General features: G+C 39.8%; 5 protein-coding genes across 8 annotated transcripts; 1 reads left to right on the top strand and 4 right to left on the bottom strand.

Moving 5' to 3' along the window:
- Positions 1–16,985: 16,985 nt before the first annotated feature.
- On the bottom strand, positions 16,986–24,740 carry LOC124289056. 3 transcript variants are annotated; one of them, XM_046725649.1, is made up of 8 exons: positions 24,627–24,740; positions 21,927–22,225; positions 21,458–21,598; positions 20,979–21,200; positions 20,340–20,624; positions 19,592–20,191; positions 19,186–19,387; positions 16,986–19,028 (listed from the first exon to the last, which is right to left on the bottom strand). In XM_046725649.1, exons 2-7 carry the CDS (start codon positions 22,204–22,206, stop codon positions 19,191–19,193), a joined length of 1,725 nt encoding a protein of 574 aa, XP_046581605.1. In that variant the 5' UTR covers positions 22,207–22,225; positions 24,627–24,740; the 3' UTR covers positions 16,986–19,028; positions 19,186–19,190. The 3 variants fall into 3 exon arrangements, with proteins under 3 accessions (XP_046581605.1, XP_046581604.1, XP_046581603.1); XM_046725648.1 differs by lacking the exon at positions 24,627–24,740 and adding an exon at positions 24,444–24,620; XM_046725647.1 differs by lacking the exon at positions 24,627–24,740 and adding an exon at positions 22,897–24,376.
- A 5,895-nt stretch (positions 24,741–30,635) lies between these two features.
- LOC124289058 lies at positions 30,636–36,960 on the bottom strand. The gene is made up of 6 exons (XM_046725650.1): positions 36,839–36,960; positions 36,267–36,491; positions 34,575–34,865; positions 31,996–32,595; positions 31,557–31,760; positions 30,636–31,437 (listed from the first exon to the last, which is right to left on the bottom strand). The coding sequence occupies exons 1-6, from the start codon at positions 36,855–36,857 to the stop codon at positions 31,163–31,165; spliced, it is 1,614 nt and encodes a 537-aa protein (XP_046581606.1). The 5' UTR covers positions 36,858–36,960; the 3' UTR covers positions 30,636–31,162.
- A 4,400-nt stretch (positions 36,961–41,360) lies between these two features.
- On the bottom strand, positions 41,361–46,950 carry LOC124289059. Its single transcript, XM_046725651.1, has 5 exons — positions 46,727–46,950; positions 45,044–45,334; positions 42,498–43,097; positions 41,995–42,199; positions 41,361–41,875 (listed from the first exon to the last, which is right to left on the bottom strand). The coding sequence occupies exons 3-4, from the start codon at positions 43,063–43,065 to the stop codon at positions 42,006–42,008; spliced, it is 762 nt and encodes a 253-aa protein (XP_046581607.1). The 5' UTR covers positions 43,066–43,097; positions 45,044–45,334; positions 46,727–46,950; the 3' UTR covers positions 41,361–41,875; positions 41,995–42,005.
- An 8,296-nt stretch (positions 46,951–55,246) lies between these two features.
- On the top strand, positions 55,247–57,176 carry LOC124289091 (transmembrane protein 45B-like). Of its 2 annotated transcripts, none has more exons than XM_046725690.1 (2): positions 55,247–55,339; positions 55,797–57,176. In XM_046725690.1, exon 2 carries the CDS (start codon positions 55,832–55,834, stop codon positions 56,696–56,698), a length of 867 nt encoding a protein of 288 aa, XP_046581646.1. In that variant the 5' UTR covers positions 55,247–55,339; positions 55,797–55,831; the 3' UTR covers positions 56,699–57,176. The 2 variants fall into 2 exon arrangements, with proteins under 2 accessions (XP_046581646.1, XP_046581647.1); XM_046725691.1 differs by having other exon boundaries at positions 55,277–55,339; positions 55,813–57,176.
- A 6,247-nt stretch (positions 57,177–63,423) lies between these two features.
- Positions 63,424–70,863, bottom strand: LOC124289090 (betaine--homocysteine S-methyltransferase 1-like). The gene is made up of 7 exons (XM_046725689.1): positions 70,747–70,863; positions 69,443–69,633; positions 68,052–68,246; positions 67,456–67,567; positions 65,879–66,057; positions 64,841–64,922; positions 63,424–63,987 (listed from the first exon to the last, which is right to left on the bottom strand). Exons 1-7 carry the CDS (start codon positions 70,757–70,759, stop codon positions 63,698–63,700), a joined length of 1,062 nt encoding a protein of 353 aa, XP_046581645.1. The 5' UTR covers positions 70,760–70,863; the 3' UTR covers positions 63,424–63,697.
- Positions 70,864–144,179: the final 73,316 nt, after the last annotated feature.

Raw genomic sequence — 144,179 nt, forward strand, 5'->3', positions numbered from 1 at the left:
CGCAGATTCTGTCCTTGTTCATTGCCATGCTAACCTGTCATAAACTTTACTCACCTGAAAATTAGTCGAGCACAGCTCTCAGAAATTTACAATGGATCATTCCTCCCGAGGAGACATAATTATCACATTAGGACACTGTTTACTGGTTAAAATGCAAAGAAAAAGACTCGTTTATATCTATCTGTATATATTAGAGGAATATAGAGAATCATGTGAAGAATTCGTTGTTCGGCATAAGCGAGTGCTCTGTTTAAGTGCTTCATATCTTCAAAACCAGACTGTTGTAAATAAACATATATTACGAAAAATTGTTAAGAACTTAATTCTTTGTAAAGAAATTGACACTGTAATATTCAATATCGTGATAAACCGTGTGTTGTTTTAACATTGTCAATCCTTTCGCTTTTGTTGTTTTCTATCTTGTAAGCAAGTTGTAGAGATGTGATATTATCCACCACTTCGTTTTCATGTTTTCTTAAATAAAATATATATTAGAAAAAATTGTATATTTTTCCTTATACTTTAATAAAAATATTTCACCATGTTTCATGTCTTGATTTCTACTTGATTACATGCTAAGACAATACTTTCCATGAACAGAAACGATGAGATGCTTGAGATGGTTAGGGCTGTTCTAACTCCTTATACAACACATGATCCAGGTTTCACGTGAAGACCAGTATAACGTATATATATATTGCTTCATTTTCCTATAAACCACATAAATCCATCTCTATTTCCAACGCAGAGACACGTATTTGTGTTTGCTTAATGCAATCGAACTCTTAAATATACACGACGTCACACACTTTTGAAACAATTCTATCGTATTGCCAAATTAATATTGGTGGTCACAACATAACTTTTAAGTTTAAATAGACGAAGAAAAATATAGCTTTTTGCTATAGTGTTTATGCATTACTTAGTGTCGTAACTGCCGATTGGGTGTCAGTAGACCACACCACAGTTACCTATTAATATAGCCATTCCACATTGTTCAGGAGAGATGTAAGCTCAAGTTCTACACTCGCTTTTTCCGTCAGGGGATGTTAAGTCAAGGAGTGAGAGGTCGGACGACCGTGATTCCTAAGTAACAACATTGCATTCATGTACTAGGATACATTCATGCAATAATTAAACCAACAGTCTGTCCAGGTTCTATACTCAATCCCTCTCTTCTTTACAAGGTGACTCGGACTGGACAGGACAGGACAAGCTCTTTACCAAACGTGGAACTGCAACGATCGCGATGCGAACGTTCTGTTGAAACCCGCACCACTTTGCTAGTACAGTCGGTATCTTTTTAAGGTGTTCGAGCCTGCTCCGCCCTTGTCACATGTCCTGATACGATATTCCTGATTCGTTACATCATTCCATGGTATCATGTCGTACCTCGTCCAAGGAATACTACTGTAAATTACTCCTCGGTGATTCACCGTTAACTAATACTTTAAGCGTCTTTTGGATTCTGTCACACCCTCCTTTGAGAATCCGGGATGGAAATGATCCCTCGCACATTTTGCCTGTAGGACGAAGTGACTGGGTGGTCACGGCTTCTGATCTTGCGATTTCATGTCATCGTCACCTTACGATGTTAGCTTGAAATATGAAATGTTTTTGTGAACCAGACCCGATTATTTACAGACCGCTGCCGTACAATTGGAATATTGCATTGAGGTTGGCATTAGGCAGGACACGTTTAGACATGTAAAACACTGAAAACTCTGAATAACAACAACGACGACAATACTAAATGAAACAAGTCTCATATATATCTCGTATTTACCGCTTTCATATTCGGGTAGAGATTAATGTAAAATGCGTGTGGGTTTGTGCTGTAGTTTTAGAATGTGCGGGCTTTCGAATTCCATGGCGGTGGTTGAAAAACCCGTTCATACAAGCCAACCTAAACTGCTTAGAGGCGTTATTGTAGTTTTTCTATGTTGTGCAGGGTTGTCTGTATATTGCAAGCGCTCTGTTGCCTTAGGGCGCCTACCCATAATAGCATGGACATAAGTCTTCAGGTACGTAGTGATAGATTGGTTTCCTTCACACTCGGTATACTGAATGTCGATTCGCATGAGTTTCCAGTGTATTATGGACCCAGGCTAAATTTGTGTAGAGGGCGTCCGAGTCTAGGAGCTGGGTAATCATGCCGGGGTGACGTCTCAGTACATAGTTTTACATAATAGAAACACCAAGCCTGAGGACAATAGAACACCCAAGTCATTATTTTGTAGGGCGGTGTAAGATGTATCATCTATTACTGAGGTAAAAACCCATCAGCAAACATGAGGTTGAGTGTGCAGTGTCACATTACCTATAATCCTCAAACCTTTTCACTTGTACAGCGTATCCTACATTTATTACCTCACATGAACATTACAGTCCCTAGGTGTGCTCTGTATTACTGCAAACTGTTGGCATGGCGCATATACACTCTTCAAAAAGAAACGCATAGGCTTTTACAGCAGTTCATTTCGATATATTTTGACAGCAATCGTCATTATGACGATTCCTTTGTTTGATTCCCGTTAATCATGTCGTGGTTGTTGTGTATTGCCCGCAAACGCACCCCAAAATGTGTTTGTGAACCTTTGTAAAAAAAAATGAAAACGGTACATGAAAAGTGCATGCAGAAAACATATTCCACGTAATGCAAATACAACGTGTCGGGAACATAAGTAGAGAAATCGACCATGAAAGGCCAAACCAAATTCATCATTTCATTATGTAATTTACGACGTAAACGAAGATAAAAAATGCCAAGGTTGAATGATACTGACCGAAATATCGCCATTGGACGTTTGGAAGCAGGGGAGTCCCAGTCTGCAAGACACTTCAACGTCCACCATAGCACCATATCTTGATTATGTGGTGGTGTGTAGACCTGTGTATACGGCCCAGGTCACAAATAAGTTGAAGTTAAACAACGTTGGGCGCGGAGAGTCCTTGGATGGGAGACCGTGTTTGGCAGCTTGACTCCTGAGAGTTTCTAGGACTGCCCTTCCGTCCTACCCCACAACGAACCACATGTGATGCATGTGGTCTCATCTTAGGTAAGTGAGTTTGTTCAACACTGCCTCTGTTCACCCAGCAGAAAAAGGGTACCCGGTGGGATAAGTCAGGTGACTATAACCTTCCAGCGCCTCAGAGGCAGCTTGGGTTATCCTGGGTAACAATAAACTGTGAAACTCTGGTGTGGAGTTTAGCGCACGATAAAAAACCCATATTATTATTACATCTTTATTATGGCATCGATATACCCGCTTCAATTCGACCCAAGTGTCAAAAGTGGAAGGCCAAGAGTGACCACTCCTGCTCAGGACCGATTCATCCGGGTGTTTCACCCAGGTCCTGTCCTGACACGACTACACCGATAACGAAGTGTCTACTGGTGCAACAGGGTACAGGCATGGAACCTGGGGAACTCAGCGATAAATTGCGTTTCCACTTGCAAGGACGGAATGGGAGACAACGTGTCTATCGACGTCGACACGAACGTTTTGCGTCGAATTGCGTTCGACAGGTGGACAGATTTGGCGGGGAGAGCGTCATGGTGTAGGGAGCCATGTCCTACACGGGTAGGTCAGAGCTGGTAGTGGTTCAAGGCAATCTTACAGCAAATCGCTACACCGACCAAATCCTGTGACCTCACCTCCTTCCACGTTTTAACCACCAGAGGGAGCTGTTTCAACATGGCAATGCTCCACGCCACACAGATGTGTAACAGGTGCCTATCTCGCCAATGCATACGCCAGTGTCCTTCCTGGCTTTCCAAATCGCCTGATCTGAACCCGATCGAGCATCTGTGTATCGAACTTGATCGACGCGTCCGTAAACGTCACCATCGTGCTCAGACACTTGCAGAACTTGCCAACGTGTTGCAGGACTAATGGCAAAGAATTCCACAAGCAAAAATTCTGAGACTTGTGCAATCCCTTCAAAAGAGAGCGGTGTCGAGCAGTGACGGCTGCATGGGGTGGTGTCACCAGGTACTGATCTTAACGCCCCATTGTGTCCACACATGTGCAGTGAGTGAACTGAATTATACTGACAATGACAACAATACCTATGTTTACCTCTGTGTCGAATTTCATTCATCTATGTCAAAGCTTAATCGACTTATGTATACTTAGATATGTTTAATACATTTCCTTATTTTTGACCTATGGGTTTCCTATTTTGAAGAATATAGTTTGTAATGCTAAAATGCTGTTGCCAATTGTTGAAAATTAGACATTACAAACTCGAAATAAGTTACCAGCCATTGCATTTTAAATATTCATTGTCTCAAAATCAGTATCGATCTGTTTATTGACAAATTTGAAATGATACTGCCATTTGCAATTCAATACGGTATGTTCAATAGAGTACACAAGAAAACAAAATGGTGATTTACAAAAAAGTACAATTTGTAAAGTTCATATTTGCACAAATTTACACATTTTGTAAAGATGATATTTACAAAGCTTGTAAATTTTTGTAAGTTTATGAAGGATTTTACCACTACTATTTTCAGTTTCTCCTTTTCCAAAGGATCCCCTGTTTCAATGCCCCTCCAATCTTAGTGTCAGGAGGAGTGTACTGACGTAACTATTTCACGCATCTTTTATTTAATTTGAATTAATGTTGATATACATTATGCCTCTTACATGTGACATATTCATATATGAGAACTGCAGGAACAAGCCTATGTTATATATTAATGCAACTGCATACGACGCGTGAATAGATGACATACATATTGTCTCTCAATACATTTTAAAAGTTGGGATAATGTTTAAAGTAAGTGTTTTTCTATTCGCCTTCCTCTGTGATTAACTAGGAACCAATTCTATATAGTAGTATAACTACTAATTAGGAAATATCTGGCAACATTAAGTAAATCCGGTCATAGCAAGTGTTTCCTATATGTATTTGCATATATTTCATTGGTGTACAATCTGCATATCTTGGCAATGTGGAACATCAGCCATGTCATCTTCCACTGGACCAGGTGATTAATAGATATGCAGTTTGTCAGCACAGCGGCTCAGTGAGTTTAGTTTTCTAAGACAAAGTGAGTTGAGAGAGAATGTTGTTACTCGACGTTGTCGCTCTTTGCCGTTTCCTCCGACGACTGAACCACATTTATTGTTTTATCAACTACATATTTAAAAATGTTCATCCAAAGTAAATATGTATCTGCTCTCTTGACCGCAATACATACTAAGCAGCAAAAGAAACGTCAGTTTGGAATTTTCCTTCGCAGAAACGGATAATTGTAAACTCATTTAATATTTTGATTGTATATTTTTGACAACATCTCAAACTTTACCTGAGCAAAGACATTCCTTCCCAAACTCAGAATGGAACCCAGGAAATGGTCTAAAAAATGCAACCTGATCTCGGAGATGGTACGGTGTTCTCCATGATTTTCATGCAACTCATGCTGCACGTGCTGTTCACAAGGACCAGCCCTATAAAATGCACCCCCAAACCTGGTTGAAACAATCACATTACAACGTCAGCAGGATGCTGCGACACATGACAGCTCAGAGGAACCAGGCGCTAGGAAGATTTGAAGCTGGCCACGCTGCACATGCCGTTGCCAATCACTTCCAGGTCAACGTTCGGACCATCTACAGGCTGCACCACCAACACCACAAATGATCGGCCCCATACTGGCAGACCAAGAATGACCACAAGACGACAAGACCGCCATGTTGTGCGACATCATGTACAGAATCCCTTCATGCAGGCATCCGAAACGGCACGCCAGGCAGTGGGAACACACGGAAGACCAATCAGTACTGATACAGTACGCCGACGTCTTAACAGCGGGAGCCTCCATTGCCGTAGACCTTACCGTGGACCTATCCTCATCCCTCGTTCGTCATCGGCGTGGACGTCTACAGTTTGCCATACAACACCAAAACTGGCGATACAGGCAATAGAGAACTGTTCTGTTCACAGATGAGAGTCGGTACTGCGTATCAACTGCAGATGGCAGAACAAGAATATGGCGACGACGTGGCCAGTGTTACGCAGACTTATGTGTTATGGAAAGAGACTCATGGGGAGGCGAAAGCATCATGGAATGGGGTGGAATAGGCCTGAACCAGAGAGTGGGTCCTGTGGTGTTCCAGAACCTTGGTCCAGGGAGAGGAGGCGGCATCACAGCGGTGCGCTACATCGACCAAGCTCTCAGACCCCACGTTATACCACATTTCGCACGTCACCGGAACAACATTTTCCAGCATGATAACGCCCGGGCCCATACTGCCAGAGCTACACGGGACTTCATACAGCACAACGGTATCAACATTATGCAGTGGCCAGCCCTTAGTCCTCATTTAAACCCAATTGAACATCTTTGGGATGAAATTCAGAGGAGACTGAATAATGTCATACCAAGGCCGAACACAGCCGATTTATTGCGCTAGGCCTTTCTCAGAGAGTGGTTCCAGGTGCCAATGGCCTTCATCAATCGATTGGTGCACTGCTGAGTTATTCATTGATGTGTCAAGATATTGTACACAAAAAATGTTTTTCATCCGCTTATAATGTCAATTTCTGTAATGATTTGATTACAGTGCCTATGTCATTTTGAATTCGTACTGATGGTTTTTTTGCTGCTGAGTATAGTAAAAGTTCAGTTACACTGTGTATATCAAAAGTTTATTACTTTCCAATGTCCATGTTCAAGTTCGTATTTTGAATTCTGCTAATTTATTTGTTTATTTACAGTAAATTTGCAATTTGCACCATTTTCATGCAATTAATTGCGTGTCCGACTGGTGGGGCTTGGTGACCTCGACTTTGTTAGCTGCTGAACATTAGAGATGAATACACTTCTAACCGGGATTATTATGGCGATCCTATTCATTACTGTTCAGCTTCACGAGCAACAAGAAAAGCGACCCAAACATTACCGAAATTGTATGTCCCTAATGTCTGATGTTTACGAATTACATAAACTTGCATACATTTTTAAAATGTTCTATTAGATATAATGTTGATATACACAATGCTTCTTACATGTGACATATTTATACATGAGAACTGTAATTTAATGTTATCCATTTATGCCTTATATTAATGCAACTGCATCTGACGCGTGAAGAGATAGCATATTGTCTTTCAAATACTCTTTTATACTAGTTAGCATATCCTTCTGAAACAAGTCTTAAACATTATTCTCTTAGTATATTTATTGTTAGATGGTTCTCTTATATATATTGTTGTGTACTATGCATTCAATGTCATTGTTGCTGCTCATGGCTTAAATGTTGTTTTCTTATGTTCTTAACTCTGATGTACACCAAATTCCCTTTCGGGCAATAAAGCATTATCTATCTTATCTTATCTTGTCTTTCAATACATTTTAAAAAGTTAATTTTGAAAGTAAGTTTAAAGTTAGTGTTTTTGTATTCGCCGTCCACTGTGAATAACTAGGAACCAATTTTATATATTAGTATAACTTCACTCTATCTGCATCCTCCTTTATCTATGTGTCAAACATTGATATTGACTGTATGATAAGGACCATGTTACATTTACCGCTAGTGTGGCTAGTATTTTCCAAAATACCGTTTTAAGTTGTGTTAATGTTTTAGCTGTTATCCACTAAATATGTTTAATCTTTGTCCCTGCCACTGTCCGTATAAAAACAAATTACACACAGCTATGTCACATGGAATAAGAAAAAGTTTACCAGACTCACTGACCGAACATTGTATATTACATGTCATAAAAGTGAACCCTTGCGAGTGTGTCATAGGGCTATTGTAGTAGAATACATTCTCTAATCAACACCTGTCACAAGGGACAGGTTATTTGAGTTTGTGTCCGTTGCCCGTGTTATGCAATAAATACATAAATTAATTACCTTTTAAACAAATCATAGTGTAACTAAACTTACTTGATCATTTACAGGAAGTAAGTGACAGAATGTCTTAATACATTATTCATTTTAGTTCACGTTAAATCATTTCATGAGAAATCAGCGCACAAGATCACATCACAGATGATTCAAGAGACAAAATACATTCTAGTTTATGAAAAGCATTAAATTACTAATAAGCAAGCCGATGTGATTTGTAATGCCCAGAAATTATTACATCAAAGTAGTTTGAGGAGAATCTGGAGTCTGCTATTTATTGCGGGAATTAAAATGCTTGAAAAGACGTCTGCTCCCATTTGTGCGAACTCCCAGATGTGCGACAGTGGAGTAGGCAATTTAACATATGTTATATTCGGGATTACACTTTCTTAGTAAAGTACAGATTCTAGTACTTTTGTTGGGTTGAGTCCCATCCGGGATTCGAACCCACACCCACAGAGTCAGGCACCTAATCGCCAGCACACAAAGTCAGACGCCTAGGCCGCTCAGCCACCGCGGCTTCCACAAAAATGGAAGTCGGACAACTGGTAGTCTAGACTGCGGACTGTAAATTGGCATTACTAAGAAAGTGTAATCCCGAATATAACGTATGTTACATTTGAAAACTTTCTAAATGGCATTGTGTATTTCAGAGCAGGTAATTTACAAAGAAAACACACCATCCTTCCCTATCTGATAGAATAGATTGATAGCTAATTAGGGATTAGCTATGTAATTGAATCTTGTGGAGGTAACTTAATGAAACTTTAAAAGATAAATTAATTAACCTACTCAGGTAAATGTCTTTAAAAAATAAAGACTTTGTGAAGGGAACTTCGTGATCATTTCAAAGAGAAATAAATTTACCTACTCAGATTTACATGTATAAAAATGTAACAATAACTATTTAACCTTAATTAATAAAATATATTTATTAACCTAAGACTGCTCTTTTCGATCACCATTATGGCAGGCCTTCAGCAAGTAGAATATATCACCACTTCAAGAGGCAGTATTCGATGTCGACCTTGCTGCTCCATGGACGGACACATGCGACGGTGACAGATTTCTGTTTTTCAGCTATAATGGTGAAGCAGAGCTGCTGCTCTCCCACTTTTGGCTCTTTCCCAAGTTCAGGACGTTTGGCTTGACACCATGAATTCCTCCCCTGACTTCCCAGGCCAAGATATTCAATGACTACATCATCGCAACCTGGATGGACGACGACGCCCGCTCTCCCTTGACCATGTGGAACCATCATGACAACATGATCAGGAAAGTAGAGAAGGCAGAGAAGACCAAGCTCTGCCAACTCCACCTAGGGATCGCCCCTCGACCTGGGAAGCGCGTGTATAGGGGGATAGACAATCGACTGCATAGACTCAAAGATCAACTCGCGGATAGAGCAACAGATCACATGCAGTATCTTGATGCAGTCGACAAACTGCTAAAAAAATGAAAAGTGTCAAGATCTCCAAAAATGGACCCACATACAAAAGAGTTTTATTATGCATTTCAAAGTTCTTCATAGTTAATCAAAAATGTGTTATCATAATTACATATTCTTCTGTATACATAACATCCTTATGAACTATTTCTCCTGTGTAAATACAATCTTTGATAATCTATTTCATTTTTCGTCTATCTATCGAACAATGTCATCTGTGTTAACTCATTAATGAACTATGCCCCCTGTGGGTACTCTTCAACAACTGGGCTGTTCCCACTTTCATTGCAGGCATGTGGAAGCGGTTTATGGACAAGAAGTCGACCCGCAGTAGACTTTGATGTTGAAGGTGTTGCTGGAGTCACAATAATCCGCTAGTTGGTTTTGTTTTAAGATTTTCGATAAGGTCACCATAGCGTAAGGCGTGAACATAGTTCACTCAAAATGACATCAATGACATCATATGGGAGTGAAGTGTACAATGATGTTTAGACTGTATGTAAGGAAAGAACTCGCGGTAGATTGCATTCAGTTTCGAAATGGCAAATGCACAGTTAAATCGGCGATTTCTTCTTATGTCTCGTGGTGGAAGATGACTGAGTTGGTGGATTCATGTACTCAGTGAATGTGAGGGAGCGAGATCAGAAGTGCACAGCAAAGAACTGTAAGTCCACTGCGTTAACTGTTAATGACATTGTGACGTCCATAGATCCCACTTGAACCACCACGATCCCGACGGTCTCTGTACCAACAACCATCAGGAAGGGCAGCACTCTCGTCTGAAGAGATTGGTGGGAAAGGCCCATCCCAATATTTTTTAAATAATTAAATTTCTTGCTAAGGAGCAGACTCACGCTGAAGTCCGCCTGTTGCAGTTATGCGGTGGACAGAAACATCCATGGAAGAAAAAGTAGTATAGGAACTTGGAACGCCGCCTTGACGTCCTAAGACATGATCTTGGGAGTGGACAAATCGGCACCAGAGAGTTTGCAGATGCTGCATTTCATCTACTTCATGTTGAATGATTTTGTATACGAAATAAAATGGACGAAATATAGTACTTTTCTCCTGTTGTCTGTGCTTTCAACCGCATTATCCGGATTACCGCCTTGTGAAAACACTGGATAAGTTCTTTGTGTTTTTTAATCCCCTGTTAATTGGCATAAAGTCAAATGGACAGGACGTCGACCTTTTTTCTTAACTGAACCGTGACATTTCACCTAAGGGTCGACGTGCTGTGCAGACACCGTGGAAGCACCACACATGTGCACTCAACCATTAATTAATGCGTCTCACAACCGGGAGTTCTCACAAATGGGAGGACGTCCTGAACATTCATCCTTTCAGGTAAAGGTAAATATACCTTAACGATATGAAGCAGACAAAGTTTTTGTTCCGGACCAAACTTTCTTTTTTCAATATGATGGTAGATATAAAATATTTGATAACATATTAAACAATTAAATGCAATATATAGCGTGAGACAAGCACATTTTTGTACATTTAATACAAAAGTTTTAGTATGCATGATCGCCCCGACTCAGTCGTCTTACTGGAGAATAGAGGACGATGGGGTAACCTACTGATTAAAACGTTCCTGGTTCGACTCCCCACATGGGTAAAATGTGTGAAGCCCATTTCTGGGGTCCCCTGTCGTGATATTGCTGGAATATTGCTAAAAGCGGCCTAAAAATAAACTCACTTAATAGGTCGGTGGTTTTGATCCGCGGTCGCGTCATCCAAAAATATATCCAGTTGATTGATGCTGGAATTCTGCTTATTCAGGTCCCTTCTCCATCACCTCAATCCACGGATACTGAATCTGGACAAGTGGGAGCAGCAGTACGTCGGCGAATCCCGCACACACTACTTTACGCCACAAAGCCTGCTCGTGGTGGAATAAAACCTGATGTCTCAAAGTCAGTCATAAACAACTCTTCGGGTTATATTAAAGCATTTTAGGAAGCAAAGAGGCCGCAACATGATGCATTCACGATACATTGAATAATATTCATCTATAGCCACGACCTAGTACAAACAAAGAAAGTTACCCCATAAATAGACTATTAGAGTCACGCATTATTTCTAACATACAATTCTAGAAAGCACCAGCAGTCGCTTATCTTCACACAATGAATCTCTGTAACTCTCAGTAATATAATGGCTGCCGCTGTGGAACTCCAAGTTTACAATGGCACTTTAAAAACGATTGGCACAACAAATCCAATGACATTACGATGCAAAAGCAGTGATTATTGCACTAACAATAACCGTGATACTATTCAGCTCGCTGCAACAGTTGTCAAAACAGACCAAAGCGGTGTATCCAGGGCAAAAAGGGATGTTCGCACAACTAGTGGTCTTTCTGTACATTTCCACCTACACGACCTATATACATTCAAGCCATCCAGCTTCCAGAACGTAGTCAAACTCTCTGAGTAAGACTACAATGGAATATTCCTGGAAAGGCCCTGACATTTCCAGACCAGTCTTGTCTTACTGTCTAAATATACCTAGGAACAGTAACAAAACAACGTTGTACAAAATAATAATAATAAGAGCTCTGCAGAGTCCTGGGAGATCCACTGGTGCGTCGACCGGAAGTGGCCAGGCATCCCAGGCATGCTCAATTGGGTTGAGGTCTGTCGAGTATGCTGGTCACTCCATCCGCTCTACACCCTGCTGCCTAAGGAATTTTGTGACAATCCTGGCTCTGTGAGCCCTAGCGTTGTCGTCGTGCAGTAAAGAGGGTCGACCATAAAAGCCATGCACAGCTTGCAGGAATGGTACTGCTATAGGAGCCAGAATCTCGTCCCGATAACGCTGTCGGGTAAGACTACCGTCGACCACATGCAGTGGAGTACGTCCAGTAGGAGTTATCTCTGCCCAAACCATGACCGACCCCCCGCCAAATCGGTTGTGCGTTGCCACATTTGCATCTGTGATCCACTCTCCATTGCGAAGATAAGTCCTCTGCCGACCATCATGGAAGGACAAATTGAGTCTGCTTTCATCTGTGAAGAGCACACGAGACTATTGACGTTGATTCCAGTGGCCACGATGTCTACTCCATCTCAAACGCACCTGCCTGTGACGTGGTGTTAGTGGTGGACGAAATGCAGGTCGCATACAGCGGAGACCGGCTGCCCTTAAACGTCGACGAACGGTGCACCTGGATATCCTTACATTGTTAACATTGACGATCTGCTGCGTTAAGGAATCTGTTACGTAACGCAGTGTTAATCATGTGTTAATCATCTCGGATCGTTGTGACTCTGGGGCGATCAGGTCGACGTGCATATTCCACGGACCCATTGGGTTGAAATCTCTGCAACAGTCTACCAATAGCACTCCGACTCACATTATTTAAAGCGGACGGCAACCTGCCGCTGAATTTGACCAGATTCGAAAAGGCCTATAGCCTGACCCCTTTGAGCAAGTGTAAACAAACTATCTCATTTTAAGCTGCGATTTCAAACAGGCAACTGAACAGTGAACGACAGTGAACAAGCATCAATGCATGTGTATTGTCCTCCACAGTCCATGGATAGAGCGACTTGCACGTGCAAATCACTGACATTAAGTGGCAGGTGGATTTCCATATTGCCAATTTGAATAACAAATATGCCATTTGCAACAGAATGTATCGGACGTCAAAGAACGTAATAATGACATTTCAGCCTGATGTGTTTTTCCATACTGTTAAGATAGTTTGTAAAGCATTCAGTTGTATATATTTCGAACAAAAACGAAGATTTTACAACTTTTAAGAAATAGTGTTACCAATAGCTTTATCCTTAATTAATGACGCCGAGTATATATACAGACACAGGAATACCAGGCTTGGGGTCAGTATAATGTATCTGAATATGGTAGACAAGTTAAACTGCGTCTCAGTGGACCGGTACTCAAGAAGGCATATACCCGTAATATTAGAAGCAGCAACATACAAACTGTTTATACAAATGAACTAATCTCGACCTAACCTTATCTCAGCGGGTATCTCTACGTCAAGCAAAATGACGTCCACATGCTACAGAAAACCTTTTTACGAGTGGCTCTCTATCAAGGCTGGTTATAATACGAGAAATGAGTTTGAGATACTCACTCACAATGCATCTTATTGTGACCCTTTTGTTGCCTAGTGAAACATTTCCCCTAAGATCATGAGGCGTGAAAGCTATGAATACCATTAAACTGTGCAATTACTGCAGCGACTGGTTTGAAGTTGCTGGTTACCACAGAAAGAGATTTTCACGTTGTTATGTGAGTCTCATGTCGTCTACCGTACATACAGTAGATGAAGTGTATGTAATTTAATTATATTACTTCGATTAGTATAACTTGATATCCTTTGAAATATAATATTTTTCATGAATGGTAACGTAGACAACATATGACGATATGCCAAAGAAGTAAAAGCAGAAATAAATTATTAAGACTATATTAAGCGACGTGGCATCACTTCCATGATGATTCCAGATCAGAATATGTAGGTTCTCAGTAAGTCATGTTTGGATCGGCTAACCAGCTCTGTTCGACTACGTTTCATGGCACTTCTACTGTGTAGATCATCCATTATATTCAAATGTTATCGTAATTATTTAATTGTATACACATGAATCAAAATCAGTGTATGCTGAAATGGAAAGGATAATTGGGGTGTGTTAAGAAATCCAGATGTCAGAAAGCCTTTGCATATGTTTATGTTGGATGACATCAGTGGAACAGGATACACTTACTTTTTGCGATCACTTCTTAACACCTTTGATTGTGGTTCTCAGCACGACGCAAAGTTCCAAAATTTCACATCTAGTCAGAACCGTCATCAGACTCTGCTTTGAGATACTTAATAGATAGTTAACAGTGAGACAGCTTTAACGTATCGCAGTCTTGATAACTATAATTAAGCTGCAACACAGTTTTACAAGTGATCTATTCCAGAAAGCAAAAGTCACCGAAAGTCACTTCATTCACAGTGCGGGGTTGCCTTCTAGTCCATTTGGCTGCTAACGCGGGAGTACACTAAACGTATTTTAAGCACAGGGTAATAGCCCCTACGTGTGACTTCCGGGTATGACGTGTCGCTAAGGAATGCGAGGGCGCGGTGGGCGAGTTGGTTAAGGCGCCAGGCTAGTGATCCAGCGAGATTGAGGTGTCCCGGATCGAGCCCACCTGTGACCGGGTGTAAAAACCCTTGGTGTCAACTTTGTGTGCAGACTCTTTCAGTGTTGTCACAACCCCTGGTGTACAGTACACAACCCTGTGCACTTAAAAGAACCCACGAATCCGTTGGTATATGACCAGATGGGGCCCACATGAATTCGTGCGAACACCTAGTTGCGGGTACAGCAACGTGCAGTGAACTTGGACAAAGTACTGTGACTATGTGTACCAGTCCACCCAGCTGTGAATGGGTACCTCGTTAGGATGAGAAAGCCACAATAACTCGGTGCGCCTAGTGGCTGCAAGAATTGTATACTCCCCAGGGAGTTGAGATTGATAATACAATGTGCCGTTGAGATTGACATCCAGTGATCGAGGGGAAAAATATACAAGCGCCTTGAGCAAGCACTAGTTGCGCAATATAAATATCATATATATATAGTAAGGAATGGTAGGTCTGTACCCGGGTGTATCAATGCGCATAGTTTATTGCTAAGTATATATTGATTAAATTCCTCCGTGAATCGTTCCTACCTGCCCATCTCGTTGATTCCACAGTCTCTGAACTATATTGCTTTACATTCGACCAGTCTTTACATTAATGCAAAAGCCATAACTGCAGCAGGAATAGATATTGTCCAGGTTCTGAATTCATCATTTCACTAGGGCTCCTTTTCGTTTTGAGACTAAGTGTTTTCTAACGCCTTGTGTGCATGTCTCGTAACTGACGAATTCAAGTAGAAAACCATCACTACACAAGTCATCTACGAGTGGTGATCTTACCTCCGAGGAACACAGCAGTGAAGTGACCACGATACGTATACATGGACATTAGCGGAACCGGACCAGGAGGTTTAAGAAGAGCGGTCAAGACTCGAAACATCAGTGGGATACTGCTCCGGACCATGCTCAAGGGCCCATTATTGATCAAGTCACCCTAAACCTTTTCACTCCACAAACCCTGTCATCTTTCTGTTACGCAAATCTGCTTTTACTGTAATTCAGTTGTAATAGGCCGTCAACCGTTTCTGTGGATTGTCACCTCAGCTTCTCTTTTCTTATCCATTCATTGCAATAACTCATTACCGTTCAAGACAAATGAAATTAGTAACGACACAGATGGTATGTAAATGCATATACCATATGCCATTTCATTAGTACTCGTGACACGTGAAGATCAGGGTTAGGATTGGTCTTCAGTAACCCATGCTTGTTGTAAGAGGTGACTAACGGGATCAGGTGGTCAGGCTCGCTGACTAGGTTGAACATGTCATCGTACCCCAACTGAGTAGATAGATGCTGAAGATGCTGATCACTGGAATGTCTGATTATTTACAGACCGCCGCATTTAGCCGGAAAATTGCTGAGTGCGGCGTTAAACAACTAACCAACTTAGTAATTGTAGTAGATTATAATATACCAGCGGGGTCTAGCAGTAAAAGAAAATTTACATCTTAAAGCAAGCAAGTACACTCACACAGTTAATTATATTGAAATATACTTAAAAAATGTTTTTACGGTAAACAGTTTTTTTATCAAGATCTACTGCAAACCCGGTATGCTTTTATTTGACAAACAATAATGACAAAGTTTGTATTAAACAAAGCATCTAAGAAGGGAAAACGAGATAAAAATTGCTCCTGACCAACCCATGCTTGTATGAGGCTGGCTGACTTGGTTGATGGCTCATCACACTCAACGTGACCGGCGAAATAAAGCTGCGTTATCACTGTGCGCAGCGCTATAAACAAGCAGCACATTAATACAACAAACAAGTTTTTGAATACAATGTTCATAAAGGTCCACCGAATTGTTCACAGAATGAGCATCTTCAGTCAATGATGACTACAATATAGATATAAGTATATAGATATGTGTACTATTGGCCATGACGCCATGATAATTACACCCATTGATATTATGACAGTTTGAAAAGGCATGTGCCAAGATGCAATACATTTTATCATCCATCAGCTATGGATGCAATGGTAAGAATTCACAAATCTAAAGTTAAATACTATGTACCGAAATATACTAAGCAATATCGACATTTTTCGTCCTGTCATCCGAGTCATACAAAAGGAAGAATTCCATATAATTTAGCAACGCTTCTGTGAAATATGTCTACAAGTAAAACGCATATTGCGGAAATGAAATTTTACCTGCAAACCCGCCGATCTTCCAGAAGAAGGTGGAATATATACAGCAACAGCCATAGTCAGAATGAAATGAATTAAGTGCGCGATAACAAAAAAATCCACCCAAACAACCCATCCCCTAAAAAAAAATAACAAAATAACCAACCCCCAAAAACCAAAACACTTCCCAACAATAAAAAGAAAATAAACAAAGAAAAAAAGAAAAAACATTCAGCACAAAACAATTATCCTCCCCAAAAACAAAAAAAAAACCCACATAAAAAAAAGAAAGAAATGCCCCCCAAAACCCAAAAAAACAAATGCCAACAACAAAAAAAAACAACACAAAACAACAAACAAGCAAACATACAATACCACGATTAATGCTCAATACGACTGGAAATAATATTGAAGATACTTCCTTTTCTGAAAATGTATACAGCTGATACAAAGTAGTGTAAAGCAAAGGAAAACTGATTCATTACAAAGTTGTGTCAATCTTTGAATAGGTAAACATGTATTTGAAACATTGTATTAACCACTGTCATTGTAAGCCGTTAATGTGACGAAATGGCAACGCTACCTCACAGTGATTGTAAACGTTACAAAGTTACGTCACAGTATCATCTGTAACTAATCACTCTCTGAAGACAAAGTTGAAACGCGCATAAGGGAAATAACTGTTATCTATAACATGTGCGAATGGAAACAGCATAAACCTTCATGGAGCATTTGAAACCTAAGCTTAATTCAAAAGTATATTTTTCAAACCTTCCAAACACTAGCTAAGTCTGCTAGCTGACAACATGCATTAACGTCTACCACAATTGTTACCGTGACGTCAGATACAGGAGGCCCCTCTCCTCTTTTGTCACAAAGTATTACACCATACGCATAATGATGACGCAAACACTACCGTTGCACGTCGCTTATGAATATGCTTAGTTTTCATTACACCTAAAGAGACAAAAAGAGCATGTTCACATACGGAGTTTTGACCATCATTCCTATCGTTTTATATATTTATGATATATAATGTTAACGCCAGAGAATAAGCAATAAGGAATATACAACGAAACAGATTCCAATGGGTAGAAAATCGTGACCAATTAAGTAATGAACTTTTTCACGTATTATGTAACTGAACTGGAGTTATGAATTCGTCATAATCATGCACTTCTAAAATTCATTTTTCGGGAATCAGTGCAATATTCCACTTACAGTATTTGTGCCAGTTTATTCGTAGATCATGGTTTAAAGTAGAATATTATGAGTAAGCCATATTCACAGTGTTTTAAAGGGGTGTAGCTCAGGGTGTATTGCTATTGGATTAAACCCTTTTGCATCTTAACACGGCAGACGTCTGCAGCTTCGCTCTATCTCATGATGAAAGTTCAATAATATTCTTTATCATATATAGGTTTTGGCATTCATTCAGTCATACATAAATGATTTAATATGAATAATTTCTGTTTCATAATAATGTCAAGTCTTGTGCACTCAGATGGTTCAGATGGTGGTTTGGGGGTATTTGAGGCCTACTTTCTAGGCTCTTTGGTATGATTGTGGAGCCAACAAAACTCCTTTTGTGCTACCGCAAGTGGGATCAATCAGTTTGACTATTGACAGCATTCTTGAGTCACCCAGCCGAGACTACCGTTCATACTTTACTACTTTCATTTCCTTGGTACCTTGAACTTTTCAGGATACATATCCTGTCATATTACCTCCGTTAAAGACATATATTTCACTATATTTATTGGGCTAATTCTAGTATCATCAGCCAAACATAACGGATGTTTTTTTTCTTGTCTGACGCCGAATGTTTGTAATAAGGAATGTGATAAGCAAAACTTTTACGAAGGTTTGTTTGTTCAAATGGAAATTGCCTGTAAGGAGGTTTGTGGATATCATATACTTGCATGAGACCTGATTTCACATGAAATAATACAATTGAACAGACCATTATCGTTTTCAACACGATATACATAACAGTCTTAACATAATATTGAATACACCAAGGATGTAACAAACGAAAGCAGCTTGATCTCTCAATCTGGACACATGGATGACCATGCTAGTTGACAATGAACCGTTATATGATCCCTTGACCAGCCGCCGTTGAAGAAAACTGTTGCCTAAGTATGTTTTGAAGCTGCTGCATCTCTGGTATCTTCATCTCTGCCACCTTCGGTCCTAGCCCCGCTCCCCCCCATGTTGCCTATTAAACTCTGTCCTACTGCTGTTTGCAGCATCTTTTCCATTTTATCAAGTCTGTGAACAATATCTGCCTGTTTCTTGCTTTCCGCTTCCTTTGCAAGAACGTTCAGTCTGAGTCGGTTTCGACGCTTGAATTCTTCCCATAAATCCTTCCTTCCTGTTGCTTTGAGCGCCGCCTGCATTATTCGCTCTGAAAGGCGAGTGAGAGGGAATACATTATTTAACTGATGTGAGATTACAGACGTATCCAATCAAAGAGTAAGCGTAAGTACATTTACTAAGTTGTATATTCCACAGAGTCGTCATTAAATCATTTCATCGTTGTATCCTGATACAAGGAAACATACCCATTTCATCGTTGTCGGTCCGCCCAGTCTTTTCTAACTCTGATAAAAAGGATGAATTCATATATTCTATGTCTGATGTCAGGCATTTGCATATTTTCAGGAACTTTGAATTCAGCACACACTTTGCTTCTCTCTTCATCGTCTATTCGTTTTCCAAAGTCATACACAATCTCCTGTAATAGCTTGTCAACAAACATAACGCCTGCAAAAAAAAAACAGAAAGAAAATCACACAATATATTTCTGATTGATTAATTGCATGGAGATAGCAAAATTAGCACACGCATGTCTGGTCAAATAAAGTGAGGCATACAGAAAACGTATCGTTGAAATGCATGGACTGATAAACTTTCTCCTAGTTTATCAAACACACTGTCTAACACATATAACGTAGATAAACTACATACCAACAATCATGTAGATTGCGATTGTATATGACCGCAGAACTTCAAGATCGAGTGGTTCCAGTTTGACATCGAGGCTCTTCGCAGCGGACATGTATGCGGCAGCATTTTCAAAGTTGGTATGGACAGCTTGAAGGGACACCATCGATGTTGTTATGAGGTTTTCAACTTCTGTTCTCCCCGAGTTCCACTCAAGTTGTCGCGTGGCTTCAATCAACTCCTGAATGGCATTATGGTCCTTAGACGATTGCTTTGCCCTTTCAACAGCATCTGCAAACCTATCCCTGAACTGCTGTTGTCTGAAGATATAAATGTCTGGCGAGTGGGGTAAAGCTCTTATGTACGATATTTGTTGTGCCTGGTAATTCAGACTGACCATCAACGCATGAAAAAGCCTGTTATTCCATATCTGTTGTTCTGTGAGGGTGACTTTGATTGTCTGAAGACACTTGACCTTTTCTTGCAGTATGTCTTCCAACGTTTCGTTTGACGTTTGAGTCTCCCAAAGACAGTGCTTCACCATTTGTTCCGATTCCATGTGCCTTCTCAACTCTTCTGTTAATCTTTGGATGTCCGAATTGTCGCTGCCGTCGGCAATATTACCTGAAAAAAGAATTTCATTTGTTAATGTACCCACTAGAAATAAAGTTGCATACACATCTGACGTACATTAATGGCAAACAAAAAATACAAGTACTGACACCGAATTCCCACTTACAAGTTTATGGAGAATGAATGTGGGGGATCTAACCTTTTGATACTGTGACCTTCCTTCCGGATCCTTGAATGATATAATCAACTCCCATATCTGTTAGCCAGCAGAAATCATCAATTTGGATCAGCAAATCAGCCGCTTCTACGGGTAACATGATGGTGATGATGATGCTCTCAGAAGGTTCCACCCCTGCCAGGGTAACACAGGACGGTGGCACCCCTACGTATCTAGCGATACGCATACATATGTCCTCAATGGAGATGCTTTTAAAATTGTCACCGCTCCCTTTGACATGGAATTGTGAAAAGGTGAAACCGTTTTCTGAAAAATAAACTCATAAATTAACCAAACTAATATGTGCAAACTCCATTACGCTGAATGTAATTGTTACACCTAAGTCGTCTCTGTTCCATGCAGAAACATTTGGCATAAAATGCAAGATCATTGATGACACCAGGTGTTTGCGAGGAGATTTAGCATGTCATGTGTTTGGTGCTCCAAGCAATATTTATTCCACACGGCAGCGACCAGCACACAACCAGTCCTTAAATGATCATCATGGATGATATCTCAACTCAATTCACACTGAGTTATTTTGAATTTTCTTGATAAAATATGTTTTACTTCTCTCAGATAAGGCGTCACAAGTCATACCCCATGTAATGTTTGTCTTACCTGGCTTCTCTTTTGGCGTGAAGAAATGAATTGGTTGATGTGCACATGATCGAGCATAAGCGGCTACAACACTGCATTGTGTTTTGAGCCCAACACGGTATAGCAAAGCCTGAAGAAATGTCAAGTTGTATCGATTAAGGATTCGTGTTGTCATAAGGTGTCTAAAGAATCTGGCTGGATTGTTGAACTTCTCAATTATCTCCTCTGGGCATCCATTTTCTCCTGTTGGAAACAAATGTGTCGCTGCAATCTAAATTCACACGTGAAGTACTATGTTTTACGTGGTTTACATATTACAAATTGAACACGATCATTAGTGATGAAAGATTTTTGTGTGTGTTTAATCGATCTACAAGATGCGCTCATAAAATCTAAATAACGTAGAATGTTCAAAGTTCACACATATCATTTAACTTGCATGAAGTGGTCAAATTGCATGTGATAAAGTATGCTCATAAATAACGACAATCTGTACTAACCTATCACGAAATGCTTCATCCTCTCAAGCTGCTCGGTAGTGATCTTGTTGTCACAAGTAATTTTGTCTATCACAGATCTCAGTTCAAAATCATCAGAAGGGTTGAAAAACATGTTGTCCGTGATCTTCTCTCCTGTGATATCTGTTTACATATTCAAAAGATCAACACGCAAACATATGTAATGTCCAAAACAGTTCTTATTGTATGTATAATCGCTTAACATTATACTCACGTTTTAGTGAGTGAGTATGATTTTACGCCGCATATAGCTATCAGCAATATCACGGCGGAGGACACCAGAAATGGGCTTCACACATTGTCCCCCTTGTGGGGAATCGAACCCGGGTCTTCGGCGTGACGAGCAAACGCTTTAACCACTAGGCTACCCCGAAAGAGCGTGTATAGACAAATTCACTAGGTTGCCAGACAAGCATAAAACGTCAAATACAAGAGATTTATTATCGGTTACCTTGGTCGAGTTGTGTGTCTTGTAGAAGAGTGTATAGGTCAGGTCGTAATGTCTGAAGAATTTCACAAAACACCATATAGCCATCGTTTCCCTTTCTCTTGAGACAACCCAGGATGTAATGGTTCTGCTCCGACTGTGGTGACAATGAACGAACAGTGTCACATTCATCATCACTGAGCATACCCTTTTCATACAATCTGTCCAGAAGAGGGAGTGCCTGCAGGCTATTTTTCAACGTAACATGGTTCTTGCGTAGTCGTTGCCTTTTATCTGGGTCCATTTCGAACTGTGAGGGGTACCTTTGGAGAAAAGGAAACGAATATACATTCATGAATTAGAGCAACTAAAGTATATCTGTTACGTAAATAAGTGCAATAAACGTGTGTTTTTGTGTGTGTATATTCCTTAAGAACACAAACTACTTCATTCGTGGTGTAGTCGTGTGTTTGTCCAGTTTGCCTTGATTCGTCCGACAGAGGTGCGACATACCAGAGGCTTTCTTTAAATGAAGATTATACAACTGAAAATACAACTTTAATACAATTCCATACAATACATCAAATGAATAGTTTTGCAATAAAAGTAGCACATAAACATACATTTACGCCTTTTGAGCATGTATTGTATTTTATATTTTCACAAAAGGTGTAATTCTGACCTGAATGTGTTTCACAAAAAGAGCAAATCTGACCTGAATGTGTTTCACAAAAAGAGCAATTCTGACCTGAATGTGTTTAACAAAAGGTGAAATGCAGATAAGCAGTCGTAGGCTTTGTGTACAATGTGTCGTTTATTAAAATACAAAAGTTAGTGTTTATGTGTTTGTTTCATCGTTGGTCGTTGCCTACTACAAATATGTGTTTTTTTCTCGATATATGGCTGGTCATACAATAAATCATGGCATATGTATTACATGTGTTACCCTATTTCCAGTAATTCTGAAATTGCATATAAGTGAATAGATAACTACATGAAAGACTTGTAGCCCGGAAGTGATAACTTGTTTCCTGTTTGAGATTGTCCGGTTATGAATATACCATCAGCAAATCCCATGCACTGGGCTGTTATGACATATCGAGTGCCTCTCACACGAACAATCAATATGTCCTTTCATTCAGTGCAGTGAGGCATGATAAAACCATCTTCTTAACGATGCCCAACATACGTTCCTCCAATTCGCCGATGCGTTTTAGTCGGTGTTGTGTCGATCTGGCCGATAGTTTGTCCATGTTAATCTAGATTACATACACGTCTGCATGTTAAACGATGAAGAAACATACTTCTAATTAAGATCAAATAGAGCATAACAATGCATGCCGTAATCACTTCCCGAATTTGTAACAACAGGTAAAGTAAGTGGTATCTATTCAGTTTCTATTAGAAGAGACATCAAATTACTTATGCATGACTAAATAAACGGTTACAGGACGATGGATACTTACAGAAATATCTCAGCGTTAAAATACCAACCCTTTGACGAAATACACGTTTAAGGATTATAACATAACACAGTAATAACAAGGAATTGCTCTCCTTTTATATCGTGTGAAGATGTACAAGTAACAACATTTGAAACATGTCGTGTTTCAAAACTGAATAAATATCCCACAGTAATAACCATATGCAATGCTTAAGCAAATAATTATTAACATTAATCTTAATAGCCATATCCTTTAGTAGAACAATATAGTCACTTGTGTTTTAATGGTGCCAAATAGCATACTATATTATATACCTTTCATGTTCATGTAAAAGTGTTTGAGTGAGTCTGCAAAACCAATAAATGATAAAGCAATAGGCCTAAATTTTCATTCAGCACTGACACATATATTCTTATTTATTAATTTATTAATATCAAACAGCCTAATTTTTTACCTTACTACTGTGATTATGTCACCTTGAATAGGAATGTCATATTTTGTAAAAGCATTGTTAAGTGAACTGGTGTACCGCAGAGAAATCTATTATATTTAAATTGTGCCCAGTAGTTTTGGCTGCTTACTCATGTCATGGTGCCTGGGTACTTTCTTCATCCATATGTAATCTATATGAAACAGCTGGATTAAAAAATTAGGTGAGATTTTCTTATTACTCAACAAGATCATATCAACATTGTATTAAATATTAAGGCAATAATACCTTTTGTAAATTAGTTATTTTTGCATTTGCCTGTACATGCAGCAATGTTGTGAGACCTCAAGTAGCAGCGTAAATATGTCAGAGAATATTCTAGGAAGTGACAATACAACCTCAATAGTACCTACATCATATTCACCAAATGGTATGATTTTAATACACCTTAGCTTTTCACCTTATCACCGTGAATATGTTATATTGAATGGGAATTTCACATTTTGTATTCATGAAAGTGACAATACAACTTCATCAGAACATGTATGATATTCACGTTTTGAAATATCAAAACGATAAGAACATTATAGGTACAATAATGTAACCTACATATGGCAGTGTCGACAACAAGACGTTTCTGTCGTATGTTAGAATGACGATACATGCATGTATTAGTTCCTTCCCCGAACAACAATACAAGGAGGTTGCTTCAACATGGCCGACTCTGCACTTACTCCCGCCGGTTTTACAAGAAAGATTTAATAACTTAAAGTGATATCCTGTGATTCATCTGTTAAGAAAAGTCGGTATGTGTTCAGTCAGATGGCTGAAAATCAAATAAATACTCACGATCGTTCACCTCCCGACAGTCACTTGAGTGCCACGGTCAAGATGACCTCAGTATCACGATCAGTGTTGCGTTTATTCATTACAATGTCACGTGACACTGTCGCAATCTATGGATTGTTCGTGATCATTTCAAATAAAGAAACATGCGTAACGTATACCATTCGAAACTATTTTATAGGCAAGCTGTTGTGGTGTTGTAATGTACTGATCCGCGATGATATAATTAGAAATTTGTATTTTTTAATTTTATTTCAGAATCACCATGAATATGTTACAAAATCACCAAAACAATAGTGATATAATTTGATCACTGTAACAAATGTCTGGTACCTTACACGGAACAAAACAGTGTAAGGCATTCACTATAACCTTGTTTAACGTGTACTGGCCATGTTGTGCATAGTCCTTTACATTGTTACTGGCCACGCACCTATCTTTCCAGGAAGAGTGAATGGCGGCCTTTCGTGGAACTCATACAGCCTAGTCTGATTATATCCATACAGCGTCACGCGTTGTATAGTAACACGCGATCGATGCACACAGTCATTGCAGCAAATAATGCTGATGCTTCCTATGCATTCTATTTATAGACAATTCAAGGTGAGGTGAAATACGGTTTAAAGTCACACTTAACATTATTACGCTCATATGACGACGTGCATGCGTGTGTATGGCTGTTTGTACTAGCCCAGACTTAAGCGGGTTTTATAGTGCGAGCTCACTAAGAATACATGCCGCAGTTGAGTATGAATACCCTACTCAGACACATTATACTGACTGACTCACTGAGTTTGGTTTTACGCCGCTTTTAGCAATATTCCAGCAAAATCACGGCGGGCGACACCAGAAATGGGCTTCACACATTGTACCCATGTGGGGATTCGAACCCGGGTCTTCGGCGTGACGAGCCAAAGCTTTAACCACTAGGCTACCCCACCGCCCCAGACACATTATGCTGACTCCGAGACAGACAGATAGACAGATGTTTTTATTTTTGTCTCACTTGTTTATACAACCAATCGCTCAGCGATTTATGGGAGACACTTCTGCATAAAAACTAAAGACATATATAATATAAACGATATAAAATATATATACATGTACACGTTATTTGTATAAAATATCACGACGTGTATTGAGAATCTTATTGCAGGCCTTGGCACTATTACAGGTTAGGGTCGGGATGATAAGTGCAGCATAAAACTGTTCGTGTGGAGATAAAATTTCAAAACACTCTAACTTGCTACAACAGGAAAAAAATAGCTCACACCCAACGGTGTCGTATAAAGGACAGAAAAGTAAAACGTGCATTTCATCTTCTGTAGTGTTTACACAATTAAAACAGTATCTATGGTTAAAATGCAAGCTCTCATAACGTCCTGTTTCAACCCTAAAAACATCTGTGAGGTAGCTCTCAGCTAGATATTGCCCCTTAAACTGTCTATAATGCCGAAGTTTGCTGAGACCGGTTGATGAACGGTTGTGGTCAGGATTAGCATTTAGTTTTTCACTCCAGTTCGACATATAGTTCTCAAAAGATATTCTTGCAACTGTCTTAGTTAAAAAGCGGCTTTCTAGAACGTTTCACAGGCTGTTACGTGACCCATTCCATTGTCCTCAAGATATTCCTTAACACGCCGAGTCCAGCACTTTCTGTTCATGCTCTTAGCCCAGATGAATACACGTTTGTTCATCCTTCTTTCGTTCATGTTGACTGACCGTGCATATGTTCTGGTTACTGTCTCTCCACTTGGCGTGTCCAACCTGAATCACCGTTCACACTGAGCTTAGGGGTGTATTTCCCTACGCCCACAAACAAATCGTATCGCTCTGTGGTGAAGGGCGTTGACCGCAGAATGTTCACTGGTTTCCCATATTCCCGCACCATAGTCTAGAATCGGCCAAACCATCGAGTCGTAAAGCATCGTGTATACATTGACAGGTATTCCTCCAAGGTGCTTGAATTCAGCGATGAGTAAACATAAGGCTCTGTTTGCTGACTTCACCGCACACTTCACCATTGCGTTATAGTTCAGATGTTCTGACAGCATGATTCCAAGGTACTGATATTGTGAACAGATGTCAAGTTTTATCTCCCCAAAGTTGAAGGTGATTTCGGTCTGTGGCACTGAAGGTCCCCTAAAGTGGACAACCTTTGATTTATCCCTGTTCACCGACATCTTGTTCAAGTCAGAGGGTCCCTCTTCGAGCCGACCAGTCCTTGTTGTACCCATTAATGCCGAGCGCCATGCAGGGACCAACAAGTGCCATAATTTAACGTCTTTTGGTATGACGCGGCCGGGGATCGAACCCGCGACCTTCCGCTCTCCTGGCCGATGCTCTAACCATTACACCACGGAAGCGGTTCTAGAATTCAAAGACAGACTAAATAAGTCTGGATGGCTGCTTAACCACTACTTTGAACTGCCATATTTGTAGTAGTATCAAAGAAGACTGTGGTGCTATTCCACTAAAAGAATGAAGAAGATGAGATCCATCGATCAACTCTACGTTTTAACAATTGCTGATGCATATAGTCGCCAGTCGATATAATGTAGATTAAGTTGTGATTTGGATATACTTAAGAAATACAGTAACTCTTCCCCCACGTATAGTGTAATAAAGCGGCCTCGTACTTTAACGATTATAATTCATGTCAAAAGTGTACTTTATTTCGCTATACATGGGGGTAGAACGAACTGTATTTATTTTCTAAGATGCCAAATTTAATATATCTAACGACGCCAAATCCAAGGCAGAAAACAAACAGAAAGCGACGGTGTCGGTGACCTGAATTAACAACCCTCGTTCTTGGCTATCTGACCCTCTTCTATTGACGTGTCTGTCCCTCTTACTTTAAGGCTCACGTTAGCAGAAACAAACAACAACAAAACAACAACAACAAACAAATGATAAACAGTTTGATGACGGTTTACGTTCGGGTTAAATATTTTTTTCTAAATTATTGTAATTACATCTGTGATTAACGTAAACCATATGGGGCAATATAAACGTCACATTTCTACTACCAATGTCAGTTTGGATTAGTACATCCAGATGAAGCTGGCTAGTCACGCGACCATTCCCATTGACGGGAGTCTAACAGAGACATTATATCCGTCGAAAAACATAAACGTAACGTTTCCACCTGTTAGCAGGGCGGTGGGGTAGTCTAGTGGTTAAAGCGTTGGCTCGTCACGCCGAAGACCCGGGTTCTAATCCCCACATGGGCACAATTAGTTAAGCCCATTTCTGGTGTCGCCCGCCGTGATGGTGCTGGAATATTGCTAAAAGCGGCGTAAAACCAAACAGTCAGTCAGTCAGCAGTGATGTTAGCCGAGTGAAGCAACTGCAACCCAAGAAACGGGATGCTACGGAGTAGTTTACTGTAGGAGTCGATGACAACTGACATGCATCGTGACGTTGGTTACCACGGGGTACGTTTGATAACGAGAGGATACTATCGGTGCCTTTGATCTTTTAGCAAAGCATCTTAGAAAAGTATATCAAGTCATAAAATCCTGGTTGGTCCGTCTGATGGTCATTTAGTTTCTTTTTCTGAAGATGTAATGTGTCTACTGTTTGAAATTATTATACTTATACCACCATACGACGGCGGTCTGTAAGGAGCCACACAAAATCAGTATACAGGATAAAAATCCTTAATATTTCATGAATCGTGCACATACCGAATGAAATGTATGGTCATAATACGATCAAGAGGGATATTTCTCAAAACAATCCACACAAAAGAATTTCGTGCATGTATTTAGATGGGAACTATTGTCCGGCCTCAATTGTGGAGTCAAAAGAATTGGTTGATGGGCACATGATAACAGCCTACATGCGTTTGAATTATGAAGCCATTAAGCCCCATGCACCCTAGTTGACTTTAGATTTTAAACAGAAAACAATCATTTTAATAAATTTAAACACAGAGGTTATAATGGGTCAGTGTACACAGATCAAACAGTATCACATATATCATCAGAGGCCACAGATTTAAAAACTATGTATTAATACATGTGTATACGCTTTTGTATTACTGCGGGCGGTGGGGTATCCTAGTGGTTAAAGCGTTTGCTCGTCACGCCGAAGACCCGGGTTCGATTTCAAACATGGGTACAATGTGTGAAGCCCATTTCTGGTGTCCCCCGCCGTGAAATTGCTGGAATATAGCTAAAAGCGGTGTAAAACCATATTCACTTACACTGTTACATTATCAGATCGTGTGTACAAGAATTCCTTATATCACTATCACTGGGATGCTACACATACATGCAAAGAAGAGATATCTATCGTCGATTAAGCAGGTGAGTTGTGTCTCTTGCAGAAGAGTGTATAGGTCAGACCTTAATGCGTGAAGAACGTCGAGAACGTAACATAGCCATGGTTTCGATTCAACTTGAGATATTAGAGGCTGTTATGGGTGTATCTGCTCCGAATTTGGTGATAGTGACAGAACAGTTCAAGTCATCATCTCTGAGTACTCCTTATTCATATAATCCGTTCAATAGATGGAGCCCCCTCCCCTCTCTCTCACACACACACACACACATCAGATTGTAATTATTCATTCAAACGGTGTGTAGTTTCTGGAAATTGTTTGGAACAATTTGCTCAGATATGTTTTCTTCCCCTTGTTAGCGATAAGAAATATCCCTGTAAAGTTCTAAATTACAGATAAATGATGTATACGGGTACTTTCGATTATATATTTCTAATACTTTAAATATCATTCGACTATGAAATGGATTGCTTGTAACATAATTTGATTTGATTGTGATGGGTGAGGTGGATAAGCTCACCGTATCGCGAACAGTAAGCATCGTCACCGGTTGATATGTGTAACATAAGTTCATGATATACTCGGGGTCGTAACATGGGCTCATGGAAATGGACAACAAATCACGACTATAAGATATCAATTTCCGTCCTTTGAGAACATGTATGAAATTGAAAGAATAAACTTTTTTAAAACGTCTAACCATTGTGTATATCTCATTAGATGAATCCAATGAGTAGGTAATAATTAGTTTAGGCACAGGGAAAAATACTCAACAATACCAAAAACACATCCCAAAACGGCCCGGACTCTGCTGTTGACAAAATGCACTATATTGTACTGCACTAACATGTATCGCGTTGTATCACTACTGGCATATATTACCACTTCCAAAGATGGAGATCGTGCGATCGTGTAACTGTTATTTACATTTGTTCATTCAACGTTACTGTATTACAAAAGGAAAGCCTACCCGGAATGCATACAATTTGATATGTTTATGGCCTATAATATGTGTACAACAATGCGTGTCATGTGTTAAAAAGCTTATGCAAGTTGATCGATGCACACAACCATGTTGACTTCAAAGTGGCTTCAGATCACCCTTGCTTGCCAGCCTGTTACCAACACCAACGCTGGTGTTGTCAGCCATGTCCACAAAAAGCATAATGTCTTGTGTGTGCAAATACATGATGTTGTCTCAAACATCACCAAACAACTGAGTGAGTGACAAACATATCCTTTTTTATGAAGGTATGCATGTCAAATATGAACGCCAGAACAGTCAAATATGTGTCATAGACGGATTTGGCGCTTTTGAACATTTGATGAATATGTAATTTGCCAAAGTCAATTTATGGATAATTGATGAATATATATGATTTTTGTGGTAAATTTGGACTGCATTTGAATTGAGTTACGTAACTCTAAAACATCAACGACAGAGAATTAGTAATGGTAGATCTGATATGCCAATAAGAGGACATTACTGATGTTTTTGAAACTGAAAATAATGCACTTATTTTGAATTACGTCTCCTGCGTGCAATTGCAGGGACTTTCCTTCTTACAGCTGAAGCAACTCTGAAGATATGTTTTCCCACAATGTTTTCATAACATCTTCACTGGTATGTATATACAAGCCAGTGCACCCTTGTAAATGATACATCAAAACAGATTGGATGCTGAAGTACATATTATCAGTATCTATGACCAACGCGTTAATATAAATTGTTATTTTATTTCATCACAATCATTACAAAATGAAAAAATCCATAAAATTCATAGTAATTATTAATAAATTATGCTTCTGTTGCTAAACATGCCCAAATAAAATCGCATGTTAGCTTTTATCTGTGACCTCACCGGCTAGAGTCCGTTTGGCTCAAAAGCGGGCCGATGAATTGCAATCTAACTCGAAAACTTATAAACATATAATACTCAATGAAACGCTGATCATAATAAAAACACCAGACCAACCAATGTCCTGAAATTAAAACAAGCTGTTTTTTCGTAACTTATCGGTCTGCTTTTGAGCCAAACTGACTATAGGAAGAAATATGTTATCAAATTATGCACACAATGTGTTGTCTGTCCCGAAATTCCGATAGTAAATGTGTCAGTTCCCTTTTTATGTGCAAACCGTACTGCCTCTTTTCATTAGTGATATTGATGTAATCAGAGGAATCATTATGTGTGCATGGTTATGCCTTTGGCTTGCCAAAATAAACCCCTGAGTTACCTCATGAAACTTAACAATTATAGTAAGGAGCGTCTTCCTTTGAAGGGAAAAATGGCATTTTGATGCCTCCCTCGAGATTGTAAAGGGGAAATCCAGTCAGACCAGACGCATTTTGAGCTACAAGTTTCTCTAGGACCTTTTCTATGTTATCAAGTCGGCCGGGGACATCAGTGGTGTGTCTCTGGCGTTCCGCCAGTTTCCGGAGCCTCTTTTTGTTACGACTGAAAAAATCTGACCACAACTCTTCTCTCCCACACACTCGAACTGCATCGTGTACGACACGTTCTGAAAAAGATATGTCCATTTATACGTAAACAATTGGACTGTATAAGTAAGATAAAGAAAAAACACATAGCTATAACGATATTACTAAAACATCTTAAAGAAAATTAAATTGTACTAACCCACATCTTGGTCAGTGAGAGACATGTTTTTCTTGCAATCTGCAATAACAAGACGTACAAAGATGTTGCGCTTCAATTCGTCAGATCTGTGTTCTGGCGCCACCTTGTGGTGATCATACAGCTTGTCCACTTGTTTCTTAGTCAGCTTCTGGCCCAGATCAAGTAGGATTCCCTCTAGATCGGGTTCCAGTGCAATTTCTTGAGCTGCATATAGAACAAAATAAAATAGTGCAACACATGATAAACGACATTCTGTAAAATAGAAGACTAACTTGTACAAATATGGGATGCTTTCGGGGCAGGAAAGTGACCTGAATGTGTACTCCCTACATTCTCCTACGTCAATTATTGAACAAGCTCAATATTGTACGTCCCAAATTCTAAAGAACTTGGGACTCAAAGAACTTATCCTCCTGTGATGTTTCATTAATAAACTCACCAACATTCACTTTCAACTGTAAAGTTTGCTGAGGAGGAGTAACTGGAGGACACACCGTGTCGACACCTAGGGAGCGTCCAACCATCTTGTACATCAGACACTCATTGAGGTTGGCCTGTAGACATTGGACCGTAACATTGAAAGACTTCCTGAATGCATTTAGTATACGAGCGTTGCTGATCTCTTTCAACAAGGCATGCGCATCGATGACTTCATACAAAACATCCGACCTGCACACCCTCTTTGCTTTTTCCACCACATATTTAAAGTGTGTTTGGGCGCTTCTCTCCCTGATGTCCCATGTGCTTCCTCCAACACGTGGCACAAGTCTCTGCAGTAGCATGTGTACTACGTTCAGGGTGACCATCAAGGCGCAGAATAGCCTTGTGTTTCCACGCATTTGCACGTCTAAGTCTTCTTTGCATTTGTTGACCTCAATTTCCTTTCTGTCATACATGTCACGTAGGGTTTCATTCGTCATCTGTTCGTCATACAGACATTGTTTCAGCTGCTGGTCCTCTCTCAGCTTTCTATCCAGCTCAGATTCCAAGGTGGCAAGTTGGCCCATTGTATCAGGAGTTGAGTCAGAATGTGCTGAAACTGTGGAAGTGTAATTAGCAACGTATACAGTTATTAATGAACAATTACATAAAGGTTATTAAACACGTTAACGATCATGATCTCATTCAGAAATAGAATCAAAGAATATTCACGTTGAAAAACTGTCAGTCATTGAAGTTTGAAGTAATGTTTTCTCATTTCTATTGATCTGAATGTGACTGATTACCCATATCAAACGGAATTGATAACAAGTGTCGAAATCACACATGGGTGACAGCGCTAAGGCATGTCCTGAATGTGGTCATTTGGCATCTGACAGTGGAGACTATAGTGCTCCGCCTGGCTTATTTGGTTTGACGCCTATTTCCTGCAACAATAACATACAAGGCCACGTTTGATGTTTTCTTTTAAGTCCCGAAACCATTCCAACCCTCGGCCAACTAATCAGGCAAATCCCTGAGACCTATGTAAACAAAAGTATGCAAAAGTGTATATTTCAATTTATTACCCACGTGGTCAACGTATGGGTAGTTGCATACTAATCGCCACACGAGTGTCGTATGGCGTTGACCTGTGCCGTAACGAATTGACCTGTGATTCTAACGATTTGATTGGATAACCGATGACCTCTCGGTTAGGTCACTTAGTGACGGAACTGCTTTTCCATTCATAACAAACACGTGAATTCATTCATTCTACAAGGTATATGCATTGTGGGAATGTAAACGTTGCGAGAGAAGTCGTATCGCTGTTTAATTGTGAGTCGAACTGCGACATTATATCCGTCGAAAACATAAACGTAATGTTTCCACCAGTGATGTTAGCAGAGTGAAACAACTGCAAACCAAGAAACGGGGTGCTAAGGAGTACTTTACTGTAGGAGGCTGTACGAGGCGATGACAACTGACATGCATCGTGACGTCGGTTACCATGGGGGCAGACGGAAATGGCTTAGTGACGTCAATACAGTGTGACGTCATACCAAAAATGTTCTACAGTACAGAATTCTTCCGCAACCTATTTATGAAACCGGTTCAGTTTGTAACCATAAAAATAACAACAATACGCTATTTTGTCAATTTAATGCATGTAAGGCATGGGTAATAAATAAAATACCACACTCGGTTTCATTACATACGAATTATACGAAACTCGTGACCTTCCCATGGTATCTGACCTCGCTTTCCCTCGGTCAGATACCACAGGAAAACCACCTCGTTTCGTATAATTCGTATGTAATGAGACCTCGTGTAGTATTCTCTATATCCGAAACATTGCCCAAATACGTCGATTTATACATCTTAAGACAGTAACATCTCTATTTCAGTGCTGTGTTGTGCCCCAAATAGATTACTGTAAGGCTCCCATTGGATTACCAAAGCAATTGATAGCAAAGCTGCAGCGTGTTCAGAATCCTGCAGCTGGACGTCTGACAGAGACACAGAAAGACAGCCACATTGCACTAGTGCTACAGAAATTTCATTGGTTGAAGGTTGCTTACAGAATCACTTATACAGTGCTCCTGTTAACTTTCAAAGAAGGCACCTATCCCCTGTGTATCTCCAGGGACTCCTCCAGGGGTAAAAGCCCGCGAGGTCTCTTGGATCCGTGGGACAAGGCATGCTGTGGGTTCCACACGCAAGGACCACCACCTATAGAGATTGCCAGAGCAGCTCCACGACTCTGGAATGATCTGCCATGAAAACTGAGACTCAATCCTAAAATCCCACCTTTTTCAAAGCCTAGACCAAGTGGACATTGTTGATACATATAGATGCATCCTCTCAAAGCGCGTTAGAGCAGTCATACTGACTGGATTCTAGCGCTATATATAATGTTTTGTTTTATTATTATTATTTTAAATCAGTAAATGATAAAATGTGAAACGAAACTGACAAGGTCCTTGAACCTGATCAACCTGACCAGATCTTAACGAACATCAACGTGGGTGCTAGGACTTTCCTAACATACGGCTCCAAAATGGAAATAAGGAACTTTATTTTTCTGATTACACCTACTAATGCTTGTTCCTTTCACACCAACAGTCGATGTGCCATATGTGATGCTGTCAACGCCAAGCTCAGCTAACCAAGAGCAGTCTCCAAGCTCCATCAGAAGATGCAGTGCATGATCTGGAACCATCACAGTCAGGAGGATACTGTTGCTGGGTTGTATGCCTACAGGAACAACACGCGACCGGGGCACGCCCAAATACCTCGACACGATGTTGCATATTTTTTCAATGGTTATCCCTTTGAAATTGTTGGTATTCCCTTGAACGTGGAATTTGCATAAAACATATCCATTGTCTGAAAAATATATCATATCAATGTACATTATATCAACATGATTTATGATACTGCCACACTGCCACATTATATGAAAACATATACGAATAAATACATTGTAAGTGATTACGTGTCATTTGATTAATTAACAATGGCTTTAGTTTTTAGTTCGTGTTTACATAAAACTACAAATAAACATATTGGCCACTCCCACTAGCTGACTACTTGACTACTTGCGAGACGTGATCAGCATTTCTTGTGTCTAGCCTGTGACTTTACCCTCGGGCTTTCCAGAGCCTTTGAGGTCGAACATCGACCACCAAAACTACAACTCCTCCCTGAGATAAGGTTTTAGAAAATTAACTGAAACTGACCTAAAACTAGAGGACTGTCCTCAATCGAAAGGAACAAAACGAAACGGGTTTTTTTTTCAAATGTTCCAAGGTTCGGAAACGATTAGTCAATTTACTAAATTCCTCTGTAATATGAAGTGAAATGTGATCACGAAATTACAAAATATGTTTGTATATATATCAAAAGGATTTATGGAAAAATAGTTATTATCTAGACCCTGTTTGCTTGGCTAAACCGTCTTGACATTCAACGAATTGTCTGTTGTTCAAGGGAGATAACTCCACAAAATATTCCTGTTTTCAATCAGCAGATTATATTTGCATCGTGTTAGACCTGTGTAAACCATACGTATAGTTTGGTTAAGTTCGAAAGAAAACAAATGAATAGTTTTAGTAAGGCATAATGCACTCGCTTATAGATGGTTTGCATTAATTCCAGACTGGGCGGGTAAAACTAGCAGTGGCCGCATCAGCTTGGCAGAAAGAACGCCTGAAAACGTTGTAGTTTTGGTGGTCGATGTTCGACCTCAAAGGCTCTTGGAAGCTCGAGGGCAAAGTCACAGGCTAGACACAAGCAATGCCGATCAGAACTCGCAAGTAGTCAGCTAGTGGGAGTGGCCAATATGTTTATTTGTAGTTTTATGTTAACACGAACTCAAAACTAAAGCCATTGTTAATTAATCAAATGTCACGTAATCACTTACAATGTATTTATTCGTATATGTTTTATATAAATGTGGCAGTGTTGCAATGTATTAAACTAAGAAAATTGTATGTTAAAGCCCAAAACAAAGAATATCTTTTTAAAGACTTGAAAAACTGCCCATATGAATAAAATGCTTTAGGATAACACAGGAATAAGACAGGGTTACCTCCCTTACGCCGAGCAAAGGTGACACAACTCATACATCCATATCTATATAATTATATTAAATATTTGTTTTCGTTTACATAAACGCACGTTTAATATTTTTGAATTAGACGAGGATATTCCTAAATGTGAAAATCCATTTAGCGACCAATCATAACTATTATGTTGTCCTTTGTACCCTATATTCACATACGTTACCTGGAAATGGGCTGTCAGCGAGGAAGAAGTGAATGGGTTCATCATCACTGACCCTGGCGAATCTTGCAACATCTTCGCACACGTCTTTTAGGCCAACACGCCACAGCAGACTCTGTAGAAATGCCAGATTGTAGCGAGTCACTAACATCTTATCCATCAAATGCCCAAGGAATCTCGCTGGCGAATCTAGTATTCTGATGACATCTGCTGGACAGCCATTTTCACCTGAGAAATGATTATAACATAAAAGTTACAGTTGGGATTATACACACACGCACGCACGCACACGCACATACACGCACGCACGCACGCACACACGCACGCTCGAAACAAAACAAACAAAAACAAAACACAAGCATAAATATTGACAATTGATTCAACAGAGGTACTTTTTTTCTAATAGAGATAGAGAACACATTGTACGTAACAATAATGAAACCTGAAAATGCATCTTAAATGATGACACACACACATATACACGTACATACATGCACACACACCCATCCATCCATCCAAATGCATGCATGCATAACATACGTGTATTATCAACAATAAAACCTGAAAGTGCCTCCTCTGAACAATGTTTTTCATCCTGGTAAGCTGCTCCTCTGTGATTCTGTCGTGTCCGGGTCATTTGGTCAATCAATCCTTTCAACTCGAAGTCATCAGATGGTTCAAAAATATATTTCCGTCTGAAGGTTTTCCTGTAATCTCTACCATCAACATGGACACATATGAACGACACATATCAATGCATTTTATATGATAGCAATACATTTATATGAAAGAAAAGATAATATGTGTTTGACCATTAGTGTTACTAAACAAAATGATAGGTATATACAAATGAGTTGATACTCTGATTTCAAATTCCAGAAATTCAACGTGAACATCAGGTGTTATGTAATTGACTAGGTGTAATCCTAACAACAACTATTATTCAATAACGAACTAAAACCCACTTTATTTCTGTTACCATTGCCAGGCTACGACAACATACATGATGTGTATATTACTGTTTACGTTGTCTTGATTTATCTGATTTGATTAAGTACAAACCTTGATCCATCTCTGTGTTTTGTAGAACAATTAAACAAATGCGGTTGGCCTTCACTCAAAATCTCACAAAATGTGTCGTACCCTCTATTCCCGGTAGCTTTAGAGATTGTCAGCAGTTCCTGATTCTTATCGCTGGCTGTGCTCTTTGCACGAACAACCTCACAATGTTCATCGTTGAAAATACCTTCACTGTACAATGAATCTAATATTTCATTTGTATCCAGATCCTTCTTCAGCGTCTTGTGATTTTTCCGTAGCCTCTCTCGTTTATCAGGATCCATTGTTCATCCAAAGGCAACACCTATCCCCCAATGACTGAAATAATAGTTATCTTTAGCATGACATCATTTTAAGCCATCACGATTTGCTGATATACTAATATATAGAGAGATTACATGTAGATCTATATGTATTCGAGTCTGGAAATCGTATGAGATAAATTACCATAACATTACGGACAATACTCATACCAATTGTCGTCGACAGTAAATTTCTCATCGAAATACATACAATTCAAAGTACTCCCAATATGGCGGCCAAACCTTGATGAAGGTTGTCACTGAGGTCAACGTGCACTTGAAGATATAATAATGTTACAAAATTACATATCAACCAAGTTCAATGGTTAAAATAATTGATGTAGATGTTGTGAATAACAGTTTTGTATACAAAACAATCTTCCAGTCAATAATCTTTAATATTCGGTATTGTTCGGGAGATGTTCGTCCGCTGCACTTTTCGTCATTCATAGGGCGTCATATGTATGGAAGGCAAAGGTATGCCCATCGCATGAAGTATCACACAGTGTTCAGTTAACAATTTTCACTTCTTTATATTCCAAATGCAGAAAAACAAGCCACAATGGAAAGTGATTACCACTGACACACGTATAGTTGTAAAACACATCCATGTGTATACACATTACGTTTTACATGTTGAGAATTAAACATGTTTTAGATACATAGATACATTACAGTGTTACTCGTGGTTTTCTACAATGACTACGACGCTCCGCCAGGACATAAAACCATTCAAAAATATACTATAAATTTTAAATAAAAAAATAAAATTATACGAAAGTCATTGATTTGTGACAGGAATATTCGCCTACTTTCAGACCAATGTACTAATCACTTGTTAAGATTGCCCGGGTTCGATTTCAAACATGGGTACAATGTGTGAAGCCCATTTCTGGTGTCCCCGCCGTGATATTGCTGGAATATTGCTAAAAGCGGTGTAAAACCATATTCACTTTACACTGTTACATTATCAGATCGTGTGTACAAGAATTCCTTATATCACTATCACTGGGATGCTACACATACATGCAAAGACGAGATATCTATCGTCGATTAAACGGTGAGTTGTGTCTCTTGCAGAAGAGTGTATAGGTCAGACCTTAATGCGTGAAGAACGTCGAGAACGTAACTTATAGCCATGGTTTCGATTCCACTTGAGGTATTAGAGGCTGTTATGGGTGTATCTGTTCCGAATTTGGTGATAGTGACAGAACAGTTCAAGTCATCATCTCTGAGTAGATCCTTATTCATATAATCCGTTCAATAGATGGACCCCCTCCACACACACACACACACACACACATCAGATTGTAATTATTCATTCAAACGGTGTGTAGTTTCTGAAATTGTTTGGAACAATTTGCTCAGATATGTTTCCCTTTCCCCTGTTAGCGATAAAGTATATATCCCTGTAAAGTTCTAAATTACAGATAAATGATGAACACGGGTACTTTCGATTATATATTTCTAATACTTTAAATATCATTCGACCATGAAATGGATTGCTTGTAACATAATTTCGGATGCTTGGGATTGTGATGGGTGAGGTGGATAAGCTCATCGTAACGCGAACAGTAAAGCATCGTCACCGGTTGATATGTGTAACATAAAGTTCATGATATACCCGGGTCGTAACATGGGCTCATGGAAATGGACAACAAATCACCACTATAAGATATCAATTTTACGTCGTTTGAGGAACGTGTATGAAATTGAAAGAATAAACTTTTAAAACGTCTAACCATTGTGTATATCTCATTACAGGGACAAATACTCAACAATGCCCAAAACACACCCCAAAACGGCCCGGACTCTGCTGTTCACAAAATGTACTATATTGTACCTGCACTAGCATGTCTCGCGTTGTATCACTGTTGGCATATTTTGCCATTTTCAAAGATTGAGATCGTGCGAAAGCGTGAATGTTATTTACATTTGTTCATTCCACGCTACCGTATGTCCGGGACTTGGCAAATGGAAAGCCTACCCGGAATGCAATTTGATATGTTTATGGCCTATAATATGTACAACAATGCGTATCATGTGTTAAAAAAGCTTATGCAAGTTGATCGATGCACACAACCATGTTGACTTCAAAGTGGCTTCATATCACCCTTTGCCAGCCTGTTACCATCACCAATTCAACGCTGGTGTTGTCAGCCATGTCCACAAAAAGCATAATGTCTGGTGTGTGCAAATACATAATGTTGTCTCAAACATCACCAAACAACTGAGTGAGTGACAAACATATGCTTTTTTATGAAGGTATGCATGTCAAAATATGAACGCCAGAACAGTCAAATATGTATCATAGACGGATTTGGCGCTTTTGAACATTTGATGAATATGTAATTTTCCAAAGTCAATTTATGGATAATTGCTGAATATATATGATTTTTGGGTAAATTTGGACTGCATTTGAATTGGGTTACATAACTCTAAAACATCAACGACAGAGAATTAGTAGTGGTAGATCTGATATGCCAATTAGAGGGACATTACTGATGTTTTTGAAACTGAAAATAATGCACTTATTTTGAATTACGTCTCCTGCGTGTAATTGCAGGGACTTTCCTTCTTACAGCTGAAGCAACTTTGAAGATATGTTTTGCCACAATGATTTCATAACATCTTCACTGGAATGTATATACACCCAAAAATTCCTTGATACATCAAAACAGATTGGATGCTGAAGTACATATTATCAGTATCTATGACCAACGCGTTAATATAAATTGTTATTTTATTTCATCACAATCATTACAAAATGAAAAAATCCATAAAATTCATAGTAATTAATATAGTTGCAGGCAACGATGAGGCCTCTTGGCTTTACTTTCTATCTATTGTATCTGAGGGCTAGATATCATCGTCCAAAACGGGGCCAGAACACACGTGTTTTGACAGGCGAGCGGATCTTCCAAATACAGCCGGGGTCACGGGGTCATGTACGTTTTAAGAAGTTCCGGAGAAGAAATAGTTCCCTCTTTAAAGGCTGTATCTCAGTTGTTCTTGGGTCTACGTTCAAAACAATTAGTGTTCTGGAATCACCAGGACATCATCTACCATACGGGCACATTTTGGGAGCAAACTACTCAGAAAAGTGCTGAAAACATGGCCAAAAAACTGAAAAACAAAATAACTGCCAAACGGTACGTTTTAGCGGACTTGATCCGTCCAGGCAAAATTGTTGGGAATTCGATTGTGCATCTGTACAATAAATTTGGAAGTGTTGGAACAATTAGTTCTTGAGATATTTGCTGTCAAACGTTGAAATTTTGGAATTAATTTTGAATTATCTCCCCGTTGCTATTGGGCCAAGAGCCTAGAGATTTTTAAAGGGAATATCTACACCTCGGTGCGCATCTGTGTGATTTTTTGTAAGCGATTCGAGCATTGGTTTAGGAGTTATGTTTAGTACAAAAAATCGGCGGAATAATAAAAATAATAATAATGATAATAATAATAATCCGAACGATTACAATAGGTCTCCTGCCTAGAGGCAAGGAGTCCTAATTAATAAATTATGCTTCTGTTGCTAAACATGCCCAAATAAAATCGCATGTTAGCTTTTATCTGTGACCTCACCGGCTAGAGTCCGTTTGGCGGCTCAAAAGCGGGCCGATGAATTGCAATCTAACTCGAAACTGATAAACATATAATACTCAATGAAACGCTGATCATAATAAAACACCAGACCAACCAATGTCCTGAAATTAAAACAAGCTGTTTTTCAGCAATTTATCGGTCCGCTTTTGAGCCAAACGGACTAAAGGAAGAAATATGTTATCAAATTATGCACACAATGTGTTGTCTGTCCCGAAATTCCGATAGTAAATGGGTCAGTTCCCTTTTTATGTACAACCGTACTGCCTCTTTTCATTAGTGATATTGATGTAATCAGTTGTATCAATATGGTGTGCATGGTTATGCCTTTGGCTTGCAAAATATACCCCTGAGTTACCGCATGAAACTTAACAATTGTAGTAGGGAGCATCTTCCTTTGAAGGGAAAAATGGCACTTTGATGCCTTCCCCGAGATTGTAAAGGGAAATCCAGTAAGACCAGACGCATTTTGAGCTACAAGTTTCTTAAGGACCTTTTCGATGTTATCAAGTCGGTCGGGGACATCAGTGGTGTGTCTCTGGCGTTCCTGCAGTTTCCGAAGCCTCTTTTGTTACGACTAACAAAATCTGACCACAATTCTCCTCTCCCACACACACTCGAACTGCATCGTTAGTACGACACTATCTGAAAAAGATATGTCCATTTATACATAAACAATTGGGCTGTATAAGTAAGATAAAGAAAAAAGACATAGCTATAACGATATTACTAAAATATCTTAAAGAAAATTAAATTGTACTAACCCACATCTTGGTCAGTGAGAGACATGTTTTTTCTTGTAATCTGCAATAACAAGGCGTACAAAGATGTTGCGCTTCAATTCGTCATCTCTGTGTTCTGGCGCCACCTTGTGGTGATCATACAGCTTGTCCACTTGTTTCTTAGTCAGCTTCTGGCCCAGATCAAGTAGGATTCCCTCTAGATCCGGTTCCAGTGCAATTACTTGAGCTGCATATAGAACAAAATACAACAGTACAACACATGGTGAACAACATTCTGTAAAATAGAAGACTAACTTGTACAAATATGGGATGCTTTCGGGGCAGGAAAGTGACCTGAATGTACTCCCTACATCCTCCTACGTCAAATATTGAACAAACTTAATGGATAACGTTTCGATACGGAATCTTGTACCGAACTAAAAGAAGTTGTTATCCATAAAGTGTGTTCAATATTAATACGTCCCAAATTCTAAAATGCCACTCAAAGAACATATTCTCCTTCGATGTTTCATTAATAAACTCACCAACATCCACTTTCAACTGTAAAGTTTGCTGAGGAGGAGTAACTGGAGGACACACCGTGTCGACACCTAGGGAGCGTCCAACCATCTTGTACATCAGACACTCATTGAGGTTGGCCTGTAGACATTGGACCGTAACATTGAAAGACTTCCTGAATGCATTTAGTATACGAGCGTTGCTGATCTCTTTCAACAAGGCATGCGCATCGATGACTTCATACAAAACATCCGACCTGCACACCCTCTTTGCTTTTTCCACCACATATTTAAAGTGTGTTTGGGCGCTTCTCTCCCTGATGTCCCATGTGCTTCCTCCAACACGTGGCACAAGTCTCTGCAGTAGCATGTGTACTACGTTCAGGGTGACCATCAAGGCGCAGAATAGCCTTGTGTTTCCACGCATTTGCACGTCTAAGTCTTCTTTGCATTTGTTGACCTCAATTTCCTTTCTGTCATACATGTCACGTAGGGTTTCATTCGTCATCTGTTCGTCATACAGACATTGTTTCAGCTGCTGGTCCTCTCTCAGCTTTCTATCCAGCTCAGATTCCAAGGTGGCAAGTTGGCCCATTGTATCAGGAGTTGAGTCAGAATGTGCTGAAACTGTGGAAGTGTAATTAGCAACGTATACAGTTATTAATGAACAATTACATAAAGGTTATTAAACACGTTAACGATCATGATCTCATTCAGAAATAGAATCAAAGAATATTCACGTTGAAAAACTGTCAGTCATTGAAGTTTGAAGTAATGTTTTCTCATTTCTATTGATCTGAATGTGACTGATTACCCATATCAAACGGAATTGATAACAAGTGTCGAAATCACACATGGGTGACAGCGCTAAGGCATGTCCTGAATGTGGTCATTTGGCATCTGACAGTGGAGACTATAGTGCTCCGCCTGGCTTTTTGGTTTGACGCCTATTTCCTGCAACCATAATATACAAAGCCACGTTTGATGGGTTTTTTTCAGTCCCGAAACCATTTCCAAACCTTGGCCAATCAGACAAATCCCAGAGACCTATAAACACAAAGTATGCAAAACGTGTATATTTCAATTTATTACCCACGTGGTCAACGTATGGGTAGTTGCATACTAATCGCCACACGAGTGTCGTATCGCGTTGACCTGTGCCGTAACGACTTGACCTGTGATTCTAACGATTTGATTGGATAACCGATGACCTCTCGGTTAGGTCACGTCGTGACGGAACTGCTTTTCCATTCATAACAAACACGTGAATTCATTCATTCTACAAGTAATATGCATTGTGGGAAAGTAAACATTGCGAGAGAAGTCGTGTCGCTGTTTAATTGTGAGTCGAACTGAGACATTATATCCGTCGAAAACATAAAGGTAATGTTTCCACCAGTGATGTTAGCAGAGTGAAACAACTGCAAACCAAGAAACGGGGTGCTAAGGAGTAGTTTACTGTAGGAGGCTGTACGAGGCGATGACAACTGATATGCATCGTGACGTCGGTTACCATGGGGGCAGACGGAAATGGCTTAATGACGTCAATACAGTGTGACGTCATGCCAAAATGTTCTACAGTACAGAATTCTTCCGCAAACCTATTTATGAAACCGGTTCGGTTTGTAACCATAAAATAACAACAAAATACGCTATTTTGTCAATTTAATGCATGTGGACGTGGGTAATAAATAAAATACCACACTCGGTCTCATTACACACGAATTATACGAAACTCGTGACCTTCCCATGGTATCTGACCTCGCTTTCGCTACCATTCGTGTATAATAATGAACCTCGTGTAGTATTCTCTATATCCGAAACATTGCCCAAATACGTCGATTTATACATCTAAAGACCGTAACATCTCTATTTCAGTGCTGTGTTTATTGCCCAAAATAGATTACTGTAATGCTCTTCCCATGGGATTACCAAAGCAATTGATAGCAAAGCTGCAGCGTGTTCAGAATCCTGCAGCTGGACTTGTGACAAAGACAAAATATAGACAGCCACATTTCACCAGTGCTACAGAAATTTCATTGCTTGAAGGTGGCTTACAGCATCACTTATAAAGTGCTCCTGTTAACCTTCAAACAAAGGACCTATCCCTGTGTATCTCCAGGGAGTCCTCCAGGGGTAAAAGCCCGCGAGGTCTCTTGGATCCGTGGGACAAGGCATGCTGTGGGTTCCACACGCAAGGACCACCGCCTATAGAGATCGCCAGAGCAGCTCCACGAATCTGGAATGATCTGCCATGAAAACTGAGACTCAATCTGAAAATCCCATCCTTTTTGCAAAGCCTAGACCAAGTGGACATTGTTGATACATATAGATGCATCCTCTCCAAGCGCGTTAGAGCAGTCATGACTGGATTCTAGTGCTATATAAAATTTTTAGTTTTATTATTATTATTTTAAGTCAGTAAATGATAAAATGTGAAACGAAACTGACCAGGTCCTTGAACCTGATTACCCTGACCAGATCTTAACGAACAACAACGTGGGTGCTAGGACTTTCCTAACATACGGCTCCAAAAGGGAAATAAGGAACTATATTTTTCTGATGACACCTACTAGTGCTTATTCCTTTTCACATCAACAGTCGATGTGCCATATGTGATGCTGTCAACGCCAAGCTCAGCTAACCAAGAGCAGTCTCAAGCTCCATCAGAAGATGCAGTGCATGATCTGGAACCATCACAGTCAGGAGGATACTGTTGCTGGGTTGTATGCCTACAGGAACAACACGCGACCGGGGCACGCCCAAATACCTCGACACGATGTTGCATATTTTTTCAATGGTTATCCCTTTGAAATTGTTGGTATTCCCTTGAACGTGGAATTTGCATAAAACATATCCATTGTCTGAAAAATATATCATATCAATGTACATTATATCAACATGATTTATGATACTGCCACACTGCCACATTATATGAAAACATATACGAATAAATACATTGTAAGTGATTACGTGTCATTTGATTAATTAACAATGGCTTTAGTTTTTAGTTCGTGTTTACATAAAACTACAAATAAACATATTGGCCACTCCCACTAGCTGACTACTTGCGAGACGTGATCGGCATTTCTTGTGTCTAGCCTGTGACTTTACCCTCGGGCTTTCCAGAGCCTTTGAGGTCGAACATCGACCACCAAAACTACAACTCCTCCCTGAGATAAGGTTTTAGAAAATTAACTGAAACTGACCTAAAACTAGAGGACTGTCCTCAATCGAAAGGAACAAAACGAAACGGGTTTTTTTTTCAAATGTTCCAAGGTTCGGAAACGATTAGTCAATTTACTAAATTCCTCTGTAATATGAAGTGAAATGTGATCACGAAATTACAAAATATGTTTGTATATATATCAAAAGGATTTATGGAAAAATAGTTTATTATCTAGACCCTGTTTTCTTGTCTAAACCGTCTTGACATTCAACGAATTGTCTGTGGTTCAAGGGAGATAACTCCACAAAATATTCCTGTTTTTCAATCAGCAGATTATATTTGCATCGTGTTAGACCTGTGTAAACCATACGTATAGTTTGGTTAAGTTCGAAAGAAAACAAATGAATAGTTTTAGTAAGGCATAATGCACTCGCTTATAGATGGTTTGCATTAATTCCAGACTGGGCGGGTAAAACTAGCAGTGGCCGCATCAGCTTGGCAGAAAGAACGCCTGAAAACGTTGTAGTTTTGGTGGTCGATGTTCGACCTCAAAGGCTCTGGGAAGCTCGAGGGCAAAGTCACAGGCTAGACACTAGCAATGCCGATCACATCTCGCAAGTAGTCAGCTTGTGGGAGTGGCCAATATGTTTATTTGTAGTTTTATGTTAACACGAACTCAAAACTAAAGCCATTGTTAATTAATCAAATGTCACGTAATCACTTACAATGTATTTATTCGTATATGTTTTTATATAATGTGGCAGTGTTGCAATGTATGAAACTAAGAAAATTGTATGCTAAAGCCAAAACAAAGAATATCTCCTAAAGACTTGAAAAACTGCCCATATGAATAAAATGCTTTAGGATAACACAAGAATAAGACAGGGTTACCTCCCTTACGCCGAGCAAGGTGACCCAACTCATACATCCATATCTATATAATTATATTAAATATTTGTTTTCGTTTACATAAACGCACGTTTAATATTTTTGAATTAGACGAGGATATTCCTAAATGTGAAAATCCATTTAGCGACCAATCATAACTATTATGTTGTCCTTTGTACCCTATATTCACATACGTTACCTGGAAATGGGCTGTCAGCGAGGAAGAAGTGAATGGGTTCATCATCACTGACCCTGGCGAATCTTGCAACATCTTCGCACACGTCTTTTAGGCCAACACGCCACAGCAGACTCTGTAGAAATGCCAGATTGTAGCGAGTCACTAACATCTTATCCATCAAATGCCCAAGGAATCTCGCTGGCGAATCTAGTATTCTGATGACATCTGCTGGACAGCCATTTTCACCTGAGAAATGATTATAACATAAAAGTTACAGTTGGGATTATACACACACGCACGCACGCACACGCACATACACGCACGCACGCACGCACACACGCACGCACGCAAGCACGCACACACGCACGCACGCTCGAAACAAAAAAACAAAAAAACAAATCACAAGCATAAATATTGACAATTGATTCAACAGAGGTACTTTTTCTAATAGAATAGAGAACACACTGTACGTAACAATAATGAAACCTGAAAACGCATCTTAAATGATGACACACACACATATACACACGTACATACATGCACACACATCCATCCATCCATCCAAATGCATGCATGCATAACATGTGTAATATCAACAATAAAACCTGAAAGTGCCTCACTCTGAACAATGTTTTTTCATCCTGGTAAGCTGCTCCTCTGTGATTCTGTCGTGTCGGGTCATTTGGTCAATCAATCCTTTCAACTCGAAGTCATCAGATGGTTCAAAAAATATATTTCCGTCTGAAGGTTTTCCTGTAATCTCTACCATCAACATGGACACATGTGAACGACACATATCAATGCATTTATATGATAGCAATACATTTGGATGAATGAAAAGATAATATGTGTTTGACCATTAGTGTTACTAAACAAAATGATAGGTATATACAAATGAGTTGATACTCTGATTTCAAATTCCAGAAATTCAACGTGAAAATCAGGTGCTATGTAATTGACTAGGTGTAATCCTAACAACAACTATTATTAATAACGAACTAAACCCACTTGTTTCTGTTACCATTGCCAGGCTACGACAACATACATGATGTATATTACTGTTTACGTTGTCTTGATTTATCTGATTTGATTAGTACAAACCTTGATCCATCTCTGTGTTTTGTAGAACAGTCAACAAATGCGGTTGGTCTTCACTCAAAATCTCACAAAATTTGTCGTACCCTCTATTCCCGGTAGCTTTTAGAATTGTCAGCAGTTCCTGATTCTTATCGCTGGCTGTGCTCTTTGCACGAACAACCTCACAATGTTCATCGTTGAAAATACCTTCACTGTACAATGAATCTAATATTTCATTTGTATCCAGATCCTTCTTCAGCGTCTTGTGATTTTTCCGTAGCCTCTCTCGTTTATCAGGATCCATTGTTCATCCAAAGGCAACACCTATCCCCCAATGACTGAAATAATAGTTATCTTTAGCATGACATCATTTTAAGCCATCACGATTTGCTGATATACTAATATATAGAGAGATAACGTAGATCTATATGTATTCGAGTCTGGAAATCGTATGAGATAAACTACAACATTACGGACAATACTCATACCAATTGTCGTCGACAGTAAATTTCTCACATCGAAATACGTACAATTCAAAGTACTCCCAATATGGCGGCCAAACGATTACCTTGATGAAGGGTGTCACTGAGGTCAACGTGCACTTGAAGATATACAAAAGTTACAAAATTACATATCAACCAAGTTCAATGGTTAAATAATTGATGTAGATGTTGTGAATAACAGTTTTGTATACGAACAATCTTCCATTCAATAATCTTTAATATTCGGTATTGTTCGGGAATGTTCGTCCGCTGCACTTCTCGTCATTCATAGAGCGTCATATGTATGGAAGGCAAGGTATGCCCATCGCATGAAGTATCACACAGTGTTCAGTTAACAATTTTCACTTCTTTTATATTCCAAATGCAGAAAAACAAACACAATGGAAAGTGATTACCACTGACACACGTATAGTTGTAAACACATCCATGTGTATACACATACGTTTTTACATGTTGAGAATTAAACATGTTTTAGATACATAGATACATTACAGTGTTACTCGTGGTTTTCTACAATATTTACGACGCTCCGCCAGGAATAAAACCATTCAAAAAATATACTATAAATTTTAAATAAAAAAAATAAAATTATACGAAAGTCATTGATTTGTGACAAGAATATTCGCCTACTTTCAGACCAATGTACTAATCACTTGTTAAGATTGCATGTACATGTAACGTTCATTTATATTTTCCCGTTACTGTGAACATTAAGTGTGTATGGCTACAATAACGAACCCACAGATAAAATGTCCAAACCGTTGTTCCGTACATACCACAGTTACACATTTCCGGTTTCGAAACACGCCGCCATGTGAAGAGTGATAATGTTATCACCACAGCGGTTGCATTGTCAGTCCATATACAACCAGAGTGATTCTCAGAAACAGTTCATGACATCAGTTCCTCGGAAACCACATTGAAGCCTGAATCATGATAAACAAAGCTATTATGTCGGGCCGACTGCACATCACACAGTTTGGAATTAGGGTCAAACCGTTATTTTTTGGGTGAGGGTTATTTTTGTGCGTGTGTGCAGCGTATAACGTTACAGAAGGTCTGGTGTTACTTACAAAAACGCAATCGCTGGGGCAATGTACTCCGGTGTCAAATGTCTCTCTTCAGGCGGGAACAGTTGAACTGCTGTATCGTGTTAATGCTCTAATTGTGATTTTGCTACCGTGCACTGCACAGTAACATAACTGTTGTGAAGGAGAAAATTATGTGTAATTACATCAAGGCGCGTCGTATGCAAAAGAAATGTAGCAGAGCAGGGAGATGATCGTTTCAAATTCTAATCTGTTCATATTAGAACACGGGGGTGGTGGGGAAACCGAGGGTTAAAAGCGTTCGCTAGTCACACAGTGGACCCGGGTTCGATTCCAGACTTTGGTACAATGTGTGAAGCCCATATCTGTTGTGCCCCGCCGTGATATTGCTGGAATATTGTTAAAAGCGGTGTAAAATAATATTCACTCACTCACTCATACAACGTTTGTTGTATGATATTTTCATACGGTTTTGTACGTTTTCGCTGGGTTAGTTAGATATATATGTTGTATGATTACTTCCGGGTATTACTTGAAGTATGTTTCGAAGCGTAGAAGAAATGCTATTTGCTCCCTATATGTCACTGATTCATTCTTCACATGTGATAAGTCTATGTCGAATACTTTATTCTTACACAATATATTCCACTAAACACTTTCGGTTTTCAAATAAAATTACATAACGAAACATGTCTGTGTCATATTGAAAAAACAATATGTGTCATATTGATTCCAGAAGTCATGGAATCCGACAAATAGTTGGCTTAATCGCGTAGATGGCATAACCGTAGTTTCATTGCGAAGTATAGGTTGGCAATCCAAGTCGCTTAAGATACTGTGTCTGTTCCAAGGCTGGGCATCCTCTGACAAAATGATGAGTAGTCTTGTTAAACTCCTTGCCTACTCCATATTTCACATTTACATTTTAATGTAAAACAATATAGTGCTGGTTACAAAAGGGAATTTCAAAGTGACTGTTGCTGAGCAGCAGAGAGAAAGCCTTACGGTTCACTTTTAAGTTGATCCTACTTCATCTTATTGTCTGATTCTCCTTGACTCTTGTTATTCCTTGTTTCGACCAAACAACAACACCAAGATAGTATGTGAGGACAGGCAAAACATATTGCATAAGTATTTGTGGCCTTGGCTTTGTTACGAGTGTACATCTCTGAACTTAAGCCTGCATTTGTATTCTGCCCGACGATTGCCCTTAATGTGGGCTTTCTGTTTTTCTGCAACCCAAAGTACGCATAAGCCTGACCTCCACGAGATGGCCTATACCCCCTTAACCAAGTAAACTGACTTATCCCTCTTAGTCTATCTTGCTACGTTTAAGATGAAGAATGTTGCATTTGTCGAGCCCAAAGAAGAGCCCGAGAAATGGTAAAGGACATGGGTTGCTGAAAACCAGTTCGAACTCGGATGTTTCACGGGTATGTAGTCTTATTATTTATTTCCATTTGACTTTTAGTTATTGATTGCCTTCATACACTTAATTTCGAGCAATCAATCCAGGAGATAACTTTCCTTGTTTCAGTTCTTGAAACAAGCTTTTCTTTGGATGGTTTTGTTTATTACAAGTTCTTAGTTCTTTGTCATTGTGTGGAGTTCCTCAAGTGTTCAAGCAGCAGCATGTAACAGTTAACGTCATGCAAAGACCAGTCCGCATGAGTGAGAGAGTTAAGATTTAACGTCACATCGGCAATTTTTCAGCCATATCGTGACAAGAATAAATTGGACATTTATAGTGAGTGAGTTAGTTATTGTTTAACGTCAGATCGGCAATATTTCAGCCATATCGTGACGAGAACATTTGACATTGAAATAGAATATACATGTATATAGATATTATAAAAACCTGCCGACGAAGGACAGTAAAACAACTAGAATATCACAGATGTACATGTAAAACTAGTAATTGAATCTAAAACATTTTAACTATAGGTGACAACACAATATAAAAATAGGCTATAGATCACCAACCACTGCAGATATGGACATTTATAAACAACATGTATATATTATAAAATGTGTCGTCAAAGGTCAGTAAAACAACTAGATTATCACTGACACAAAAAATAAAACTAGTATCTATCTCTAAAACTGGATTCATAAGTAGGACAATACAATTAAAAACGGGCTATAGATAGCCAACAACTGAAGGTAGATCACCATACTAGGTGAGGTGAGGTGATAGGGGGTTTAACGTCGTGCTTGAGAATATTTCGCTCATATGACGACGTGCATGCGTGTGTATGTGTATGTGTGACTGCTTGTACTAGCCCAGACTTAAGCTGATTTTATAGTGCTAGCCCACTGAGATACCATGCCGCAGTGAAGCATGAATACCCCACTCATACACATTATACTGACTCCGAGCCGACCAGTCCTTGTTGTACCCATTACTGCCGAGCGCCAGGCAGGGACCAACAAGTACCATATTTTAAAGTCTTTTGGTATGACGCGGTCGGGGATCGAACCCGCTCTCCGGGCGGACGCTCTAACCACTTCACCACGGAGGCAGTCCACCATAATAGGGACCATGGGGACTTACATAACTTTGGCTACCTGCATGGACCCTAGTTGAATTTACACCATCCCTTCCGCCGCTGGCGACTGTATTCAAATTTAGCCGAAATTTAAAATAACAAAAATACTAAGTTTTAAAAAAATTAGTAAGTTTAAAGTTTACTTTGAAAGTTTTGGGACTTACGTACCCTCTCAGGAGGACAATAATTTTACGATAGTCCGCACAGGAGCAATGATATCATTAATGTTTTACATTTGATTATATGGAAAACAGTCACGTCGTTCACTGAAACTTGATCTTTATTTAACTGACCCTTTGGCGGATCCAGAGGGGGGGTTCAGGGGGGTTCGAACCCCCTTTGAAAATGACTTAAGACCACATTGAAGATTTGTTTTGCGTTGGCGGAGCCAATGGGGGTTCAGGGGGTTCGAACCACCTGACCGAGAATCAACAACTGCACACTGCACAGAAATATGTCACGCTGCATATGGTTAACAAACGTAGCGAGAGGCCGCATACAATGTTCACTATGGCTGTAAGGGTTGCCTCCCTTCAGTTGTGTTTCCGTTCTATAATCATTTATACGGTCGCACCCACACTTCCTTAAATCCAGCGGACATGTAAGCCTGGATGGACTGTCTCCCTTTAGCTGAGTTGCGCAAACTGGCAAGTCCTGAAATAACATATTCTCACTGATAAAACGACCTGACACTAAAACTATCCATATGGACAATCGCATATTTATTTGGTATTATGAATGCTGTTAACAGTGAAAAAGTTTCGGTTGTGATTAAAATTCTGTTAAATGGGAACATGTGTGTGTGTGTGTGTGTGTGTGTGTGTGTGTGTGTGTGTGTGTGTGTGTGTGTGTGTGTGTGTGTGTGTTCAGTGTGCGTGTAGTTTGTTGTTCTTACAATTATATTCGCTATATGACATCAATCGACATCATGGGTTACGATGTAAACGAGTCTGCTTACTCTCCAACAAAAAGCCTGGGTTGTTTTTCTTTCATGACAGATACTTTATTTGAGTATCACCGCATATATGCTTGTAAAAGAACATCACAATAGAAAAATATAACCTGTCAACCCCTGTCAGGGTCATGTATACAATATAAATGACGCATACACCACGTACAATACAAGGGTAAAATACTTGAAAAAGATTATTACAAAATATTAAACATGTTTGTGCATATTGAAACATTAGGTGAGTGAGTGAGTTTAGTTTCAGCAATATTCCAGCAATATCACGGGCCTTTGGTGAGACGAGCGACTGTTTTTTAACCACTAAAGTATCCTCGTCTGATCGACCCTTGATGTCACTGGAGTTATGGTGAAAACGGCGTCAACTTCAAACGCATCATTTTGTAGTGTTTACACATTGCTGATGCCAATATCTTGCATCGATTTTATCATTAAAATGCACGCTCTATGCTCTGTTTTCTGTAGGGGTGATCTCAACCTTAATATCTGGTAAAGTATCTTTAATTTTAAGGTCCCATTATTAAGTCAAAATGCGTAGAACGAACTACGGATATAGCGAACTAACAGTAGTGGTCACTTGAGTTCTTTATATCCGTAATGTACTGCATATTGTACGATCAGAAGAATTTACCAATAGCCGTATCGGCATAATCAGCAACTCAACATTTAATATGATATCAAGTCATTATAGTCATTCAATGTTTATCTCATTTTAAAGTAGAAAGAAACGCCGTGACGTCTATGGAGTGATACGGTCTTCCTCTCCAGATACGTGACATCTTTATACCGACTGACTGAGTTTGGTTTTACGCCGCTTTTAGCAATATTCCAGCAACATCACGGCGGGGGACACCAGAAATGGGCTTCACTCATTGTACTCATGTGGGGAATCGAACCCGGGTCTTCGGCGTGACGAGCCAACGCTTTAACCACTAGACTACCCCGCCGCCCCTCTTTATACCGAGGTCATACGGACCCTGTCATATGATGGTGCATATGTGGGCAGATGATTGTGTGACACTAACCCAGCTAACAGTTTCACGTTGTCACAACGTTGTGGCCTGATGTTGTGATGCGTCATTTTCCCGTCGCCACAAGGTTAAAGTTATGCTTACATATTTTACGTTGTGTATAACTTTCAATTTGACGTTAATTGTTGAATAATTTCCCCAGTAGTGAACAGTACATAAAACACAAAACTGAAATTCACTTCTATATTTACTCGTCAATTTGCATATTGCATTGGTCGTATGTTTTCTGAAGCTGTAGCTGAATAGTGAAGAAATAATCTCAAAGTGAAAAGTTTTACAGAAAACTCTACCGTGACACCCATGTTATAAGAAACGCTGTGGGTAGCACAAAGCATAACGTTTCCTCAACGTAAATTTTCCACGTTGTGACATAACGTTATAAAATGACGTAATACAAACGTTGTGACAACGTTGTGTGATGACGTTACCAATCTACAACCAACGTTGCGAAAACGTTGTGTGTTAGCTGGGAACCAGTCTCTTGTCGGGTAGCTTTCTACTCGTTTGATACGTTTTGGAACAATTCAATGTAAGATAAATGACCCATGACAGGCACGAGCGCAGTTGTCTATTTCTTAGACAGCATAAAATCTGACCGTTGTTGTATCGAATAGATAACTTTTATATATTATATCAAAGAATGACAATCAGGAACGTAGACATCATAATCTGACCTTTTCATCTCACGTTTGATATCAGTTATCTCAAATGGTTTACTCAACCACAGGTGCATGAGAAAAGTAGACCTCGGCACAGTTGGATTGTGTGACGGATTCATGTACAGGTGAAAGGTCCGCCCTCGTATCAGCCGAGAAATGCACTTGGATGTCCTGCTGTCCTCGCTTTATCTAATCACAAGGTAGACACCTTTCATGGCTGATAATATGAATAACATAATGAACGCATCGGCCACTGTTGTTGTTATGTTTGTTCAGTTGTATGTATTCAGAAATACCATATTTCACAAAGACGTGTTTGCTGAGTTTAATTTTACTGTAATGTAAATACTGTAATGTAAACTGTAAAAGTAATTTTGTAACGCTTAATATCTCAATTTTAAGTATATATAATATAGTAGTTAAAGTTGGTGCCTCTATGTGGATTTCAGGTAGTACGATATACTCTTTTATAGTATGTCCTATCCTGATACATTTCCAGGGTTCTGCAACATATCTTGCAAAGATATTTCAGAGGAGAAAGGATCATCATCATTTCTAATTTCAAAACACTGCACTTGAATAAGTATTTTCTGTTACATTTTTGGTGATGCGGAAATCCTTGTTTATTTGTGACGCCCTCACTGCCCAGATAGTTGTCCATATGTCCCAAGAACATTAGCTGACAAACATCTTCTCTTTGAATGAACGTTATCTTTATCAACGAGTCGCGACCAAAGTACGGAGCGGCGGACCTTCATCAGTACATGCTGACAGCTGGGACAGGCTGCACTCTGTGAAAGTAAGTAACTCTTAATAGCTCGCACAACGAGTGGTTTTCTTTAAAATCAAACAAGAAATAACTGGGCATGGTCGTTCCTGTCTTTGACATTCCTATAAACTGTTATAGTAAAATATTTGTTTGATATCGGGCTGATTTCTGGGCAGTCATATTGTGTTATGAGAGATAAATATATTTTGGATAGCTTGTTATCGTGTAATCTGAATTTTGTAATTGCTATGTGTTCAGACTGAATATCGAAATCCGTATTTCATTATATACATTCGAATGAAATATATTATCATTAAAGAAGCCATTGCACATACTTGTATTTACAAGACAGTGTGTATATACGACGTAGATGCCTTCCATTTGAGCAGCTAACATAATCAGCATCTTTCCAATCAGTCGCGACAAACATTATATATCACCTCGATATCTATAACAAGATTCGTCCTGCCTGGTAATCATTTTGCAGGGTTTGTGTGTTAAAGAGTGCGTACGCAACTGGTCATGGGGTCGTTCGGAGGTCACGCTCTGCCAGGTTCCTTCTTCATCCTCTTTGCGATATGGTACACCGTCCAGTCCTTCAGGAGGTACTTCCAGTGCCGGGAGAATGGCGCCAGGTTTACATCCACCGTTACCTTCCCCTGTTCCTGCCTCTGCGGCAGATTCAAACACTGGCCTGTTGAAAGCATGATCAAACTATTCTTCATCGCCGTCGGATTGACAGTTGAGATCTCTGCCGGTTTCGTCGACGGGAAATTCAGAAGCATTGTCAATGGACAACACGCGACCATGTTCTTCTTCTTTGGCATCACTGGACTCATCGATATTCTCGTGCACTGCCGAGCCCCTCTTCCACCTGATACTGACTACATCTCAAACGCAATAGCTTTTGGTGTTGAGGCCCTGCTGTTCAACTTCCATCTGTACGGGAGAACCCCCTTGGATGTTCTTGTGCACGTTCTTCTGCTGTACGTCATCCTGGCCAGCATAGTTTGTGTGTTTGTAGAGATGCGGTACCGACATAACCTGTTGTCCCCACTTGGACGGGCTTACCTAATGCTGATGCAAGGAACGTGGTTCTGGCAGGTGGGATTCATTCTTTACCCTCCACTCGATGGTGCAAAGTGGAATGAGAATGATCACGGACAGCTGATGCTCGCCACTATGTATTTTACATGGCATGGTGGTGTCAATTTCATTCTCATGCTTCTCATTGGAGCTGTCATTGCATGTCACTATCGACGTCGTAACGGTTACTACAGTAACGAGCTAAACATGAAACGGCTTATACGTTCATCAGGGCAACAGAAAAGCGTAAGTGGCGAAAGTGGATCCGAGGTAGAGTTTGAAAAACCGGTCAACGGACCTTGAGTTGTAATACTCAAGTATTCTGATTAAGTATTCATGCACTGAACTGTTCTTTCGTACCGCGAGCTGAAGTTTATCTATCTCACGCGTGATGCAAAATATGTTTCGTGACAGAAATGAACATGAAACAGACATTTCTGAGCTCTGGATAATTATGTATTTGGTATAACAATACGATTGGTTTCTGGTTCAACATATTTGTGTCTATTCAATGTGTTTGCTTTACCGTGCTTTATAAAAGACAAAAATATACAATTAGCGTGTAATCGTTGATAGAACTGGTGGTGATTCTGCAGTAATGCATTTATTCATTGAATGCATTGTTACTGTGCGTTATGATCTTCAGCAACACACAGTCAGAGTCTGCTTTGGCGTATAAAAATGCTTTGTGTACAACCAATTGCTTAACAAATTATAAGTAACCTTATATGGAGAGGTGTATTAGTTGAGAAAAAGTTATAAATCATCGAGTTTCGATGCATTTTGGCTGTTTTCTGTCGTGTGTTGGTAGGTTTACTGAACGAACATTTGAGCAACATGATCACATAGGCGATCCATCCATGCCAGAGCTATTCTGAAACGGAATCTCCCCACGCAGTGTTCCCATGTGTGTGGTTTGGATAATGTGTACTATTTACTAACCACATGATTCGATGGGACGTTCACGCAATATGTACATGTATTCGCTAAACATTGTACATATGTGAACCTGTGACCCTCAGCCTGCTTCCTGCAAACTAGTCATGGAGCCTTATTTCAACCATTGATTTTATGATCATGAAACAGGCATGGATTTATTCAAGAATAGAGGTCAAAATCTTTTATGGATGGAGGTGCTTGAAGATTATCTGGTTTCAGAGATATCTCCTGAAACCCATATCGCGATCGTTTACACCCAAACGGTACCTTTAAACTAGAAGACCTGAGGACACCTCCGGAGAAGACCGCGCCGGGTGAAATTTCTCATTAGCCTGACACAACTGACGCGTCAACATTCTGAAGATAATACGTTATCTACTAATTGAAGTGTAAGTGGCACCTGCTTAAAGGTGTCATTATTATCAAGACACGTCATCAGGGGACATGGGTTAGTCTCGAATCAGCCACGTGTTTATAAGCGAGAAATCCATTTTCCGGATTATGGAGTATATCTAATGGATAACTCGCTTCGAATTCTCATGTCCCTAACTGATTATCTATGATATTACGCCCACCTCCTGACGGGAACCTACTCTCGTCGTAAATGAGGTATATTAACCACATTTCCCCTCTGTACCGAAACTCTAAAACATCTCAATTTTACTCTTCGTAGTAATAGGAGGCAGCAATAATGCCTCACGGACAGTGAACGGCTAAAGACCGAACACATATAAGTTCCGGGGCCCGATCAACAAATTGCTCGTAGCACTACACCATGCGTATGCCAATGATAAACAAAGCAGTTATAATAGCTCGTAACGCTACGAACTCTTTGTGAAGTTCAGTTATAATGACAAGAGAAGGACGCAGGCCAAATGTTCCTCTTATATCGTGTCAGCATTTACTTACGAACATACTACGTTGACAGCGGGAAGCATAACAAATGAGTATTACTCCGCTTTTTGCAATATTGCAGCAATATGACAGACAGGTATACTGGAAATTCGCTTCACACATTGTACATATGTGGGGAATCGAACTGGGCCTTCGGCCTGACGAGCGAACGCTTATACGATTAGGCTACCCCACTGTCCCCTAGGTAGTATGAAAACGGTAACACACACTTTGCATACGTTAAATGTTAGAAACATTAAATTGAGCATTATGCGCATACCGCATTTTACGTCCGTAGGTCTACAAACGCATGCACGTATTGGAAATACGTGACGATACCCTTTAGGTATTCACGACTTATCTTTGCTCTACACTGATTCAGTTGTACGATTACGACTATTTCTATGACTCACAATCAGATAACAGATGTATGCAAGACGGTGAAGATATCATCTCCAAACGGCGACAGCTGTCACAAACACATGCAAAGACAAGTCAACCATCCACTTAAACAAAACACAACAACAACAACAACAATCTTAAACATGTGTTAAAGCTCAAATAGATAATTTTATTGAACATATTTCTGCCACTGATACATCCTAATTGAATGCGTTCTCCACGTGTCCACCATTAAAGTTTTAGAAGTTATTTTGAGAAATTGAATGGTAAAATCTTGATCAAACACATTTTGAACTAGGGTTGTTTGACTCTCTTTTTGAAATCGTTGTAAAAGAGCATGCTCTATTGTACCTTAACGTGAAGCGTAGAAATCAATGACTGTAGTTGTTGAAGACAATGTTTATGAATAAATCGACGGTTCGTCATTAATAGCTTTAAGGACAACTTATTTAACCCAAATGTGTAGACAACAGTAAAAACTCAGCAACATCACTTAGCTGAACAATTAACGCCAACAACGTGGGTTGATGCGAACACAAACGCAAAATGAATTACTTGTTAGACTGAACCTCTTGGAGATTTTTGTGTCGTTATGTAAACATGACGAGAAATTGATTTTCGTTCTAGTTGTTTTTTATAGGGATTGTTTTTGTTGTTGTAATAGACTATTAAGCAGTGCATCTTCACAGAAGAATAGTCTCACAAGGACCATGTACACATTTATCTGTATATGTATGATTGTACATCAGTTACGTGTATAATGATGTACATATCTCACTTGTAATGTGTCTACCTCCAAAGGAAGGTTACAACGCTACATGTATTACACTAAAAATATGTCTGGCAACATAAATAAATTACAGGTAATATAAGCAGCAACAGTCATTTCATAACCATTACTACCTGTTACCGCCTGAGAATAAACCCTTTCGATTATCTGCCGACCCTGCCGACCCTGCGTAACCGATGTCACCAAACAAAAGAACACATGCAATGGCAAGTCAGCTGTTCTTCTCAACAAGCACAGGAACATATCACGTACGCGATAACTGCTTTCCCACATAGGTAAAAATACAGCACATGCACATCTATTATAGAGACATAGTGTCTTCAGTTCATACTCTGATGTTTCATCAGCGTAAGGGAGAAATATTCAAGGTTAATTCAGCAACATTTATCAAGCTTTACACATCTTTGAGATACGTTATGCTATTTATGTTGGCAAAGGCTTTGAGATACGTTATGCTATTTATGTTGGCAAAGGCGCGGGAATTAAGTTAGCACAGAACGACATGTGGAATGTTTACTTGTGCGAAGCCTATAAGAAGTAAAGGTCAATTAAGATATATCTTTCGTGTCGTGCCTTTTAACAACGAACATTTTCTTCTGAACGTCTCAAGCCCAGCTGAGAGATCATTTGCTTTGTGAAGATTGCACAAAGTTGTGTAGACGATACAGTGGCTATATAGGGGAGACATACATATATAAGTTCTTCCTGATGAAGGGTATCAGTGACCATTGTGGTTGGTGGTCGAACTCGTCGACAATTTTCTTATCAAACACTATACATCTCATAATTTGATAATCATCACCCTTGTTTCTCCAGGAAAACAACACTGACGTGTTAACCACTCCTGTGTCAAAGGAGTGTTTTGGTAACTGAATCTACACGGTTACATATCGATTTCCAAATTGAAACACGAAGGTAACCCCGAAATCCTTATGTAATGGCTGTCGTGGCGGCCATGTTGAATTTTGGATGGCAATATTTTAGCGTACTTGATTGACAACAATGCAATATCTCATAGTCACCAATCAGATGCTTTATAAAAAGGAAAGACGCATTTTCACTAACATCTGTGAGTCCTGTTAATTTGGTGTTTCTGTTGCAAAGTAGTGTATGCAATCACTCATTAAACATACACTTAATTTAAGTAATGTAAAAATGTAGGACCAAATACATTTGAAAAACTCATGGATTGTGCGAATATTATGATGTGCTCACAAGAAAGAACCAATTGGTGATAATGACAACATACAACCTCCCGAGTTTGAAGGCTCGTGATGTTTGAGTTCCAAATAAATTCTCTCCTGAAAACACATCGCTACAATGCCTCTATCAGCACCCAGGTACACGCTGACCTCCACGTCTGGCTTCTTTAAAAGCCCCGCTATAAAACTTGTTTCGTAAAGGCAACAATAAAGCTAGCGTATACGTTTTCACGAGACAGTATTCGTGAAGTAACCTATTTTCGTGGGAAACCCTTGAGTCTTCTTCAGCACGAAGTATAACATTAGTGCTAACCTCCCTACATTGGTTCTCAGTCGAAGCTCGAGTCCAATACAAAATTCTTACTTTGACATATAAATGTGTCAATCAAACTGCTCCTGCCTATCTGACAGAATTGATTGAGAAATATGAACTTTCTCGGACACTAAGATCTGCTGATCAGTTATTTCCTAAAGAACCCCAAACCTGCCTCAAAAAGTATGGACAGAGATCATTTGCTCACATGGCCCCGACTCAGCTGTGGAATGATCTTCCCTTGGGAATAAAAAAATCCCAATCATTGACAATCTTTAAAAGCTGCCTAGAGACATATCTCTTCGAAAAGTTCTATAAAGATTGATTGATTTACCAGTGAAAATATAGCACGTCTACTGCAGTGTATTTTAGTTTTGTGTAGCGCTATGAGCAGGCACCAAATGCTAGGGCCTAGATTTTCTAAGCTCTCTCAGCGCTAAGATAGTCGTAAGTGACATATCTTAACATTAACTTACGACTATCTTAGTGCTAAGAGAGCTTCGAAAATCAAGCCTCTGGAGTTTTGGCGCATAACAAATCTACTGTGTCCGGACTGAAAACGACATCCAGCAGCAAGCAATGAATTTGCTTCTATGAATGTATCTATCAGACACATCGTAACAATCATCTTTGAATGATCTGCCTGTTTATCGAAGACAAACGTAATCGCAATAGGTGCTTTGACAACTTCTGAAATCGCCCCTGTCTCGTCCATTCTGAATCCGGTATTGCTCACATTGAACACACATATTAACTGACAAGATTGTGGAAAATCAGAGACTACACGAACAGGCTTACAAATATAGAAGTACATTAACTGACATCAGCTTGACCTTATCATCAGCATCACTGATACAGCTTTGACTGACAGCCAGGTTATAATCAATATGTAACATATGTAGAGTCTAAAGTGAAGTGTGTCAGAGTTTTGGGTGTGTATTTGTTTGACTGTTGCGGATTTGTAAAAGTAATCTTAATTTATCTTAAAACTATCTCCTGGTCTGGTCCGATCCGACAAGACAAAAACAAATCAATGTTGGTATGTTATCCATGTTTGCATTGCATACGTAATCACCTCGACAATATTCCTGGAATATTCTTCCAAGTGGGATTCCAGGGAATGACTTTACGCTTGTTGTGAAGACCAAGTGCCTCTCCGAGGTAATGGCTAATATAGCGTACATGTACCATCGACCATTATTGTTCCAAACCGGATGCTCTGATATGGAGATTCATTAAGGCTATTGTTGAAGTGCACACTAAGACATGCATTAAACGAGATAAAGAGTATTGAATGAGTACAATGGATGAAATAGACAGAAATAGGCTAGAGAGCAAATCCCACTGTGTCTGGTCCATCAGATTGGAGTAAGTACAGGATATGTTGTAACATGCTTAAATGGGCTAACGAACATGGTTCTTAGCGTTTTGTTGAATGTCTGGCGTTAGAGTATCGGAGTTACGGCCATCGGAGCGCAAGCACCACCTTGTGTGATTGGGCTCTGGTTCATACTTCAGGAGCTCTTTATACCACGCACGCACACACACACACACACACACATACGCACACTTGTCTTGGTGCAGATGTGAAGATTTAACTTAAATGCACGTGAGGTCAGGTGAAACAACAAACAAACAAGGAAGGCCGACTTAGAACTGATTTCATTGTTCCCGTCTCAACAAACGTAACCTCATATGAATCTTGAGTTTCACTGGGGCGGTGGGGTAGCCTAGTGGTTAAAGCGTTCGCTCGTCACGCCGATTCCCCACATACATATACAATGTACAATGAAACCCATTTTCTGGTGTGACTCGATATGATTTTTCTGGCATATTGCGGCGTGAAACCAAATTTCACTCACTCATTCACTTGAGTTCAGGACCAATATTATGAGTGTTAGAAGTGTATTATTATTGACTGCGGCGGTAACACCAACCCAGTTCCTAACTCCACATGTGTTTGTCAGTGACAATCTCTCATAAATTGGTCCCAATCAGACTTCATACATATGTTTCCTATGGTAAATAATAATGGAATTCCAATCGTATCTTCTCTCATATAACATACAAGACAAATCTTATGGATAACAACTTCTTGATTTATTTTACACAACGTTTCTGGGCTAGTTCGTGCCCCTTCGTCATCCACCTGACGAAGGGGCAAGAACTAGCCCAGAAACGTTGTGTAAAATAAATCAAGAAATTGTTATCCATAAGATTTGTCTTGTATTACTAAACCAACTTCTTAATGCCTTTGAAGAATTTTCTCATATAACAGATTCAATACCCAGTTATAACAATGTTAAACAGTGACGTTTATTCATTTGACATCCAAAGTAAACCGGGATCCTGGTTTGTTGTGGGGTTTTGAAAAGTATATAATCGTGACACAGATTTAAGGAGACTGAATATGGTTGTAATGACTCCGATATGCGTTCAGATTTAACGTTTTCTGGAAACGTTTGGGAAATGAATACCCAATTTCAAATTCAAATTTTGCCGAACATCTGTTTCTTTATTAATCAAATTATGGTCTTATCATATTTACATCGAGGAGGGATTGGCCTCAATTTACGTGATATCTTGTGTACACAGTTGGAAGGGTGATCAGTCTGTCAAGTAATATACTCCTTTTCCACTCAATTTGTATAGATTTGCAGTTAATAATTTGTCACATTTGATCAAAATTGCAATTAGTTTGGCGAATAGTAACTGGAGTGACAGACGTCACGCCCCCTGGACTCCTGCCGGTTCAGAACCCACTACTCGGGGACTTCAGTAGTCAGCAGTTCTTGCTTGAGACCCTTCTGGTAGTAGTCCGAAAAGGCCTTGTTCTTCCCGAACACGAAATGCTGACTCATATCGGGAGAGTATTTTGCTGCCGGTGGAGTGCGACCGTAGGCTAAAGCCACCTCCCGGGTATAATGGGCGCTGTTCCCGCAACACAAGCCAACGACCTGCACCCCGATCTCCTTGGCTTCCTTGGCGAACGCATATACCTCAGACCGACCACAGAAGAACGCTGGTAGGTCATAAGGAAAGGCTCTCTCACCTGAGAAATACGACATTAAACGACATTGATCATACAGCTTGTCAAAATAAATACTGTGAAATCGATGTTTTATTTAGATATAATATGAATATCGAAGCACGACGCTTCACGACTACGCCTCAAACAGGTACTGAGAAACATCAGTCTACCTTTAACGGTTAATATATACTACCCGTCCGGAAATTATGGCGTCACACTATAGATAGTGATTAACGCTTCCAACGAGGCCAACATGTGGCATAAAACGTGATCAAAAGCGTTTGGATTGGTTTGCTTTTTGTTTAAAGCCACACTCAGCAATATTCAAGCTATATGGCGGCGGTCTGTAAATAATCGAGTGATCAACATCATGAGCACCGATATACACAATCAGGTCAATTAAGTCAGCGACCCTGACCATCTGATCCAGTTAGTCGCCTCTCACGACAGGCATGCATGGGTTGCTGAAGACCAGTTCTAACCCGGATCTTCTCGGGTCCTATCACCAGCGATTTGAAACCCGAACTACTAATAGCCATATAATATGGCGGCGTCGGGATAAATGTTCTTCGTTCACAGATTTTGATTCAGTCCAAGACATACATCATTTAGGCTGTAAGGTAAATTGTAATAAAGTCGAGATCCATAAATTCTCGCCTTTGTGTGTATGACGTCTAAATGCTGTTCAAAGGCTTTAAATTTTAATAATTAAAATTATATTTATTGTATAAACTGACTAACCTCTTGATGCTTCAAACATCATGAATCATATGACGTTTCTCATGTTTGCTTCTCGTCACGAAGCAAGCTTAAAACACAACATATCCGAAAACACCTAATCCCTTTATGCAACGCAAGCTGATCGTAATAATACCGGAAAATGGATCAAGGAGTGATTGCATGGACGGGAACTTCGGAGTTGTCCTGTATATAACTGGCAGAGCAGCAATTGGACCCTGTAACGACAATAATAATGTTAGGCTTAGTGATATCTGAATACACTGGATGCTTATGCGACATCAGTGTATATATAATGATGTTAGGATGGCAATAATAACGTTAGGATTGAACAGGCTTGGTGATATCTGAATACACTAGATTCTTATGTGACATCATTGTACATATAATGATGTTAGGATGGCAATAATAATGTTAGGATTGAACAGGCTTGGTGATATCTGAATACACTAGATTCTTATGTGCCATCATTGTACATATAATGATGTTAGGATGGCAATAATAATGTTAGGATTGAACAGGCTTGGTGATATCTGAATACACTAGATGCTTATGTGACATCATTGTACATATAATGATGTTAGGATGGCAATAATAATGTTAGGATGGAACAGGCTTGGTGATATCTGAATACACTAGATGTTATGTGACATCATTGTACATATAATGATGTTAGGATGGCAATAATAATGTTAGGATGATTGGTGATATCTGAATACACTAGATTCTTATGTGACATCATTGTACATATAATGATGTTAGGATGGCAATAATAATGTTAGGATTGAACAGGCTTGGTGATATCTGAATACACTAGATGCTTATGTGACATCATTGTACATATAATGATGTTAGGATGGCAATAATAATGTTAGGATGGAACAGGCTTGGTGATATCTGAATACACTAGATGCTTATGTGACATCATTGTACATATAATGATGTTAGGATGACATATAAATACACTAGATTATGTGACATCATTGTACATATAATGATGTTAGGAGGATGGCAATAATACTATGTTACATCATTGTACATATAATGATGTTAGGATGGCAATACTAATGTTAGGATTGAACAGGCTTGGTGATATCTAAATACACTAGATGTTTATGTTACATCGTTGTACAATGTATTCATCAAAGATAATACTGTTGTTATCTCTTCATACCTTACACGCCTGGCGTATCTCTTTTATCACAGGAATAATCGTCGTGGGACCTCGGCAACAGTTGATGCCTACAGCCGCCGCCCCTGCATCCTCCAGCTTACGACAAGCGGCACCGAAGGTCTGTCCGTCAAAAGTTATACTACTGACGTGGGGAACTATATTGACGACCGCTGGGATACCTGGAGTAGATGCAGTCAAACCATGTCATTATCAAGATCTTTGTAATGACTAGTGTCAAACTTAAACAAATATTTAGATTAAAAACGACAATAATCATGATCATAATCATTGCAACATGGAGTTTCCTGCTAAAATACCTTTGCTGTGCACGATTTTGTTTCAATTTTCTTTGTAGTAGCTGATTTGGAAAAAGTGATATTAAGAGTCATGACCGCCTCTCATGAAGGATAGTGCCTGATAATTGAGCTTAACATTCCCGTTCCTCTCTGACCAAATAATTCTACATGATACAAGGCTGTGCTTTTACATTTTGTTGGATGATATTCTGGTGCCGTATGTTGTGACCAACGACGAAAGCAGGAAATGCAGTAGCTATCTAAAGAGTGCCATTTTTGTTTGAGAGAACCACAGCTTTGAATGCGCTCTACGGCTGGATGGCACTGTCACCATTCTCCAAGAACATCTTCTCTGGGGAGAGACTTCCAGGGAAAATGCTATAATGTTCTAAATGCAGTGTAAAGAAAGAATAACAATCCTGGTGAATCGTTTGTTTCTTTAAGAAGCCGACTGGTCCCCTAAAATGAGACCCGGGTTTTCATTTTGCTGCCCAAACCGATTACACCTCGCTCATGCGTTATTCGCCAGGAACACGTAATATTATGTTAGTCGTTGACTGTGAAATGAATTAATGAACAATCGTTAAAGGCCATGAAGGTTCATGATTTTTAATTATCGTCTTTACGCTGCATGTGACGCTTAGCCGAAAAGACGTTACGTTACGTTTTGCCGAACGGCGCCCGGATCTCTTTGACGAGCGAAAAATATAGTGATGTTGTGACCACGCTAACAGAATCAGAATTCCCAAGATTCAGGATAGACAGAATTAGTATTCGGACGTCGCCTCCATCCAAAGCAGACAGTACATTGTATTAGATAAGGAGAGTCGTAGTGCTACTTTCGGTTTTCTAATTGAAAATTCGTGTACCGCTACATCCATCAAACATCTTAATTTCGACACTGACGTATATCAGTATGGCGACGGTCACTTTGTCAAATGGGTCGATAAACAGCAGTATTGCGTTGTGTTCTACTTACAATGATTTAGCCTTGTGGAGAGGGTATGGAGAAGCAACATAAAACGATTGCTTTGTGAAAGAATGTATATCCTCAGCTACATTCGTTTGTGAAACGTGTCTGATATTACAACATTGCTATGTGAAGCGGGTCGATAAGCAACACAGTATTACCTCATGAATCGGGTCACTTTGCTATGAAATTGCTTTGTAAAGATTGTTCAGGCAGCTTCGTGGAGTGGGTTTGTGTAGTGATATTGCTTTATAAATTTGGTCACATTAACACTATTGTGAAGCGGGTCTGTAGACGCTAACATTCAGTACCTTGGCCATACTTCTGGATGCAATCGAGGGCAAGTCTTGCCTCTGGATACTCGCTGAATGTCTCTGCCAGGATGAAATCAGCCCCTCCCTGCACCGCCCACTCCACCTGCTCCTGAGAAACCCACACACATGGTGAGATTCACAGATACTTAGAGCAAACGCGGTGTTTGTTACTGATACTTTCATACATACAACACGATGGGTGTTTTCATACATGAAACGAAAAAATCGATGTGTTATAAACTGTTTAATTTAATTTTTTCTTGTTTAGTTTGATACTTAGTACCAGAATTTTTGAGATACCAAACTTAAACAATCACGTTCCTTTGCTCCACACCCTCTTTACGAACAAACATATACGGAAAAACACAGTTCATCAAGGGATCGAGCCACATATATTCCCACTGCATGCCAAGTGAGGGTTCCTTCGTGTTCGTAGAAAGCTGGGTGTCCTCGTCAAAAAGGACTAAAAGAGTCTGTTTCACAACTGAGAGATGCAAAGCACTACACCTGTAGTTTTGGTTTTGTGAAAAGGGAATACCACGACAAGTATATGTGGGTGGCTCCGAATTACTGGTAGTGAAATTATTACTTACTTTAAACATGGCTTCGGTCTGCTCTATATGAGTCTGGCTGTCCCGTCTGAAGACTGTTGTGTTGCAGATGTTCCCCGCCATCAACGTCCCCGTCTCATCGGCCACCTGTCGGGCAATCTTCAGCGCTTCCACATTGAGAGCTTCCAGTTGGTCCTCTCTTCCTGTTAATCTCATCTTTTCCCGGTGGCCATAATACTGGAAACATGTAAGAGATGCACAAGGGTAAACTACATCTGTTGTGTAGATGTAGTACATATAATGCGTGAAACATTTGAGGAGCGATTTGATCCCACTTCAATTCCCGAACCATAAGGTTCTGACGCTTCTCACGTTTCATCAGTTCAGTTGTAGCCAATACTATGTTATGAAGTAAATGTAACGTTTTTAGTTGTGTTTTATAATGTAAAGTCACACAAACGAATCTACGTTCAACTTGGATTCCTTTTAGGATCGGTTGAGATTTTGAGAACATCTAATTGTCTATTGAAGGTATTTTGCATCATTGCAACACATTTACATCCCCACTAACCGGTGATTCAAAAACATATTGCTTGGGAAGCTGACATCGATCTATTCATGTTTAAACTCATTGTTCGATGTATTGCTATCAAAGAGAATAATAGAAAATTGCAATGCATCAGTCTTGGTATCCCAAAACACGATGATCTAAATAAACATAACTATTAACGGTCGAAGTGAACAGGATGACTGAGTCAGACCCACACAATATTTGAAAAATGAAAATTTCAATCTTAGCATTGCTTGATTGAGTTGAATATGATTTTACGCCGCTTTTAGCAATATTCCAGCAATATCACCGGCGGGTGACACCAGAAATGCTCGTCACACATTTTCCACATGTGGGGAATCGAGCCCAGATCTTTGGGCATGACGAGTGAACGCTTCAACCAACTAGGCTACCCCACGGCTCTTAATATTGCTTGAGTGAATGTGTTGTTTTAAGCATCGATTTAAACAATAATTTATCAATATCAAGCGTTTACTACTACAAGCGAAAAAAAGGGCTCCACCCCTAGAACCGGTATTATGGAACAAAGGCATTATGCCACTGAAGCAGGACGAGTGTTTTTGCAAGTTTATAAGACAGTAATACTTGTAATTCATGTACACTGATGACACTCTTTTGATTTTGGTTCGTTCATATTACACCGACTTGATATTGCAGTGGTGGTCCCATATTGATCATATATTGATATTGGTCCTGCATTAATCAAACACTGCATACGGTATTTACATTTATCGATATTTGATGTCAAAAACGTGTTTATCCTTGTGATTAACTTTTTTACACAGGCACAGATCGCAAAATATTGTATGACCTTAGATTGTGTTCACAGTGACAAAGAAATATAACCAATGCAACATTTCACCGTAAAGGCTAGGACAACATCGCTGCCGGCATGGACAAACTCCTCATGGAGGTTCTTCACCAAGTTAGGGTGTTCCAGTACAACCTCAGGAACAAACGCTCCCGCTTTGAGATATCCTCTCCTCTCAAACTCAAACAGATACCCCTCCGCCACAACCAGATCACCGCCATTTGCCAGACGCTCAACCAAACCTAGCAGTTGGGTTGAAAAAGAGGAATGTCAACTAACATCTGTATGCATTGGCAGTCTATGCTGCAGACTACGTATCAGTTTTATTATTATTTTATTCATTATGCACATACAAAATCGAAATGGACATCCGCTTATCTGCAACCCGTTAAACCAGAAATCTGTTCCCTGTCGACTGAACATCTCAGTGATTTACATGATTAACATATACAATTCAAAAGGTACATGATCCCAATGCAATGGCATATACAATTCAAAACCCCGGTACATGTCGATCCCATCATGCAATGGCATATATCCTGGTTGAGTGAACCAGCTGAGTGCGTTAGTTTAATTAGTTTTACGCCGCACTCAGCAATATTCCAGCAATCTATTAAAGGTGAGTGGCGGTCTGTAGTAAACTCATATTCGAGTCTGTAAATAATCGACCAGACAATCCAGTGATCAACAGCATGAACATCAATCTGCGCAATTGGGAACCGATGATATGTGTCAACCAAGTCAGCGAGCCTGACCACCCGATCCCGTGAGTCGCCTCTTACGAGAAGCATGGGTTGCTGAAGATCAATATTCTAACCCGGGCCTTCACGGGTTATCCTGGTTGATCATCGTCGTGACACATTAACACACCGTCAATATGGCAATGTACATAGCGGCCTAGGCCTAATGTTACAGCAGTATCATAATCGAGATGATCACACCTACACCTAACTAAAGAATGTACATCAGACTAAGCTTAGGACACATATCTTCGTTGAACATATTCATCACTGAAATGATCATATTAATAATATGCTTCCGTGAAGAATTATTTTCAGGAACGTTTAGGTAAAGACCGTGGATTCGTACAATGATTATCCTCAACTTCATGGGTGAGAACAATTCAACTTCAATTTGGAAGGGATTCTCTGTATTCACTTATTTCACATATGTTTACATGCAGGTATACTGCCCATTGAGTGCATTGTTTTAAAGTTTTCACATGGTGTACTATTAATCTGTTTTCCAACGAAACTTTTGTGCTGGGAATATGTATTTAAATTCCTCAAGAAAATAGTCACACATACTGAAAGCCATAAACAACCCATACGAAATATTTAGCTTTTCAAACGTACCTTGCTTCGACATGCTGCTTCTCTGAGTTTCAACACCAGTATGGCTATCGCTTAGTTGGCAGCACCAACTATAAGAGCTTTAAATAATCAGCATGGAAATTGTCATCGTGACTGTCATATGGGATTGTGAATGACGTGACATGTTTCACACATTACATATTATTACTGGAAAGGGTCTAGTATCGAGTTTCTATGGAGTGCGAGAAGGGACATTGTCGCGTTGTCGCATTGTGGCGTTGTCGCCCTCTCAAAAACAAGCAAAATGAGGCAAAATTAACCAAAGCGCGACAACGCGACAACGCGACATTTCGCCCAAACACACTTCATTGGCTAAATACATTTATAATATATAAAATAATTTTCAAAGCAACAATGAAAGATTTGCATTAAGTTCAAGAAAAGCAGCCCCCATTGCCACTACGAGTACTACTTCATTTTAAAAACCACTGGAGGTACAAAAAGACCACTGAAGTGTGAAATAGAGTATAATTTTTATTGCGCATGCGTAATGTAATTGATTTTCTACGCATGCAAACCGGTAATCGAAAAGGGCGACAACGCGACAATGCGACATATTCAATATGTCGCATTGTCGAGTGTCGCGTTTTAGTCAGTTTGAAGCTTTTTTTTTACACATCTTAGAGGGGCGACAATGCGACATATTTTGACCTTGAAAATTGTCGCTATGTCGCCCTTTGGAGGAATAGAAAAATGCGACAATGCGTATTTGGGCGAAATGTCGCGTTGTCGCATTGCCGCGCTTTGGTTAATTTTGCTTGTATTTGAGAGGGCGACAACGCGACAATGCCACAACGCGACAATGTCCCTTCCAGGATTCCATAAGTTTCAGATAACAAGGTATATTTTTTATGACATTGGACTGTATATAGTGTAAAGCGATAAAGGATTAAATCTATATCTATCCGATGTATTTCTTGAGGAATGTGCTTGGTCATAGTTTAGGCTCGTTCCTTTTGGAAATGAATATATCCTTATGAAAAAGCAAATTTAATTAGATTTGAAAGTCGTTGTAGTTGTCAAATCTAACTATGGATGCCTTTGAAAAAATGGATGAACCAGTTTCAGAAAGCACTTCAATTCAATGTGTTGGTTTTAGGATCCCGTGCTAATGTACTCAAGGGGTGGAGTAACCTAGTGGTTAAAGCGTTCGCTCGTCACGCCGAAGACCAGTGTTCGATTCCCCACATGGATACAATGTGTAACGCCCATTTCTGGTGTCTCCAGATATTTCTGGAATGTTGCTAAAAGCGGCGTAAACCTTAACTCACTCACAAATGTACTCGACTTAATCATGATCTTGGATTATGGGCACCACACCAGAAGGTTCTCCTGGTGACTCGTCCACTGAACCAAAACACCGTGCTATTACCTTGAAACACACGCCGCTCAATCTAAACTATATTACTCAACAATGCCTTAACTCACAGGCAACTTCTGCTGTTGTTAGGGCGTTGATTGAAAGTCTAAACAAGGAAAATACGTGTATCGGCATTAATTTTATTCTCGTATAGGAACTTGAAAATGTACAATGAAGATTACGATCAAGTGCTTACAGGGACATATGCATATCGCATGGATATGGCGAAGAAACCATTAACAGTCATTTCCTCAAACATACACCTAAAACAAATGTGTTTTAGTATAATTACATGCCTCTGTCACGAAGACCAGGTTTTAAGAGCGTTTATGTAAGTTAGACCAAACATAATAGTGAAGACATGTAAGCTGAATATGAGAGAGGGAAACATTGAACATATCTGACTTTTTATACTAACAGGCAACAAAAGAAAACTAAAGACAACAAAGATGATCTTTGGGGTATAATATCCTGTGTCATGCATGTAGTTTTTATCTTGACCTCCATTAGTGTTACAGACCATCAGGTCTATATACATTTACATAAATGGTGAAACGTATGCACCTGATGATGCATTAATCGTTAGTGAGGATCAGATACGTCAATCCATACATGTAGTAAATGTGAGATGACAAGGCAAGATTGAGCCCCTGGCCTCTAACCTCTCGTGACACCTGTACATACACTTGCTGTGTGGGGACGATCATAATCAGGGCCAAACTGGAAAAAGGCACGTTACATTAAACTGTAGTTGAACTGAACCTTCTTCATGATCTAGCAGTTTTGTTTTCCCAGAAAGCTTGCGTCATGCATGTCTCCGCTGAGGTCGTGAGATTACTGCACTACGTATGCATACGTTTTGGATATTGTCGAGTTAAAATGTGTTGACCCTCCCCGTCGGGCAAATCTCAAATTATGTTTCATTTTTAATCTACGATTGAAAAGTTTGGGTGATATATCTGAGTCAACCAATGTTGATATGGTAATAATGAATGTTTTGAGACATTTCCATAGGTGTTTGTACAGTAATCTACTGAAAGATGTTTGGTGTATGAAAAGTTTTTCACTCGGCTAGACACAAATAACTAATCCAAATTAATGCTCTACAGTGATTTATCGACATTCTTGAAAACTGTCAAAATCTAGAATGACACCCCATGCACATGTATGCAAGATGATTCATTTTGTCAAAATTAATGCTCTACAGTGATTTATGGACATTCATGAAAACTGTCAAAATCTAGAATGACACCCCATGCACATGTATGCAAGATGATTCATTTTGTCAAAATTAACGCTCTACAGTGATTTATGGACATTCTTGAAAACTGTCAAAATCTAGAATGACACCCCATGCACATGTATGCAAGATGATTCATTTTGTCAAAATTAATGCTCTACAGTGATTTATGGACATTCATGAAAACTGTCAAAATCTAGAATGACACCCCATGCACATGTATGCAAGATGATTCATTTTGTCAAAATTAATGCTCTACAGCGATTTATCGACATTCATGCAACCTGTCAAAGGACACCCCATGCACCCCATGAGTTGTGTTTAGGGGTGGTGCTCAAGTGAAATGGTGGTGCGTTCATACGAGGTCTGTCTTTGAAAAGTTTGCAAACGCTTATACTTCCTATCCAAATGGAAAGTTGAGGTTCCCACATTGTGTGTAAAGAGTTTATATCTACCTTGCCTGGATCGATTACACCTCCAAAATATGAGCACAGCAGATACATACAGCCAAACATGCACGCATATCCTGGACATATCAATGACTGTAATGGTCAAACTACTTTATACACAATGTACATGTCGTTCTGGATGTACAACCACGTATGCCATCGTTAAACAACGCAATAAATGAAATAATCAAACCGAGAACGTACACAATATACACGTCGGTTACACATAAAACCACAAATGTCATGATTGTAGGATTAGCTTCATGGCTGGAATGATCACAACGACAAGATCGCAATGTATAGATCTGCCTAAAATTATATAATCTGATGAAACTCTTCAAAGGCTTTTAGAAGTTGGTGTAGTAACACAAGACAAATCTTATGAATAACAACTTCTTGATTCATTTTTCACTAAAATAAATCAAGAAGTTGTTATCCATAAGATTTGTCTTGTATTACATGATCTGGTTGAACAGTTTCATCGCCGTGATGTGACATCGACATAATACACTGTGGACATGTCAGCCTTCGGTCACATATGTTAACGCCTGAAATGAAGATAACATACACATTCACACTTTCAGAACAACATCACGACTTGATTACACAGATAATATACATAGTGTTCAAGTCGATCTCCTATCCAGTCACACATGTCCTTGTTGAGCAGCATCACGACTGAAGTGATTGCACAGACAATATATACAATGTTTAAGTCGATCTCATGTACAGTCACACATGTCATAGGAGAACAGCGTCACTTCTTAAATGATTACACCGATAATATACATGATGTTCAAATCGATCTCATGTACAGCCACATACGTCCTGGTAGAACAACAGCACGACTGAAATGATTGCATCAACAATATACACAATGTTCAAGTCGACCTCATATACAGTCACACATGTCCTGGTAGAACAGTATCACGACTTAAATGATTACACCAATAATGTAAACCATGTTCAAGTCGATCTCATATCCAGTCACACGTGTCCTGGTAGAACAGCAGCACGACTGTAATGACTGCATTGACAATATACACAATAGAAATATCAGCCTAAGATCACACATGGAACAGGTTCATGGCTAGGATAACGACATTAATCATATACTCAATGTACATATACGGTGTCATATACAGTCACACATGTCCTGGTTGTACCGTTGTCTACCCGGGCATGTATGTTTGTGATCCACAAGGTAGCCGAAGCCAGGGTAGTATGTCAATTGCTCGTAACTGTTTTCCCCCAGCTTTCGTCTATTACAGGAGGCTGCAAAGATAAAGATCACGTGTATCGCATTATACGGGAAGACTAATCATTGTTTAACAACATAATTAGTGTATGCAAACTAACGTGTTCATTAGGGAGACGACTTGAAAACTATTAGTGTAAAGTCTTTTGGAAAATCTGTTAGTCTCTTATATTACGAAAACATTAATATTAAGAATACAAGGTATTTTACAAATTATTATAATACACAAAACACGTTATTACATAGGTCGGCGTTTTTCCGCGTTGAAGACAAATGCTTTTGTTCTGTCTAGAAGGTCAAAAGAACCACAGCTACCAAGGTCGTGTTTCCAGTGTCGATGTTTGCCAAGAAAATGTCACAGACAGTATCAATAATTGTCATTGAAAAAGGGATGATCTCTAAAAACACGTTTCTAAATCCATTCTTCAATAATTACAAGCTCAGACAATTAGATTACCATTATTAGATTAACAAACTTTACGCCATTCTATTTTTGTGATTGTATTATCTACACTATATTCGTTTATATTACTTTTTATTCGGGAAAATTAACTGACTGTCAGATTTGTTGTCTTGTGTTTTCTTCGAACAGATCTTTTCCCCTGAGACTTTGATAAAAATATTGAAAGCGTTCGCTATGAAGTTACTCGTGTTTTGTTAAACAAGGCTAGTTTAGTGATATAGGTCACGAGGTTGGGTGAAAATGTAACTTTGGACCTTTTTCTCACATTTTAGTCATTTGGGGATTTTAACTGCACATATGATGTCGACGGCTGGGCAGAAAACGCTCACAGTCACTTCATGTTGCATTATTTTTCGCCGATATTTTCTATTTTTTTTGTTATCAAAGAATCTTTAAGCCTTCAAAGAGGACTTCATGTCAGTCAACACCTACCATGTGGTACAGCTGTTGTGGTGAAATTTTCGGATATAGTCTCTGGGTATTTTAGCTGTAATGTTATCGCTGAAAAAGAAATAGTAGCACAGAATATATAAGTAATCACATTCAAATGATATAGAAGTGCACAACCAAAGACGGATACAAAATTAATAACATATTATGATAAAAATACGTCCTTTTTCTATTTTTAAGAGCAGGAAAACGCTTACGTTGGCAGTTTCCTCTTGAGAGATCTGTTGCCAGGACGGTAAGTGCTGCTTTGTCTTTCACCACAATGAATGTACCTTCGCCAGAGGCAATGGTCATTAAATCATTTAACTTGTCAATGTCCTGAACCCCAACAGCCACAGTGACAAGGGTAATGTTGTCTTCCTTCAGAGCCAGGGCGTCATCAACGAGACCAGTAGTGTTCCACCAGTCTCCGTTCGTTACAAACATCGCCATCTTACCCACATCATCCCTGATTGGGTTGAGAAACATTTCCCTCGCTAGTGCCAAGCAACTTGTGTTGGATGATGATAAAAAGGGTAAGGAGTTGATCTGTCGGTTAATCCGAGACTGTGTCATTGGTTCCTTGGAATGCACAATAAGTTTCTGCAATGCATATATGTATCTGATACTTGCAAATATATCAGCTAAATAATTCATTCCTGATTGCAAGGGAAGATAGTGCACTGAATCATCCTCACACAGAACCAGTCCGACGCGGACTGCGTAGTCGGGTATGTGGTGACTGTTGTAATCCATGATGATATCCCTGGCAAAGTTTATGTATAAACCACCATCTAGTATGAATATCAGGTCGGACGCAGGGCTACAAGTTTCTGAAAAAATATACAGAACTATTGATTATTAAGAGGAAATCAAATTTCTAGTTAAGATGCCTTTATGAATCATTGTCCAGCTCGGGCTCAGGTACATGAAAGGACATGTAACACCATTTTTAACAGTTAGAAATTCACGAGATCCTGTTTATATCAATTCGTGTCAGGAACATTGAATTAATAATAATTATATTGTATTTTAACACATGAAAATCCTTTCCAAATGCAGTAATTCTGTACAGGCAAATTTATAGCAATGGTACCGTAGTGTATTTCTTCAAATGCGATCCAACATATAATCCAGATTTTTTTCAGATCAAATTGTCGCAGGTTAAATTACTAGACTGGAGCAATAACGCATTGGAAACACATGTGAAGAACAGGCACAACATTGTGTCCAGACTAAGTCATGTATCAAGATAAACATTTCTTAAAATATTGAAGCCCTGTCAAAATATTGGAAGGAATTTTAATTTCATTCACTTGGAGACTATGAGACATCATCAATTGTATACCCAAGAAAAGGGTTTCTACATGTAAGCTCATGCTGTTGATGAAGTTGAGCGCTGTTCATTAACGCAACTGAGAGTTCTGGGTGCACAATTAAGGAAGAAATCATAAATAATATTAATGTTTTCAAAATGTCCAAAACCATAATAGACATCGTTTTTCACTGTCGTTTTGCAATTAAGATACAATTAATGTCACCTTTGGAGTCGTGTGTACATGTATCATGTAAAAGTGTTTCCACCAGCCTGTCTAGTTTTCGCTTTTAGCCCTTGTGATATATTGTTCAACAGATCATTTTGACGTCACAAAAACGTAATATTCACAAGAAATGCAATTTAAGGTTATTTATATCGTCCAAAGCCTTGATTCCGATTTAATATGTGACCATATTACAAATAGCAATGTTTAACAGACACGCACTAGTATATCAAGGTACCATCAACGGTATTAAATACAGGATTAAGCTTATTATTGGTGATTAAAGTTGTGATAAACATCCACAAGGTCATATACCACACTTTATGCACTGAAGCGTAACGCTCTCCGTAACTGTTCATCTTATCGTCCTCGCTGGTATTACATAAAGGGGTTTGTTTGTTATTTGAGAGCCTCCATACTCCTTTATCTTCCCGAAAGGCAACAACTTACACTGGCAAAGTTTGTTATGTAAGAAATTCCACTCCCCATTTCCTTCCACTCTGCAATAACCTACACTGGCATATTGTTTTTGAGAGCCTCCATTCCCCATTATATTCCTCTCTGCAACAACCCACGCTGGCATGCTTGTTATTTGCGAAATCCCATTTTCCTTTATCTTCCTCTCGGCAACAACCTAACCTGACATGTTTGTTATTTGAGAGCTCCCATTCCCCTTTATCTTCCTCTCTGCAGCAACCGACATTGGCATGCTTGTTATTTGAGAAATCACACTTTCTGTTATATTCCTGTCAGCAGTAACCTAACTAGCATGCTTACTATTTAAACACACACACACACACACACACACACACACACACACACACACACACACACACACACACACACACACACACACTCTCTCTCTCTCTCACACACACACACACACACACACACACAAACAACCATACATCCCCCTTACCCCCATTCCAAGCTACACTGGCAGTTTGTTAGTTGAGAGCTTCCATTCCCCTTTTCCGTCTACCTTAACTTACCTAAAGTGACTGGGATTTTACATGACGGTCACCAGTCCAATTATATTTCTCGATGCTGTTACCTAAAGTGACTGGGATTTTATATGAAAGTCACTCGTCCCCTTCATATCCCTCCATGTTATAACTTAATGCGACTGGGATTATACATGAAAGTCCCGATTATATCGTAGCAGCTCGGGGTTAATATGAGAGTGACTCCTCCCGTATATGTTCCCCTCAGTTGTCTGAAATGGCTTTATTGTTATTTAAACACTCCCATTCACCATTTTCGTCCTCTATGTTATTACCTGAGGTGGCTTGGTTGTTACTCGAGAGTGTCTGGTCCATTAAGAAAAATACAAGGACAGCCGCCCGAATCTGTCTCATTCGCTGCATCCCGAAATGGTCACTGCATCATCTAAAAAGATGAAGATGGGCCATGTTATTACGCTAAATGGAAACACTGAACACTTTAAGCATGCCATCTCATTCAGTGTCTCGAATTCACAAATCAAAACGGTGGTGACAAGAACAAATTGTTGCTGGGATTTCCCCTTTTTATATGCAGATTATTCATGCAAACTCTATGTCAACAATGTATCAAAGATGCAATACAATATATATATATATATCATCGGTGTATGGCATACTATACTGTGCCACCTGCTACTGACATAAAAAGTTGAAAGAAATATATATCTCTTGCATGTGGAGAGAAAGCTTAGTGCAAAGGTTGAGGAAATATACTAGCCACATAAAGAAACTGTGCATTGTCAAAAGTACGATAAGTACGATAACAATGTCAAAGGTACATATAAACTTTAATGGAGGGATCATGAGACCATAACAAGTCGGGAGAATTTCAATTGAAAAGTCAATCACAATGACGTCACGAGTCCAAAAGCGGGACAGGGGTCAAACGACCATGTCACAAGCTCAATAACGGGTATGTCCACCATCGGCATTGAGAACAGCAGTGCATCGACGACGCATAGAGCCTATCAAACGTGCAAGGAAGGCTTGTGGGATGTCACACCAGATTCTCTCAAGTTCTGTTGCAAGGTCAAGGACGTTATCTGGCGGATGAGGAAGACGGCGTAGACGTCGATCCATCTCGTCCCAAACATGCTCTATCGGGGAGAGATCCGGTGGATTTGCAGGCCAAGGCAGTAAGTCAACGTTGTGGTGTTGCAAGAAATCCATAGCAACCCTTGCCGTATGAGGGCGACATTGTCCTGTTGGAATGTTAACCCAGGGCCATGACGTTGCAGAAAAGGAATTGCCACAGGTCGAAGAATCTGATCCCTGTAGCCCACACCAGTTAAGTTGCCCTGAACAATCACAAAAGGAGTTCTTTGGCGTGCTGTTATTCCACCCCAAATCATCACGGAACCACCACCAAAGCGATTCTTCTCAAAAACACAGGCCTGTGCATAACGTTCTCCCACGCGTCTATATGCACGTTGACGTCCATCACTATGGGAAATGTTAAACCTGGACTCATCTGTAAAAACAACATTTCTCCACCAAAACAAAGGTCTGCGGACATGATTTCGGCACCACATTCGGCGAGCTTGTCGATGACGTTGTGTCAGGATAGGCCGTATGGCGGGACGTCGTGGGCTGATCCCGTGATGACGTAAACGTTGTCGAATTGTGTTGGGGTGGATACGGCGAAGTCCTGGGATGGTTCGCGCAGTCATCACTGCAGTCTGAAACCTGTGGTGCAGATGGGTCACCCTTATCCATCTGCCCTGTCTTGGCGTTGTTACACGTGGACGTCCAGAACGTGGCCGATCGATGACGTCATTTGTGTTCTGGTAGCGTCTCACCAATGCAGAAATGGTGTTCCGGTGGCAGTGGAAATGTGCAGCCACTTGTCGTTGAGACATTCCCCCACGGACCATCCCAATGGCCTCATGACGTTGTGCAGAGGTGAGCCTTGGCATGCTATGCGTTTCAATAGCCGTTTAATTTTTTGAACGATCGCAAGGGCAGGGGTTGAGCTTTCCAATGTGACAGTATTGTGTGGCATTCATTTGCTCTGTTTCTCTTTCCCGGAATGCACGTGCAACAACGTATTGCACGCCTCAAGGACGAACCCACTGACGTCACGGAACGTGGCATGTGAATGCATGTTGGATACATGTCACTAATCTCTGAGTTTAAATCCTTATGTGTCTACACAGGTTTGATAAATTTAGATTTTAAATTTTTGTATGCACAGTTTCTTTATGTGCCTAGTATATATTTAAATATAGGCAAAAATGATGTGTCATTTGGAAGTATATACGTTCGTAACATCTGTCACAGTGTATTTTAGGAAAGGAAATTCATTGCACTATTCTCAGTATAACCATTGTTTTTACTGGCAAACTATACCTAAAGGTAACACAGTCTGGATGGTAAAGTCACGAGCATCGATCTGGTGCTGTCAGTTAAAGTCTCTTAAACAATCTTAGATTCAACCCCTCATTCAAGAGAGGCCCGTGAAGATCTCCAGCAACCCATGCTTGCCCTAAGAGGCGACCATAGGGATCGGGTGGTCACACTGACCAAGGGATACATGTCATCATACATCAATTGCATAGATCAAAGCTAATGATGTCAATCACTGGATAGTCTGGTGCAGACACTATTTACAGACTGTCGCCATATAGCTGGGATGTGAGTTATTCATATACACATTCCACGCCTACGCCATTAGAAAGCAAATACGGATTCGGATGTTTGACCCATGCAGTATGTACAATTTGAGAAACTGCGTGGTAGCTGCGAGTTTTTTAATTCTTTCTGCCATCCTTGCCCTTAGGTTTAGGCTTGGGCGTTGGCTTGGGAGGGGGCATCAAACATAGGCTTCCGATGTTGTATCTATCCGGCAAATGACACCGTTAATCGGCGTGACGGACACATGTGTGCTTCAACTACCAAGACACGTCGCTACTCGTTTGTTCGTATTCTGTTTGTCAAATCCTGCGCTGAGGATGCATAGTGACAGCTGACACCACATACACATATCACTTTCAACAAGTATGTCGCTACAGAGCTAGATGACCTATTTCAGGTTGGTGTGTACAGTCATGTCACAACAGGTCACTATACACCTGGGCGCCGTCCCATGACACATTTGTAATGTGATACGTTTACCCTAAGCAAAAATTATATTCCTGTGACACACATTATGATATTGCAACAGGTCTGTCCTTTTGACAACAGTAATGTCGTTACAGGTCAGGGTTATTCTTGAAGTATGTGTTGCAATAATTGCATAAAATTGTTTCTGTTACGATTCAGTGAACGTCAGCGATGTGCTGGTTCCTATATTTATACTGACAGTTCAGTATAATCTGGAAGCTTCCGGAGCAGCTGGACTGATCCGATATGGGATGGAACCTTCCAGAAGGTCAGAATTCAGGCAAGCACATGCATATCATCTGTCACATTATGTCAAGAATAGAAGTCGTTATTGTCACCTTTAATATCCTGCCTAGGCCAGTTTTAAGAAGCTTGATCCTTGTGTTACTTGGTGAATATAATTGACCTTTTTGACATTGCCACCGTATTTTTATTGGTTGGTTGGTATTTAAAGCCGCACTCAGGAATATTCTCGCTATATGGTGGCCGTCCGTAGATGCTCGAATATGGACTAGACAATCCAGTGATCACCATCATAAGCCTCGATCTACGTAATTGTGAGCCTGACCACCCGAACCCGTTAGTCGCCTGTTACGACAAGCCTCGGTTACTGACGGTTACTAACTCGGATCTTAACGGGTCGTTTTTCTATTGATGCCATTGTAATCGTATAATTACCATGTACAATGCCACTCTATTTCGTACCCATGCCATTGTAATCCAGTTGAAGTAATTTGTACCGAATTTGCATGCTGAATTAATTTTAAACTAATTTTACTATAACTTTCTGTGGCACCAGTTTATGTCTCTGGCATCAAGCATCTTCCTGTGACATAGTAGTTGTGACGAGAGTTTCACTCTGAAACCAGTCTATCTTTGCAACAAGTATGATCCTCTGAGATAAACCACTTTATCTCACACGACAACTATCTTTACATAAATATTGTTCATCAAATAGTGTCTTGCAAAAGTACTTCCTCACAGGCGATCGTGAATTTGGTAGCTTGCAAATACATTATTCCCATTGATTGTCTTTCCTACATATCCTCTCTTAATTATCCCAACATGTATGTATCCCAGAATGTTCCATATATTACATTAAGTTGTCGGGAAACGCTAATACTATAAGGTGGTTACTATTTCGCAGTACACACATGTAGGGAATATGTTCCAAAGTACATGATGTCTGTATTTCTGTACTTCAAATGCCTTCTTAAAACCTATGCGGAGCGGTGGGGTAACCTAATGGTTAAACCATCCGCTCGTCACGCCGAAGACTCGGGTTCGAGTCCATACATGGGTACAATGTGTGAAGCCCATTTCTGGTGTCCCACGCCGTGATATTGCTGGAATATTTCTAAAAGCGGCGTAAAACCATACTCACTCAATCTTAAAACCTATCCTCTGTAGACTTTTAACCGAAGCATATGAGTATAAGATGAACACGGTGTGTTTGTTCGGTTAGGCTCCAGTCAACTTACGTAATGTAAGCATAGGATGTACACATTGGCGCGAACATTCAGGTCTCACCATCTTTTCACGTATCACATGTAATGACTATCACTTTTGCCCATCGCTCCTACACCTTGGCGCTGCAACAGAGCATAACAGTCTCCCTCGTGAACATAATTCTCCACCATTTCAGCGCTTGATCGACGATAAAAGACCTAATATTCTTCGTCAAAACAAAATCTTTTCTTAGGTACTTCATGCATACATTGAATGTGGGACTATGTTATTATGATTATTATATTATTGTTATTGGTCTACTTACATCATTGCAGCACACATACTTCCGATTTCTTAGTCCAATTTATCCCTGAGTATCCGTGTTTCTATTTTCTGATGGTCTAAATTCTCTGCCAGACTAAAGCGGATTTGTACACCTGTGCTCAGACGGCCTCTTCTGTGCGACAAAAATCCATTCTCAAAGTTGAATGTTCCTGACGCTGTGATGTGACATCTGAGAGCGAGTCGTAAGTAATAAAGGTGACAGGTTTATGTGTCAATCCGCGACGTAAACATCAGGCACTGGCCTCAGGGCAAATGTTTGAAGTGAATAAAATACAACGACTTGCTGAAAGATGACAATCTCTCAATTTGCTTTCAACATCACATCCATTGTATTGCCAAAGTATCCAGACACACCTAAAATCATATATAGCACTCAAAGTTTGCTATGTCCACTAGGAGTGAGGGCTATCTGCATCTCGATCGCCTTATGTTCGATGGGGCTCAGGTCTCCTGAGCGGTTTCCCTGCTCTATGTAGGCATCGTCCATAAGGATAAGCCCAGTCCAGTATACAGTATCAATGTACATATCCAGATCTAGACCACTCATCGTTTCCCCGATAGGACATGGAAATCGCTTCTACCTGCTCTGCTGATATCACCCCAAATCATGATTGAGCCATCTCAATAGCGGTCATGTTAGGATTCCTAGGAATCCTAAGATCTTCATTCTTCTCTACGCTACACCCGAACCCAAGGGTCATTGAAGTCCATATCAGCATTTCGATTCATCAGGGAATCAAATAGCCAATACTTGCTCTGTCGTATTGAAACGATCTTCATTCCAATGAAACCGTGCCTGCCTGGGATGCCGAGATATTTGTTTGATCATTTTTGGAACCTTATCCTAAGCTTGAGTAGTCCATAATCTATGATCTACACGTTGAAAAAAATCTGAAAGTATACATCTGCTTATAACGAAATGTGAGGCAGATTATATACTATACCACGTATTACATCTGGGTAATTCCAAGCTGAAACATTAATGCCAATGGCACTGATGAGAAAGACCAGCCATGAATTCCAGCGGAAGGTTTTTGAGACGGGTGTGGTATATAACCGGCAACTGCAAAATGAGGAATTTTGGTTAGTGGATACCCAGCGTTGACACAAACACTGATTTTATGCGACATAATGACCTGGCTCGTTCCTTTTGTTAGCGTCTTCGCCAAGGTTGTGGTTTTGACTTAGAGGTCCATCCATGTTACGACCCGGAAGATGTAGATGCTGTCAAAGATAATGACAATTTTAGTATTCTGTGGAATAGGCCTACATACACCTGAAATGGATTTCAAGTCACAAAACCTTGCCTTGTCCTTTATGATAAAACGAATCAAATTATTCATATCATTGAACTTCCTCTTTTGACTGTTTGTGATTGAAAATATTCATGAAAACACTTGACAGGTAAGCGGAAATCGATCATGAAATGTCACGCTTGCATACTAAATCCAAGCTGTCCGATTGCCCATTCCTTGTGAAGATCCGGATTAGAATGTGTCTTCAGCAATCCATGCTTGACGTTAGAGGCGACTGACAGGATTGGGTGGTCAGCTTCGCTGACTTGGTTGACACATGTCATCGTATTCCCATTACGTAGATCGATGCTCATGCTGTTAAACACTCGGTTGTCTGTGCAATGTACTCTTATTTACAGACCGCCGCCTTATAGCTGTGAAATTGCTTAATGTGCCGTTCAACATAAAAAACAAAACAAAAACAAAATAAATAAAAATCCAAACAAAACATTCTTTTGGTGCCTCAGGTTTGGTACCTCCCAATATATTTGTAGCTCTGAAGGAATTGCTGAACCAAAGCTTCAGGAATACTGAATGCGCCACGATATTGGTTGAGACCACACATCACACAAAGAGTTTGGATAACCCCACGGCTATAAAGCTGAATACCCACATTTGCCAGTTATGTTTGACTGTTGGTGTCCACGTTAATGTAACAGTGTATTTATGGAATCGTGAAAGCGGTGTAAAAATCCAAACCTAATCTCATCAAGCACCCTTGCGCAATCTTATAATCACCAGTACCCATGTGTCCCTTACCAGTCATAAAGGACATTGACCTGAATAAATCATCCGTATGATAATTGCCAGAAGTAATTACAGACGTTGTGTTCGTATTCATGACACTGATTACTGCAATTATCTCCTTTCTAGAGTACCTTTGAATGTTTTTCGTCCAGTGACATCGGTGCCATGCTGACTGAATATTCTCTCCTTTGATTGAAACGATGATGAATTGTGGTCATTACTGACATGACTGGTCAGTGTCCTATATAATAGGTCGAATTGTCAATGTAGATTTGGCTTTGCTATTTCTGCCAACACAATTACATCTTCAAAGAAAGAGTAGGCAGCGTTGAACCAAATTCTACAAAGCAAATGTAATACATCTCTCTGGACAGGAGATAAGCTTGTAGTCACATTCAGTGCCACAAATCTGTCCTATTTGGTGTGTCTACATCTCCACTAAATTATCTTAACGCCGTGAAAATTAAAACATGTGTCGGAGAGAATGGAGTCCTTGCCACTGTACACTATCCTAATAGATTGCGGAGGATATGGCTCTCCTACATCTGTTATGTTGACAACGGGTGTTGGGTCCTCTCGGCCACAATCAATTACAGTAGACAATGTATCGTTGTTGACCCGAGTTGTGGCATTGAGGTAAGAGCTATATCAGGCCTTCCTACAGAGTAGAAAGGTTGTGCGAGATTGCAAATGTATTTTGAATGTTACAGATGGTGTGTGTTGGTTTCAGATAAGTGTTCAATGATGGATGGAGAATGTGTCCCTTTACACAAGAACTTTCAAAAAAACACTTTGCTCGTCGCGTGGGATGCGGACAAAGAAAACGGTGGGAATATGTTTACACTATTGGGTTTATAAGCAATAATTTAAAAGATTATAAACAGATACAAGACTTAGTGCAAACAAAATGAGGAATCAATATAGAACATACATACTTAAATATATAATAAACAGAGAGTATATATTTGTTAGATGAGTATTTATACTCAATGACAAAGTTGTTGTGAGACACAAACAAAAACCAGAACCAATGTGAAACCTTTACTGTCGCTAATGTATTACAAGAAAAGACACATACACGCCTATGTAAGGTATAGTAACGATCAGCAGTCCACAGGAACAACGTATCTGGCACAGGAAATTAGACACAACGCAAACAAGGTTATACAGTTAGTGGGTCCACCTTGTGCATTGATGCAGGCCTGGTACCTTCACCTATTTGAGGCCACTAAATGTCGGTGTTAAAGTACTAGGGAAGATCATTCCACATCCGAAGAAGGGTTTTGCTGATCATGCAGAAGTGTTTGAGGAAATTAAATGTGATCAATAATCGTATGCTGAAATTAACTAAGTTAAAAAGTATAAGTAAAAAGAGAGAGAGAGAGAGAGAGAGAGAGAGAGAGAGAGAGAGAGAGAGAGAGAGAGAGAGAGAGAGAGAGAGAGAGAGAGAGAGAGAGAGAGAGAGAGAGAGAGAGAGAGAGAGAGACGTGTTCAATGAGTAACAAACCAGATCCAGAGGGCCAGGGTAACGCACTGACATTGCTGTAATTAAACTTCCCAAACCTCACAACATTCAAATTCCCCTCAATCACAATCTAATGCTGTTTTTTGTGGCAGCTATGATGCCATCGCTGATAATAAAACCTGTAGAATGATCCCCTTCCAGAACTCATGACCTGATGTAACTTTCATCTGTGCGCCTGTAGACACGTGTCCTGCTCGGTGGGGAAGGAACGTGACTCATTGGCGAAGAGAACTCTTCTCCCTTAACGTGTTATCTCTTCCATTGGTCACGTCGACGTCGATTTTCCAGCCTAAGAACTGGCCGTTGGGCAAAGCATCTTGTACAAATGCCGTAGACGCGTAGATGTCGTCCAACAATTTTCGTGATACTCCTCTCTTGCCAGGTATGGTTGCTGGCTGGAACCTGTGTCAGAGGTGCGTGGTTCGAACCCATAGTTTTGACTTGGTTGTTACTGGTGACCGGTCATTACGAGTCTGTAGCTTGATTCTTTTGCTGAAAGCGTCGTAGTGGCAAGTTTTTTTCTGAGGATAATTACAAGATGAGCATTACACTCGTCAAACCCTCGAATTCATTCACAAGATTACACAGTTAAATATTGAGCTCAAGGAAAATTAAAGAAAATACCTTCTCGGGAAGCACAAAACGGTACTGACGAAACTGTTACAAGTCATTTATCTGGCATTCTATGGTGATGTCAGATGACACTGTTTAAGTTTCTTAAAAAGACTTATCCATGTGTTACGAAGTAAGAAGGATTTGGTACATGAATCACTTTTGAAACAATGAGATCGAGATCGTATTACCTTTGGATTTCAGACCTCAGTGCATAATTATTCAACCCAGTGTCGTTGATACCACAGCCCATAGGACCTCCTGGCTTGCATAGTCCAGGACAAAACTACCTTGCTTCCAATGTTACCAGACATTCATTTTCCCCCATGAAATCTATTAATGTTCCAACACAATCAATATACTTGAGATATTGTCTCCACATTCAACATGAATCCGGTACTGTGTCAACTCATCTGGTCTCTTGTATTATCAGTCTATCAGTTATATGGGTATACTTGTCCCTTGCAGTGTCCACCGCGGGACCCGAGCCTGATGATGCTATTACCCAAGTCAAAATTTCTGATTGTTTTGATCATGTCCATTTCGCCAGTGTAGGGACATACTGTACTATCATATCACACAGAACAGCCCTGTCAGACAAAAATTATGAAATGGACTTCCATACAGCGTGAAATATCAAGGTTTTCAAAGCTACTGCTGATATGAGTTGGATGTTTCAGCCTCATCGTTCAATAAATGCATAGTGTCTGTTATTTGACAGTCATTTTAGGTACCAATTGTTGTACTATTACTTATCTGCAACTGCACCAAGAACAAATATTTTCTTACTGCACATTTCCAAATTGTCAGGGAGGCTGGGCTATATAGTAGTTAACATAGCAATATTCTGAAATATTGCAGTTACTGCAGATTCGTCCTAACGAAGATGTGTCGGTTGTCCTGGCAGTGCTACGATTTCACCTATTCTCTAAATATGTATTTTTCCACTTCAACCATGTTTAGTTAAATTCTGATGAAAAGTAAATTATGCTCTCTTGTGCGCTTTCTTATTTCTTCATGAAACTAAGACTGCCTGCCCCGAGAGTGAAGTGTCTGGGCTTTTATCGGAGAAAGAAAGATGTCCAAGAAACCCTACACTCTTCCCTCCCGAAAAGCAAACAGCTTTAATCAAACTTGAACAAGTACCTTTAGGATCACTAGGGCCATCGGTCCGCGACATATCCATTTCGTATTGGATCACCATATTCCACAACGTATCGCACGTTCGGTTTGTTGATTGAACACGTATCATACACAGCGATCCTAGTTAAATAGTAGAGTAGGTAGTGGTTGACATATACTGCGCTGTGAACATGTTTGTGGAGATTATAGATATCTCCCTTTATTTCCTGTACATGACTTACCATGAATGGGTCCAAAATGTAATCTAGGTACACTAGTTTCACTAAACCACCGTTAATCCAAAAAACGTGTCTTCTCGAAGATTCTGTTCACAGCCGTATCATACAAGTTCCTAACAGCGAGAGTTTTCTATACTGTCGCTTTCAGCTCCAAATGTGCAAGACAACCACTGCCATGCCTTGAGTTGTACTCCTAACCAGCTAAGCGTTATGTTTAATTTTTCCAGATGAAATTATAACTTTGCCTATTTGAATTTGCATTTCAGTTCACCTGACAGTAATTGGAATTGTAAGTATGTATGTGTGAAGTGTGGTGTCAGTTAGCAATGTCGAAACAATCTGATTAAAGAGTGAGTGAGTGTAGTTTTACGCCAAACTCAGCAATATTCCAGCGGTCTGTAAATAATCGAGTCTGGACCAGACAATCCAGTGATCAACAGCATGAGCATCGATCTACGCAATTGGGAGCCGATGACATGTGATCCCGTGAGTCGCCTCTTAGGACAAGCATGGGTTACTGAAAATCAATATTCTAACCCGGATCTTCACGGGTATTTGATTAGAGAAAGGCCAATTTATGTTAGATGTCGTAAATACGTCATCAGTGTCACATCACTGTCACATTAGTGTAATTACGTTTTGAAAGACATACACAAAATTACAGAAATGACTGCAATTGTGGTTATGGTCAAACTGTTTATAACACAAACGTAACAATTTGGTAGGAATGGTTTTGTTATATAAATAAATCACTTGTGGACATCGTTTTGAAAATAGCCTCAAGTTTACAAAGGGTGTTCAATGTGTGTTTAGAAACGTGTTTAGTTACAAAACCTACTCTTGACCTAGCAAACAGACATGATGTTTGAATACAATGTTTTCATCTTGTTTCGTTTTTTGGTTTGAGGTGAACTGGCTCCTAATTGAGCCATCAGTAGCATATAAAACCTGTCTGAGAATAACCACTCTCGGTTATCCCACATACAATGCAGTAATAGGTCCTGCATAGTAGTATTTAAGTACAGAGTATATAAGAACTGAGATTTAAGGCGCCAAAATTCCAAGAGAAGAAGTCCGCCTAAGGCCATGGCAAAATAGCAATCCGAACTGATCTGATTGAACTATACAACGTAGCGAAGTGAGGTTGTCAATAAATATATTTTAAATACATTTACAAGATATAACGGTGTAAATTCAATATTTCAAAGTTCACATAGAGATCAATGTGTCGTTGGTTTCGCTATGATGAACAATGAAGGTGCAATCGAGCATGCAAGTCTGTATAGCGTTGTGCGACTGGATGATATGTTTTGTTTGTTTGTTGTTTAACATCGCACTCAGCAATATTCCAGCTATATAATATATTCTGAAAATAATAGAGTCTGGACCAGACAATCCAGTGATCAACATTATGAGCATCTATCTACGCGGTTGGGATTCGATGACATGTGTCAACCAAGTCAACGAGCCTAAACCCAATCCTGTTAGTCGCCTCCTGTGATAAGCATGGGTTGCTGAAGACCACTTCTAATCTGGATCTGGTTAGCGTACCAGTGCCTGCTGGTGGCAACCAAGGCAAACATAAGTCAGAGCTCACCTGAAAACATCGGACACATGTGGAACATTGCACTGGACATCATTAGTGTCACTGATGGGTCAGATGTGGACGTATCCTCCACATCTCGACCATAACATTTCTGTAATTTTCGTGGCAATGACGAATAAGGTCATAAATAATAATTTACAAAATAATGCTTTTAAAGTAATAATCTGACTCGTACAGCACACTCCACTGTAAGCAGATATTTTGCATGATTATGTAAATGATTTTGTCGCTTGTACTTGTAATGAACGATAATGTACAAGCACATATTCTCCAATGTGTGATCCTTTCTGTCAACATAAGTATTTGACATAGACTGTGGTCACCCGAGAGAGAGTTAATGTTCATGATCTTTATCATTACTTATTATGTATAATTTTGTACTGGACATGTCCACTGTTGTCCTTCGTCAAACACCACACATATACACATTTGGAAATTATTAGGTTGAAAAGTTATCTTCAGACACCAGAACGCCATGTAGTTAATGGTGTTTGACTAAACACCCAAATGATATATATCGCCTTTGGCAGATTTAAAGGAGGTCGCAATTTACAGGAAGTCATAACACAGAAGAAACCCAGCCTGGGTTAGCAAACAATCAATAATTATTTGCAATGACTTTTATCGTCTGTATCTGTATGTCGGGCTAGCCACTCTCGAATATGGTTGTTTGGTTACTGAACTGCTACCTCTAACTGTGGATTTATCACCTCCTCCCAAACAATAAGCACACAAGTAAAATATTAAAGACATTTAGGAAACACATATCAATGCCATGTCACCTGTTGAAACACGTTGTTCATCTTTACTTTGCATACCGATTACACACGAGTACACTCAGTTGATTCATTTCAAAACACATAGATATGATTAAAATACATATAAACGTCAATTGGAATATGTTACAGCAAATTATCAAGTAACATTTATTGAGCTTTAGTTCGCTTTTCCAAACTCATTGTTTATCATATTTTCACAACGAATTTAAGAACAGCAGAGCTGTGAAAGGTGAATGATGTAAAAACATGGGAAAACAATAATTCACGAGCATTCAGTTACAAAATATCACCGACACCGAAAACTTAGTCTTGCATAGTAAAACATTATTGAAAGACATTGTTGTAAACAACATTCTATCCTTTCGAGCAGTATATATAATATATAGTACCTTCACTCACTTGTTTCATCGTCATACCAAAAGCTTGGATTTTACAATTTACTTTTATTATCTCCACAAAGTGGGAAATTTGTAGATCAAATTAAAGAAATTTAGATTCTTTCATTAGTTTTATTATGATTAATATCCATTACGATGTCTAGGATGATTGGAGTTAAATAATATGAAATATTTTCATACGGCTAACAGAAAGGTGACCACAGAATTAAATTTATCATCATGTCGCTATAACTTCACAGACTTCATCAACATTTATTTAATCTCTACAGGGGTTGCGAAGTATTCCGGTAAATACACATCTAAATATACGTCTTTTCCAGAAAATACAATGGTGACCTCTGATTAGGTATCTCATTTCTTTGCAGCTGCATATCATCAAACCCTCAGCTGACGTCTTCAGACCCGTAGCATTTCTTTTTAACAAAGAACCGCAAAGAAGAACTTATTAATAAGAAGCCAAGTTATTTCTATTTAGATTTCTACCGGAACCCGGATTCATATATAAGATTCTCATTAATAACCTGATTTATTTGAAGAAGAATCAGAGCTGACGGTACTGCAATAATTGAGTTCCAATGCCTGCCTCTAAATCATACCATAACAGACAACACTAGGGACCTATGTTGGTATGACAAATGCATCTCGTGCCTAACAGCAAGCAATGGGAGTATTAAACTGCATCACCTGTATTTATATTAGAGAACAGTAAGAAATCCATTATAACTTATATGCTGCCGTGACGAATTGAGTTATTGCATATAAACGGGTGAAAATGAATGAAAAGTCCTGCTTGATGAATTTAAAGACTTGTGCATTTGAACAATGTATGTTTTGTGAGGAAATGTACTGTTTAAAATATCCATGATAATTATGTATGAACTACTGCTAAGACTACCTAATGCAAAGTGATGTTCAGTTGCATACGAGTTAACTTAGTTGCAGTCTCTTGATAACAAATTTGTATATACATGGTGTGTGTGTGTGTGTGCGCGCGCGCGCGCTCGTGTACTTGTGTATGTGTTCGTACGTGTGTGTTGTATGTGTTTGTACGTGTGTGTGTTGTATGTGTTCGTACGTTTGTGAGTATGCGTGTACTTACTATATGCATGTATGCGCGTGTGTGTATATGCTTTTACCCCCACGATCATCAATGATCATGATGGCGGGCAGTATACCTACAGTCCGATATACCAGCTATGTATATTTATACATAGGAACACGATCCATATCGTCGAGGCACGTTGACACACCATACACCAAGTCACAGAAACTTTCAGCTCGGTCCATTATATCCCTCTTACGACGTAGGTTCCTAGTGTTATCAGGTAAATTTACGTTCCAGAACCATTACAACATTAATGCTAAATGGACGTCCAAATTGCTGACTACCCTGTCGATATTTCCGATTTTGTGTTTCTTTTGCTGTTAAGTGCATGAGGATACACTAACGACAGAAACTCGTGACATTAAAAGATAAGGACAGGGAAACGATCGATGGTGACACAAATCGCGGAACGTTCATGAGTCATCCGGTCACGACAAAAACGTGTGGACATGGTCTAATATGAATTACCAAATGGTATCTCAGGACACGTAATAGACTAAGCCAAGTTTGAACACCTTACAGAAACCTTCTCGTTGCCATGGGGTCGAGTTGAAACCTTGGTTGCTGAGAGCTGGGAATGTCAAATACTTTATACACATCTGATTTGACAGGCCCAGCTCTCGGAAACCAAAGCTTCAACTGAAGTGCAGTAATGTTTATACGTAACTATTAACCATGAGTTGTATTAATTCAACTATGGGTGCAAGACAGCACATGGATGACCATGTAGGTGAGACGGAGCCACGGTCCTCGGACCCGTTGAACTACAGGTCCTGTTAATGGCAGACAAACATCTGAAACTTGGGAAGGCAAGTACGAAGGTAGGTATCTACTGAAGGCTCCTTGGAAACCTAAAAGCCATTTTCAACATGACAGAGAAACAATTACATCTCTTACAGTTACTGACCAATTCTCACTTGGAATCCCGACCGGTAGCGTGGTAAGTGCATTATCACAGTACAAACGAGCTAGTGTGGTCATCGTATGTTCACTGATACGTTATCATGTGGGATACGAACATAATGACAATGTAAATGTAATTCCAAAATTGGACGTACAAGTTATCCGGGAATACGTCAGTAAAGGCAACAAACAACAAGGAAATGTGATGTAATTAACAACTTTTTGCTAAAATTAACTAAGTTCACAAATCAGTACTAAAATGGCAGTACAAATTAGAGGGCCAGTACAGATTCAAAGGCAACGTAATACAAGAACTGGTATAGTGGTATAATCATCACCCACAATACTGTTTAGAAGAAACATGAGATGTCATGTGAGATGAGAAACAATAGCCAGCTCCTTATATTTACATAGGAATAAGATGCTAAAAAATACAATACTCTATAAGGCAGATGATCCAGGTATCGGTTCTTTGTAGCACGTTCCAGATCATTCTGTCCAAATCTTGTACAAGTCTAAATATAGCACAACTCAAACTATAGCACACCAGCTTAATATCACATGTAGAATGTATTACAGTTGGAACACTAGTACACAATGAATAGCACGGTCAAATAACAAGTTGAATTCACGTTTTTCTCAGTTGCACATACTGCCATAAAAGGAGTTTCATTTATTGTTAAAATTGTATAATAATTTCATACGTGTAAGTAAATGAGGGTGTCGTTTTCAAACAAAATAGTAATGTCTTAATATTAGGGCGCAATGGTCAAATGTATATATACACACAGTTCTTTTCTGTTACAGACTCAAATTTCGTAGATTAATCTCCGTGAATGTGTTTCAAGAGCTGAATGTCAAATGAAACATTTCAAAATGCTTTATATTCGCTTATCCACCCATTGAAAAATGTTTCTAACATGTTTGACGAGTTTTCGTGGTGATGTGGAATTAGTGACATTAGGAACCAACGGAATCATTAGGAAGCTGACAGACCCAGTCGTATATGACGCCACAGGGTTGCATCTCTTCGACGTATCAGACATATGGTATCGTGGGTTCGAATCCTGGTTCATCCTAATCATTCTGCTCACGTCAGCACCATACGCGTTCTCTGAATGGATAAACCTCTGAGATATGTATCACGTTGGGCTTCTATCCCTGACATAATCATTTACTCACTCCCATGGAAAATGTCCTTGAGTGATTTGTACCTAAATCGTCACATAGGCATTATCGCCATCAGGTCTAGCGGTGGCGAGCCCTAGGAAAACAAAGCCTCTGCCGTAATGGTGTGATGAATCACAAGAGTACAGCCAAAGCCTCCAATCCACGGACATAGATGCTTCCTGAGCTAGGCTAATGGCTTGAACAGTGTAAATGACATGTTTAATAGATTACGTGACTGATTTAAGCGCGCAACGAGCGATATTTCAGCAGTACTGATATGCAGAGGGATGTTTACAAACATGTTCCAGAAGTACTATGTCAGTGTCAGTAACGTGTTTGAACGGACTGAGTGCGGATTTCCGTTCATTTGCATAACCAATGCCAACGGTGAGCTTTGCAGACAATCTAGATGATGTCCTCGTCACAATCTGTCTGCATCACTAAATGTGACATATGGGCATCATGTTTCAGGAAGAATTCTAGTGTTGTTGATTAATTGTATGAAAAGTCCGGTGTATCATGTCAATATTTCTAGGGAATTTGATACTTCAATTAAACTCGACAACACTAATATATCAATCTCGTTAGTGTTAGTATTATCAGGATTAGTGTTGCTAAGAGATAAGAAACCCCTAGCTCTCTGGTGTTCACAACTTCACGACCGTCAGGCAGATTTCATTTGGGAATACTGTGTGGCATGTGAAATGAAAGATCAATATAATTGATATCCCTTTTGGGAATGAAGCGTTTACCATTCGCATGATAGTGTGAGTCATGATCATTGTATGACATACCCTTCTGCATGTTATCACCAAGAGAATCGCAGTGAAACTATACAAGGAAGAGGATATGCATAACGATCGTTGTTGAACGTGCTCATAACAACCGTCGGTCTCTGGATTAGAGTTAGCAGTTTCTGTATTCCTGAAGGCTTAGCAGTATGTAGGAACCGGTCACCACAACGTCAAGAGTTCTTCTGAGGTTTATGGGGCTGTGTGCATCACATTTCATCCTGTTACTATAGTAAGCCATGGCTAAGTCAAACAATTACTTTGCCAAGTCCACGGTTATTGGCGCCACCTGCTTGTATATTAGGAGGCTTAGTTCTACGCTGTGAGCTGATTCGCTGATGGCAGAGTAACCACATCGGCTTTTATTTCCATGAGAGATTGGACAGTCGTTACCAGATCGTACTGACGTACCACGCGCACGTATTTTCGCTATAAGGTAAGTGATACATATTCTATGTTTTCAATATGACACTGACCCTTCACTAAAGTAAGAAAATCTTAATCAAGAATCATTGTATGAGGGTTGTTTATTTATTGAATATTGGTTGTTTTCACATACAACCACATTAATATCCCGTAGAGGCATGTTGGAAAGAGAGTAACCGCAAACCATACTTACTTTGGTTGTTGGTGTTAAACTGATGGCATAATCTATACAACAACGACGTGTTTAGTTATGAATTTGTTTGGTTGTTATGCTGAGGCTATGATACTGAGTAAACAATGAACACAACTATTCACGCCCCGTTACGTTATAAACTTTAACTTTACCATGTCACCTCTTTGGTGCATTTCGCAAGTTATAAGCATTAGGGTTAAGCATTTAGCTCGAGACAAAATTATGGCAATGATGCATAAACTCAAGTCAAGTCAAGGCATCGGGTGTCCTGCAGTATAGTTGCCAGTACAGTTGCCTGTACAGTTGCCAGTACAGTTGCCTGTACAGTTGCCTGTACAGTTGCCAGTACAGTTGCCAGTATAGTTGCCTGTACAGTTGCCTGTACAGATGCATGTACGGTTGCCAGTACGGTTGCCAGCATAGTTGCCTGTACAGTTGCCAGTACAGTTGCCTTTAACAGTTGCCAGTACAGTTGCCAGTACAGTTGCCTGTATAGTTGCCAGTTCAGTTGCCAGTACAGTTGCCTGTATAGTTGCCTGTTCAGTAGCCAGTACAGTTGCCTGTACAGTTGCCAGTACAATTGCCTGTACAGTTGCCAGTATAGTTGCCTGTACAGTTGCCAGTACAGTTGCCTGTACAGTTGCCTGCACAGTTGCCAGTACAGTTGCCTTTCAAGGTGTCTATGAAACAAGCGTAAATCAAGCAATATTCAACCGCATTATGCGTGGTAAATGTCTTCCATTACATATTGACGCAGTCCTAATACCATTACTACAAGCTGATGTATAGTTCTTGTCACATTTTAAATGTCAGGAACAACAATTCAATGTTGGAAATAATACTGAAATGTCAGAAACAGTAAATGAAAACAAATGAATAGAGCCCTCTCGGTTACTGCCCAACAAAAAGTAACTTCCGTATTCTTGTTTCACATCGCTATTGCTTTGAAAGTTAACCTAAACGACACCGTACGGATGATGTATTTCAAAATATCAATCAAATTATTGAGAAAGAAAAGAAATAGGTAAAGGAAGTCAATGGACATGAAAGTCTTCCGCATGATTCGAATATTGAACATGAAACATATATGAAATAAAGTTTAATCGATACTTGCATATCCGTTTCTAAACTCTAATCTGTGTATCTTGTCTTGCATCGTTTGAGAGCGTAAGGCAATGTTTCCTTGGAAAACGCAAAGGTTTTTTGAGCTCAATTCTAAATTTTACACACCTCGCACTCGGACTCAATTGACAGTTGGCAAATGGGGAATTTATGGTTTAAATTGTTCTGCATCAGGTTTGACAGTAATGCATGTTTTAGCTCAATACTCTTCTTAAAACATCTTAAAACATCCCCATTTGTCATTGCTATACACCATTGCATAACGATTGAAGTCAACAAAGAATTAGTAGTCACATTTGCAGTGCACTGTCTAACAAGCAGTTTTTATGAAGTTATATCACAATCAAATTGCATGTTCGAGGGACCAATCAAACAATTGATGTGTTATCCATTACTTTATCACACAGTTTAGCCGATGACGAATGAGGCTGAATATAAACAATTTTAACACTTCGTGGTCACCTTGTGCTTAAAACTTAACTCGAAAGAAAACCACAATGTTGAGGTATATGGTGTTATGATCTTATGACATGTCCTCAGTTAAACAGACATAGACATTGATGCATTGACGTCATGGATTCTTGGCGAAGGCCAAAAGATTTACGCGTGAAGGAAACGTTTGAACAAAACGACATCTGAGATAGGGGTCGGGTTTAGTGTCCAAACAATTTAGACCGTATTATTGTAGATATTGTATTCATTGACACGATGGATGGTAGCTTCATGGTATTTCACTCAGTAGTTTATGTATAGTCTAAGGTGTGTCTCATAGATCTAAAGACAGATTCGTATTGGAAATGTGCCTGTTGTATTAAACTCTTGGAACATATTGAATTACTTGCATTCAGCTAACATGCTAGGTCAGAATAATCTCTGTATCTGACACATTATATTGTACACAGTGGCATGTACACATATTCACATTGCGTCGAGTGGAAACGGTATTGATTGTGCATAAACTCATGTTATTGTTAATGTACCAAATGTGACTGGCTAGCATTCGTCCAGTAGCATATACTGTTTTTTTCCGGTATCTTGTTCTCATATGTCTAATAGCAGAAACTTCGTTGTTTAATAACATATGCCGGGTGTGTTCAAGTATTTATGTAATTGCCAACGAAAGTAAGCAATCAGGGCTTGGGAAGCCAAACATAAGCCCCATCACAACCGGCACTCTACGTGTGAACCCTGCAGTACCTCCGTGGATCATTCCTCATTTTGACACTTCAATAAATGGTCGAAAATCGCTCTGAGGTAATAGTATTGTTGAACTTTATCATGCAGAGTAGCATGGAAGCACTGTAATCCTGCTTAAAAGCAGTATTTGTGATGAGATTTGAACTGTGTAGTCAACAGCTTGATGAACACGCATACCTTTATGCTTCAACCCGTGAAGATCGGGGTTAGAATTAGTCGTAAGAGGCGACTAACAGGATCGGATGGCCAGGCTCGATTACTTTTTGACACACATCATCGTATCCCCACTGCGTAGATCATGCTGTTGATCACTGGATTGTCTGGTTTACAAACCGCCGCCATACAGATGGAACATTGGTAAGTGCGCGCTAAGAACAAACGAGTGATAAGCTTTAAACTGGTAGAACTCAGTGAGCGGTTGCAAAAATACTCAGTATATCCATCTGCATTGTGTACACATTGGAACAGGTTTCTGCAGACGCAAAAACATTAATTACATTACTCAAGCACCGGGTACCAAAGTAAATAAAGTCCGCAATCAAGAAATCACAAACCAGGCTTACTTCAAGAATTTTATCCCTAACAGCCAATCTAATCGCTTTTCTCTTGCACTAGACCATCATTGTTGTTATTAATGACCAGACGATCAGAGATTGTTTCCATGCTCACCGACAGTGTCTAGTACCACCCTCAATAAATCGACACATTCTGGCTTGACGCCATTGGTGTTAGGAGCGTAGAAGTTCTAGTGTTTTCAGATGTGTGTAGATTTACTCAGGACTCTGGATAGCAGTGGACTAGTTGTAGTGGCGCCCTAACGAACGTGATGCGAACGTCAACCAAAGGGAACATGACATATCTGGGGGTAGGTTTGAATTGATCCCGGGGCGAGATCACTGTGACTGCCAGAACACCACTGAATATTGTCAATGGAAAGGTCATTGGACAATACTACCGAGACAAATTAACAAGTTCAGCGGCAAGCGCATCCTGCAGATCCATGTTGTGTATCTCAAGGCGATAATGCTAATGCCCATGTGTTGTATCAGCCTATAGGAATAGGACCCGTATGTAGGTCACAGCACTTCGCGAGACCGTAGTAGTTAAGGTGACGACCAACGTTTCATACCTTTTCGAATGGTCTCATGGTTGTCAGTTGACAGTAAGAAACCGATAATCCTTGCAGGAATAACAAATTTCCGATCTAACCTTCCCCAAATTAGCCAACTAGTACGACTGTCAACAGCTGTGAAAGCCAATCATCCGGTCTAGTAAATTCATATTTGGCGGTAGCGCAATTTGGAACCAGAACTGGTTCTTGAATATACGCTTGTCACCGGATATCTGGTACCGGAAGAAAGCTGGGCCCCGTCTCGCATATGCAAAGGGAGCCAGGAACCGGGAACCTGCTTAGTCCCGGAAGTAGCGCCTCGCGAGACTTACAGGGCATGTGGTCCTGAGTCCTAAAGCACAGATCTCTAAAGCACGTAAGCGACGTATTCGGGTGACGCGTATGTCGTTTACGCCGACACCAAAGCCCATCCTCTTCTGTAGCCAAAACTAGACGTATCCCTGCAAGAGGAAATATAATGACTACCTCCAGTTGCCATTTCGGGCATTGACACACGCCGTACACATGAACTTTTGACTGTTCGTGGTGTCACGTTATCTAAATTTTAAAATTTCTTTTACTTTTACCACCTAGGCCTTTGCTAGTTTGTTTGTTTGTTTTTGTGATATTTAACAGCTAGTCCTCCCTTTGTCTAACGCGTTTATTACAATCAGTCGATACCTCATTGTCATTATGTTATTTTCGAATACTCCCTACTTTGGGGGGGGAAGGATATGTTGGGTTCCTGTGTCTGTTACCGTCAACACATCTCATATTTTGTCAAACTGTGTTTCTGCATTTAGGTGTCATGATACGCTTTATAATACGTTTTAAAGGAAACTATGTACCTCTGTTTTAGGTATGTTGGGTGTATAAGTCTGTATACAATTGACATATTTCGTGATCATATACGTGACTATGTGTACTGTGGCATTTGGTAACATCTACCTGTGTCCAGAGTCTGCTGATGAGTACTTTATTCGTGATAATTTCAAATATGAGTATACAGATGTTCAAACGTATGGCAGCAAATACTATGTTTATGTCGCTGACAGCATATTTGTTGCTACAGCATAATCCGTTCACGTGTCTGTAGACGTATATCGTGTTCCGAATGTATTACTCAGTCGAACGTTCACAAATTTAAAGGCTGATGTATTTAACCTGATAATGAAACATGACATGTGTCTGTTACCTTATACCGCATTGCCGAATATGTTCACATGTTATGGGTTTGCATGAATATTGAATACGTGGAATATATGCCTTTATTAGTCATGTATTATATGCACGTATCCCTATGTTTGACTATCATACGCATCAAATTAAGGCGTGATAATTTATTGACTGTAGAAGATTACACACTTATTTACTTCAGCTAGAGGCATAGTATCACAGAAGCACAACGCATTCCACTGTGCATACACGTCTGGGCCTTTATGACCCTAGGTGTGCCTCGAACGCTGTCACATCAAAGACACTGTCTACGTGGCAGTATGATAAACCTGCACAAGTGATTGTCATCCCAGGGCTGAAAGTGTTTGCTCACTTACGTTCTCAGTATATATTAGACGTATGACGTCTTTATGTTCTTGTAAGTAGTAAGACGTCATAGAAATGTTATTAACAACGATTTGTCCTGGAGTAATACACCGTTTTTATTGTATCTAAATGTTTCATGTCCTCCAGCTCGGATTAAAGATTAAAGTAACGTTGGCCCTTCGTCAAGTAATTACTTTAATATTAAGAACGGAAGCTTCGGGCTCAACATGGTTAAAACTTTTTGTGGTTTGTGTCAGTTGGAATCGATATCCAGCGAAATACGTTAATGCAGAGAGGAGACTCAATTGCCTGTAATTTAATTTCCTATCGACGTCGCCGGAAATTTTATAAAGTAGAAAACGTTTTAACATGGCTAAAAAGAATTCATATTTTTTGTACAACGACCTAAGATGTGAGCATGCCGGGTGTTTTCTCATGAGGAGTACATAAGTGTTTTCTGTTAAATCTATTTAAACCATTTACCAAAATGGAAGTTTATGAATACGACACTGACGTTTGACGAACATTTACAATGAGGACATGGTATTTCGTTGGCATACAGATAGGTTGCCGTGGTGCAATAGTATGTACATAGTTGAAGGTGTTCGTATTGTTTAATGGATGTTCACTACTCAGTAGACAATGGTTTCATTGTGTAACATCCGTAACTTGCGTCTGCCAGATTAAGTTAAACGACGTGACAAAGAGCGCCAATAACGTAGACATCGGTTCACTCTTTATGGTATCGACTGAGCGCTATTCAAAGGAGACATGGATATAGTGCTACTTACTGGTCGTTGCAACACATGATGTCTTGTGGAATAGAAATGTGGCCAATATAAGAAGCTTCCTAATTTGACATATTATCTGTACCTGCTGTTACGGCTAACAATTTGCCATGACAAAAGGTTTAAGTGTCCCCTTTGAACCAGCAAAATAGAACACAGGTAAGTCTTAAACATTCAATAATATATTGAACAAACAATGAGCATGCTACAATGAATGACAATACAGATATCTAGTACAATGCAATTGAGTCACAAATCTAAAATATAGGGTCACAAATAAATATTAACTCACCAGAGTCTTGATATTTACAGTGAGAGCAGATATACTGATTGGAGGTTGTATACAGTGACAACAGTCAAATGTCAAGCACGGTAAGTCTTGAAACGTAGGTCAGCTTGATGATATCAAACGTATGTGTATAACTCCAGTCATGTAATAAGTGCGTGTTGCACAACGTAACACCCAGCCTTTGTATAGCTCTTACACAGTTTTCGAGCATTCTAACAAAGCTAGGCAGCATCATTATCCACTCAGAATTTTATCGAAATCGGTGGAAAACTCCACGGCATGATGATAAAAAACTCCCTTTTTTCAATTTCGAGTATATACGCGTGTGTTTATGAATCACTTAGAAATAGTGGTGATCGAAGGTGTTATTAGAAATGGAGGTAAAATATTGTGGAGACATTTCACCTTGAACATGACAGTGATCTAAACCGGAAATGATGCCTTTCGGGGTAATTGTACCTCATAACTCATTGCCATCGTGTATTTTCAGAACTGCTCTCCGATTATCAAGGAGTTTTATCAATGAAGTATCCACCTTCAGTGGAATGGTACGCAATGGTACTGAATATGGCTCTTTGTCTTTTTGACACATCCACTGTCAATTTATGTCATGAAGAAAACTAGCTCAGTTTGTCCATGGATGCCGTTGGAACATGTCTTCTGGAACACTGTAAGTGCCAAATCACGCGACTGATTACATTACATTTGTTTTTATTTTTGTTGTCAATTTACGTAGTGCTTTGATGTTTGAGTGGTACAAGACATGTTTTGTTGAAGATTCTGCATTTTCATGAAAACAGATTAAACTAGTTTTTCATTTTAGTCACATATTGCAAACGATCATTGTAACAAGATCTGAATAATTCCTTTGATGCTTTGTTTTCGCGTTGGAAATATTGATCTTTTTCTTTGTCACAATTCCGAATTTCATGCAATGTCATTTTGCTCCCAAATAAGCCTTTCAATTAAGGCTCCGTGATGTTGTTCACTTGATAGTCCGGTTCATACATATTTGCCTCCAGTACGCCATCGTTTGGTAGGATAAACCCATTTTGTCATGGAGAGAGTGAGTATGGTTTTAACAATATTCCATCAATATTATGGCGATGGATACCAGAAACGGGCTTCACTCATTGTACAAATGTGGTGAATCGAACCAGTGTCTTCAGCGTGGCGAGTGGACGCTTTAACCACTAGGCCACACCACCGCCCCATGGAAATAGTGTGACTGGCGGACACTGTCGATAATGTAGTGTTAAGACGTTGTGCCAGCAAATACTGTCATGACTGAATTTCCCCGAAACACTTTAATGAATCGGGGGACACTCAGACTGATTATTCTGAAACATTGACATGTTGAATGTATGAATCATACCGCGCGTCCGTGTATACGAGATATCATTACTCCATATGGAACAAAAAAACATTCATTTGCCGATACGTACCAGACACCACTTGTCTGTGGATGTGATTGGTGTACATATGTAATACGTACCATTCATGTGAAACAGATGCCATTTTTCTCTATGTATGTGTAACATCTGTCTCTGTGTAACAGGTACCTTATATCTTTGGACGTGCAAAAGATACTTTTACCTGTGCAAACGATACCCCACATCTGTGAATCTACTATATTCACCATACATCTCTACATGTGTAATAGATACCAGACATGTCTGGATGTGTAACAGGTACGGTGCTTCCGTGGATGGCTGACCCGTAAAGATCTGGGTTAGAATTGGTCTTCAGGAAACCATGCTTATCGTAACAGGCGACTAACGGGATCGGGTGGTCAGGCTAAGTGACTTGATTGACACATATCATTTATCCCAATTGCGTACATCAATGCTCATGATGTTGGTCACTGGATTGTCTGGTCCAGACTCGATTATTTACAGACCGACGCTATCATAGCTGGAATATTGCTGAATGCGGCGTTAAACAACAAACCAGCCAACCAACCGTGGATGGCTAACAGATGCCACTCATCTGTACGTGTGTTTTAGATACCGCTAATGTGTGTGTAACAGATACGTCTGTGGGCTTGTAACATATGTGTGGGCATATAACATATACTACACACCTGTTTTTCCAGATACCAATACATCTATGACCCGTGAAGATCCGGGTTAGAATATTGATTTTCAGTCACCCATGCTTGTCGTAAGAGGCGACTAACGGGATCGGGTGGTCAGGCTCGCTTACTTGGTTGACACATGTCATCGGTTCCCAATTGCGTAGATCGATGCTCATACTGTTGATCACTGGATTGTCTGGTCCAGACTCGGTTATTTACATACCGCCGCCATATAGCTGGAATATTGCTGAGTGCGGCGTAATACTTTACTCACTCACCAACACATCTATGGACATGTAACATCTACAACGCATCTAAGGATGTGAAAGCGATTCAGATACTACTCTTCTGTAGCTTTGTGCCACACAATATTCCCCAACGGCAATGTAAATATAACACCCCCCGACAACATTTCCTGATGCACATTAACATTGCCGTTTAACGAATGCCACTTATAATACCGTTAGGGAAAGCTTACAAATATTTCCTTCAACCCTGTCCAAATGTCTGAAAAGGCTGTCGTGACACATGAGGTGGATGTGCCCTTAGATATAGTTTGCTTTGTTGTTTAACGCCGAACTCAGCAATATTCCAGCTGGTTTCTAGCAATAAACCATTGATTTCGTGTGTAATAATACACGAATGCTCATTACAAATCTAATTAATCGGGTTATTTTAAATTGTTGCAGCTGCTGCTTTGTCAGCGGCAGAATTTTTATTTTTTTTCACATTTTTTTTTATTCACTTCACTTGGATACACTTTGTATGAAACAATCTGTGGACATAATTTTGTAATGAAATAATATAATGGGTGGCATGTCACTCTGTTTCAAGTTCCACTGGGGGAAAAAGAGCATGTAAAACTGGACCAATGGCAGATACACTTGGGTATAAGCTATTTCATTGTCACATTCACAGAACATTTTGGAGTATAATCCATTTTCTCTCAAATAAATTCATATTGAAATTGTTTCTAGCAATATATTTCTCAATGTCATATACGTCTTTTAGTAACCCTTTATATGTGGTGAAGCTTGGTTTCACACCCTGGATATTCATGACAAAAATGTGGCGTTTGGCTAATATGATCATGTGGTTGAGCAAAGGGTCGCTATTAGCACAAAATAGTATATCTTGAGCTGAGAGTACGAATGTTCTGTGCAGGACACAATTAACAAAATTGGTGAATTCTTTCCAGAATAATCTAATGGTTAGACATTCAATATATACATGATGAATATTCTCACTTACGCCACATGATGTACATATGTCATTATCAACTAGTTTCATTTTAAACAACTCTCGTTTTGTATAAATAACTCTATGAATAAATTTGTATTGAAAATCCAAAAGCTTTGTGTCTTTAATGGTTTGTCTATATTGCAGAAATATGGTCTTCCAATCGATATGATTGTTTAATTCACTTTCCCATTTATCGCATACGTTTGGAAAATTGGATTTAGATATGAGACAATCGTAAAATGACCTAGATCCTTTATTAGGTTTAAGTAGATCATTCCAAGGGGAACATATCGATATATTTGTTATGCTTGGGTGTCCAGCTTTTTGAATGACTTCTTTCCATTTTTTTTAATACTTAGAGTGACCCGGTTTAGGTCAAGTACTGTGACCTTAATATCAAATTTTGTTTTAAGTTCTGCAAATGAGAGTAACTCTTGGTCATTGAAAATGTCTTTTATATGAACAATTCCTTGTTTGAACCAGTTATTGATTATCAAATATGGATTGTGAAACTGGTGATTTAACCAGAGAGGTTGCATAAGAATTTCATTTATGTTAATATCATTAACTACATATCCTTGTATATATCTATGCCAGGCATCAAGTGCATCTTTCCAGTACGGATTTGTAATTTTGTAGTTTTTGTTTATATTCGCTCCTAACTTAATGATGTGTTCTATTGGAAAACCGGCTAGTCTATAGCAGTTTGATTTTAAAACATATCTCTTTGAACAAGAAAGTTTTAGTGAATCAATAAAAGTTTTAACAACGACCATCCTGAGGCCACCCTCCTCTTACTTTCGCATTAAATTTATTCGTTTTATCTTGTCCCTCTTATCGTTCCATATGAAGTTAAAAAATAGCTTATTCAAGTTTGTAATAAACTCATCTGGTGGATTTGGGAGAGAGGAGAGGATATGAACAAGAGTAGAAAGAGCCAAAGTTTTCATAACAGTTATTTTTCCAATCAGGGTCAAATTTCGTTTTTTCCAGCTCAAAAGAATTATTTTAATATTTTCAAGTCTCTTTTTAGTATTGGTCACCCATAGATTTTGTAAGTCTGCATTAAGTTTTATTCCCAGAACGTCAAAATTTCACTATGCCAATCTAGCTTAAAATCATGGGATGAAGTTGTCTTACTGCCAGCCATTGCCCCAAGCCAAACTGCTTTGGTTTTATCCATATTTATTTTTAGACCAGACATATTGTAAAATGTTATAAGTGTTTTCATAGCTTCATTAAGAGATGCTTCCGATCTATCCAAGAATAATTCAGTATTATCAGCATACTGGCCAATAATATGCTCAATTTCGTTTAGCACAATTCCTTTTATGTTTTCGTTATTTCTTATCATAATCCCAAGTATTTCGACAACGAGTAAGAATAAATATGGGGAGATTGGATCACCCTGCCTACAGCCCCTTTCGTTTTCAAAAAATGTTGACAAATGTCCATTCTGAACAATACATGAAGAAGCATTTGATATCAATATATTCACCCATTTGTGTATGTTACATCCAAACCCGAACTTATCCAGTACCATCGTAATAAAATTCTTGGAGACGGTGTCAAAGGCTTTTTCAAAATCAATCAGTATTAATAGACCTTTTTCGTTTTGTATTTTAGTTTCGAACATGATGTCGTAGAGGAGTCGGATATTTTCTGTTATACATCTTCCTGGGATGAAACCCGTTTGGTTTTCGTTAATGAGATAATCAAGTGTCTTCTTAATCCTGTTAGTAATACAAGTACTTATAATCTTATACAATACATTATAGAGGGAGATAGGGCGCCAAGTTTTTAGGAATCTGTTATCTTTGCCTGGTTTGGGGATACAAGTGATCACTCCTCTATTCATAGTCATTGTCAAATAGTTCCGGTTGAAAGTGTCCTTAACATACCGCTGAACCCATAGTTTAAGGTCCTTCCCAAAAAACTTAAAGAATTCTATAGGGAAACCATCTAGGCCAGGGCTTTTATCGTTTTTCATCGATTTAACGGCGAGTGATAGTTCCTCGAGACTTATTTCACGTTCTAATTCATCTGACTGGTCTTTGTTTAAGGAAGGGGTGTCAATAGTTTGGAATATTGTTTAACTGTCATCATCGATTACATTACTTAATTTATACAAATTTTCGTACAAAAAATCTTCTGTTTATTCCTTATTTCTTCTCCATCTGTTGTTTCATGACCACTGTCAGTTATAAGAGAATTAAGGTTTGTTTGTGTAAATTCTATTCTCCAGATGGCAAAAGAAATTAGTAGGTTTCTCCCCTTCATCATACCATTGGATTCTATTACGAATTTGTATTCCTTTCATTTCTTCTTTTATTTTTTCGAGTTCGATTTTATTTTTTGAAAGATTTGAGAGAAGTGTTTCATCAACATTTTGGAAAACATTTCTTATTTCATTCTCTAAACCACATATGTTCTCTTCCAATTCTTTGTATTTTTCTTTTTTAGTCTTTTTTAGATATGACGAATATGAAATAGATTTCCCTCTGACTTTCATTAAGAGTGTTTACAAAAACAGTGTATCATTGATGGTTAAGAGTAAGTCTGAATCATCTGTGTCGTTTACTTCTTCATCTGTATACTTAGGATCTGTGTATTCATGCTTAGTATCATTGAGTATGTCAGTTACTAATGCTATATATTCCCCATGTTGTAATAATGCTATTTTGTGTTGATAGAGATACTGTTACAGCCGAATGATCACTCTTATAGCCTGGTATGATGGAGGTATTGGTACTTATGTTAAACAGGTCTTCAGTGACCAAGAAGAAATCTAACCTAGCTTGTTGGCGAGGGTTTCTTTTCCACCATGTATATTTTCTCGTGTCAGTGTTTACCTCTCTCCATGCGTCTAGTAAGTTCATGTTTTCTAGATTATCTAAAACGATTTGACGAGCCTTAGGGTTGTTGATATTCTTATAATTTTCTAGGTCAATCGAAGGATCTAAAACAAGGTTCCAATCTCCACAAATTGCAATTGAATCATTACCCATAGTTACAATCTTATTGAATAAGTCTATATAAAAAGTAGGAGTGTCCACATTCGGTCCATAGAAATTCGTAAGGGTAAATCTAATACCGTCAACGGTTATGTCTAAAATGATGTAGTTTCCATTTTCATCCTTAGATATCATGTGTATTTCATATTCAAAATTATTGTTTAAGAGGATGGCGACTCCTCTTGCATTTGACTTGAAAGGAGCAATAACACAATCTAAACCCCATTCATGTTTCATTATATTTTCATGGTCTATAGAAACATGTATATCTTGTAAACATATGATAGAGAATTTCTTTTTTCCTGTATATATTCATAATTAATATAACAAAGGATAGAAAGGTTAAAAACAAAGAAATATCCGTGGTTACCATGGGCAACTCTTTTTGGGGTGGAAGGTCGCGGACACCGCTTCCCTGTGGATAAACAATAATTATGACCAGTTAATATGTGGCTCATGATATCTATCATGTCTGTCATAACATCTAAACAAATTAGCTATTATACTTCGTATCATACGTGCACGCCACGGCTCATGATATTCATGATATTGTCCTCCAAAATATATTACACATAGTAAATATTTTTGTGTAAAAAAGGGCTTAAAAGTTAAGTTACAGTTTGTGAATCAATGGTGAAATACAAAAGTAATTCCAACTTGTGAGAGTCACACAAGTGCGTGATAATTATGTACATTAAGCAAGATTCACGTGCTCGCGCTGGCGCGGCGTACCGTGTAACCTGTTGTGCTCAAAACGACACTGGTGCTGTATATATCACATAGGGCATGGAGTGCAACATATTGACACTATACACCTGTATTCTCGGAGAATGATGAGTGACAGCGTTCATTTGAGATAAATAAATTCAAAACGGACAAAAACATGTCAAGGAAGAATTGTCGCTGCAATCACAGTTAAAGAGTTAAAAACAAAGCAATATCCGTAGTTACTATGGACAACGTCATCAGAAAGGTCGAAGACTTCGCTTCCCTATGCGTGAACAAACATTATGACCAGTTAATATGTGGCTCATGATAACTATCATATCCGTCATAACACCTAAACAGGTTAGCATATTATATTACATATCGCACATACATACCGTAGCTCGTGGTATTAATGATATCATCCTCCAAAACATATTACACATAATGTGTGAATATGTTTGTGTAAAAAGGCTCAAAAGTTGAATTACTTACGGTTTGTGAATCCATGGCAAAACACAAGAATAATCAAAACTATGAGAGTCGCACGCGTGCGTGGTAATTATGTACATTAAGCAAGATTCACGTGCTCGCGCTGGCGCGGCGTACCGTGTGACCTGTTGTGCTCAAAACGACACTGGTGCTATATATAGCACATAGGGCATGGAGTGCAACATATTGACACTATACACCTGTATTTTCGGAAAATGATGAGTAAAGGCGTTTAATTGAGATAAATAAATGTGAAACAGACATGAACATATCAAGGAAGCAATATTGTAGTTGCACTCACTGTATTGAAAACAAGTATAATGAGTTTTTTAATGTATAAATATAGTTCCTCTGAAAGAAGCAAGTAGCATAATCAAAAATGTAAACAAAGATATTTGAGACGCTGACTACTGATTTTCACATCTGACCCAGGGGGATCCAGCGGCAGAAATTACTGGTACGTTAACCTCGATCGTTTGAAAAGCTTCGTGGTGTGACAAGAAGGCGATTCGAGGCCTTTTAGGTCTCTGAGGCGTGTACTTGCCAACTGCAACGTGGGTACTTATTTGGAATCACCGAGTTACCGCAAGCCTCCAACAATGGAGTTGTTCTTCCAACTTTCCTGAATATTATATAATATATATATAAAGGCTCTAATGTTTAAGCTATGAGGAGGGCGTCTGAAATCAACACATGTTCAAATGGATCCATCGTCCTGAAAACCTCAAAAGGCATTTCGCTTGTCTGACAAAGGCCGAAACAGAAGCCATAGAACTGATTAATATGACTGCACCGAAACATAATGGATATGACCATTTGTAACTAGACCTCAGGAACGGTGGTCAGTTAAGGTATCTTCTAAGGTTTCCAATTTGTCAGGTTTGACTTAAACATATTTGCGCTGAGGTGATATATATATCTTCCAGTGTCCAGGTAAACATCATCTTGGAAAGACATGGACTTCCTCTCACTCACTCTCTCTCTCCACACACACACACACACACACACACACACACACACACACACATTCGATATATATGGGGATTTTAGGTATTCTCTTATTTGTTTCCCTCAGTAAAAATAAATAGAAAGAGAAAAATATAAGAGGAATTAGTTTTGTTAGATTCATGATGATATTGTGGATTTGTGCGTGGATGTGTGTTGGAGTCAATATGTGAAATTGGATGTGTAACAAATACCACAAATATGCGGATGTGTATCAGATGCCACGCATGTTTAAATGTGTAACACATATCTCGCATCTGTGGTTTGACGTGTTCTCTTATTTGATTCCGGAGCATTTATCAACAGAAAGAGGATAATATCAGACACATGAGCCTTGCTATACTCATGGTGATATTGTGTGTTTGTGGGCGTGTGTGTTACAATCAAACTGTGAAATTGTCCATTACATGAAATGAACAGAGCTCTTGCCCACTTCATGAAATGATCGGGCGGATTTGGTTGAGGATCGTGATGGTACTGATGTCAATGTCCCGTTTGTCTGGTCCAGATAAGAGTATTTACAAGAGTATTTACCATCGCCGCCATGTAGCAGGAGTATTATTAAACAAAAAACAAACATCCACCTAACTTCTTTGAGAGGCGGGCGGTGGGATAGCCTAGTGGTCACGCTCTTCACGCCGAAGACCCGGGTTCGATTCCCCACATGGGCAAAATGTGTGAATCCCATTTCTGGTGTCCCCCGCCGTGATATTGCTGGAATATTGCTAAAAGCGGCGTAAAACCAAATTCACTCACTCACTCATTTCAAAGTACAAACTGAATATTGATACGGTGGAGGTACTAACACCGTTATCAAACAAGTGATGACTTGCATATCACCCTAATGCTTTCACGGAGCATCAGGTCACTTCGGGCATTTGCAGTAGTGTTTTAGCCGCTGAGGAGACAAAATAAGAAAACAATTACCAAAGTAAGGGCTTCGAGCAGATAAATATCAGTATTTTTTATTGGTCTGGCACAAAATGTGTATAATAGTCAGCAATAACGACAATGTATTAAACACGTAATGAATCCTGCGACACTGTTGTCCGCTGAATTGCTATGGATGTCGGTGGAAAGGCCTGTTTTACGTCATACAACAGTGCCACATGTTCACAAATATATAACCCGAATAAAGGAATATAAAAAAATATGTAATCTAGTCTTTTAATGTTTTCACATGTTCTCTAATCAGACTGGGTTAAACTCGATTTTTCATTCATAGAAGTTCTACAATTAATGAGGTGGCCAAGTTTTCAATTGCTCTTTACATGAAATGGACAATTTCACTTACATGTGTATTTTAATCGTTGCTCAATGTGTACTGACGTTATAACAGCATCTGGGTATGTGCTACGTGTTCGTTAAAACACGGACACAGAAAATGAGCCGTGTTATACCCCTGATGACACTATAATCGGATGGAAGTAAGAAGGACGTCTCATAAAGCAGGATAAACACGTAGAGTTTAAAACTTCCCCAAAAATTGGAGCTAATCGCTTTAGCCAACTCCGCAGACCTTTTATGTACTGGGGGAAATTGAACATTTTCTAACGACGTTTAAACATGGACGTTTAAGGTAACTTGCAAATGTCAAAGAGGTTTTGAGTGGTTTGACCTAACATTTGAGAGCAGTCCAAACGTGTGATGAATCCAACATTCTCAAAATAGCTTTTAACACATACTACCAAGAGACATGATCTTTGAGATCCTAAACTTCGCCAGCTGTGTCAACTGCTACATTTCCCATAAATTTAAATAATGTGAAACGAGCTCTGGTAGTTATAGCTGCTACTTTTAATTCAAGATCATGGTCACACTGCAACTGGGTATGTGTCTGAGGCCCCAAGAGGATCCGTGAGTGAATAACTTTTGTTTATGTAAATCAGCCACGTCATCTGCATCAGCCAAAATGCATTCTCATGTTTTACTTACACTTAAGCCCAACGGAATCAAGACTGGATACTATCAGGAGGACCAGTTCACATGGAACCAGCAAATCCCCCTGTGAATTCTGCCCGTATGCCTTCTTACAATCTGTTAATGCAATATAAGTAAACATGTTTTGTTGACATACCAATTTCAATTTTAAAGTTGAATGTGTACAACCATGTATCATTTTGTTCATAAAGAATTAGGTCATTTGCATTAACATAGTTCTTAATAATAAGTGGTTGATATAAAATACTTCAGTATACCATGTAGAGTCGACTTACAGTTGATACATCCAAATACGATAGTATTACGCTTATGGAATGTCTTTAGGTACAATTCATTGTCTCAACACCACGATTGTAAGTAAGTGCGGTTGTAAATCTCGTTCCTTTGCATTTTACCGGCACATTCATCAGCTTATATATAAGCGTATTTGACATACGCTCGGTTGTCAGAGCCACACTGAAGTGGACATAAAATATGTTATACTGAAATAACTTCCCGATGTATGTTTGTCTTCTCAAGCCCCCGTGCAACTGCAAAAACAACCTTCATCTAAATCAACTAATGGAATCTGCGATCATTTTCATAGCAGCGATAAAACTCTTTCCATAATCATTCATAAGAAATATCTGCTGAAAGCTTTTCTTTTTCACATTGATTTCTTCTAACCAACACCTGGCACATTTATGATCAGTACTTGACAGTGATTCACAAACATATGCCCATGAAATAGTCGGGAGTCTACAATGGACTCTTCGTTCAGTCGATATTTCTTCAATGGGTTTCGTAGCTAATATTTATATACAATGTGGACATAAAGATTACCTGAAAATGTAGTGAACATGAACATTTTTCCATAAAGTGACTTATTTTCTTTAAAGAACCACTAAACTTTGTTTTTTGTTACTCTTTTAACCATTACATATGAAAGATTTGTGGTTAGTCTTATGCGGAACACCAAATTTATTCTTTAAAAACTTGTGGTTAATTAATACCGAGCGATTAAAAGTGGCCAAAAAGTCGCCTGCTTCCCTCTCGCCCGCCAACGAAACCACAGACAGGTTACGTAACTCTGTCGCCAGAGCACTGCAGTGACGTCATATGAGGAACGATTTTCAGTTAGTTGAATAGAAAGTGTGTAGCACGCTCATCATTTTGATGATTTCTCGACATGAACGACGACATGCCGAATCGTTGCTTTGTCGTCAATTGCTCCTAGGGGTCGGGTGATGGTGTCACCATGCACATATTTCCACAGGACCCCGCAGTTCGTGCTAAATGGGTTATGTTTGTGAGTGCGAAGCGAGCGTTGTGGAAGCCTGAAACGATATCTTACTTGTGTTCAGATCGCTTCACGGAAGTTAAAGAATCAAAACTACTTACTAGTTATAGTAAAATATGTATATGATTGATGACATAAAGATTTTCCATAACACAACTTGTAACATAACGATTTCTTCCTCGGAAGTGAGGTTGTGGTCGAAGTAACAATAATATTGTAAGTAGTATTATATTGACACCCACCTCGCTGCCATTAGAGAAATTGTTATGTTATACGCTATGTCATGCAAAATCCTATTGGCCATCAATAAAATGCATATTTTACTACCAGTAGAAAGTAGTTTTGATTTTGTAACTCGGTGAAAACAAACCTAAATAGCATTTATCCACAGACTGGCGGATGTTCCCGACAGGGCGCCGCCATTTTTGAAAATCGTAAAGTCTGTTAGAATTAATGAGATTATAGTTTGTTTTCATCAAGTTAGAAAATCAAAACTTCTTTCTACTCGTAGTTAAATATGTATTGGAATCATAACCAAAAGGATTTTGCATGACACAACTTATAACATAACGATTTCTTCCACGGAAGCGAGGTGGGGGGAAGTCACAATACTGCGCGATAAATTTCTTGCTACATTCACATGGTTAATGTCCACTCACCAGTATGTAGATACTAGTCAATGTGCGTCTTTATATTTGGTCTTATAATCCTAATTAGTTTATTATCATATTTTTATGCATTTTGAAACTAAATAAAAAGCTGACGATCTGCTGATACTTATAGTGAATTTATAACAGAACTGTAATATCTAGACATTTTATAGTTTGCCAATGTGAATCATAATTCGCACACACACCCTAGTGTATGTTGTCTGTCTCATTACACTTCACGGCGAAAACAATGATTCTGTTGAATGCTACGATAAATGAATAAAAAACAAAATGCAAATATTAAAATTAAAACAGATTAAAGTTATAGGAACAATATCAGGCCATTACCTTGTTTGAGGAATGTATCCATCAATATCCACAAAACTGTTCCAAATGATGTGTCTTTTAACAGTTTAATATACGAAAAAGTGATAAATCTTTTCAGGTATTGGGGTATAGTCTCATTGGTCACCCAAGATAGCACACCTGGCAACTAATTGCATAATGTCCGCCTTTCATTAAAAACAGTAATTTAGTTAGCCAATAATGGGCAATCAATCAATGTATTGCCGGTTAATCCTTTAAAAGAAGGACGTTGTTTTTACGCAGACACCGACACGGCAGAGTGTATTCAGTATAGATTAGTAAATCTACATACATAAACACTACCTTTTGACAAATCCGCTGTGTAAGATAAAAGTAATTAATCAATCAGCGTGTTATCGGTTAATCCTTTGATCGATGTTTATAATGTTGAATATTTACTCCAGACTCAAGAAATGACAAATGGGAACCTTTGTCTTGTAATCTAAGTGTGTTACCACTAATTATACCTGTTATAAATTCATTAACTGACCATCAAGTGAATGATGACAAATAACATGTGTAGGTTTATACCACCTAACACGGGTTACAACAAGGGAGTATTAATTGCTGTATTGCATGTGAAAACTTATGGGCCGACACTGTTTTGAGAATACAAACAGATTTTTACATGACATGATTAAATATCGAGGTAAAAAAACACAGAAATGGGATCAATTTGGATCAGTCATTATACAAATAGGGCCTAACGACACCAATCAATTGTGACAGAAGCGTCTATGAAAACAAGTTGTAACTCGGAAACTAGGCAAAGCAGGAGACAAAATTAAATGCCAGTAGATTGTGAGAACATATAGCTTTCACTTTCCACAACAATTGTCACGATTTCAGGTTTATACAAGCCTGTAAACAAGATAATTTACCCCCTAAAATGTAGATGAATTCTGCATCGGCCCTCAAAACTATTCCTCATATGACGTCACAGAGTCGCGCCGCTCTGATTGGTTGAAATTTCGTTCGCGGGTGAGAATTGTGCACTGTTGTCAAAAAGGTCGATTTAAGTCAATTAAAGGTCGAAATGAGTAGTTTTAATGACGGGGTTTCATTTATAACGATGCCAGGTAGTGATTTATGTATTTTTACCCCCTAGGGTTTATGTGACCTTTAAGCAATTAAGTGAATAGGCTCATTAGAACGGTACTTCATTTTTATCAATGCTGGTCCGAACAGAGAGGGAGTAAAACGTGCTGGACATAAATATTTACTACTTAAGCGAGGCCAACATACACGGCTCCCTGCTGCTGAAACACAGGGTAAAAATATACAGTGAGGAACCCAAAATCAGAGGTCCTCTTGTTCGTCTCCCTTTGAATACTTTTTTCCAGCATAGCTACTCCAGAATCACCAGAACACGCGATCATTCATTCTTGTTCTCCTTTTCACATGAAATTATACAGACGTTTTTAGTTCCAGTATGACTAAATATGTATCTTTTGATCAGTGTTGTACTTACTGCCAATAGCACCCCTGACCATCTCACTTTCCTGCTGTGCTTGCAACGTGATTGATACCCTTTCATTAGAAACAATTATCCCATTGAATTAAGGACGACCACCTTAATAACCTGGATGCTGCGTGTGACTGATTGTAGTGGTGAGCTATATAGAGGTCTGTGAAAATGGCACTGTCAGTTGACGATAAACTACGTGGGTGTGTGGACGAATATTGCCCTACCCTCATTAACAGCCATTAATCTGGTTCACCTCCGAGAAGAGGACATGCCGCTAATGGATGAAGCGGCAAGCTGTAGCATCGAAACATCAATCGTGTATATAACGGACTCAGACGCTGCATCTATACATCATGTGTTGAGGGAAATTTCTGGTTGCCTGAATATAATACAGGACCTTAATAGCTGGAATGACATGATAGGTATTTGAAACAATGTGTCATTATAGACATGAAGACGGCTACGTGTATTTGATAAAGAGCGATGAGCAATGACATAGATGAGACTTCATTTATAGTATCCGTTTTTGGGCAGATTAAAAATAAAATGTAGCGCAGAGGGGTTTGGTGGTTCTGACACAGTCAAGCTGTTATAGTTCATCATCAACTCAGGTACCCTTGCCCCCTCTTCACGCAGACCAGACAGCGAATGGGACTTCTCCCCAAAAACACTACCCAGTCGAACCCTGCATGTACGTTCCGCACAATATGTATCTGATTGATTAATCGTCAGTGTTGCATGTTAAAGCATTCAACTTTATGAATAATATTGTGTTGTTCCGTGCAACGTGACTGAGGCATTATACTTTTGCTGAAATGGTTAATACTGATGTCTTGGAATATTTTACAACGCTTCCTCAGTTCAGTTGGCAATGGTTCTGAGGAAAGATTCAACCATTTTACTGATGAAGCATTTGTATGTACATATACATGTACACTAGGTGGGTCTGTTCTAAATTTGAGTTGAGAAATATCCTCGATGATAAGGAATCTCCCTCTATCTAATTGTTCCCTGTATATACACTTATATTAATGATTCATGTACTTAATGGAAACTTTAAAATGGTTGTGACCCACGATATAAGTTATACGTTGAAGGAAACGTTCAATGCTAACGACTCAGTATAAATCCTTGGTCGTGTCTTTGGAGGGTTTGCCTGAGCAGAACACCGATGAATAGACATGGTCTGGGCACATAAGCCTGCGTCGGCCTATTAATTATGATTAGGGAGAAATTCAGTGTCAATTTTAACTCTTGAATCAGTGGACTCTTTCATGTAAAACTGTGTGTATGCATACCCAGTCTGTCGAGTACACGTTATCTGAAGGACTAAGAGAAGAAGAAGTAACAAGTAATTTGAACAGAACTACCTCTGAATCCAATTGTCCAATAGCTACTACACTAGAAATGCGGGCACGGCATGTATAGTGTGGCATGAAATGCATGTGGACCCGGTTTTTTGTAAATATCTCTTCATCCAATGACCCAATTGATCTCAAACTGTGCAAGTGGATGTTTTGTCAGACAACCTAATCACATTGTAAATCACCGATTTTATGCATTTGTATTAAAGAATCTGTCTATGTAACTGTCAACAAAATAAACAGCAGAACGCAGAATGCTTGCAGAGGGAGTGAGCCAATGACCTGTAACAGCGGCAGTGTTGGGTCATAAAGGGAAATGCACGTGCAGTTAATGATAGTTACCTGTGCACTGCACAGTGATAGACCGTTTGGAGCATTCACATTGACTACTTCTAGCTGTCATCATGAAAGCTTATTCAGATGATGCTAAACGTTTAATTAGAAATGTGTTGAATTTTTTTTAAAAAGAGAGCAAACGTAGCAAACCGATTTATAAGGTGTCGGATTACATGAAACGTACAACTTTTGCTCTTGGCATGAAAAAGAACATCGTGCTAAAAATTGTGAAAAATAAACCAACAACCAATAAACAAAACCTTGTACAAAAAGTTAGGCATCCAAAGTTAGATTATTTTGACATCAGGGTCTTCAGCATAGCTGACCTATATTGACGAACGTTGACCTTCATGACCCAACACTGCCGCTGTTACAGGTCATTGGCTCACTCCCTCTGCAAACATTCTGCGTTCTGCTGTTTATTTTGTTGACAGTTACATAGACAGATTCTTTAATACAAATGCATAAAATCGGTGATTTACAATGTGATTAAGTTGTCTGACAAAACATCCACTTGCACAGTTTGAGATCGATTGGGTCATTGGATGAAGAGATGTTTACAAAAAACCGGGTCCACATGCATTTCATGCCAAACTATAATGCCCTTCATATTCGACTCTACGCTCGATGAAGTCACATGATCTAGTTTGGCAGTCACATTGGTTTCAGGGTTTTCTGGTTCATTGCTTCAGGATGTGTATCATAATCGTTCTTCTTTTCGGAAACCATGCATTAAACCTTTGACAGGTCCAGGTAAAGAAAAATAACACCCACATTAATCCTTCCGACTCCACGAATGAAAAGGGCTTGCGAATGAGAAGACTAGTTCTTGTTTTGGAAATGACCATGCCCTTTGAGATCTGAGATAGAGTACCATGTTTGATTTAAGAGCCCAAAACCAACAGCCTAGTGCATGTGCAGTGCAGCGATGTCATAGCATTGTGACGTTATTGTACAAAATCTACTGTCAAAAAGATATCTTCTAGGAGATATCGTTTGATCTCACACAAGCAATATCTGCTGTGGAACAAAGTTTTGGATGATACATTTACATATCACCAAGGATGATATTACCCCGATGATTTTACGATGTCTGCCAATCGTAAATTAAACATGTATATATATTACCTTTTTTTTTGCTTTGGGCTGCAAGCAAAGCTCCCTAAAACAGTTTTACATTGATAACATGTTGAGAAAGTAATGTAATCGCAAATACAATGACATTGCAAAACAGTTGTTTCAGTTAAAATGTGAACTGGACAAAGTCGTCAGTCCCACCATGTATTATTAGGTATACACACAGATTATTACACGGGCGAATTTGTCAGAAAGAAAAGCCAGGCAAAACATTAAACGGAATCGGTAGAGTAAAAGGAATCGCACACTCAAGCAGTGCATACATGAAAATAGTGACCAGACAACGGACGCCTTTCGGCAGTATTCAAGTAATAACGACACAAGGTCACTTGAAATTGCATGTTATCAATGCAAACGTTTAAATGTCTCTGCGGTCAAACACATCATTCAATGTCACTCGGGAATTGGAAAATTCAAAATACGACGCCATGATATTTGCATTAGCCAGATCAGACATCAGAAGTTTGTGTCAATGAATGCCAACATGCATCTGCATGAACAAAAACTGCATAATTCATGAAGCATAACTCATTGCAAACAGGAATAAGTAACCAGACCGCGCACATGGAATGTCTACTCACCGTCAGACGAAACACTGATGACAGGATAGGAGCAATGCGTCTACGTTTAGTAGGAGGTTCTTTGCCAACCGAAACGGAAGTATTCGTGAAGTTTCCAAGACTCTGGAAGACCTCACCGTAATACCAAATATATTGTGAACAAACTGGACGACATGGTACTATTTGATCTGGTGACAGATGTGCGCTTCTTTGGGATTCAACATCGGGATCAAGCTCAAAGTTAAGTTGACCTTAATGGCGACGCCACGGTGGATTATTGCTAGTGACAAATTTGCCTTGGCATATTCTCGGACGAAGCTGCCTAATGTCCAGCATTGTGCGTCTGTAACGTGAGAATATTTGCTCACACTCTGAACATTTATACGACCCGTCAGTTGCATTATTGCATTGTGCAATGTTGTATTTGTGTTTACGAGCAATTTGGTTTTGTCAGTCGTTTGTGACGGGTGCAGAACTCTCAAACCAAAACTGACCCGGAATGGATCTACTTTGCAAGCAGTGGCACGATATCAGTGGCACGTCAGAAGGGACGTTCGACGTTATAATAATCCTCTGGTCTGAGGGATCTGCATTATTTACAACAGAACAACTTAACCTTCAGCATTGGCGGGAGTCCGGGGGAGGTTCTGGTGCGCGTGTTAAATCTCTTCCACCAATGTCAGCTATCTCCCCTTCATCAGAAATTTCTGTGCGGTGGATCATAATTTGCCACCATAGAGTGTTAAGAAAAGATTCGGGATTAATATTTCTCTACTGTCCTGTTAACCCTAGTTTATCTTCTTGCTCATCTGAATGTGTCTGATATTTGTGGGACAAGTCGCCTTTACTCCATCTCCCCAGCTGTCGTTGTTTTAACACGAGAACACATTTCACTTGATCTAAATAGGGGTCAGTGGAAATCAAGTATCGGTCATAATTGAGCTGTTTTAATTCCTGTTAAACATTGCAAGGATTCCACGTAATGTCGCAGGTTGATAATCGTCACCAATGCTTTCTCTGGCAGTCATGAACATATTTGTGAAGATTTCTTGAAACTCAATTGTTGGATTGTCTTGAATTTGTCCATCGTCATGTTCGATTGTGGTCATGGTTGATATCAGAACATTAAATGTTTCTTTTTGTCTTTCTGCCAGTGTTTTCATTTTTATTCAAAAGTCAACAGTTGATATATCAGTCAATTTCTGTCTTTGCGCATTTAATTCATCAAAATATTTCTCAATTAAAAGTTTAGATAGTACTTGAGTGACATGAACGAGATCTGAAGTAACAAGTTTAGTATTCTCTGTAGCGTGTACCTTGAAACTGGACTGATCTTTTACCCTCATCTGTTTGCACAACAATAAACATGTAACGTATCTAGAGGCTGTATGGTGTGGCTACCTCTTTCCTTTCACTGTCCATCAAGTTTTACGACACTGTTAAAGTATGTAGGAACAGCCGTGCTGTTACTTTCGGTAGCATTTCGAAGAAAAAATATTTATGAATATAAAATCTAGTTCCATCTTCCAATGAGGTGACAGAGGTGAAAAACGTTTTCCTGACCAAGGAAAATCCTTCTTTGGCTCATGACACAGGAGCAACATAATTGCGACCACATTCATATTACTAAATAGAGACAGGTAATACATGACGATAAGCACCGTACATAATTGGTCTTGTACATGAACTAAAACGTCTGCAGCATATTCTCTTTTATCATATCATGAAGTCATGACATTCCCTACCACATATCAACCCAAAACTACCAGACCAGAGCCTACGTTCATCAGAATCACCCTACCCGGCACTGACCACAGATCAACTCAACTCAACTCAACTCAAATGCATGGAAATACATGGATTGCTTTTATTAATTGATTTCGAAAAAGCCTTTGACTCTGTGGACCGGAACTTTATACAAAATGTTTTGACTTTCTCAAACTTTTGCCCCTTTATTCGTATTATGCGCAGAAATATTAGCGATAATGCTACTTAACGCTGACGATACAACGCTGATTCTGGATGGAAATGAAGCCTGCGTACAGAGTGCGCTAAACACACTAGATATGTACGCTGCTTTCTCAGGCCTTAAAATAAACAGGAGTAAAACACAACTATTTTGTATAGGCTCACAACGCTCTTCAGCTGTAATATTACGTAAACAACGGAAATTAGACTGTCCCAAACAGTATTGCACAATAAGAACATTAGAATAGGAGGAAGGACCCTTTTTCCATAACACTGGTCTGATAAAGGTATCCACTACATTAATGATCTATTTGGTAACGACGGAAATGATTTCAACCTTTCTTCCCTTCAGGAGAAATATCAGATAAAAACAAACTTCCTTGAATATTATGGCATAATCAAATCAGTTGCAAACGCATTAAACTTAAATCAAAATTCCAAACACCAATTCTGCCATATTTCTTCAAAGATGTATGTGAAACGAAAACAAGATGTAAAATATTCTATGACACATTAAACACAAACCTTTTTGACATTAAGACCAGTAAACACATTCTGAAATGGGAGAACAATCTCAGATGTACCCTGACAGAACAAGAATGGAAAACCATACATTATATACCCTTCCGCACACATACAAACTACAATGGTTTCAACACAGCATCATTTACAGAATGATACCCACGAACTACCTACTACATAAAATGAAATATACAAACAATAATAAATGTGACTTATGCAAAACTGACATTGAATCAATAACACACCTTTTTACGAATGTAGAAAAGTTAGCCATATCTGGAAAGAACTAGAAGATTGGATCGAGGAGAAAACAGGAATAAAACTATATTTTATCAAACAACATATCCTATTTGGCTATTATGAAAAGCGAAATGATGTTGTATATCTGATCATAAATACAACTAAATTCAATATTTATAAATGCAGACTATCGAAACGGCCACCACATCTCCAATACATCCAAAGACATATAACCAATACATACCATATATACAGATATATCTCATCCTTAACTTGTGATTACACCAAAATCATGAAATACTGGTCAATACATCATTGCCTATTTACCTGAACAATACATCTCCTGTAAAAGCCATAACCATCAGCCACTGAATTGTTATACCCATTTTGATCAGATACTATGTGTATTGAACTATGAACTATCATTTTATTGTAAAAGATGTACCGATGAAATCAAATAAAGTTATATATATATAAAAGAAGAAGATCAACTCAACAGACTACCCAATCACCAAAAAAGGCATGACCTTTATTGGCTCTCCTTCCCTTTGTACCATCCTTCAAGATGAAGACCGCACCTCCCCCTCTAGCAGGCAGCCCCTCATAGGAGTGATATGTAAGACATTTACATTGGTAAAATCTCCCATCCACCAATAAGTAATCACACAATACAATATACAATATGCTTATCCCATTGACAACATATATTGTTTGTATAGCTTCATAAGAACCAGTTGCCATTGCGACCATTTTCAAAACGGATTTATCTCTTGTTAATAAGTAACCAATTCTTGTGTCATGTCTGGTTGCAACAAAGGTGACGATTCTTCTAACTTTAATGCAATTGGTCCATTTGTATATCCGAAGACAAAGACGACACGAAAGACGACGGACGTACGCTAAATCTCATTAAGAACTGATTTTATATTTATATTTCTGAATAGGAAACTCCAAAGAGGGACGATAAGATCCGACGTCAATACAGTTTGGCAATCTCACTATATTCCAGGCCATACGCAAATAAACCTACTCAAAGTAAAAGTTCAAATGCACAATCACTTTTATGTTCCAGATAAAATATTTGTTAAATAATCCGAAGTGAGAGTAACATCATACTATACTTAACAGTAACTTTATGCGGAAACATAAAAAAGATATACTAATATTCATCGTACACTGTCTGTATCTAGCGACTCATAAAAATGTGAAGGTAAAACATTCTCTGAACATGTCGTGTCGCACGTTTGATTTGATTGGTGCTGGTAAAGTAGTTCCTCTTCAATTCTTTATTCACCAAAGGAACAAAAAATGTTGGAGACAGAAGATTAGTTTTGTATCTTAACGACGTAGCAAAACTGTGAAACCAGGCAAGGTTTCCATTGACATTTAAGCTTACCATCTCCCACATTTTTTCTTCATGAAACAAGTGCTACAGTACCTTGTCTGAAGGATAGTTAACAGGACAAGTTAACTCGACACTGCAGACACAGAATAGTTAAGGGTCATTTGCCAGTATTAGATTACATCTGAAAATGTATTTAACTGTCGTCAGTACACACACGGAAATTTCGAAATCGTTTCAATTAAAAGACCATTGGCTACTTCCAATGTAGATATGCCATTATCGGTGAGCCTAGTTGCCATTAAGCTCAGATGTCTGTCGCCAATGGACCTTTGATGAGAATGGACTCAGCGATGTTTCAGATTGTGATTTAGCCAAAATGCCATTCCCTCAAATGAGTACGGAAATGAATTCGACGTATACTGTAGACATGGAAGATACCGTATGAAACAAAAGTTCATCAAAACCTAGATTAATGTAAGCGGGAATGCATCTGACAGCTTGCGCCTGTTAAACATTTTAAGAAAGCGACACAAAGACCAACTCTATGGTTCAGCCACAAAGTGGCAAGTTTAAATAAACTGCACAAACGCTCCTTGTATTGTACTTAAAATGCATCAGTACGTGGAGTCATCCCATAGATGACATCCTTACCTTGTGAGGTTGCTCACTGGATAATCTCTTTGGTTGTTGCGTGCAACGTCTGTGTATGTTCATGAAATAAGAAACAATAAGTCTCAGTGTGCATTTTGTTGACGAGGGAAACCTTGATAGTTACGCTGACATAACGGGAATCGGAAATATCATGGCCACTACGAAAGGGTTTAACATTCTCGTTTTTTTCGTTATGACTTCAACACCTGTTTAATCTGGGACGTTCCAAATTTAATCAAGGCATATCAACAAGAAAGTCGTTGCAGATTTCTTCATCAAAAAGCTCCACTGCAAAAAGTCATTATAAAATTCCACAAAACCACAATAATAACTTGAGAGGATTTAAGCAAACTTCCCTGAAGAGCAGAAAACTGAAGTGATTGATTTCCTTTGTCTCCCCTCTTAAATTCATTACGTAAAAAAATAACGAGAAGGATTTGGTACAATTTCAAGGTCTTTTGCTTTAAAGCGAATAGAACGATCTTTACATTAAATATTTCCAACTCATTTGACCATTTCTTGGTATTTATAATTGGGTCTATAGTGAGAGCAGGATTAGCAGATTGCATGGCATAAATATCAATACTGTAAATAAAATACCCTGTCATTCAAGATGAGATAGCTTTCCCGCTGACATTCATTTACAGAGGGAGAGTAATTAACCCATTCTTGTAATTTGACAGGCATCACACAAATGTACTACCTCCAATGAAGGAACTATGCTGTGACGAAATAACTTAAAATCGATAATACTAATACCAATGTTACTTTTTCAATAAAATAATCCAAACATCGGCCATCCAAATTGCGCGTTACCTCGACGCAATCATGGTATAGCTTTGCTGACATCGTTTCAACCTAACTCGGTGGCATGTTTCGTTGTTTATGCTGTTTTAAACGTACGACTGGACCCATGGCCGATTCTTGGATGCGTGACAGATTCAACATATTGGAGGAATCCCAGATCTATGCAGGTTCCACATACAGAGAAGATATTGGCTTATCGTTGGTCATAGGTCATAGAGGTCATCATCATCCCCATGCTTTATCGTTTTTGTATATGGTTCTCTTGTAGGAGACACCCAAAGGAGCCACCGAGCTGTCAGCCTGTAATGAGAAATAGAATTTATCGTGCGAAAATGTTATTCGTCACAGTGTTGCTTCATTTTTATTAAAGATTAGAGACAGTGCTTAAATTAAATCTTTCGTCCTCGTGCATAAACGTAGAAGTAGATTAATTTCTTCACTTACATTCGCGGATGTTTTTGGAGGGATCCATAGATAGCATTATTCCTTCATATTGCATATCTTTTTACGAATTAACTGTGGCACGTTTTGTATATTTAACAATACGAGTAAGACAAGCTAAGAACATTGGGGAAGTCGTCGGATGTTGTGAATATGCCCTTGCTTTTTAAGATGGTAAATCTAACGACGGCAAATATTTATATTCTGAAATATAAACATATATATGAGCGACCGCCATTGCAAGAACACCCCCCCAAACAACACAACACAACAACAACAAAACAAACAACAAAAAAACACCCCAAAATACTATAAAGAACAACAACAAAACAACAACAAACAAACATAAAATCAAACTAAAAAACCAACCAACCAACCAAACAAACAACAAAACAAACAAACAATAAACAAACATACAAAGCAACAAATAAACAAACAACAATAACTGAGGATACGCACTATTATGTTCATAATTTTCGCTTTACTCTTCATCCACTCTCTCAACAGCGAAGCACCAACTTGGAGTATGCAGTGACACCAGTCTAAAAGATGACGTTATATATCATGATGTTATTACTGAATTATTTTGCGTCAATGTACATCTTGCAATAAATCCAAAACGAGGACATGGAATCGTGAACGTGACTTCAACCATGTCTCTCTCCTCTCTCCTCATGTCTCCTCACACAAACGGTGGCGCGCGCGATATCTGTATAGTACATATAATGTCAGTCGCTTCTACATTTTGTGAATTAAGCCCGGAACCCAGAGGTGTCAAATGATTGAATACTCTGTCATCGTCACTACTTAACCATGACATGTTTTGAACCTTGCTTCCACATTTAATCTGTTTACTTGTATATAAATCCCCACGTAAAAATGTGTGGGCTTATAGATGTATTTAGACTTGGTCATGCTGTGCTCTCAGCTGTGTTCTAAGGAGGTGGTCGTATTTTCGCAGATAATCCCTTCATCCTGCCTCAAGCATTTCCTTCCATTCCTTCCTTCATTTCTATATTTCCACTGGGATCGCCTGAGACACGAACAACAAAAGTATCTCGAAACCTGGAACTTCATTAAATCAGTCAGATTAAAAATATATTGTGCATGAAAGCTTCCGCCATTATTCTTCAAAACGGACATTAAAACAAGGCGTCAAGATTAGTTAAATGCAGTAAATAGGTTTATTACACAAGAGCGACATTCGGCAAAAGATACAGATTTCGTAAATGAGTTCTTGTGTTTACGAGAAGGTACTCACCAAGGTAATCTATACCAGGATTTGTATACTAGGCACATAAAGAAACTGTGCATACAAAAAATTTAAAATCTAAATTTATCAAACCTGTGTAGACACATAAGGATTCAAAATCAGAGATTAGTGACATGTATCCAACATGCATTGACGTGCCACGTTCCGTGACGTCAGTGGGTTCGTCATTGAGACGTGCAATACGTTGTTGCAAGTGCATTCCGGGAAAGAGAAACAGAGCAAATGAATGCCACACAATACTGTCACTTTGGAAAGCTCAACCCCTGCCCTTGCGATCGTTCAAAAAATTAAACGGCTATTGAAACGCATAGCATGCCAAGGCGCACGTCTGCACAACGTCATGGGGCCATTGGGATGGTCCGTGGGGGGAATGTCTCAACGACAAGTGGCTGCACATTTCCACTGCCACCGGAACACCATTTCTGCACTGGTGAGACGCTACCAGAACACAAATGACGTCATCGATCGGCCACGTTCTGGACGTCCACGTGTAACAACGCCAAGACAGGACAGATGGATAAGGGTGACCCATTTTCGCCACAGGTTTCAGACTGCAGTGATGACTGCCCGAACCATCCCAGGACTTCGCCTGTCCACCCCAACACAGTTCGACAACGTTTACGTCATCACGGGACCAGACCACGACGTCCCGCCATACGGCCTATCCTGACACAACGTCATCGACAAGCTCGCCGAATGTGGTGCCGAAATCATGTCCGCAGACCCTTGTTTTGGTGGAGAAATGTTGTTTTTTACAGATGAGTCCAGGTTTAACATTTCCCATAGTGATGGACGTCAACGTGCCTATAGATGCGTGGGAGAATGTTATGCACAGGCCTGTGTCTTGGAGAGGAATCGCTTTGGTGATGGTTCTGTGATGATTTGGGGTGGAATAACAGCACGCCAAAGAACTCCTTTGGTGATTGTTCAGGGCAACTTAACTGGTGTGGGCTACAGGGATCAGATTCTTCGACCTGTGGCAATTTCTTTTCTGCAACGTCATGGCCCTGTGTTAATATTCCAACAGGAAAATGCCCGCCCTCATACGGCAAGGGCTGCTATGGATTTCTTGCAACACCACAACGTTGACTTACTGCCTTGGCCTGCAAATTCACCGGATCTCTCCCCGATAGAGCATGTTTGGGACGAGATGGATCGACGTCTACGCCGTCTTCCTCATTCGCCAGATAACGTCCTTGACCTTGCAACAGAACTTGAGAGTATCTGGCGTGACATCCCACAAGCCTTCCTAAGTTAATGCCCAAACCAAAAGAAGAGAAGAAGAACGTTTTGTTTTCATTATTTGGAGGTATTAGAATCGTCTTCAAATGAGTCACGTTGTTAAAGGTCACATGCAACCAAAAAATATAAACATAATTAAAACACAATGATCATTTATTCATTACATATAATATACATTGCTGCTTATAAAAAAACAAATAAACAAAATTATAAGCGTACAATCGTAAATCAAAAGTGCAATATTTTGTACTTGAGTTTACTTCCCTCGAAACGAAGCACCCGGGATACCGAAACCAAGTCAGAGAGGATGGGCGTGCACTTAAGCGTAACGAAGTCTTTCATTGGCTGGTTCATTTGCCGATACATTCTGGGCTCTTTGTGTGTGTATATAGGGTTTTGTAAATATACTGAGTCAAAAAAAGAAACTTCACAAAATGTAATTTGAAAAATAATGAATAATTTTCCTCTGATGATACATCTATGTAGCCGAAATGGGATCCCTATCTTTCGACTCTAGAAAAACGGTAGCAAAACCCACTCAAACCCATCCATTCGTCGTTCAAATGACGTTAGTGCCAAATCAGGTTTTGCACGCGCAGTCGATCACGTGATCTTCGCATCGAAGTTTTCTTCATATGCACGTGTTTGCATTGGCCTCAAGAATTGAAAAAACACTTTTAAACCACAGTTCTAACGGTACTTGAAATGCCACGATTGTCAAATGTGCAACGTGAACGTGCCGTTGGCATGTTGCAAGCGGGAAGATCAGTTATTGACGTTGCAAGAGCAATGGAATGCAGCCGTCGTACTGTGTATGACTTGCGAGGTCGTCTACAACAAACTGGCACCACTTCTGATCGCCCAAGGTCAGGTCGTCCACGTGTGACGTCACGAGCAGAAGACCGTCAAATCGTCCTACGTGACAGATTTCTGCCGGCTACACGAACCAGGGCTGAGATGTTTAGAGGTCGACTGTCCTCACAGACCATTCGAAATCAGTTGCGGGCTGCCAATCTCCATTCTCGACGTCCATATCGTGGGCCAATATTGACGCCGTTTCATCAACGTGGTGGCGCGTGGTCCTGTGCTTAAAGCTCAGGTCACAAATCGGTGAAGTTAAGCAGCGTCGAGCTCGGAGAGTCCTTGGATGGGTGACTGTGTTTGGCAGCTTGACTCCTGAGAGTTTCTAGGACTTGAGTCCTGCCCCACAACGAAGCACATGTGACACATGTGGTCTCACCTTAGGCAAGTGAGTTTGTTCAAAATTGTCTCTGTTCACCCAGCAGGAAAATGGGTACCCGGTGGAAAAAAGTCATATGACTATAACCTTCTAGCGCCTAACAGGCAGCTTGGGTTATCCGGGGTAATAATGGCCTTGATTGTTAGCGCTATTAGCATACCTAGTGTGGAGTTTGGCGCTATATAAATGGACACATTATTATTTATTATTATAACGTCAACGTCTGCTGTGGGCCCAACGTCACCTCCGATGGACCCAGAGACTGGAATCGAGTCGTCTGTAGCGATGAATCCAGGTTTACCCTCAGATTCGCGGACGGCAGGCATAGAGTCTGGAGACGACGTCGTGAACGGTATGCCCAATGTTGTGTACAGGAAGTCGACAGATTCGGGGGCGGAAGTTGCATGGTGTGGGGTGCTTTCTGTGGGAACAACCGTTCCCGACTTCTGGTCATCCGTGGAAACCTCACAGCTGCTGCTTACCGCGACCAGGTGCTCACCTCTGAACTCGTTCCTTTCATGGCGGCTCATGGCCCAGGTCTACAGTTCCAGCATGATAATGCTCGGCCGCATACAGCGATGTTGACACGAAATTTCCTTCAAAACGCTGGAATCAACGTCATGGACTGGCCATCGAGGTCCCCTGACCTTAATCCAATAGAGCACGTTTGGGCTGCACTTGGGAGAAGGCTTCGTGGTCTTAGGAACCAACCTCAGAATTTGCAGGAACTTGGCGCTGCCTTGCAGGAGCAGTGGCGCAGAATCCCCAACCACGTGTTCACAAGCATCAGGCAGTCGATGAGGAGACGGTGTTGGGCAGTGGTGAATGCGTGGGGCGGCCATACACGATATTGAACTGTGAAATTTCGCATTTTTATTCTTGTGACTTGACATTCTGTATACCCATGTTTTAGAACGGCGGTGTAGCCTAATGGAACTGATTATGGCACTGTCAGTGTATCGAGTACATCACACAGATCTCAGCAATGAAATAATAACAATTTAACCATCTTACCATCTCTTGTTCTTTTATAGTGCCCTGAAGAAAGAATGTGAAGTTTCTTTTTTGACTCAGTATACATACTCATTTTTTGTGTATAAAATTTTGCAATCAACAGACATCATAACATGTCATGTGTACAAGTATCACACCTGCCTGCCTGTGTAATACATTATGTGACACAGACACAACCCGGGTGCAAGGGCCATAAATCAATGGGTTTTGTTTATGGTGTATAGCCTGATCGGTGTTAAGTTCAAATTGCATGTGGTCAGTGATCGAAGTTGTGTATTGGATATTGTCATTAGCAGACAGACAAGCAGACACATAGACATTGAGTTTTGTCTGTCTCTGACAATGCTAAATAATGACGTTGCTTTTAAGTATCGAACTGAGAAAGTGACTCGGTAAGAAGAATGTGTGGTGAAATAGTCAAATGAAATTATATAAACTGTATATAATCGGCAATCTTTTGTCATAACAAATAAGAAGCTCGCGCCTGTGAAGTATCAACAAAACATTAGAAAAATAGCTCACACCAAAGCCTACTCCGAGTACTCACCGCCAGCGAAGGTTTTCCGTCTTGAAATGCCGAACGCCTCACAGGTTGACACATAGCTGAGTAGATCTAGATCCTTAACAAGGTTCTTTTATATAACGAGTAGATTATTTACTATTTGTTGTATGTGTACACAACCAAGATAAGACTACTCCTGCTCACGACCTTATAATTCCGGCATCCCGTTTCAAACCACTTTTCACCCCAGCTGAGGTGAATTTAGTGAATCGTTTGAACTCTGATTTCTCGGGGTTTTTTTATCGCGTGATTTTTAAACTTTGTAAGTTGAATTTGCATTATTGATAATTTGTTACTGTAAGTCCATACCGAAAGGTATCAGAGTCTGCAATGTTGTGTTTTGCGTTGCATGTGACCTTTAACTATCCAAACATTAACACATCAACAATCCAAATGCCTAGTACATGTTTATCAAACAATTTGCGAATGTTAAATATTTCAAGAAAGATACACAAAGACTAACTCTATGGTTCAACCACAAAGTGGCAAGTTGCAATAAACTGCACAAAAGACTCAATGTATTGTAATTATAAATATAAGCACATGGAGTCACCCCATGCATTACATCCTTACCTTGTCAGCTTGCTGACTAGGATAACCTCTTTGGTTGCTGCATTCAGGAGAAAAACATCATGTGTTGGCCAATTGAGTGGTTATCTCCCAATTGACAGACACCCTTTTCACAGACACCCAATTGCCAGACACTGAACTAGGAAGTTAATTAGGGTAACACCTATGGGTATAATAGAACAGTCCACTGTCTAGTGAGGAGAGTAGGCTGAGCCTGAAACAGGTAACAGAGAAGTTTCTCTTCTCAAAACTGTTTTTACTATCAATTACTATCGAATATTTGTCACTGAGAGGTTTGATTGTGTTTATTGATAGAAAAGCCCTCTCACAATAATAGGATATGTACAACAGAAGGTAACTGAGAAAACATTTTGTTGGAGAGATATAGATATGTACATATTTGACAACATTCTGATTTGCAGTAAATGAGACACCTGTATTGCCATGTAAGATAAGATTAATACCAATCGGTATTCTATTTTTAACAATACTTTCTAAAGATTGTAACAGTTTATGTCTTTGAATAGTATACAATGGACATTCAAGGAAATAATGAAAAACATTCTCACATTCACGGCCACATTGACATGATGCGTAATATTTTAAATATTTATTCTAAACAAGTGTTTGCCACTGATATGGCAATGTCCCCCGCCGCTAAAGAATGGAATATCTATTTTTAATATTTTACAAGATGCCTGAAATGACTGGTGTCACCCAATGTAGGCTGTCGACATAATTGAAAACATTGGGTGCAATGTTTCATGAGATAGCACATGTAAACACGTTTGAAAAGTGGTCAAAGTGTCGTGGTGACCTTGCAGATAAGGTCAAAGTCACCCAAATCGACTGGTAACTGCGTAATCCCTCAATGTAGGCTGTCACCAAATTTGAAAACATTGGGTACGACAGTATCAGTTCATGAGATATCGCGTTAACAAGAATCGGGACATACGTACGGACGGACGCCGCTGAATACATAGTCCCCCGTTCCGCGTTGCGGCGGGGACAATAAACATGACTAAGTGTACTCGTCATATATCTTAATCTTGCGTGCAAAAGATTTAACTTCAATATTCCATATGAATAATGTTTAGGTTCACATTTGCCTTTCACGTGGATATAAGATTTAAATGATACAATTGCAACAGAGTCGCAATTTCTAATAGCTAAGGGAATACTATTCCTCATGTTATCTGCTGATGGAATAAAAGATGATGTAGAGTTTTTAATTTACTCCCTCAGTCTTGTAAATAGTTGGATATAAGTATCGGAGTTTCTTAACATATAGCTTGTACGGTTGCCTACTACAGGTGGGAGTAAATCCTGAAGAGTTGTTCTATTTTGTAGGAAATGCTCAAATCATTTCAGATATCTTTTTGACAATGTTTTCAATATGATGTTGCTAACTCCCTTTAGATTAGAAGGTTACACCGAAAAGTTTATGAAAATCAACTGTGTTTATATTGCATCAATAAAAATTCAAATTACTGTCTTTTCGGCCATCTTTCAAAATAAATAATATAGCTTCGGTTTGTTCCTGTGGTTTTATTTGGACTGTTCCATTATCATGTGTAGGTAACAGGTACTAGCTAATCTGTTCATTAAACTGTACATGTTGTTGTTTTAAAGCGTCTGCAAACTGCCTGTCTGCGTAAGGAGGACACCTATTGAGTATTTGAAGCACGGGAATTTATTTGGAACCGACGGGCGTTAGCCGGAGATTTCAAATGAAATATTCCTGTGCTTCAAATACTCAATAACACCCGGAAATTGGCCAACACATGATGTTTATCGACATCACAAAATTTAATGTAAACCATGGGTACTGTCTGCACTCATTGACATCGAGTATGGAAACAGCAGTGAAGTGTCATAAGCTGGCTGGTTCCCATAGTAGCTTCTGGAACTGCTCAATTGTGACGTCATTCCGATTAGTAGTACGATGATGGTACTGACACAACTGCGTCTTAGAGGCCTATTTGTTGGAACTAAGTCCCCAGCCCCCATTAAAAAAATAGCGAGAGGCATCCTTCAATATGCAGAAGAAAAAAAGTTCAAATAAAAAAATAGCAAAAGCCCTCTGCGGCCACAACCCACAGAGGGAGAAATTGGTGTTTTGGCCAGAGACCTGCCTGGTCCCTGATCTGATGTTTGTGGTGCGCTGGTATTTCTCCCGTGTGGTTGTGGTCGACTGCGCTGAGAGCTCCGTGGTTTTTTTTTCTCGAACGGTTGGCTTCGAACCTCAGTAACAGAGATGCGCAACTCTGTACCTTGATCGTACCCAGCAGTCGTTCGACTGAACAACAGAGGACCTGACAGCCAAGTGCTCGGTTTAACGGGTCTATCCTGAGATTGCTTCATCCTCATAAAGCGGGCTCCGTCTATAGTAGCGCAAACGATGTCTAGAACCCATTTTATGACGTCATTCCACTTCCGCTTCAATGAGATCGCTCACTTCGAACACATTTGGTGGCTTTTTCACCTCGAATCAAGGTCTCACAATGCCCATACGTAGTTTGAACCACGCTGAATACGATATATTAGTTGATGAACTCTGAATTTTTTTTGTAGAGGCTACAATCCATTATTTATCTTTCCGAGTCCTGGTTCGAATCTCTTCTTTCATGCAGTGGTACTTGGCGAGTTCGGCTAAAATCAGGCGGAAATCTTCTTCGGAGATTTTACTGTCCAAGAGTGCCGACGAGACGCAATCGTCGATCGTATTCAGCTTGGCTTTGGCCAGCACTCGGATTTCGTCGTGTTTTAAGGCCTTCCATTGCAACCGACGCGAAACAAGCTTAAGAGCTATTCCCCCCAGTCCTGATACCCTGGCGGCTACTTCTAACCTGAGGATGACGGGTGCGGCCACGATGGTCGACAACAAGCTGATGCCGGCACCTCCGAGTCCCATGGCGGCGACCACGAGGGCTGTGTCCACGCTGTCAATGGCATTGACGGCCCGATGGTACTTTTTGTGCAATCTGAGTTGCACGTCGCACTCTCGTTCCAGTTGACGTTTGATGTTGCTGATCTGTCGCAAACGAAATCCATCCACCGTTTCGAGCGTTTGAGCCACGTCGTCCATGGCAGGATACAATCCCATCTTGCACTATATATATATATATATAGTTTACGAAATAATATTTAATTGGTCCTCCGTCAATCGTAGATGAATTCACTTTAAGCTGATGATGTACACATGTTCGGGTGCAAAAGCCTGGTTGAATAAAATTTCATCTCCAATACAAACCTCGACTACCTCGAGGCTTGTGGTGGAAGCTGTTCCTAGTTGTACATAAATATGGTAGCTTTGATTTTTATGGCGATCGTGCCAGCTTATGTTTAACCCAGTCAGAAGTCCCACCCGTTGTCCTGACGCATTTCCAAGAACGACATCGCTAATAACGGTAGAACCTGGTATCACAGTGATCCACGAGTCTGGGACTTCACTATATCATTTTAAATAGAGCCATTTCGTTGCGTCTTCCAAGTGAGGGACTAGCATATAACCCGTTAGATCTGGTGATGGTGATGCGTACATTCCCTTTTTATGAAACGGAATAAAACTCCACAATAGAATCCCATTGTTTATTAGTTCGAGGATATTACGATCCTGATCCATGACGAGATAGGGGTAGGTCAGGATGATACTGATGATCCAGTTCAATTCGCCGATGACTTCTCGACGTTGGTACGACGTTGTTTTGTAAGGCGTTTTCTGTACCGGTTTGTCGAATCCTCGCGTGTCCCCGAGATTGGAGAATGTGATGGTGGCTTACGGAGTCACGTTTCCAATGACACTCATGGTTTATATATATTAGAGAGGAAATTTTAATTGGTTTTCGGATAATTTTTCGACCGTGCACTTCGAACCCATCAGATGTATGTTATCATGTAGGGAAATTTTCGTGAGCGATATTGTGTTTTCCACGGTGACGTTGATTCCCTGATGACTGGTGAAGGCATTCACGCCCACCCGTACTAAAACAGAGCAAACGTGGTATTGGTGTTGTTAGGTCCACTGGAGTTTGATGCCTTTTGACGATTTCGATGTTGATGTCACCAACCCGTGGTTCGCCGAGGTAGACTCGGATGATCAGCATGGATTGCGCTGTCAGATTTTGCAGGATGTCGACCACACTTTCGAATTCTGACACTGACTGCAACGCCACGTTTGACGTCCCGGGTTTGCTCGATAGGAAGTGAGCTATGGGTTGTGACACCGTGCTGACAACGACGTCTTTGCGTCGGGATGTAAGCCACGTTCCCGGACCCGAAGCTTCAGTCATCGTTGTTTGATGTGCAGCATCTCGCTGAGGTATCCTATATGAACGGGTGTATATTTTATATCTAAACCTGATAGTTTCAATTCCGTGATGTTGCTTCCCGTTAGTTTCTTGTACTGCAAGGTCGAAAACGATTCGGTTCTGCTGTCATTGTACTTTTCGTTTTCACCGGCACAGCTCTCAGCAGCGTGGAAGGTCGTTCGCCTTGAACGTTGTCGGTTGTGCTCAGCTGATCGAGGTGAATGCACAGTTCGCGGTAGGCGATGAGGCTCGGCAATTTTCCAGCTGTGACGGTGTCTCGAGGTGCTATCTCGTAAGTCGCAAACCCGAGGGTTCTCGCCGAGGGTCAACACAGATTCATGGGTTGGTCTCTGTTCGTCAACTTGAGCGTGACATTCGACTCGTTGAGTTTAAGACCGGCTCAAACGGGTTTAAATTTTTTGTCGTCCAGCAACACACGTTATAATAACCGTCAGTCCACAGGTGGCCGCTATTATTGATAAACAGCTTGTTGTTCTTTCTCTTAGCACTGATATTTGACCATCGCGGGTAGTAGGTGAGATCGCAGAGCATGACTTCGAGTTCCCTCGACGTGTTATCGATCACTTGCAGCAGCGGAATGGGTTCGCCGTTTGTGATTCCTGGGAGCGTGACATACATATTGAAAAAAATATATGTACCTAATTATAATAATTCAATATGGCTACACCAAAGTACACGCCGGGAGTAAGTTATTCTAAAAGCGATAATTTAAGTGCTCCCGATTTCACGCAGATGAAAATCGTGGTGGATGCGAAGGAGGATTCGCATTTCCGTGCTCGGTTTTTCGATGCATTTAAACAGGATAGGCTTTCAGTCGCGAGTGTACAGGTAATAAAAACTTGGTTTCACAACCCGATGCAGTTCTGGTAGAATCAACTCAATTTCGCTGTGTGGTGCGCGACGATGGGGTGTGGCTTGACCTTGAACGACACTCGTCGCGATCCGCTGAGTCAGTCTGTGTTTATTTTCACATGTACTACCAAATCAGACGCATCCTCAAAGAAATCAGCGATGATTTACTGAAAAAAGGTTTTCTACATCAGGACCTTGCTCTGTCGAGTAATGAATGGCGAAATAATCGTATGAACTTTAGAGGTGGAGTAGTTGTTGCTTTCACCGTCCAAAAAGTCGATATGTTAAAGACAATTGGAAAATTTCTATGCTGGACACGTCGAAAGGTCTCACTCGTGCTGGCATTCCATTCGAACGTACGTGTGGGCACTGGTGGGTGCGCAGGCACAAATGCGTTCCAGCATCGTGGGTAAGATAATGGCTTACGACGCGCACAAACAATTCGTCTCGGACGTTGAGGATGCCATTGCCAGACCGGTTGATTTGCCGAGTGCCATCAAACGCTATCAAAACGTATTTCAAAACGCCCGGTCGCAAGTCGACTACGTGTTCAGCGTGGGGTTGTACATGGCTCCGAGTGACATGCAACTGAGGATCAACAAAGTGGTTGGCTACAACAACGAAATCGTCATCACGACTGCCGATCAGAAACTGAGCGATTTCAAGTGTTTTTTTTATCTCTGATGTTGCCACCTTTTTTGGGTGGTGGTGGTGCTGGTGTCGTAGTGCCGCCTCCCGTCAGTGCTAAGACAAGGGTCGATACAAAGAAGACCAAAGCCGTCAGAACGATGGTGATCCCTTGCTCCCGAAACAAAATTCGGATCCTGTCGGCCAACATGGGTGTCCTCGTTCAATACTCAGTCAATGGTTTCGCGCACGCGGCTGATCTAGGATTGAAGGGTTTCTCGGTTCGAGGAAGCGGCTTCCAATCGGGTGCGTCTCTCGCCTTCCAAGTCGCGCAATCTTCCCTTGATCCGATGTCTGCTGTCGTCGTCTTCCGCTTGTTCGAGTTTGGTTTTCTCGCGAGTGATGTGCTCGTCGATTTCGTTCAGTTTCCCCATGTTGTTGACGAGTTCTCCGCGTACGTCTTTCAAGGCTTCGTCTAGGCCGTACAGTTCCCTGAAGGGAAATTTGAAACCGGTCAAGGGTTCGTCCGCGTATGTGCGCAATAATTTTTCAATGTCATCCGACGTTTCTTTGGCCCGTTGGGGCACGTCTCTCAGATCATCTTCGAGTCCAGTCCTCACGTTTTCCAGATCTTGGACGACCTTGGGTGGAAGTTGTTTGGGTCATGCGCCGAGATTATATCTCGCAGGTTTAATTCATCGTGAACGAATTGGACGCCGTGTTTTCTGGACACCGAGTCACTACGAGCAGTTTTCTCGTGCGGGTGTTCATCAGATCGATCTTCGCATCCGCTTTCAATCGCAGAGACGTTATTTTTATCTCGTCTCAAAGCATCGTAATAATTGTTGACGGTCTGTTTTAAGAGTTGGTCGCTTAAGAGGTTGCTCCTGAATGATGTGTCCTCGACATCGTATTCTTCGTCGAGCAAGGGGGCTCTTTCATCCCCCAAATCGTCCATGGGAATATCGTCACCAAAACCACCTTCCGCCATGATTAATTTATTTATTGAACATATATTATTTATTTTTAATAAAATAATGACGCAATACGGAGAAAAACTAAACCCTTACCAACGATTGAGACAACCCTGGCGGTCAAAGCCGATCACCAACAATCTGAGCACGATCGACGAAAAACAAACGCTGTTGGTGCGCTTTCCCAACCTCGGTGAGAACAACGTCATCATTCTGGGGACAGCTCGCCTGTCCTTCCAAATCAGTTTGGAATCCGAAGACGCCAAACGAGAAGTCGTGGGGAACCTGGGTCGCACAATCGTGAAGAAAACGACCATCAAAATCAGCAGAAACGAAATTTTGAGCATCGAAGACAGCGATGTGTTCTTCAGCTACACGGACCTCTGGAGAGCCGCGAGCGAACGGGAAAACATGAAGTACCAGGGGATTTGTCCGGCCGAGCGTCAATCAACTCGGTTGCGCATGGGGTACGTTTTCCACCAAGCTGATCTCGCCGCGATGGCGAATAAACACAAGGCCATCACCGAGGCGTTCGGGAACCGATTTTGCATCCCGCTTGACTTTGAGTTGCTGGAGGGTCGCATGCCATTTTACCAAGCCGCGCTGGGTGACAGGCTTGAGTACGACCTCATGTTTAACGATTACACTCACGTGATCGTGACAGAGACCGGCGAGGAGGGTCGCTACACCATCAACAATATTTTGCTGGAGTTCGATAAGGTGACAAATCCGGAATTGGCTCGACAGATTCGCAACCAGTTTTCGGGCACGTTAGCCATCCTGTACGATCGCATGCTGTGTTACCGGAAGATTGTCACAAACAAGAGCGATACGCTGTGGAATATAAATCTGGACGTACCCCCGAGATCGATAAAGTGCATTTTGATCCTGCCGGTGGAAGAATTTTCGCCGTTTCGAAGGTCAACGAAAAGTATTGGAACCCCGAGATCACGAAAGTCGAGGTGACCATTTAGGGCGTGCCCAACCAGCTGTTCAGCCAAGGCATGCTCGCTTACCATCAGTGCGACGAGATCCAAAAGTTACAGGGGATCAAGCGCCTGCCGGAAATCAACGTGATCGTCAAGGACCTCAGTCTCGCCTACATGTCGGTAGGAGAGTACCTTATGACCAAGTAAATGCTGTGGCTGGACATGCGATCCATGGACGATGATCAACTGCAGGGCAGACTGCCCCTGGATCTGCATTGCACCATCGTGTGTGGTCAGACGGGGTGCGGTAAAACGGCTTTTGTGCTGGACCTGCTGGAAGGATACTATCGGGACGCATTCGATCACATCGACATTCTCTGTCCGACGTTGTGGGTGAACAAGACGTACATGGAGCGTGGGTGAGGTGAGGTGAATTGGGTTTAACGTTGTGCTTGAGAATATTTCGCTCATATGACGTATGATGTGTATGTGCGGCTGCTTGTACTAGCCCAGACTTAAGCTGGTTTTATAGTGCTAGCCCACTGAGATACCATGCCGCAGTGAAGCATGAATGCCCCACTCAGACACATTATACTGACTCCGAGCCGACCAGTCCTTGATGTACCCATTAATGCCGAGCACCAGGCAGGGACAAACAAGTACCATATTTTAACGTCTTTTGGTATGATGCGGTCGGGGATCGAACCCGCGACCTTCCGCTCTCCGGGTGGACGCTCTAACCACTACACCATGGAGGCTGTAGAGAGCGTGGATGATGACTGTAAATTGAAGTCGACGCTGTTCCTCCTGGACGACTACAGCGCCAACAAGGACATGGTAAAGAAACGAGACATGCTATCGTACCTGGCCTTTTCGGGACGGCACACGAAACACAGTGTTTGGGTGCTGACGCAAAAATTTAACTTGGTGCTCAAAGTCCTAAGGGAGCAGACGCGATGGGTGGCACTGTTACACTGCCAGGACAGGGCTTCGTTCGAGGAATGCTTAAGAGAAAACGACATGATTCCGAGCAAACAAGAACGTGTCCACGTAAAAAAACAGCTTGCTGAAACAAAACATGCCAACTCCTATTGAAAACGGACCAGCCCGTAGCATATAAAATTCGCCAACTGACATGTGTACCTGCCGGTTCCCCAATACATCCTGAGTAGAAAGTTTGACATTTCCATACCCAATCGTACCCATCAAGCCGACCTCCTGTTTCTCCCGCACGACAGGGTGAGAAACAAAATGTACAAGTACGCCCTGACCGTCGCGGAGCCGTTAACGACCAAAGATCCATTTGTGCACTGTTTTTCTTAATCAGACGCAGAAACAACAGTTTTGGACATGGAAATGTACTTGAATATATTTCAGAGTGGGTTAAGTCAGTGTTTGATGTTGTCAATGCGGTAAAAACGTAAAAAACGAGGAAACAGAAAGGTAAAACGTAAACAGGATAGTTATTTTTGCAATTTGTAATTTGGAATGATATACTAACACCTTCTCCTGTTCACGATAATAGAGTAGTTTCCAATACAATGAAGAAATTAATGACAAAATCAGAAGAAGATAGGAAGAATGTCTTTTTGTTCATTAGCTGGAGGTATTAGAATCATCTTCAAAGGAGTCACATTGTTAACTATCCAAACATTAACACATCCGTACTCAATAATCCAAATATCCAGTACATGTTTATCAGGTATTGGAATCCTACTGTAATGGGAATTTTCCACTAAGGCAAGAACGTCAGTCATCAATTGCTTGCAGGCTCACTGCTCCAGTTGAAGTTGTAACGAAACTTAGATTTTTTTACTGTGTTGACGTCGTAACAAACCTCCATTGTTTACTGTATGTGGCTGACCTACACCAACACTGGAACTGTAAAAATAGAGAGTAATGTATAAGGCATCGAGGTTGGTACTAATAACCTATCATTTTATTCGAAGACCGCAGGCGTTGATATCCTAATTTCAAGTGATGGACTAGGTGAGGCTGAGAACACCAGCATGATCAAATCAATACGGGAATCTTTTTCTTAACTGGCATCGCTAATGCCGCTATACACATGCACGTACGTATGGTGAAACAGTTGAAATTGCATATTCAACTGCAACGTGAATTGTAAATGTGAATCTCATCATGATATTGTGAAACACGCCGATCGTGAGTGAGTTTAGTTTTACGCCGTTTTAGCAACATTTCAGCATTACCACAGCGGAAAAAAACAGAAATGGGCTTCACACATTGTACCCATGCGGGGAATCGAATCCCGGTCTTCGGCGTGACCAGCGAACGCTTTAAGCACTAGGCTAACTCTACATCGATTCGAACCCTTACAACGTCAATGCTGTTTTTTTTTTTATGGCGCCAAAATGTTTAACCCAGAACAACTTAACTTGATTTGGTCATTTGGTTTTCAAACATTAGAAAGAATTAAAGAACTGTCAGTTTCAAAAAGTTTCTTTAATATAAGATGAACTTTATTTGGAAGGTAACCCGAAGCAATGCAAATCTCAGATGTTTCCTCTTTGGGTGAAATCCTCTGTATATGCTGAAAACAAATCATGTTAATGAGATCGGATGTGGGATTCCAACCTCCATCACATCTGGCATGGATTTTGGCATGCATGAGCAACGCGACACTTGACAGTGAATTGTGGCCAATAGGAGTGGCCATGCCTTCAAATACAGACTAGAAGCAGCCCATGATTGAAGCTACGTTATATAATAACTGAGGTTTATGAACGACCAGCGTCACGGGTTTTGTTAATATTCATGAAACATCCTGATTTCTTGCTTTACAGGTAACGTGAAACAATTATCTGCATTTTGTTGCAGCACGATTGGGACCAGTCCAGACTAATGCGAATTTTAGAACTAGTGCTAATTTTTTCTGAGTTAATGTGCCCTTCATGGTATGTTTCGTCGGATAATCATGACCGGATAGTCTCTTATATTGATGTAGGTTTAAGTATGTAAGAGGCGACTAAGGGGATGAGCTGGTCAGGCCTGCTGACTTGGTAACAATGGTTGATGGATGTCTTTTATAATCTATTGTATACATCAATGCTAGTGATGTCAAAAGTGTCTGTCGTATATTTACAGGCTTCCGTCATATAGCTGAAATATATATGTTCCTGAGTATCGTGTTAAACACAAGACAATAAAATATCATTTCACTGAAACTGTCAGAAGACGATTTAATGGTCCAGTTCAGACTTGTACGCTGAAATGTATATCAGCGTAGCAGAATACATTTGGATCGCGGCTCATACTATCAATGACTGTATTGTGTGGATTCGATGTTTTATGTTCATGGACACTTATACGCGGAGATATAGTATGACCAGAAATTATTGAGAATTTTAGTAATATGTTTAATTGGATTTCTAGTATAAACAACCTTGACCAGCTATCCAGTGCTTGGTTTCATTCAAGAGAGACAACTCCGTTAATCCTTTTTCATTAGTTGCGAAGAGTTATCCCCCTTTCAGTGATCCTCAGTATGGATGATTTAGAGACCAGGGAGGCGCAGGTAGGCCCAGTCGGTGACAGGAGGCGGTTTGGTATTCTTGTTTCTAAAAACAAACGAAGGAGTTTAGAGAACTTAAGGCTGGATATGATTGATAGAGGAACTTTGGCTGTCTGTAAGGAGACAATTAGAACTGAGATGCATGTAATGGGTTGGAAGAAAAGTCGAGGAATTCCATCACCGATCATGAAACCTGAACAAAAGCAGTGATGGTTGAACTGGTGCTTACAGCATAGAAACTTTAACTGTGACAATGTGATTTTCTCAGATGGAAGTTCCGTGTGGCTGTTTCCTAATACACTGAAATTCTGGACCAAACAAACTGAAAAACCTTTGTATCAGCGCCCAAAGTACAGTCCGAAATTTGGCGTATCTGTGTTAGGGGCAACGCCCCTCTGTGTATTTGAAGGGAATATGAATAGTGAGTGGTACACAGATATTCTCGAGGGACATTTACTTCCATCTGCTCACGTGCTCTATGGAAAGTTTTGGATTTTCCAGCAGGACAACGACCCAAATCATCGTTCAAAGCATTCACAGGCCTGGTTTCGGACCCAAAATATGACATTATTAGATTGGCCAAGCTATAGTCCTGACCTAAATCCAATAGAAAATGTTTGGGGACTTATGAAGGAAAGTGTCAATAAGAAAAATCTGACAAATATTGCTGAAATGAAAGAAGAGGTGGTCCGATATTGAGACAGCATGGACCACGACTTTCTAACTTCTTTGATCTGTAGTATGCCCCGCCGCATTGAAGCCTGCATTGCTGCCCATGGTGACTTGACAAAATACTAACTGTTCACCTGTCTTTGAATCTGGAGTTATGTTCTGCTAGTATTCACATTGATACGTGAGTAATGAGTGAAAAAACTAAAAATATTACAATCTTTTAATTCTCAATAATTTCTGGTTGTACTGTATGTTCCTGGTCAGCGAGATGTCAGACCACTTACATTTCATTTATTGCTGTTTGCTGACCTGTTCCAACATTCGCGATCGCAACGCCTCACATGCTCACTATAAAATAGACATGAGTGAAGGAAAATGTATTTG

This window comes from Haliotis rubra, unplaced genomic scaffold (assembly GCF_003918875.1).
Source record: "Haliotis rubra isolate DU_JTF1 unplaced genomic scaffold, ASM391887v1 Scf431, whole genome shotgun sequence".
Taxonomy (NCBI): Eukaryota; Metazoa; Mollusca; class Gastropoda; order Lepetellida; family Haliotidae; genus Haliotis; species Haliotis rubra.

What these genes read in the sequence shown, in the direction of transcription:
- LOC124289056 (XM_046725647.1), bottom strand. Translation starts at nt 22,979, where the DNA reads ATGGGATTTGCTGATGGTATATTCATAACCGGACAATCTCAAACAGGA. An exon ending in CCGGGCTACAAGTCTTTCAT is followed by an intron (nt 22,226 to 22,896) that starts GTAGTTATCTAT and finishes TTTTCTCCAAAG; the next exon opens with GTACCCCTCACAGTTCGAAA. An exon ending in CGCAATCTACATGATTGTTG is followed by an intron (nt 19,388 to 19,591) that starts GTATGTAGTTTA and finishes TTTTTTTTGCAG; the next exon opens with GCGTTATGTTTGTTGACAAG.
- LOC124289058 (XM_046725650.1), bottom strand. An exon ending in CGCTGACAGCCCATTTCCAG is followed by an intron (nt 34,866 to 36,266) that starts GTAACGTATGTG and finishes TATATTTTTCAG; the next exon opens with ACAATGGATATGTTTTATGC. An exon ending in TGTGAAAGGAACAAGCATTA is followed by an intron (nt 32,596 to 34,574) that starts GTAGGTGTAATC and finishes ACACTTCCACAG; the next exon opens with TTTCAGCACATTCTGACTCA.
- LOC124289059 (XM_046725651.1), bottom strand. Translation starts at nt 43,065, where the DNA reads ATGGGCCAACTTGCCACCTTGGAATCTGAGCTGGATAGAAAGCTGAGA. An exon ending in ACAGTTGAAAGTGGATGTTG is followed by an intron (nt 42,200 to 42,497) that starts GTGAGTTTATTA and finishes TTCTATATGCAG; the next exon opens with CTCAAGTAATTGCACTGGAA.
- LOC124289091 (XM_046725690.1), top strand. Translation starts at nt 55,832, where the DNA reads ATGGGGTCGTTCGGAGGTCACGCTCTGCCAGGTTCCTTCTTCATCCTC.
- LOC124289090 (XM_046725689.1), bottom strand. An exon ending in CATCCAGAAGTATGGCCAAG is followed by an intron (nt 66,058 to 67,455) that starts GTACTGAATGTT and finishes CATCTACTCCAG; the next exon opens with GTATCCCAGCGGTCGTCAAT. An exon ending in AGATACGCCAGGCGTGTAAG is followed by an intron (nt 64,923 to 65,878) that starts GTATGAAGAGAT and finishes TTGTCGTTACAG; the next exon opens with GGTCCAATTGCTGCTCTGCC.